This window comes from Euleptes europaea, chromosome 20 (assembly GCF_029931775.1).
Source record: "Euleptes europaea isolate rEulEur1 chromosome 20, rEulEur1.hap1, whole genome shotgun sequence".
NCBI classification, from domain to species: Eukaryota; Metazoa; Chordata; class Lepidosauria; order Squamata; family Sphaerodactylidae; genus Euleptes; species Euleptes europaea.
The window spans coordinates 21307798-21429693 of record NC_079331.1 but is presented as its reverse complement, the minus strand read 5'-3'; the positions used below and the strand labels follow the sequence as shown (position 1 = coordinate 21429693).

The following is a 121896-nucleotide window of genomic DNA, read 5'->3' as shown; positions in this document are numbered from 1 at the left end:
TTCTCCTCCTCCGCCTCCTCTTCTTCTGCTGCTGCTTCTCCTCCTCCTCCTCCTCTTCTTCTCCTCCTCCGCCTCTTCTTCTCTACCTTTTCCTCCTACTCCTCCACTGCTTCTTCTTCTGCTGCTGCTGCTTCTTCGTCTTCTGCTTCTTCTTCTTCTCCTCCTGTTCCTCCTCCTTCCTCCTCTTCTTCTTCTCCTCCTCCTCCTCCCCTCCTCCTCCCCTCTCCTCTTCTCCTCCTCCGCCGCCTCTTCTTCTTCTGCTGCTTCTTCTTGCTGCTGCTGCTTCTCCTCCTCCGCCGCCTCTCTTCTTCTGCTGCTGTTGCTGCTTCTTCTCCTCCTCCCCTCCTCTCCACCTCCTCCTCTGCCTCTTCTTCTTCTTCTTCTTGTGCTTCTACTTCTTCTCCTCCGCCTCCCCTCCTCCCCCTCTTCTTCTTCTGCTGCTTCTTCTCCTCCTCCTCCGCTGCCTCCTCCACCTCCTCCACCTCCTCCTCCGCCTCTTCTTCTTCTGCTTCTTCTTTTCCTCCTCCCCTCCTCCTCCTCCTCCGCCTCTTCTTCTGCTGCTTCTTCTTCTTCTCCTCCTCCTCCTCCGTTGCCGCTTCTTCTTCTTCTGCTGCTGCTGCTGCTTCTCCTCCTCCTCTTCTTCTTCTCCTCCTCCTCCCCCTCCTCTTCTGCTGCTGCTGCTGCTGCTGCTTCTTCTGCTGCTGCTTCTTCTCCTCCTTCTCCTCCTCCGCTGCTGCTGCTTCTTCTTCTGCTGCTGCTGCTTCTCCTCCTCCTCCTCTTCTTCTTCTCCTCCTCCTCCCCCCTCCTCCTCCTTCGCCTCTTCTTCTTCTGCTGCTGCTTCTTCTGCTGCTTCTTCTGCTGCTACTGCTTCTTCTTCTCCTCCGCTGCTGCTGGTGCTTCTTCTGCTTCTTCTCCTCCTCCTCCTCCCCTCCTCCTCCTCCACCTCCTCCTCTGCCTCTTCTTCTTCTTCTTCTTCTTCTGCTTCTTCTCCTCCTCCTCCTCCCCTCCTCCTCCTCCTCCGCCTCTTCTTCTTCTTCTTCTTCTGCTTCTTCTCCTCCTCCTCCTCCCCTCCTCCTCCACCTCCTCCACCTCCTCCTCCACCTCTTCTGCTGCTTCTGCTTCTTCTCCTCCTCCTCCTCCTCTTCTTCTGCTGCTTCTTCTTCTTCTCCTCCTCCTCCACCTCTTCTTCTGCTGCTGCTTCTCCTCCTCCTCTTCTTCTTCTCCTCCTCCGCCTCCTCTGCCTCTTCTTCTGCTTCTTCTCCTCCTCTTCCTCCTCTGCTGCCGCCTCTTCTTCTTCTTCTTCTGCTGCTGCTTTTGGTTCTTCTTCTCCTCCTCCTCCTCCCCTCCTCCTCCACCTCTTCCACCTCCTCCTCCGCCTCTTCTTCTTCTGCTTCTACTCCTCCTCCTCTGCTGCCGCCTCTTCTGCTGCTGCTGCTGCTTCTTCTTCTCCTCCTCCTCCGCCTCCTACTCCTCCGCCACCTCTTCTTCTTCTGCTGCTGCTTCTTCTTCTGCTGCTGCTGCTTCTTCTGCTGCTGCTTCTTCTTCTTCTCCTCCTCCACTGCTTCTTCTTCTGCTGCTGCTGCTTCTTCTTCTCCTCCTCCTCCTCCCCTGCCGCCTCTTCTTCTTCTGCTGCTGCTTCTTCTTCTTCTCCTTCTCCTCCTCCGCTGCTGCTGCTTCTTCTGCTTCTGCTTCTCCTCCTCCTCCTCCCCTCCTCCTCCGCCTCTTCTTTTTCTTCTCCTCCACCTCCTCCTCCGCCTCTTCTTCTCCTCCTCCTCCTCCTCCACCTCTTCTTCTTCTGCTTCTCCTCCTCCTCCTCCTCCTCCTCCGCTGCTTCTTCTTCTTCTGCTGCTGCTGCTGCTCCTCCTCCTCTTCTTCTCCTCCTCCTCCTCCTCCGCCTCCTCCTCCTCTGCCGCCTCTTCATCTACCTGGATGACATCCTGATGTAGTTGTGGGATCCTGAGATGCACACCCAGCACATAAGGACTGTATCGCACCAGCTTCGCCAGCATCTTCTCTTTGCAAAATTGAAAAAGCGTGCCTTCGACCTGACCTCTGAAGAATCCCTGGGGCACTCGATCTCTGCATAGTGCGTTCAGATGGACCCACACAGAATTGTGGCCACCCTCTCTTGGTAACCTCCCTGTACCCAGAAATATATCCAGCACTTCCTTGGGTTTGCAAATTACTACTGGCAGTTCATCCCTATTTGTGCTACCACCACAACTCCACTGGCATAGCTGTTGCAGCTAAGCAGCCCGTTATAGTGGATTCCTGAAGCTCAACTGGCATTCCATCCCCTGGAAACACAGTTTGCCACAGAACCATTGCTGTGCCACACAGGCCCTCAGCTGTCCTTTATGGTGGAGACTGATACATCCAGTGTGGCGTTGGGGCTGTCCTGTTGCAACAGAACTCCCCAGGTGACTCCAAGATGCTGCACATTTTACTCAGGGCAGCTTACCCCTGCAGAGCTCAATTATACACTCTGGGAGAGACCGTTGTTGGCAATTAAAGCTGCTCTTGAGGTCTGGCTCCACCACCTGGATGAGGCCCGACTGTGACCAGAGCCAAACTCGTGCTTCGGAAGTGGCTAAATCCCCAGCTGAGGACCCTGCGGAGCAGTTGCCTGTGACCCAGGATCAATTGCAATGGACCCAAGTTCCAGTGCAGCAGAGACCCAGGAACCTGACACATCCAGCACCAAGAGCCAAATGGAGGAATCAGCAGCTGTGGAACTACCTGCTGCAGTGACTTCATCAACTGCACTGCAGCAGGTAGTTCCACATGTGCTGATTCCTCAGTTGGACTCTTGGTGCTGGATCCCAGCAAATAAAAGTTACCATTTCCCCCTTCCTACCAGAACACCGACACTCCTGTCCAAGTCCAACCCAACCACTGGAGCCTCGAGCATCTTCAGACAATGTATTGAGTAATCCAGTGGATCCACTGTTCCTTCTTCTTCTCTTGCTTTAATTTTCAGATCAGTACTATTTCCAGCACCCAGAATCAATGGGCAGATGCCTTACCATGAAAACCAGAGTATGCTGGTATCTCTCTGGAGGAGCAGTAGCTGGCCACAATCCTGTGGATGGATAACTTTGCAGGCACTCATCAGGGCCTTTGCAGAAGAGACCGTCTGCAAGAACAACAGCAGCAGCACACGTTTGCTCATGTACACTTCCGGGCAGTCCATGACCTCACCAAGAAACCATCCCCCTCCTTTTCTGACAATCAAGGACTTCTGGACCATGTGGGGCGGTCATACATTCCTCCTGGGCCTTTCCAGACTGAACTCATAGAGCCGTAGAGTTAGAATGGGCCATACAAGCCATCTAGTCCAGCCCTCTGCTCAGTGCAGGATCAGCCTAGAGCATCCCTGATAAGTGTTTGTCCAGCCACTGCTTAAAGACCGCCAGTGAGTGGGAGCTCACCACCTCCATAAGGAAGGCGATTCCACTGTTGAACAACTCTTACTGTAAACAATTTTTTCCAAATATCCAGCCAGTACCTTTCTTCCCGCAATTTAAACCCATTATCACAAGTCCTATCATCTGCTATCAACAGGAACAGCTCCCTGCCCTCCTCTAACTGACAACACTTCAAATACTTAAAGAGAACAATAATGTTCCCCATCAACTCCACTGGACACCTCTCTCCATGCAGATGAAATGCCATTGACAACTACTCTTTGGGTGTGGTTCTCCAGCCAGTTCCCTACCTACCTAACTATCCTAGGGTCCAATCCACAGTCCTCTAGTTTACCCATGAGAACATCATGGGGAACTCTGTCAAAAGCCTTACTGAAATCCAGGTAAACAACATTAACTGCATTCCCTCAATCCAGTAAACTGGTCACTCGATCAAAGAAGGAAACAAGGTTGGTCTGGCAGGACCTGTTGGGGAGAAATCCATGCTGACTTCCCCTGATCACCAAGTTGTCCTTCAGATGCTCGCAGATTGATCTCTTTAATATCTGTTCCAGTATCTTTCCTGGGACAGAGGTCAAACTGACTGGCCTGTAGTTTCCTGGGTCGTCCCTCCTCCCTTTTTTGAAAATTGGGATAACATTCGCCCTCCTCTTGGGGCACATCTCCCATCCTCCAAGAGGTCTGGAAGATGATGGAGAAAGGCTCTGCAAGCTCCCTAGAAAGTTCGCTGAGCGCTCTCAGGTGCATGCCATCTGGGCTGGGAGATTTGTACTATGGAATTTAAGCCCCTCCCCTCTCCAAACCCCACCCTCCTCAGGCGCCACCCCCAAAATATCCAGGTATTTTCCAACCCAGAGCTGGCAACCCTACTGTTTGTGCAACGCACCTTTCCCCTCTATGGACTTGCCATGCAGCTGTTCACAGTTAGCTGATCCCAGTTCACCTCCTGGTTCTGGTGGGCCCTGCATACTCTCTGGGGCACACAGGTTCACCCCTCTTCTGCTTACCATCCACAACCCAACAGTCAGACGGAGTGAACAAAGGCTGCCTTGGAGCCGTACTTCCATTGTTACGCCAGTTATCAAGAGGACAATTGCCATGGGCTGAATTCACATACAACAATGTGGTCTGCTCCTCAACCCAGCAGACTCCTTTCATGGCCAACTATGGGGACCATCCTTGATTCTTCCCCCTAACATTGCAGATCTCTCCAGTTCCTGTGGCCAATGAGATGCTCCAGGAGCTGCAAGCCATCATACACCAGACCCTGCAAGAGCAGGCCAAACGAGTCTACAAAGAAGCTGCTGATGGAAAGAGGCAACCAGGGATGCCACTGGGGAGGGGTGTGCAGGTCTGGCTGACCACTCAGCACCTTCGGGGCTGTCAGCCTTCATGGAAGTTGTATTCTTGCTTCACAGGCCCCTGTTCCCAATTAAATGATAGGCATTTGCACCTCAGCACCATCCTGCCAAGCTCTTCTCTTTCCATTCTTACTCTCTGGTTCAGCTGCATTTTTCTCCTTGGTTGATGTGTGGACTTGTGGGTCTGTGCTGGGAGCCTTGCTAAGCCTCAGCCTGCAGGGGATAGCTCCAGGATCTTGTCCTTTGGGCAAGAGGACCGTCCCTCCCACACACTGAAGAGTACAACACTTTCCCAGCATGGTATAGTGGTTAAGAGCGGTGGAGTCCGATGTGGAGAACTGGGTTTGATTCCCCACTCCCCCACACGAAGCCAGCTGGGTGACCTTGGGCTAGTCACACTCTCTCTGGGGAAGGGAAGGTGATGATTGTAAGCCAGTTTGATTCTCCCTTAAGTGGCAGAGAAAGTCGGCATATAAAAATCAACTCTTCTTCTTCATCATCCTGCTGGCAAATTCGAGCCACCCCTTACGGCGAAGTTTAAATCCTCCTCACAGTTGCCAACGTTCAGGCAGGGCCTGGAGATCCCCTGGAATTACAACTGATCTCCAGAAATACCCCTATCCCTAATCAAAAGTATTTATTACTGTCCATGACCAGCAAATACAGCAAAAATACAAGAATGGTAACAGTATAAAATAATCATAGGACACATCAGCCACAAATACAGACAAACGTAACGCGTTTAACATATTTAACGCTCCTTAATGAAAACTAAAGATAAAATCACCTCAAGGACTTTTTATTTTATTTTATAGACCTGGGCACAAAACCTGGTTTTTCCCTTTACCGCTATAAAACAGTAACAAAAAACCAGCTATCTCTAAGATCAAACCCTAAGTAAATTCAAACAAAACTTACTCTCAAAGCGTAAAAATCTCAAACAGGCTTGTATCTCCCATGAAGCAGTAAGTACTGCTGAAACTATACCAATTAAAGTGTAAGAAACAAAAGCCCACAAATACACATGAAGCTGCCTGATACTGAACCAGACCAACGGTCCATCGAGGTCAGTCTTGTCTACTCAGAGCGGCGGCGGCTCTCCAGGGTGTCTGCTGGAGCTCTTTCACATCGCCCACGACCTGGTCCTTTTAGTTGGAGATGCCGGGGATTGAACCGGGGACCTTCTGCGTGCAACACAGATTCTCGGCCACTGAGCCACGGCCTCTCCCCAGTAGTAATAATAAACCTCTCCCTACTAAACTTTCAGGAAACTCAAACCCAGCAGAGCCATGAAAACACAACCAGAGAAGCTGACCATGGCTCTTCAGCTAAGCAAACTGACCAGCGCATCTACCACCTACTGGCCCCAAATGACAAACTGCCCAGAAAGCCAGTTGGGGTGATGATGTCACAAAGGAGGATGTGTCGCTGTTACCTGGGCAACCAGCATCCACACTGAGCCGGTACCGTCTGGGCCCATCAGTTTGCAATCTCCACATGGTGTTTTGCAAACAACAACGGCTTTTCATCCACGTGAATCATTGAATGCATCTGCTTAGGGTTGCCAGCTCCAGATTGAGAATTACCTGGAGATTTTGAGGGTGGAGCCTGAGGAGGGGTGGGGTTTGGAGAGGGGAGAGACTTCAATGCCATAGAGTCCAATTGCCAGAGCAGCCATTTTCTCCAGGGGAACTGATCTCTATCGCCTGGAGATCAGTTGTAGTAGCGGGAGTTTGGCAGCCCTACATCTGCTCCATGTTTGCTGTGGAGTCAGGAGACATTTTGTTTACAGTGAGTTTGGGGGGGCAGAGAGTAGCCATTATTCGCACCCAACACTGATGGCCCTCCTGTTGAATGACATTATTTTAAAAATATTTTAAAAACATGTTTATTTATTGAAACATTTATATCCCGCTTTTCCTTGTGGTTCAAGGCGGCTTACAATAATCGTTTTAAAAGGTTTTCAGTTAAAACTAAAAATAAAATAGCAAACCCCAAATCCCTCCCCCTTTCCACCCCTTAAATGATGCCTGCCATTCAAACCCCCTCTAAAGCCCCTAAAAGATGGTTCACAAAGATGGTTCAGGCTGACATTGCTGAGTTCCGTGCCTGCTACATGTTCCCAAATCATCTTGAGGACTTGAAACGCTAATTCTCTGTTGTGCCCATCTATAAAATGGGTACATTGTTTTCTCGAGTGCACTCTAAATGCTTAGGTCCTGAAGAATACGCTGTGTGTGAGTAGACTGTGTCCCCTCATATTCCAGCTGGATGTATGTCTCAGTGGCAGAGGATTTGTGAGCCCAGGGAATAAGATAAGCAGAGTGGTTTTTTTTGGGGGGGGGTGGTTCTACCCCCTAGACATCTTGCTCCTGCCAAGTCCCCCTGCTCATTTCCTCCCCTTGTCCTCTGCGCCCCACACTCCAACTTAGATTTCTGCCCGTCAGGCATTGGCAACTCTTTATGCATGGTGTAGTGGATAAGAGCGTTGAACTCTAAACTATTAAAAAAAAAACCACCATTATATTGTATGTAAAGTTTAAACTAATACAGCAACTTGTATAAAATGGTGGAATTTATATTTTTGTTTAGTAATAATTTATAACATTGATAGAAAATACCCTAGTAGTCAATATAGCAGGGATTCTAATAATAATGCTTCAGGTGGTTGTTTTACCTTGTTTATGTTTTTTCTATCCCCCCAGCAATATATCTTTTTTAAATTTTTTGTATCCCACATTTAAACAATATTTTTTTTAAATAAAAAGAGTGGCAGACTCTAATCTGGAGAACTGGGTTCGATTCCCACTCCTCCACATGAACCCTGCTGGGTGTCCTTGGGCCAGTCACAGTTCTCTGGAACCTAGGGCCCAGTTACTGGAAACAACAATCATGCTAGGAAAAGTTGAAGGCAGCGGGAAAAGAGGAAGATCCAACATGAGATGGATCAACTCAGTCAAGGAAGCCACGGCCCACAGTTTGTAAGATCCAAACGAGGCTTTTAATAATAAGACATTTTGGAGGTTATTAATTCATAGGGTTGCCATAAGGTCAGACCAGAACCAGTGGGTTGAAATTGATGTGCCTGTATTATTGTATTAATTCCCAATGACAATAACACAGCAGGAGGTTGAGAGTTCAAAGCAGTCTGTTTATTAGGCCCAATATACAGACCGGGTGAGAATTGGCCCAAATGCGCAGGACAATTCACGCACCCGAACAAAGGATTGCAACAACGTTTATAACTTCTGGTCACAAATATGTCATATACGGTAGCGCATAGAAATGCAAAGACCCAATAATGGATACATTTGAATTAGCATAACCTATCAGTGTGGTTTTGAGGCGTGGATTTAGGTGGCTACATGATCTGTAATGGAGAAACGAAACTTCTTATGTGACACCCTTAAATCACTGCCTTGGGCCTCATTAGCCCGGCTAGCTGTACCAGGCCTGCAAGGATGATCTCATTGGCACCTGGTTCATAATGGCTGCGAGCTTATGCTAAACCCAGTGATCACACACGAGTGAATCTGAACCAAATATTTAATTCTTTACCCCTTATACATGGGGCAGTGCCTTTACATATATACAGAATACATATGTGCCTGATGTTATGCTCTTATACCTGAGCAGAGCACCTCATAAAGCTATGAGTATACATACATGTGAAGGAATACATGTTTTCCCATAAATGAAGTTTATAGGCACTTCAAAATTAGATCAAAAGAGTTTCTGTCTAGATATTAGGAAGAATTTTCTAACAATTAGAGCTGTTCCTCAGTGGAACAGGCTTCCCTGGGAGGTGACGAGCTCTCCTCCTCTGGAGGTTTTGAAGCAGAGGCTAGATGGCCACCTGTCAGCAATGCTGACTCTGTGACCTTAAGCAGATCATGAGAGGGAGGACATCTTGGGCATCTTCTGGGCATGGAGTAGAGGTCACTGGGGTGTGTGTGGGGGAGGTAGTTGGGAGTTTCCTGCATTGTGCAGGGGGTTGGACTAGATGACCCTGGTGGTCCCCTCCAGCAATATGATTCTAAGTCAGAAACAACTCGACTGCACTTAACACACCCGCAAAACTCTGCTTCGGATGGCCACGTGTTGGTGACAGCCACACTCAGCGGAAGCTGCTCGTTCAGCGGCCGTGTTCCGGGGGAGGAGGGGAGGCGACCAAGGACAGATGTTCTTCCAGGACAAATGTGCCCGCCCACAGTTGGAGGCAGGCAGACGGAAGGGGGCCCAGACCTCTTCTCTACCAAGGCTTTCTTGCCTCCCTTCATAACCTCTCCCTCCCGCATGATGTCAGCTTTAGTGGCCTCTCCCTCCCAGCCCCCGAAAAAAAGAATGAAAGGCAGACAATCCAAACAAAGCTCAAGACAGCCGTCTGCAGCTGAACGCGAAGCCCCGCCCCGCCCCGCCCCGCCCCGCCCCGGGCCCGGAGGAGCCGCTATGGAGCATGCGCGGAAGGGGAGGGGGGAGAGCGGTCGGACTGCGCGTGCTCCGTAGGCCATCGGCGGGCGGGCCGGCGGGCGCTTTTTCCTCCGGCCCTAAAGATGGCGGCCGCGGCGGAAGAGGGGGATTGTTTTGGGGACGGACCCAACATGGCCGCCGCCTGCAGGTGAGCCCCCCCCCCAGGAAATGGAAGTATGAGTTGAATGCCTGGCGGAAACAGCTGCGGGGGGAGAGGGGGGAGCTCCTTCTCCAGCCCATGAAGCGGTCTTACCTCACCTCCGGGTCTCTTCCTTCCTTCCTTCCTCCCCCGCATCCCTCCACAGGTTCTGCCTTCTTTGCTCTGCCTGCCTCCCTTCGCTTTGCCCCTTCCCCTGTGCTACTCCCTCGTCCCCAGGGTTGCCAACCTCCTGGCGTGACTGGGAGACCTCCCGGCATTACAACTGATCTCCAGGCAGTTCCCCTGGAGAAAATGGCAGCTGTGGTTGCCGGGTCCCTCCTGGCCACCTGCGGGGAATGTGGGGGGTGGGGCTGCCAGATCAAGGGTTGGGAAACTCCTGGAGATTTTTTTTGGGGGGGAGGGGGGAGCCTGGGGAAGACAAGGACTTCAGGGGGTACAATGCGAAAAGTCCACCCTCCAAAGCATCCACTGTCTCCAAGGGAACTGATCTCTGTAGTCTGGAGATGAGGTGTAATTCCAGGGGATCTCCAGGTCTCACCTGGAGGCTGGCACCCCTAGTTTCCAGATCCCAGTTGGGCAACTCCTGGAGATTTGGGGGTGGAGCCTGGGGACAACAGGGACCTTAGTGGGGTACAATGCCATAGAGCCCACTCTCCAAAGCATCCATTTTCTCCAGGGGAACTGATCTCTGTAGTCTGGAGATGAGATGTAATTCCATGGGATCCTCAAGTCTCACCTGGAGGTTGGCATCCCTAATGCCTACAAAGAGCATGGGCTGTATTGCATTATACCCCACTGAAATCCCTCCCCAAACCCACCCTCTCCAGGCACCACCCCAAAAACCTCCAGGAATTTCCCAACCCAGAGCTGGCAACCCTACAATTTACGTCTTTCGCCACTTCTTTGCTCCCCAGGTCTTAAAAAACAATGATAAAGTGATATATTCAGACAAGCAGATACAGAGGATGGGGACAAAGAATCTGCTCACCCAACAGCACTAACCACCCCTGTGGGACAGGATCACATGAAACTGCCTTATACTACCACTGGTCTGTCAAGGTCAGTACTGTCTCCTCTGATTGGCAGCCGCTTTCCAGGTTTTCAGCTAAAAATCTTTCAGATCATTTGCTACCTGATACTTTTAATTGGAGGTGCTGGGGATTGAACCTGGGACTTTCTGCGTGAAAAGCAGATGCTCGGCTATCGAGTCACTGCACCACCTCGGTTTAAAAGGGATTTATGTGAATGTGACTTTACTGAGTCACGACAATGGTATGTCCAGGATTGTCATGTCTACTCTTGACTGGCAGCAGCTCTCAAGGGTCTCGGGTGGAGGTCTTTCATATCACTTCCTACCTGATCCTTCTAACTGAAGATGCCAGGGGTTGAACCATGTTGGACCTGTATCAGTTCTGCCCATTGCCAGAAAATAGCAAGGATGAAGAGGGCTTTTCTGTACAGGTGACAGGTTTGCACTGTACAAAATGGCTGACAAGCTTACTTGAGATTGTGGTCTGTATGGCTGTGTATAGCTTATTGTGAATAGGATCCAATTATGTAATTTCTGTACTGCTTAATGTATCATATTAATACTTATGCTATGCTTCAGTTCTTTCTGACAGCTCCGGACTTCTAAAATCCTAATGCACTGGTTACTGAATGTTCCCATTTTGTGAATTGTACTGACTCACTGTGTGTAATCCACCTTGAGTCCCCCCCTTCCCAGATGTTAAGTATGGAAATGTATAGTTATAGTGTAGAGCCAGCGTGGTGTGGTGGTTAAGAGTGGTGGTTTGGAGCTGTGGACTCTGATCTGGAGAACCGGGTTTGATTCCCCACTCCTCGTGAGTGGTGGAGTCTAATCTGGTGAACTGGATTTGTTTCCCCACTCCTCCACATGAAGCCAGCTGGGTGACCTTGGAGTAGTCAGAGCTCTCTCAGCCCCACCTACCTCACAGGGTGTCTGTTGTGGGGAGGGGAAGGGAAGGTGATTATAAGCCGGTTTGATTCTCTCTTAAGTGGTAGAGAAAGTCAGCATATAAAAAAAATTATTCTTCCTCTAAGGTAATCTTTTTTTGCCGTCATTGTAAAACACATCACTATTGGAGATTAATTCCCTTTTCCCCTTTTGCAGCAGTTCTCCTTTCCACATTTGACGCACACAACAAAGAAAGCCCCACCATGCCAACTGTGGTGGTGATGGATGTGTCCCTCTCCATGACCCGACCGGTCTCTGTCGAGGGTTCTGAGGAGTATCAGCGAAAGCATCTTGCTGCCCATGGCCTGACCATGCTGTTTGAACACATGGCTACCAACTACAAGCTGGAATTCACTGCCTTAATTGTGTTTTCATCCCTCTGGGAGCTGATGGTACCCTTCACAAGAGATTACAACACACTCCAGGTGATAAGAAAGGGGTTTCTTTTATTCAAGCCCTTGGCAGTTAGAAGCAATGATTGCATTGAAAGGAGCAAGCCCTGACTCTGGGTTTTAAAAGCTAATACCCCAATGAAGGAGGGAAGGAAACAAAAGGAAAGGTGGGGCCGGAGAAGGGACGCACAGATTGGAAAGGCACAGAATTGCTTGTGTGAAATAGGTGTGCTCTCCCCCCCCCCTTTTTTTACTTATGCTTGATTAGTGGCATTAGTGGGGTCAGGAAGCAATTTTCCTCCAAGCCAGATTGGCCAGGGATCCTGGAGGGTTTTTTCCCCATCTTCTGGGCGTAGAGTAGGGGTCACTGGGGGTATGTGTGTGGGGGGGAGGTAGTTGTGAATTTCCTGTATTGTGCAGGGGATTGGACTAGATGTCCTTGGTGGCCCCTTCCAATTCTATGATTCTCTCAGATCAGTCCAATAGACTTGCGTCCAGAATCATACTTGTAGTGCTTGTCTGGAATCCACTCCAATGGTTCTGTAATTGGTGTTCACAGGAGGCGCTGAGCAATATGGATGATTACGACAAGACCTGTTTAGAGGCAGCCCTGGGTGGGGTTTGCAACATTGTGCAGCAGGAATGGGGGGCGGCTGTTCCCTGCCAGGTGAGGTTTCAGGACGGATTCCACCACCCTTCCACTTGTACCCTTTCTCCCCAACGGAATACATTGTTCTCTTCTCTTCCATTTCATCTTCACAACAACCCTGTGAGGTAGGTTAGGCTGAGAGTGCATGACTGGCCCATGGTCACCTGGCAAGCTTCCATGGCAGAGTGGGGATTCAAACCTGGGTCTCCCAGATCCTAGTTCAACACTCTAACCACTACACCATGCTGGCTTTCAGATGGGTGGCTCTGAAAATTTTCTGGAGTTCTGTTGCTGATTATGCTATTTCAAAGCATAGAGCGCTGATCTTAACAGAGAACAGCTTCACCTCTTTAATAGAATGAATACATCTCCAGGGCCTAGTTTCGATCTTGGAGCTTCTGCTCGCTGCCTCCTTTTTGTATTCTGCCACAAGACAAAACCCCACAAAGCCTTTGTGTTTAATTTCCAAAGGCCTTTAAGGAAGGATTTCATTTGTGCAAAGAGTTGCCTGCTCTAAGTATTTTAAGTATGTTGAATTTTAAATCCATTGAGTGCAGATAGGGTGAGCAGGGCAGACATTTTTAAACAAATAAATCAGTGTGTTTGTAGAATATAATTCCCACATTGCACAGATGAGCAGAAAAGACGCATTAAGGAGTAGATTTGGGTTTAAAACTGCCCCCGGGACCTGTGGAATAAGTCCTGTATTCTTACATCAACCAGTCATGGCAACAAAATTTGAGAAGTACATTGTTATCCTTCCCATTTTCCAGATAGGAAAAACTGAGGTTGATGAAATATGATTGGTGTTAACTGGGTGGCACGGGGCGCCGCTGCCTGAACAGAGAATTTCACCCAGGGCTTCTAAAAATAACCCTGCCAGGTTTTGCAGGGTGGGATACTATCTGGCAGGCACTTTCTCTGGTTCTCTCTGTGTTTGGCTTTTGCTAGGTGGTGCTCGTCACCGACGGCAGCTTAGGCATTGGCAAGGGCTCTCTCCGCCACTCTTTAGCGACTCTAAGCCAGCGGAAGGAGAACCGATTCCCGCTACCTTTCCCTTTCCCGTCCAAGTTGTACATCATGTGCATGGCCAATCTGGAGGAGGTGAGTCTCCCTTTGGCCCATACAAGGGTTGCAGCTTCACCAGGAGAAAGGGGGGCCGCCGGCCGGTTGGGCTTCAGGCCAGTACTTGTGTTGTTTACATTAAAAATATCTGGGTTTGCTGTTGCGCCAGTGTAGCGAGCATCTCTGGTCATGTTTACACTGCTAGGAAGAAGAAGAGTTGGTTTTTATATGCTGGCTTTATCTACTACTTAAGGGAGACTCAAACCGGCTTGCAATCAACTTCCCTTCCCCTCCCCACAACAGACAACTTGTGAGGTAGGTGGGGCTGAGAGAGCTCTAACAGAGCTGTAACTTGCCCAAGGTCACCCAGCTGGCTTCATATGTAGGAGTGGGGAAATAAATCCAGTTCACCAGATTAGCTGCTCATGTGGAGGAGTGGGGAATCAAAATCGGTTCTCCAGATCAGAGTCCACCGCTGGAAACCACCGCTCGTAACCACTACACCACACTGGCTAGGACTGTGCCTAGCAGCTGCTGTTCTCCATGGCCCCTTCTTAGCCTTGTACGAGCATCGGTGTCGGTGCCATCAGACTGGTAATGGGAAAGACAGGAGTTTCTTAGTGGTGGCCCCTTGCTTATGAAGCTCCCTTCCTCTTGAGCTTCACCTGCTGGAACCCGCTGGCTGGCACCCGTGTTGCTTTCATTTAGGCGCCATGACAAAACGTTTTTGTTCCCCATGGCTTTTAATTAAGGGGTTGATTTTTTAAAATACCACTGTTCTAGTCTAGAAACCTCTATTTAAAGCTGTCAGCGGGCTTTTTTTGTTTTGTTTTTTGGTCTGTGTTTTTATGCTGGACTGGGTTTTTAAATGCCAGGTTTTAATTAATAACTTTTAATGTTTTGTTTTTATTTTGTAAGTCACTTTGGGCAGATTCCTGACGAGGCAGTGTAAACATTTTCTTAAAAAAATATATACTGTCCTGCGTTGCTGCATCAGAGGCACTGCCCTTAATACTATACTGTACTCTATTTGCCTGAAAGAAGGACTACGTTCTCCCACTCACAACATATGCATTTATTTAATCATCTACTTACTTCATTTCTACCCTGCCTTTTCTCCCCAATGGGAACTTTCTGCCTTTTCTTCTCACAACAGCCCTGTGAGGTGGGTTAGGCTGAGAGGGACTGGGCTGAGGTCACCCAGCAAGGTTCCACCTGGGTCTTATGGATCCTGGTCTGATGCTTTAACCACTATACCACATGTGATATCAAGAAAATGGAGGGGGGGGTGGGCTCTTAACATTGGCATACAAGTTAACTGTTCTGTACCAGTGTGGTGTAGTGGTTAGGAGCGGCGGACTCTAATCTGGAGAACCGGGTTCAATTCTCCACTTCACATGAGCAGTGGAGGCTTATCTGATGAACCGGGTTTGATCCCCAATCCTCCACATGAGCAGCAGACTCTAATCTGGTGAACCGGGTTCGATTCCCCCACTCCTCCACATGAGCAGCGGACTCTAATCTGGTGAACTGGGTTCGATTCCCCCACTCCAAATGAGCAGTGGACTCTAATCTGGTGAACCGGATTGGTTTCTCCACTCTTCCACATGAAGCCAGCTGGGTGACCTTGGGCTAGTCACAGTTCTCTCTGATCTCTCTCTCAGCCCTACCTACCTCACGAGGTGTCTGTTGTGGGGAGAGGAAGGGAAGGAGATTGTAAGCCGGTTTGATTCTCCTTAAAAGGTAAAGTCAGCGTATTAAAACCAACTCTTCTCCTTTTTCTACAGTAATAAAAAATCCATTTACCGGTATGTCTCACTCTCTTTTGTGGGGGAATTATTTTACTCAGAATTGTCTTAGTTTCAGGTGCATATGGTAGTTATGCAGCAAATCTCACAGTGTTACACGAATTTGACCCACTTTTGCCATGTAGAACAGTTCACAGGGTTGCGGTATAAAAATTTTTATTGACCTGTCTGAACAAGCTGGGCACTCCTATGTAACCTGCACAGGCAGTAAATACGAGTGGACATGTAACTTTGATTGAACGGGTGCATCTAAGACACTGTGTACTCTGTTTACTTCTTTAAGAAGTTAATTAAAGGTGCCGCACTGAGATAAGTCTGATTGCGGAATTGGGGTGAGACAAAAATAGTTGCACAACTGAACCTACTTCCAAGGTTCCGATCTTGAAAGAATTCGGAATGTTTGGCAAAACATCAAAGGACACGAGGTTCAACATCAGTGGATCATGGGTGAGTCCCCGAAGCACTATGCTTCAGGGATGCAGTAAGGCATCATGCGCTGCTAACCATGTGCAAAAAGTCCAGCTTAGTACCTTGAGCTTCTGAGAAAAAAAATTGTTGCTGCCAACAATTTTTGAAGGGCTAGAAACTGGAGGACTTAAAAAAAAGGGTAAGATTTTCCAAAAACTGGATTTGATGCTTACATGTGATCTGGTGGATGAGGTGGAAATGCAGAACTCTGGTTTCATCCAAGACAGCATTCTAGAATGCCATAGAGTCAGTGAATAATTTGGAAAAAACCTGTATTAAACATCCCTCGCGGTAAAACGTAGTTTACCATTTAGATGTTTTGACCTGTTCTTGTCCTATGCGTGAAGCTTTCTGTTGCTTACAGCTACAGAGCTCAGATTCTTTAGACTGTCTTGAACGTCTGATAGACTTAAACAACGGGGAAGGGCAGATCTTCACTATCGATGGACCCCTGTGCTTGAAGAATGTGCAGTCCATGTTTGGGTGAGTGTGCCTGCAGTTGGCCGAACCATGTGGAAGTGTCCTCGAGCATCCTTTAAACACCGCGCAGTCTGCATGGCCTGTTCCATGCTTTTCCTGTTGAACACTCAATATTTTTTATTGGGTGAATTACTCAGTAATTCTTCAGACAGAGCTGTTGTTCGACCCCCCCCACCCGGTCATGATTATGTCCCTTGAACAGTTAGCTTCATTCGCACTCTTTCCCTGTTAGAGTGGTTACTGATGCGTAACCTTAATTAGTAGCTAGTGCTGTAATTGTAAAGCACTTTTAAGTTCTACTGGTTACCAGTGACTGAAACACATTTAACTCTTAGGAGTTAGAAGCCCTGATCTTGGACTGGCTGCAGCCACTGTTCTTCCTAAGTGAAGACTTGTTTCCTTCTCTGCATCCTGAATCTACTGTCCATCAGCTTCACTCGATGCCTTCAAGTTCTAGTATTGTGTGAGGACAGATAACAATAAAAGTACCTGGACTACCGCATAAATTGATTTATTTGTAACTCTGCCCCTCTCTTTGTGCCCAGATGTAGTTTAAATGGCTTTAGAAAGGAATTAGCCAGATTCGTGGAGGATTGATCAATCAATGTCGGTTAACTATAATGGTTGTATGGAGCTTCCATGTTCAAGAGCAGTGTCCCTCTGAATACCCGTTGATGGGGAGCAGCATAGAGGAATGCTTTGGCCTCTGTGCTTAAACCTTCAAGGAGCACCTGAATGGCCACAGCAGGTTGCTGGACTAGATGGACTGCTGGTCAGAGCCTGAAGGGAATTCTGGGAGTTGTAGTTTTTTGAGTGTGATTCTAGAAACTTTTTGCTGCCTAGAAACACCTGATTTCCTCAGTGGAATTCACGATAGTTATACTAGTTCAAGAACTCTTAGCTACTCTGCTTGATGAAGAATCGTGTCTAGCTTGTGTGCTTCTATACCAAAATAAAGTAGTCCAGAGAAAGAGAGTGGGTTGGAGGGTGGGCGGCAGTGGAAGATTTAAATTCCAAAACCTCTTAATCTTGTATCATTCGCTGAGAATTTGGATATAACCCCTACCATCCTGACGATAAACTCTCTTGTTCTAGAAAGCTGATTGATGTCGCTTACACACCATTCTATGCAGTTCTGAAATGCGGTCATTTGTCTTCGGACGTGCAAGCATTTCCGAGGCCGGAGCCTTTTGTGATTGACGAAGAGATAGATCCGATCCCGAAAACCATTAACACAGGTATTAATTCTGGAATCTGCGGTTATGTTTCCATCTGCTTCCTCCACAGTTTCTCCCTTCTGTCATGAAGGTGGTGGAATGTCTTTGATACTCTTGGGGCCTATAGATAAAATACGGAGATTCGGGGAGGGTACATATATCGATAAGTAAAAATTGCCACCAGGCAAGGAAAGGTTTACAAACTGGGAAAAGGGCTCTTCCTGTCCCACCCTCTCCCACTTCTCTGCATTAAATGACTGAGAGAGGTCTGTGTTGGCTGTGTGTGGGTGTGTTAAGTGCCGTCAAGTCGCTTCCAACTCATGGCGACCCTATGAATCAATGTCCTCCGAAACGTCCTATCCTTAACAGCCTTGCTCAGGTCTTGCAAAATATGGGCCGTGGCTTCCTTTATAGAGTCAATCCATCTCTTGCTGGGTCTTCTTCTTTCCCTGCTGCCTTCCACTTTTCCTAGCATGTTTGTCTTTTCCAGTGACTCTTGTCTTCTCATAATGTGACCAAAGAATGACAGCCTCAGTTTAGTCATTTTAGCTTCTAGGGTCAGTTCAGGCTTGATTTGATCTAGAACCTCCTGATTGGTTTTTTTTTTTTTTTTTTTTTTTTGGCAATCCACAGTATCTGTAACACTCTCCTCCAACACCACATTTCAACTTTCTTCCTATCAGCTTTCTTCACTGTCCAGCTTTCACACCCATAATAGGGAATACGATGGCATGAATTAACCTGATCTTGGTTGCCAGTGAGAAAAGTGTGGACTTGTAACTTATTTGCACAGATGGGACTGTGCACTCAGCGTAAGGTATGGCGGGGGGAAGGGCTGCAGTGCCGTGCCAAGAGTACAGGAATTCCATCTGCACTTGGAGCGCCTGCTTTCATTTTGGTGCATGAGGGGCACTTCTGCTTGGCATGCAGAAGATCCCAGGTTCAACCCCTGGCATCTCCAGCTGAAAATCTGAGGTAGGAGGGAGATGATAGGAAAGGCCAGACAATCAGACAGAGAATTCTGATCTTGATAGACTAACTGTTCAAGGGACATAATCATGACCGGGTGGGGGGGGGGGGTCGAACAACAGCTCTGTCTGAAGAATTACTGAGTAATTCACCCAATAAAAAATATTGAGTGTTCAACAGGAAAAGCATGGAACAGGCCATGCAGACTGCGCGGTGTTTAAAGGATGCTCGAGGACACTTCCACATGGTTCGGCCAACTGCAGGCACACTCACCCAAACATGGACTGCACATTCTTCAAGCACAGGGGTCCATCGATAGTGAAGATCTGCCCTTCCCCGTTGTTTAAGTCTATCAGACGTTCAAGACAGTCTAAAGAATCTGAGCTCTGCAGCTGTAAGCAACAGAAAGCTTCACGCATAGGACAAGAACAGCTTCATTTAGGAAGGGTCTCTGGCTCAATGGTAGAGCATCTGCTTTGCATGCACAAGGTCCCAGGTTCAATCCCGGGCACCTCCAGTTAAAAAAGAATCTGCGGGAAGTGAAGTGAATGACCTCCACTTGGGACCCTGGAGAGTTGCTTGCAGTCAGAGTAGACAGCACTGACCCTGCCTCAGAAGGAAGTCTGAAGGATTCAATAAGGCAGTGTCTTTTAGGGGAGGTTCATGGCTCAATGGCAAAGCATCTGCTTGGCATGCAGAAGGTCCCGGGTTCAGTCCCTGTCATCTCCAACTGAAAGGACGAGGTAGGATGGAGATGATAGGAAAGACCTGATAACCTGGAGAGTCACAACCAGTCAGGTAAGAGAATGCTGATCTTGATAGACCAAGGCTCTGACTCCATATGAGGCAGCATCTTAGGAGAGGTCCATGACTCAGTGGTAGAGCATCTGCTTGGCATGCAGAAGGTCCCTGGTCCCCGGCATCTCCAGCTAAAAGGACCAGATAGTAGGTGGTGTAAAAGACTTTTGCCTGAGACCCTGAAGAGCCACTACCAGTATGAGTAGACAGTATCGACCTTCATGGACCAAGGAGTCTGATTCAGTACAAGGCAGTGAAATGTGTGTTTTGCAGAGCTGCCTGGGAAGGAGGAGGAGTTGGTTTTTTATATGCTGATTTTCTTTACCTTTTAAGGAGAATCAAACCGGCTTACAATCTCCTTCCCTTCCTGACTAGCCCAAGGTCACCCAGAAGGCTGCATGCGGAGGAGCGGGGAATCAAACCTGGTTCTCCAGATTAGAGTCTGCCTCTCGTGGAGGAGTGGGGAATCGAACCTGGCTCTCCAGATTAGAGTCTGCCGCTCCTAACCACTACACCACACTGGCTATCCTAGCAAAAGTACAATTCAGAGGTTGGGTTTCCTGCAGACTACTTTGGGGTGGGTCAGGGGCATTTGTCAAACAGTGTTCTGCTATTTAAACGTAACATAAAGTATATTCTTACCTGTTTCTGAAATCTGATATATATTTTTTAATGACTCTTTTTCTAGACTTGGAAATAGTTGGATTTATAGACATAGCGGATATTTCCAGTCCCCCTGTCTTATCTAGGCATTTGGTATTGCCCATCGCCCTCAAAGGTGAGTGCCTCTGCTCCGCCCTCGCCAACGGTACCAGCTTTTCTTTTCCTTTTCCTAACAACAGATAGAATTAACTTTGCAAGATATTGGAAAGGAAACAGATTCCCGGATATCAACAATTGGATAGATAAGGTTAAACAAACCTATGAATTAATCTGAGTTATTATAAAAATGATAAAGATATGGAAGATGCTGTCTAGATCCCAAAAATCTCCAGAATGGAAAAAAAAAAACTTTTAAAAAATCTAGAAAGTGGAGAGGAAGATGGGTAATGTTTTTGCTGGCTTTAATATGCGTAGTTGAATTTGTTATTGTTGTTATTGTTATTGTTGTTACTTTTATCTGTAACGGTATGTAATTTTGATTGATATTTTTGTATCAGTCTTTATTAAAAACAGTCATAGACCAGCACAGCTCTTCACAATTTACCATTAAAATATTTTTGTATCTTTTTCTTTCCCCCAATTTTGTGTATGTATGTAATTTTTATGTATGTAATAAAGTTTTTAAATTATTTGAAAAAAAAGGAGAGAAAGGTAAATATATATATATATATATATATTAAAAAGGTACCACCTTTTCATTGGTCTACTGGTGTGTTCTGACTCTCTTTTATTGTCCTTCTTCCCAGAAGGGGATGAAATGGGGCCAGGGATTGCAGACGATGCGGAAGATGAGAATTCAGCCAATCAGATCGCGGGCAAGATCCCCAACTTCTGCGTGCTGCTACACGGGAGCCTGAAAGTGGAGGGCATGGTGGCGATTGTCCAGTTAGGGTACGAGTGTGCCCCCGGGAGTGGGGGTGTCGGGACACGGAGATGGGACGGCTTTGTTGTAAGCATGTAAGAAAAGCCCTGCTGGATCAGACCCAGGCCCATCAAGTCCAGCAGTCTGTTCTCCTTGTGGACAGTTTGCTCTTTCTTTCAGGCCGGAATGGTACGGGATGCTGTATTCGCAGGCCGACAGCAAGAAGAAGTCAAACCTGATGATGTCCCTCTTTGAGCCAGGTCCAGAACCTCTCCCTTGGCTGGGCAAGATGGCCCAGCTTGGCCCCATCTCAGGTAGTAGCCATGCTTGTCGGTCCTCTCTAGATTTGGGAGGGGAAGGAGGGCTAGCATGGTGTAGTGGTTAGGAGCAGTGGACTCTAATCTGGAGAGCCGGGTTCGATTCCCCACTCCTCCACATGAAGCCTGCTGGGTGACCCTGGGCCAGTCACAGTTCTCTTCAAACTCTCTCAGCCTCACCTACCTCACAAGGAGTCTGTTGTGGGGAGAGGAAGGGAAGGTGATTGTAAGCCAATTTGAGACTCCTTTTGGTAGAGAAAATCGGGGTATAAAAACCAACTCTTTTGCATGGCTCAGTGGTGGAGCATCTGCTTGGCATGTGCTACCAAGCATAAATGGCCCATGTGATCTTAAGCAGAGCCAATGTGGTATAGTGGTTAGAGTTGGAGTAGGATCTGAGAGATCTAGATTCAAATCCCCACTGTGTCATGGAAGCTCACTGGGTGACCTTGGGCCAGTCAAACACTCTCAGTCTAATCTACCTCAGAAGGTTGTTGGGAGAATAAAATGGAAGAGAATAAAATGGGGGGAAAGGTGAGGTATAAATGAAACAAGTAATTCTTAAGAACATAAGAAAAGCCCTGCTGGATCAGACCAAGACCCATCAAGTTCAGCGGTCTGTTCACACAGTGGCCAACCAGGTGCCTCTAGGAAGCCCACAAGCAGGATGACTGCAGCAGCATTATCCTGCCTGTGTTCCAATGCACCTCATAGAATAGGCCTGCTTCTCTGATCCTGGAGAGGATAGGTATGCATCATGACTAGAATTCCTTTTTACTAGTAGCCATGGATAGCCCTCTCCTCTATAAACATCCCCACTCCCCTCTTAAAGCTTTCCAAGTTGGCAGACTTCCTCAGGAGGTGGTAAGCGCTCCTTCCCTGGAGGTTTTTAAGCAGAGGCTAGATGGCCATCTGTCAGCAATGCTGATTCTATGACCTTAGGCAGGTCATGAGAGGGAGGTCATCTTGGCCACCTTCTGGGCATGGAATAGGGGTCATTGGGTGTATGTGGGGGAGGTAGTTGTGAATTTCCTGCATTGTGCAGGGGGATGGACTAGATAACCCTGGTGGTCCCTTCCAATTCTATGACATCCTGGGGCAGGGAGTTCCACAGTTTTACCATGCATTGTGTGAAGAAATACTTCCTTTTGTCTGTTTGGAATCTCTCACCCTCCAGCTTCAGCACATGTCCCCGTTTTCTAGTATTATAAGGGAGGGTGAAAAGCTGTATCTTACCCTAAGCCTTAGAAGTCGTTCTTCCAGAGGCTTAGGAAGTTGTGTAAGATCAAATTGTAGACTGTTAAACACTCCTATATGACTAATAGAATTTTCCTGATTTGAAATATCTGTAGTTCTGGGGGAGGGAATCTCTTTCTGTCTTACAGTTTTCCTGTGTTTATATATAGATATATAGATATTTTACACACACACACAGTCTGCTTTGAAGGCCTCCCCATTGCAGGAAAATAGCTGGATAAAAATATTTTAAGTAAATTTTCAAATGAATAAATTAATCCCTTGCTCTGTCCCCACCAACTCCCTGCCAATATACTCAGTGTGAACTCCAGAAATCAGATCAAGTATAATTTGGACTTTCCTGGTGTGCATTTGTTTACTTAAAAAAAACCCAAACACACACACAAACTTTGCACCGCTGTTCCCCGGCAAGATCTGGCTCTCGAAAGGTTTGTTTATTTTCAGATGCCAAAGAGAACCCGTATGGGGAGGACGACAATAAGAGTCCCTTCCCTTTGCAACCCAAGAACAAGCGCAGCTACGCACAGAACGTCACAGTGTGGATTAAACCCAATGGCCTGCAGGTGAGTCCTAAAGCTGTGGGGGAGCCAGCGTGGTGTAGTGGTAAAGAGCGGTGGTTTGGAGCGGTGGACTCTGATCTGGAGAACCGGGTTTGATTCTCTGCTTCTCCACATGAGAGGCAAATGCTAATCTGGTGAACTGAATTTGTTTCCCCGCTCCTACACATGAAGCCAGCTGGGTGACCTTGGGCCAGTCACACTCTCTCAGCCCCACCTACCTCACAGGGTGTCTGCTGTGGGGAGGAGAAGGAAAGGTGATTGTAAGCCGGTTTGATTTTGCTTAAAAGGTAGAGAAAGTCGGCATATAAAAACCAACTGTTCTTCTTTTTCTTCTTCTGTCTAGATGGAAACTCTTTTGATTTAATTTCAACCCAGTTTCGGTCCGACCTTCTGGGGCAACAGAAAACAACTCGGCCCCATCCTCTATATGACAGCCCTTCAAGTGCTTGAAGATGGTTATCATATCCCCTCTCAGTCTTATCCCCTCCAGGCTAAACCTACCCAGCTCCTTCAACCTTTCCTCATAGGACTTGGTCTCCAGACCCCTCACCATCTTTGTTGCCCTTCTCTGGACACGTTCCAGCTTGTCTACATCCTTCTTAAATTGCAGTGCCCAATTTAAGAAGGATGTAGATTCCTCTTTTTAAGGGGACAGGTGGTCAGCAGAGTTGAAATCTTGGTTCATCCTGGGGATTTCCTGGATGTCCTTGAGCAAAGTGTATAATCTCAGGCCTCCTGTTAAAAAAGGGAGCAATCTAGTTTTAGAGATTCTGGGAGTGTGGCAGATCTCTCCAGGCGTGGGTGGATCCCAGAATATGTTTGTCTTCTGGTGTGTGCGTGTGTTAGTTCGATTCTGGATGCTGGGGGGGAGGGTGCTCAGGTTAAAAAGAAACCCTAATGTTGTGCAGTGTAGGCGTTCGGAAGATCACCGTTTCTTGAACCTTTTGCATCCCATAATTGGGAGTGGAGTTTTAAGAGCCAACGAGCCACGAAGATTTTTTTCTCCCTTTACAGACAGATGTGCAGAAGATCCTCAGGAACGCACGAAAGCTCCCTGAGAAGACCCAGACCTTCTACAAGGTGAGGCGGCTCTTGTATCCCTCCCAGCCTTCTGGCGACAAGAATTGACGCCTTCTTCCCCATGCGAGATGCCGCTGCTGTCAGAGGGCTTCTTTTTGTGGTTGCGTGTTTAAAAGAGAACTTCGTCATGCAACTGGGGTTGAGGTGGCAGGCTGAGTTTATGCAGAGGGCCTTGGCAGTACCCTACTGTAACCGACCAGGACTGGGGGAAGAGATAGTTTCCCTGTGGCTGCCATTTTGCCCTCCTCGACCAGCTCCTCCTTGGGAATTCTGCCACAGGATGGTGGGTGCAGCCACAAAATGGTTGCCGCAGCTAACTTTTAAGTCACACAATGAAGACCCTTGTGCTGTGGTGGCAGCTGCTGCCAAATAATTTTTTTAAAAAACCCGCACAGCCAATAAGAAGGCTTGCTGGGCAAAAGCCCTGCCTACTTTTTACAAAATCTCGGGGGGGGGGGGAAGAAATGTGCTTCTGGGCACCACCTTTGGGACCCCTGATCTATTCTTTCCCTCCTAGCATGCCCTCTTTTGCGGAGGCTACGGTATAACACTCAGTATCATTTGTCGGTGCCTTCTCTCGTCTCCCCAGGAACTGAACCGCTTACGAAAGGCTGCCTTGGCATTTGGGTTTTTGGACCTTCTCAAAGGCGTGGCAGATATCCTTGAGCGAGAGTGCACCCTTCTGCCGGACACAGCCCATCCCGACGCCGCTTTCCAGCTGACCCACGCCGCCCAGCAGCTCAAGACGGCCAGCACTGGTACCTCCAACTATGCCACTTTCGACCACAACATCACCCCGCTGCAGACGGACTTCTCCGGCAGCGGGACGGACCGGCTGTGAGGCCCAAAAGCTCCGTCCGGCCCCCTGACCGTGTCAGGGTCTCTCTTCCCCTTGCTCCTGTCCCTGAACACTGAGAGTGGACTTCCATTTTGTTATTAAATATATTCTGTTTGTATCCCCTGCTTTCTTTCACATCAGAGGCAAATGTGTGTGCTGCAACCAATCTTAAGAGGTCATTGGAAGAACATGTATTCCTTTGGAAGGACAAAAAACAAAAGGAAGACCCAACCTAAAACCAAATCTGGGTACCCAAAGGTTGGGAGGGAAAAGACTCAGTTATATATAGAAATATATTTATTTTAAGGCACTGTGAAAAACATCTTTAAAATTATATTAAAAGAAAGCACAACAGCAACTAATATAGGCTGATAAACTAAAGCCACAATCCAAACGCGTTTTGGTTGATACTGGTATGCACACTTGGTATGGAAGGTTTACACAGCCCAGAGAAGAACAAGCAGAAAGAATTCCAAGGCAGCAGGCTCTTTTATAAATTGTATAGAACATATTGGGCACAAATTGGAATATCCCTACATACATACCTGGGTTGTTGTTGTTATTTTGCTATAATACTGTTACACAGTTGTAATATGTATTGGTGTGCATTATAAGTGATGTTATTAGACCACTGATGAAAGCCAGGGGTCCGAAACACGTTTGGCTTGTGGTTTTAGTTTATCAACCTGTATTAGTTGCTATTTGTGCTTTCTTTTAATCTAATTTCTAATGTTTTTAATATAGATATCAGCGCCTTAAATATAGATATCAGCGCCATAAAATAAATACATTTCTATACATAATTTTTTTCTACCCAACCTTGGGTTAGGGTTAGGGTAGGGGCTGTGGCTCAGTGGTAGAGTATCTGCTTGGCGTGCAGAAGTTCCCAGGTTCAATCCCTGGCATCTCCAGTTAAAGGGACTAGGCAAGTAGGTGATGTGAAAGACCCCTGCCCTGAGAACCTGGAGAGGTGCTGCCGGTCTAAGTAGATAATATTGACTTTGATGGACCAAGAGTCTGATTCAGTATAAGGCAGCTTCATGTGTTTATGTGTTCTTTTGGAAGGAAGCCAAGTAAGACACCAAGGATGATACTGAGTGATTCTCTGTCACCTCTGCACAATTTGACATCCTAGGAATGTGAGCTCCACTCAAAAACCCCTTAATTCAGCTACACACATGCTGTCAGGTTACAGCTGCCTTATGGCGACCCCGTAGGGTTTTCATGCCAAGAGATCTTCGGAGGTGGTTTGCCATTTCCTGCCTCTGCATGAGAACTGTGACTGACCCAGTGACACCCAGCAGGCTTCACGTGGAGAGGGGACTCGAACCCAGTTCTCCAGGTTCGAGTCCGCTGCTCTTAACCATGGCTCTTTAAAAGAGGTACAAAGGCCAAAAGAGTGTTCTTAAAATCTTTATTAGAAATCCATTTGCTCACTTTCAGAAAAAACCACACCCCCGATTCAGATATGTGCTGGGCAGGGGGGTAGTGATAATGCTTTAGCCCCCACACACTTTCAGTAGCGGACATACCCACCTCTTCCATCCACGCCCTGCTAGCCATTAGCACTTAAAACCTGACTCCCCTCCCCCTTTATAGTACTAATACTGGGGTGGGGGTTAGGGGGTGTAGATGAACACACATCTGCACCTGTGTATTTCTCCCAAGAGTGGTAGAAGTCCCTGATTTTTAAGTCTCATCTGTTCGGCCCTTTGTACTCTTCATAAAACAAGAGTTCCAGACCTGAACTTGAATGGGGAAAAACCCTTTTAGTTAAAAAACAAAACAAAAAAACCTCCTGGGCTGAATGTGAATTGGTGATTGTGTGTATGTGTGGAAGCACAATTGGGGGGGGGGGGGGTTAGGGGGTGCAGATTAACACATGTCTGCATCTGTGTATTTCTCCAAGAGTGGTAGAATGCCCTGATTTTTAAGTCTTGTCCGTTTTGGCCCTTTGTACTCTTCATAAAATAAGAGTTCCGGACCTGAACTTGAATGGGGAAAAACCTTTTTTAGTAAAAACAAAAAACCCCTCCTGAGCTGAAAGCGAATTGGTGATTGTTTGTGAGGGGATGCACAAAGAAAGGGGAGGCTCTCTGGAACCAGCCACATGCTTCCCTGGGATGGCTAGTGTGTGTTGGGGGGGGGGTATCCTCTTACAGAACAGTCTGCTTTAATCAATAAGATTTTCATCCAACTCAAAGATCTTAGAAGAAAGGAACCGGGGGGTGGGTGGGTGGGGAGTTTCCTGCTGTGGTTGGGAGAAAAGGGGGTGCAACTCTACCAGCTACTTATTCCTCCCACTCTGACTACTGTCAGGGCTTAACAAGTCAGCAAAAATACTACTCTAGTGGGAAAGCACTTGCTTCCATTCATTGCCTCTTCTCCCACCAGGTGCCTTTTATTATTGTTATTTTTTTTGCATGTATGCAGGATACATTTGATGGCTACTGTTTGCTTTAACTCGGTCAGAGAGCAGCCAAATTGAGCCCCTTGGAGGAGAAAGAGAAACGGGAAAGAACCAGAGCTGTACAAAAGAAGAGTTCAGGTGAACTGGGCAAGTAAAACATTGAAGATGGGGGAGCCTGGCCCTCTCTCCGGGAAAAGTGCGCTCAACGCTGAAGCCTAGTGTGCTTTCCTCTTCTTCGGGCCCAGGTGCCGCTTCCGTTGCTTGTAGAGGTGACGGAAGTTGACAAATGGCCCTGGAAGGAAAGGGAAAAGGCGAGTCACATTCCTCAGGCAGCTTTCTTCACATGGCGGTGTCGGAACATGCTGTCAAGTCACGCCTGACTTGTGGCGACCCATATGGACTATTGTGTGTGAGCAGTGCCATCAAGTAACAGCTGACTTATGGTGATCCTGGAGGGTATTCAAGGCAAAGGACGTTCAAAGGTGGTTTGCCATTGCCTGCCTCTGCATCACGCCCCTGGACTTCTTTGGTGGTCTCCCATCCAAATACTTGCCAGGGCCAACCCTGCTTAGTTTCTGAGGTCTGATGAGATCGGTCTAGGGTGGGCCATCCAGGTCAGGGCAAAAGACAAACAGAGGTAGTCTGGCATGGCCTGCCTCTGCATAGCAACCCTGGACTTCCCTGGTGGTCTCCCATCCAAATACTGACTAGGGTCATCCCTGCTTAGCTTCTGAGATATACCGAGATCAGGGTAGCCTGGGTCATCCAGGTCAGGGCAGATAAACAGAAGTGGTTTGCCATTGCTTGCCTCTGTGTAGCAACCTGTACTTCCCTGGTGGTCTCCCATCCAAATATTGACTAGGGCCGTTCCCTGCTTAGCTTCTGAGATCCAATGAGATCAGGCCAGCCTGGGCCATCCAGGTCCAGGCTTACAGTTGTGTAAACTGGGCATGCACAAGCTACTCTTCTGCCTAAAGGTGGCCCTGATCCCACCAGTCCTTTCAAAAAGAAGTTTTGAGACAAGACGATCTGAAACTCACCTAGAAACAAGGCCACCAGATACAGCTGAAGAACCACCGAAAACGGAATGGTGAAGCTCAGGGGAGACGGCAGCGAGAAGCTGAACCTCCCCGTTCTGCTGAAGACGGGGATGGCTTGAATCACGGTCACGGCTGGAAACAGAAGGGAACAGGATCAGGCCGCTGTATCCTCCCTGGCGGGCAAACCCAACTAGGGTTGTTAACCTCCAGGAGATCTGCTATTACAACTGATTTCCAGGTGACAGAGTTCAGTTCCCCTGGAGAAATTGGCCGCTCTGGCAATTGGACTCCGTGGCATTGAAGTCCCTCCCCTCTGCATACCCCACCCTCATCAGGCTCCGCCCCCAAAATTTCCAGGTATTTCCCCACCTGGAGCTGGCAGCACTAACTCTCCCAGTGGGAGCACATGGTGACCAAACCCAGGACTGCAGGGATGGAAAAATCCCTGCCCGGAATCTTGGTTTTTGAAAGCTGTCTTGGCTTTCCAGCCTGGAGCAGCAGACCACATTAACCTAGGAGCTGGCGGCCCCTTTCTTTTCGAGCATACCTTCTGCCAGGATCCCCAGAGGGTACAGGGGGATCCAGATGCTGTAGCGGATCCACGTCAGGATCTTCCACTCTATGTCAATGCAGGAAAGCATATAAAAGGGGTACCTGGAGAGAACACATGAAGCTGCCTTATAATGAATCAGACCGTCAGTCCATCAAGGTCAGTATTGTCTACTCTTGACTGGCAGTGGCTCTCCAGGGACAGGCAGAGGCCTTTCACATCACCTACCACCTGCTCCTTTCAGCTGGAGATGCCGGGGATTGAACATGGGACCTTCTGCATGCCAAGCAGATGCTCTGCCCACTGAACCATGGTCCTTCCTCTACTGAGAACATTGTTTCTCAATGTACTTCGAAGCCAGAAGGAAGCCCAATTGGGCAGGAATGGCTGCACTGGGGAGCTTTTCCTGCTGGAATAGGCAATGTCCGGTGTACAAAGAAGACGAGAAGAAGACCCTGCAGCGGGCAGCAAGAGGATAGTTGGATAGGATAGTGAGGTCAGCACCTTCTCTCCTGTGAAGTGTCATTCCTTGTTCATCTCCAGATTGCTACTCTTTCTCATCACCTACTTCCTGGTCATTTTAATGGGAGGTGCCAGGGATGGAACCAGGGACCTTCTGCATGCCAAGCAGATGCTCTATCATTGAGCCACAGCCCCTCCTACCATGGGTCCATCAAAGTCAGTCTTGTCTACTCAGACTGGCAGCGGCTCTCCAGGGTCTCAGGGAGGGGTCTCTCACATTAGCTGTTCCCAAATCCTTTAACAGGAGATGCTGGGGATTGAACCTGGGACCTTCTGCATGCAAAGCAGATGCTCTAACACTGAGCCACAGCCCCTTCTCATGGGGCTGACAGTCTCAACCACTGGATAGATAGAGGAGAGCAAAAGGTAAGAGAGATACATGGAAAGGGCCTTTGTTCCCATTACAGGTAAGCCAAAGGTGAGATTAAAAGACAGGCATGAGGCAGCCCCTTGCAGGTGTTCCAAAAGGCAGTTCCAGATGTAAAAGGCAGGGAGGGAGAACAGGCGGAGCCACTGGAGCCCTGAAAAGTGCCCCTATCCCCCCATACCTGAATATCTCCACCAAGCTCCAGATGTAGAAGACAAAGAAGACGACAGCTTTGCTCTGCATTTCCTCCACCCCTCCGAGGACAACAAATAGGATAAAATTCCTCCCAAAGACCTGCAGAGGGAGGGATTGAAAGAAAGAGACTTGCAGCAATGTCTACACTGGGGGGGGGGGGAGGAATGAAATACCCGAGCTGCCGCCTGTAGCTCCTAAAGGCGGAGAAGGGAAGAACGCCAGATGGCAGGCCACACGTTGGGCAGAGGCCCCATTACATAAGAACATAAGAAAAGCCCTGCTGGATCAGACCAAGGTCCATCAAGTCCAGCAGTCTGTTCACACAGTGGCCAACCAGGGGCCTCTAGGAAGCTCACAAACAAGATGACTGCAGCAGCATCCTGCCTGTGTTCCATAGCACCTAAGATAATAGGCATGCTCCTCTGATCCTGGAGATAATAGGTATGCATCATGACCAGTATCCACTTTGACTAGTAGCCATGAATAACCCTCTCCTCCATGAACATGTCCACTCCCCTTTTACAGCCTTCCAAGTTGGTGGCCATCACCACATCCCAGGTCAGGGAGTTCCATCATTTAACTATGCATTGTGTGAAGAAATACTTCCTTTTATCAGTTTTGAATCTCTCACCCTCCAGCTTTAGCAGATGACCCCAGATTCTAGTATTATGAGGGAGAAAAGCTTCTCCCTGTCCACTCTCTCCATACCGTGCATAATTTTATAGATCTCTATTATGTCTTCCCTTAACCGCCTTCTTTCCAAACTAAACAGCCCTAAGCGTTTTAACCGCTTCTCATAGGGCAGTTGCTCTAGCCTCCTGATTATTTGAAGAGGGGAATGGAAGTGTTCATGGAGGAGAGGGCTATCCAAGGCTTCTAGTCAAAATAAAGGCTAGCCTGATGCATACCTATTCTCTCCAGGATCAGAGGAGCATGTGTATTATATTAGGTGCTTTGGAGTACAGGCAGGATGGTGCTGCTGCTGTTGTTTTGCTTGGGGGCTTCCTAGAGGCACCTGGTTGGCCACTGTGAACAGACTGCTGGACTTGATAGGCCTTGGTCTGATCCAGCAGGGCCTTTCTTATGTTCTCTGCCCAAACTTTGTTTGCTGCTCCCAATGGGAGAGCAAGGGTTAAGGAGGGCTCTGCCCATGGTCATGGAAGCAAGTCAGTGGGCTCAGCTGATGTTGATCCCTCGGCCCTTTGCTCAGTTCAGAATCGCTGCTTAAAAGCAAATGGTTGGCCAGGGCTTCCCGAATTCTCTACCTGCAGTAAGATGGGCACCAAAGGAGCCCGCACGAGGCCAATCAAGGTGTTCACAATCTCCATCACGGCCAGCGTCTGGCACAGGTACATCATGTCTGAGGTGGCATGGAACGTATCGAAGAAGGAATCTGCAAAGGAAGGCAGGCACCCGTTTAGTTTAAGCATTAACTGGAGAACAGGGAAATGAAAGAACCTTTGTTGCATAATTGGCTTGCGGAACTGACTGCTACAAGAGTTAGTGATGGCTACTGGCTGAGATAGCATTGGGAGGGGAGGGGATAAATTCATGGTAAACGGCTTCATCATTGATGGAGAAATGGGACCTCCGTGTACTCTGAATAACAGCGACTGGCTGAGGAGGGGGGCAGCAACTTGGGGAGACAGTAGACTCAGTGTCCTTGCCCTGGGTCTTCCGTGGCTTTTTAGATCCATACCATAAAGTCACACCTAGAATGCCAGTCTGCTACCCACACTACACCCATGGATAAGCCAATACCTGGTTTTTCATCTCTGTGTTATGCATTAATGACCTCCAAAATGTCCTATCGTTAACAGCCTTGCTCAGGTCTTGCAAACTGAGGGCAGTGGCTTCCTTTCTAGAGTCAACCCATCTCATGTTGGGTCTTCCTTTCTTCCTGCTGCCTTCAACTTTTCCTAACATTATCATCTTTTCCAATGACTCTTGTCTTCTCTTTATGTGACCAAAGTACAATAGCCTCTGTTTAGTCATTTGAGCTTCTGGAAAGAATTCAGGCTTGTTTTGATCTACAACCCACTGAACTGTCGTTTTGGCAGTCCACGGTATCTGTAAAACTCTCCTCAGTCACATTTCAAAGGAACCTACTTTCTTCCTGTCAGCTTTCTTCATTGCACAACTTTCACACCCATACATAGTGACGGGGAATACTATGGCTTTTCATGTACCCTGTACTTAATTTTCAACCCAGAACAATCAGAGGTCACACAACAACATTAGAACAACTGCAAAATATAGATACTTCTTCCTTAATGCCTGAGTTGCACCCAAGGACAAGAACCTCCAACCGAGCCACGGTTAGAAGAAGAGTTGGTTTTTATATGCTGACTTTCTCTACCACTTAAGGCAGAATCAAATCAGCTTACAATCACCTTCCCTCCCCCTCCCCACAACAGACACCCTGGGAGGTAGGTGGGGCTGAGAGTGTGACTGGCTCAAAGTCACCCAGCTGACTTCATGCGTGGGAGTGGGGAATCAAACCCAGTTCTCTAGATCAGAGTCCACCGCTTCAAACCACCGCTCTTAACCACTACACCACACTGGAACTGAGGGCCGGGGATCAAACACAGCAGCCCAAGTCAGGGTCTGGCATTGGTCCAAGGGGCTACTGGCATCAGGATCCAATTCTATGCATCTTGGCAGCTCGCAGGGACGAGACGAAGAAGAAACGGGACTTGCCTTTTCCCAGCATGAAAAGCCGAACCGTCATGTTCACAAAAATCCAGGAGAAGCCCAGGAACTGAACGAGGTTGTACATGAACAAGAACCCTCTCTTCAGGTGCCGGAAAGCTGCAACCCATTAGAGAACCCGTTAGGGTAAGCAGAGAACGAAAGAGAGCATGCGGTCACCTTTGGAAAACAGACCCCAGGGCAATTTCAAGACATCCTTTCCCTTTGTTTTATAGCATTCTATCTCATCCATCCATCTATCACTGCTCATACAGCTATAGCCTTGAGCAGAAAACAAAGAAACAAAACAAAAAAAAACCTTACTTAGGGTTATTCTTTTGGTATTTAATTATTGACCCTATAAATTTTGATACAGAGTAACAGAATCATTCATTATCAGATGATAACAGCCATGTCACCTGTGCCCTAGTACTGCCAGATGTCTCATTGGACATTTCCAAATTTTTAAATAAAGGAGTAATTAAACTGGCCCTCAGCTCATTAAATATCTGACATTCCATGATCATATGTTCGATAGTTTCAACTTTGTCCTGTGAGCATGAACACACATGGAGCTAGCTGCCTTATACCAAATCAGACACTTGGTCCATCAAGGTCAGTATTGTCTACTCAGACCGGCAGCGGCTCTCCAGGGTCTCAGGCAGGGGTCTTTCACATCACCTAGTTGTCTTTAACTGGAGATGCCGGGGATTGAACCTGGGACCTTCTGCATGCCAAGCAGATGCTCTACCCCTGAGCCACAGCCCCTCCCCATCTACATGTTCTATCTGAGTATGGCACTTTGTTGTATCTGCCCCCCAGAACTGCTGAAGGAAGGGCATTTATTCTTGCCAAAGAAAAAGTTCTTCCGAGCTTTGGTATCATCAGGCGATAGAAATACTTCGGATCTTAGAGCACTGATGTTCCAAGGACTTGTGGCACGGTCTAGAACAGCTTGAGTATGGACACAGGATTGTGGGGAGGGGGGTTCACACATTTTAATGCCAGAGCACGCCAATACACACACCAAAATCTTCCTCCGCATGCAAAGAGAGGTTTACACAGGGATGAAATTTCAAGCGCACGACTCTTCGCGTCGTATACATTCATGAATTTTTAGGCCCAAGGGATGGGGGTTGAAACTACTTAAAGAGACAAAGAAAAATCTGAGCTGGTCCAGATCCACCAACCTGGCAATTGCAGGTCTCCATCTGTTAGCCCCAGCCTAAGAGCCAAGGAATGGGGACCCTTGGGTTCCTGCCCTTCGGCGCATTCGTCTGCTCCCCCACCCCTGCTAAATATGAGTCCTGCATTACTCTGAACACTAGATTAAGCTATTACAAAATTTCAGTTTCATTCCAACAGGACTTTCCACTGCAGACCTTCCCCTAATTTTTACATGAACACACGAAGCTGCCTTATACCGAATCAGACCCTTGGTCCATCAAAGTCAATATTGTCACCAGGGTCTCAGGCAGAGGTCTTTCACATCACCTCCTTGACTAGTCCCTTTAACTGGAGATGCTGGGGATTGAACCTGGGACCTTCTGCATGCCAAGCAGATGCTCTACCACTGAGCTATGGCCCCTCCCCAATGAACCCCAATCACACCTAAGGTAGGGAGGCAATCTTTGAGGATACAAATAAGGTTGTCATCCTTCAGGCGGGGTCTGGAGAGCTCCCAGAATGACAACTGACCTCCAGATTATAGAGATCCGCTCCCCCGGAGGAATAGGATGCTTTGAAGGGTGGACTCTGTAGCATTATTCCCGCTGAGGCCCTCCCTACCCCCCCCGGCTCCTCCCCTAAATCTCCAGGACTTTCCGAACCCTAGAGACAAAGGAGAAGACTGCTTACAGCAACATGTGTACTTTAAAACCAAAAAACATTTGAAAGGCTTACGGTCTTTAGGAATTCTGTTCTCTATGTTGATTTTGTTAATTCTTTCTTCCTCCTGGAAATCAGAGAGATGATTTGGAAAAACATTAGTGCTGTTCTGAAGCAGCCGCTGCCAGCGGACTTTCTGATCAGGCCTTTGCCCTTTCATGCCTGGGAACTGGATGTTGAGCACAGGAGTCCAGAGCAAGGTGTACAATGGGGCGGGGAGGGGGGACAAGCCGTAGCTCTTTCCCCCCAGGCTTCCCCCCCAAACACACACACACCAAGAAGAAGAAGAAGAAGAGTTGGTTTATATACCCTGCTTTTTCTCTATCTTAAGGAATCTCAAAGCCTTTCCTTCCCCTCCCCACAACAGACACCTTGTGAGGTAGGTGGGACTGAGAGAGTTCAGAGAGAACTGTGACTAGCCCAAGGTCACCCAGTAGGCTTCATGCGGAGGAGTGGGGAATTGAGCCCGTTTCTCCAGATTAGACTCCACTGCTCATGTGTAGGAACGGGGAATCAAACCCATTTCTCCAGATTAGAGTCCGCTCCTCTTAACCACTACACCCCATTGGACAATTATTGCTAACCTTCAAAGCCGAGCTCACATTTCTACATTGTGTGTGTATACAGCGCCGTCAAGCCACAGCTGACTTATGGCAACCCCGTAGGGTTTGCCATTGCCTGCCCCTGCATGGACTGAGAGAGTTCAGAGAGAACTTTGACTGGCCCAAGGTCACCCAGCAGGCTTCATGGGTGGGGAATCAAACCCGGTTCTCCAGATTAGAGTCTGCTGCTCTTAACCACTACACCATGCTGGCTCTCCAAACAAGCCATCCTATCGAGTAACTTCTAACAGCCCCACAGCGCTCCAAATCAGTGAGTCAGCTAAAAACCTGCTCCTTCCTAAACTTTCTAGAAAACCTTTCCTCCTATAGCTGGAGCTTGGGTAGCCGGTAAAGAGAGCTAACAGTGATCCCAAAAAAGCCACACTGTCGGCTCAGATCGCCAGCTGGGCTGTACCTTGGCTTTCAGCTCCATCTCAGCGTCCGACTCATCCAGCCAGCGGTCAAAATCGGGTGCGAGGAAGAGTGGCCGCTTCTCCTGCTTGGTCAGCCGTTCCCACCACTGGCTCCCCTGCTTCTTCACAGTGATGTTCAGCTGTCTCTGGGTCACTTTACAGACAGGCTGGAAAATGCAACCACAGTAAGCCGTGGGGGGGGGGGGAGGGCACACACTTGTTTTGAAGAAAAGAAAATGCATGGGAAACATGAAGGGGAACATCTCCACTGGGGGCTTGGAGAGTACTTCAGCCTTGCCAGTAAATCTGTGCCAGGTTATTAGTCCACGTAGAAGAAGAAGAGGAAGAGGAGAAAGAGAAGAAGTTGGTTTTTATATGCAGACTTTCTCTACCACTTAAGGCAGAATCAAACTGGCTTACTATCACCTTCCCTTCCCCTCCCCACAACAGATACCCTGTGAGGAAGGTGGGGCTAGGAGAGTGTGACTGGAGAGGTCCTCCTGACTGTCCCATCAATCAAAGAGGCTTCTCAAGTGGTTACATGAGAGAGGGTCTTTTTTGGTGGCGGCTCCCAGATTAAGGAACAATCTTCTCTGTCGATCTTCAGGAGGTAGTTGAAGACAGTTTTATTTGGGGCTCCATTGGACTGATTTCGGTTTTATGTATTGGCAGTCCTAATTGGAGGGTTTTTTTTTTTAAAAATAACTGTTTATTTTGAGTTTAGTGTATAATAACAACAACAGCAAAAATAAAAATACAACAGCAGTAGGTTAAACATCCTTGTACAGTCTAGATATGTTTCAAAACTTGGTTCCAACATTATACACCAGTGCTTTTTACAGAAATCATAACACTTGTTGTATTAACTTAGCAGAACTTAATAAATGCAAATCATACGATAGTTTCATGGGCATCGTTTACTTCGTGACTTAATTGCAATTTTTAAACAATGACTTTTTATGGGCTTTTACAATTGTTGGGTTTTTTTATTTTTTGTTTTACAATTGTTTTTATTGGGGTTTTTAAAATACAGTTTTATTTATATTGTGGAGTTCCACAAAAGAGAAAAACGGCTAAAAAAATTTTTAACACATAAAATTTAGCTCTTTTACTCAGCATTAAATTCACAGCCCCTTAATTTTTGAAACATTGAGTCTTAAGTGTCTAGGAACAGCAGCTGGATTCTGTAATTGGGCCTTGAGCTTAGGGCTGTTTAGCTCGGAAGGAAGGCGTTTAAGGGGAGACATGATAGAGGTCTATAAAATTAAGCATGGTATGGTGAGAGTGGACAGGAGAAGCTTTTCTCCCTCATAATACTAGAATGCAGGGTCATGTGCTGGAGGGTAAGAGATTCAAAACAGACAAAAGGACGTATTTCTTCAAACAATGCATAGTTAAATTGTGGAACTCCCTTCCCCAGGATGTGGTGATGGCTGCCAACTTAGAAGACTTTAAGAAGGGAGCGGACACGTTCATGGAGGAGAGGGGTATTCATGGCTACTAGTCAAAATGGATATTAGTCATGATGCATACCTATCCTCTCCAGGATCAGAGGAGCATGCCTATTATATTAGGTGCTTTGGAGCACAGTCAGGATGGTGCTGCTACAGTCATCTTGCTTGTGGGCTTCCTAGAGGCACCTGGTTGGCCACTGTGTGAACAGCCTGCTGGACTTGGTGGGCCTTGGTCTGATCCAGCAGGGCCTTTCTTATGTTCTTATGTATGACTTCTGCGGCTGTTACAAAGTGGATGCTGAAACCAGAATTGCTCAACCTTTGAGAGAAGTTCTGAAGTTGCCAATCTCTGCAGCAAGGCATTTCAACCCACATGCAAGATCCGCAGCAGGGAGCCAAGCAAGTAGAGCATCTGAGGGGTTAGGCCGATGCTGGTGAAAAGAGAAGCCACTGAGCCAGGATTCAGGCGGTTGCTCTTTAGAACTAGCGAGGAACACGCCAAAAGGCAACCAAACGGGGGTTTTACCTCCGTCAGAGGCGAGCTGCTCACTCTCTTGGCTTAATGCCATGGCCCACACACTTTATGTACTTGACTGACCAGAATTTCTAGACAGGATATGAAATGTGTTATGCAATCTAACAGGTTTTTCTCTCTTTATGTACCTTGCTTAGCCAAATGCTACCAACATTTAAATTACTTTTTTTTAAGGATTCGAACCTGGGTCTCCCAGATCCCAGTCCGACACACTAACCACCACAACACACTGGCTATACTTTGTTCCCAGGGGTGTGGAAATAAGATGCCTGTTGTATGCTTTTACATGGGTGTTTCCAGTTGCTAGTATGGTGCACCAGTTTGTTGTGTAAATCTAACCTGAGGTGTGTGTTGTTGGTCTTGCTCTCATTAAAATCACGATAAGAACCCAGGTCAGAATTGAAGATGAACCCAGGGCAGCAGCATGCTGCAACTTTTCCCCCTGGAAGACTGGGAGAGCTTTCTTGCAGGTTTAAGTCAGAGGAGATTATTCCCTATGATAAGCGCAACACCTATCACTTGGTAACCTGGGTATCCAATAGATAATTCATGGACCTCTGAAGCATAACAAAGCAACCCTAGATAGCCAAGCAGAGGACTCCGTTACCGGGAATGGAACGAGGACATCATCTCTCTCGCACAGGAGGGAGCGCTCACCTGCCCACGCGGCGCTGCGGTTTACACATGTGCCACAGTGTGCTTATATACGCACACTCATGCATGATCAGATGCCATACATTCCACAAGTTAAAAACGGACTTGCATCTTGAGTTCTACAAACAGATGGGAAATGTGCATCTGTGGGGGAGGGGGGAGCTCTTCCATTGCCAGAAAAATATTACTTGGGTACATGAGATACGGCAAGAAGCCAAGATCCATACCTGCGGTTTGACGGGTTCAAGGAACTCAATCTGAAATTCATATATGTTGTCCCCTTTGGCGCCATGACCGTGAGCTAGAAAAATAGGAACACGGATAAAGGTTTTACAAGCATTCGGGGGGGGGGGGGGGACACACACACCAGGAATCTGTTTTTATAAAGTTTGTCTAAACAGCTGCCTTATGTAGTGGTGTCAGAATAGTGTCAGTTGTGTTGAATGGGGAAAAAAAAAACAGAACAGGTCGATGCAGAGGAATTACCGGAACACACAAGTACATGGCTGTTACTGAAGGACTGTTCTGCTTCCTTATTTCAATGGGTCTTTTTATACCAAAGCGCAAAAAAATACTGGAGAATTGTGCGAAAGGGATAGCCTGGGTCTAAATGGCCAAAACCCCTTCAAAGCCCATAGGCTTCTTTGCTTTCAGACCAATTCTCAAGTGGCAAAAACTTGGTCTTTTTTTTTTTAAGGGCATTCAGCAGAGACCCAATAGAAACGGCAATGAGAGAACTCACATGACAAGAGAAATACAAAACAAGCCCACAACTGTGAGAATATGGCAAGGCATCAAATCCAACAGTGGCTCAGGAGACCTGAGGAAGCAACGCAGAGTTACACCTTTCTAATTCCACTCAAGTCAATGGACTTAGCAGGGCGTAACTGTGCGGAGGGTTATATGACCAGGCCTCATCATCTGTGGGATTCCCTGTTTTGCTATCAGATACCAGGCACCCAAATTTATTTCATTTATTTCCCCTGCATGCCTTCCAAGAGAAGGAGATGGTTTTTATATGCTGACTTTCTCTACCACTTAGAAGAGGAAGAGTTGGTTTCTATATGCCGACTTTCTCTACCACTTAAGGAAGAATCAAACCGGTTCTCCAGATCAGAGTCCACCGCTCCAAACCACCACTCTTAACTACTACACACGCTGGTGAGCTTCAGATGCATCCCACGCACATACACTTCCAATACAAGAAGAAGAGTTGTTTTTTATATGCCGGCTTTCTCTACCACTTAAGGAAGAATCAAACCGGCTTACAATCACCTTTCCTTTCCCTCCCCACAACAGACACCCTGTGAGGTAGGTGGGGCTGAGAGAGCTCTAAGATAGCTGTGACTAGCCCAAGGTCACCCAGCTGGCTTCATGCAGAGGAATGGGGAAATAAATCCAGTTCACCAGATGAGCCTCTGCCGCTCATGTAGAGGAGTAGGGAATCGAATCCGGTTCTCCAGATTAGAGTCCAGCGCTCCAAACCACCACTCTTAGCCACTACATCATGCCGGTGAGCTTCAGCTGCACCCCACGGACACACACTTCCAACACAATACAAGCGCATTCAAGTGTGATGCGGTAGAGGGGTTTTTTTAGGGAGGGTTTGTACAGTACTGGTCTGATCCTGCCATTCCGTAGACGTATAGCAAACTCAGTATGGTATGGTAGCTCAACCCCTACCTGGTTCAGGCAATGATTCCATCCGTACAGGAACCCGTTTCCCTTTCAAGCAGAGCGCTAGTTCCTCTTCTATAATTCAACAATGCTATCAGGGATGTTTATCTGCAGTTGGACCCATTATGGAAATGTGGACGTTTTCACTGACATATTCAAATGTGGGGTTGTGTGCACAAAAATACCACTCTAGATCAGGACGCCTGGAAAGCACTGTGTTTTTTAAAGACAAGAATGCCTTGTGCTCAAGTTCCTAGTCCTCATGTAAATATCTAACAGTTTCCCCAAAAAATATATCAAAACAGACAGAGAAGCTTTGACGGCTCATTTCACATAGAATCACAAAGTTGGAAGGGACCACCGGGGTCATCTAGTCCAACCCCCTGCACAATGCAGGAAATTCCAAACTACCTCCCCCCTCCTACACCCCTAGTGACTCCTACTCCATGCCCAGAAGATGGCAAAAACAACAACAACAACAACCCCTCCAGGATCCCTGGCCAATCTGGCCTGGAGAAAAATTCCTTCCTGATACTGAAGTGGTGATTGGCATTATCCTGGGCATGTAAGAATGAGCCAAGCACCGACGCAACCCTTCCTGCCCCTCCTCTCATGATCTGCCTAAGTTCACAGAATCAGCATTGCTGACAGATGGCCATCTAGCCTCTGCTTAAAAACCTCCCAAAAAGAAGATTATTTACTAATTTTATAATATTTTAAAGTATATAATGCACTTAAAAGCTCTGTACAGCTTGTACACCTGGGCTGCTAGGTTCCCATTTTATAGATGAAACTACATGGGCATATGGTCACTGCCTTTCAAATTAAACTATTACCTAGAAACATATCCACTTACAACCCCAGGGTCAGAGGGCTGCCAGCACAAATTCAGTAACCAAATTACCTGGACTGACAAAAGCTCTTGACCAGGTATATGACCCCAAACCTCTTTGCCCAAACCTTTTTTCCCCAAGAAATCATAGAGTTGGAAGGGACAACCAGGGTCATCTAGTCCAACCCCCTGCACAATGCAGGAAATTCACAACTACCTCCCCCTCCCCACAGCCCCAGTGACCCCTACATGCCTAGGAGATGGCCAAGATGCCCTCCCTCTCATGATCTGCCTAAGGCCATAGAATGAGCGTTGCTGACAGCCTCTTAAAAACCTCCAGGGAAGGAGAGCCCACCACCTCCCGAGGAAGCCTGTTCCACTGAGGAACTGCTCTGTTAGAAAGTTCTTCCTAACGTTTAGATGGAAACTCTTCGGATTTAATTTCAACCTGCTGGTTCCGGTTCGACCTTCTGGGGCAACAGAAAACAACTCTGCCCCCCTTCTCTCTATGACAGCCTTTCAAGTACTTGAAGATGGTAGGAAAACAAACACAGGCCAATCTGACCTACCTTTGAAATGGAGCACATTGTCTGTAATTGTGATGTCAGGATCCTGCCGAGAAAAAGGAAGAGTTGAGAGTCAGCATGGTATAAACTAGGACCCGGAAGACCCAGATTCGAATCCCTACTTTGACATGGAAGCTCGCTGTGTGACCTTGAGCCAGTCACATACTCTTAGCCTCACCTACCTCACAGGGTTGCTGTGAGGAGAAAATAGAGGTGAGGACGATGATGTTGTAAGCTGCTTTGGGTCCCCCATTGTGGAGAAAATTAGGGCCTAACTCTAATTAAATAAATAAGTAGTGTTGCATTACTACTAGGAGCGACTCGGTTTGTTTGACGCTTTAACTGGTTTGCCAAAACCAAAAGAATATGGGAGGAAAGGGATCTCAGCGACATCCAGTGCTATTCTCATTGGTCTCAGTGATGAGGTTGCCAATTCCTGGTTGGGAAATTCCTGGAGATTTGGGGGTGGAGCCTGGGGAGGGACTTCAGCAGGGTATATCACCATAGAGTTAACTCTCCAAAGCAGCCATTGCTTCCAGGGGAGCGGATCTCCGTAGTCTGGAAAGCAGCGGTAATTCTGCGAGATCCCCACCTCCCACCTGGAAACCGGCATCGCTACCAGCCTCAGGGGTCCGGAGGCAAGGAACACCACTCCCATTTCCCTAAAAAAGAGCCCTGGGAAATTCCCGTTGCTGAGATGGGGGGGGGGGGGTGTAGATGGCAGGTATAGAGAGGAGATTTGCTGGCAGGGCTTGGGCATGCTCCCTCCCAAGCCCACTGCCAAGGGGTCACCCCCCCCCCACCAAAATGGCTACTATACTTCAACCTGGTACCGAACACCTGCAGGCATCCCAGAGAGGCAGGGATGGGGGTGGGAAGAGCTGCCCCCCCCTTGCAATCGCCACGCCAGGTGGAGAGGCCGATGCGCAGTTTGCCACCGGGGGGGGGGGACGGGGCGCAAATCCATTCAGCGGGAGGGGTCAGGGGGGTCTCCTCCGAGAGGCCCACACTGCGGGGGGGGCGCCCCCTCCCCCCGTCGCCTCTCCGCAGCCAACGCCCGGGGCGTGTGTCCTGTCCCCCTCCCGGGCAAGCCGGGCGGGCTTGCAGCGAGGCCGCAGCCCTGTCGAGGGGCCGAGGCGAGGGGAGGCCCGCCAGGTGGGGGGGGGGGCGAGGGGGGCCGCTCACCTGGACGTCGCTGAGCTCCACGCGCAGGTAGAGCTCGCGGTGGCGCTGCGCCCAGTGCACCTGCGGGGTGAGGCTGCCGCCGGCGCCCGGCATCTTGGCGCACCGGAGGAGCGGAGCGGAGTGGGGCGGGGAGGGCGGGCTGGCGGGCGGGCGGAGGCGCCGCAGCTGAGCCCGGCCCCCTCGGCCGGCCCGGGCAGGTGGCTGGCTGGCTGGCCGGCCGGGCGGGGAGGGGGAGCGGCTGGGCAGCAGGGGGCTCGTGCGGCTGCCAGCGCCCCGCCGGCCCGGCCGCGCTCCGGGCAAGGGCTGCAGAGGTGCGGAGGAGGTGCGTCCCGGGCATGCAGCCATTCAACCAACGCTCCCCATCAGAGCGGGATGCATTTAGGGGGTCCCCATGTAGATCCAGCCCTGCCGTGGCTTTTGTAATGGGGGCCCCATTTACAAGGTCTCATGACCCCCCCGGTACCATTGCCCATACTAGCCAACCAAGAGCTGTCTGGGCAAGGGAGAGGGCTTCCGCACACGCTTGTCTTCAAGCCTCGGAACCCCATCGCATACAGGACATAATGCCTAGTGACCGGTCAACCACATTAGTGGCACAAGGGGAGGATGCATTCCAGTCACTTTAAAAAAGCAACTGACCCTTGCTTCAGTTTAACCCAATACATGCAAAAAAAATGCTGACAAGTGACATGTTTTTACCAGACCTGTTCATTTTGGTAACCTTTTGAGTTACACAGAACTTTTCTTTAGGTGGACAGAGAAGTTAATGTTTAACTTAACATAAGCACGCCGCCGCCCCCTCCTCCGGACCTCTGCAGCCCTTTCCCAGAGTGCGGCCGGGCCGGCCTTTCCGGGGCTGCCGGCCTCTTGCCGGCGGGGGTCCCGCTCGGGATGGGAGCGCTCGGATCCGGAGAGCCGGGGGGTGACATTCCCGGGAGGGACTCGCACCCACGACAAGCGAGCCCCAGAGAATGTCCGGCCTATCCTCTTCGTGGTGATTGGAAATGTATGCCTTGATACTCCGTCCGCACCCTCACGCTCCTGAAGATGCTAAGCCCGGGGCGTCAGGGTTAGCACCTAGCCCAGTGGTTCCCAGCCTTTGTTTGACCAGGGGCCACTCGGACTTTTTCATTCGGGGCAGGGACCCCACGGGTCAAAATAAAAATTTTGAGAATTCGAAAAATAAACTTTAATCCTAACTGTTAGTTCAACATTAAACTTAGAATGATATTTGAATATGTATTTTTATAATAGAGAACTTTTAATTGACAATATTAATTATTATGGGTTTATAAGTTTGTTTCGCAGACCTTAATTTAGTTCTCACGGACCCCTGGTTGGGAACCAGTGATCTAGCACAATGCCATATTCTGCACACATATATCACGGCAATGCCCCACGTATAAGGGGTCAAGTATTATTCCTTGGTTCATATTCACTAGTGTCCAAGGTAGGACATTTTGGAGGGCTTTCATTCAAAGGGTCGCCATGAGTCGGGAGCAACTTGACAGCACTTAACACGCGCGCACACACACGCACATGAGTTAGCATAAGCTGGCAGCCATTGCTATCAGGTGCTAGTGAGGTCATCCTTGCCAGCCTGGTACAGCTAGCCGCCAAGGCAGTGATTTAAGGGTGTCAAATAAAAATGTCATGTTTCGTTTCTCCGCTACAGATCATGTAGCCGCCTAAATCCACGCCTCGAAACCACACCGATAAGCCTATGCTAATCCAAATGTGTCCATTATTGGGTCTTTGTGTCTCTACACACTATATGACGTAATTGTAACACCCCTGACCAAAAGTTATAAACGTTGTTGCAATCGGTTCTCATGGGTTATCCAGGCTGTGTGACCGTGGTCTTGGTATTTTCTTTCCTGACGTTTCGCCAGCAGCTGTGGCAGGCATCTTCAGAGGAGTAACACTGAAGGACAGTGTCTCTCAGTGTCAAGTGTGTAGGAAGAGTAAGATATAGTCAGAAAGGGGTTGGGTTGAGCTGAATCATTGTCCTGCAAAAAGTATCAAAGGTCATGTGCTAATCATTGTCCTGTAAGTATCAAGGTAATGTGCTAATGAGGGTGTGGAATGTTAATATGGAACCATTGTATCCTGATCTGTTAATGTGTGAAATCCAAAGCTAATCTGCATGGCTATTGTGGACTGTAGTCTTTGTTAGTCTAGAGGTTTTCAGGACAGGAAGCCAAGCCTTATTCATTCTTAAACTCTCTTCTTTTCTGTTAAAGTTGTGCTGATGTTTATGAATTTCAATGGCTTCTCTGTGCAATCTGACAAAATAGTTGGTAGAATTGTCCAGTCTTTCAGTGTCTTGGAATAAGACCCTGTGTCCTGTTTGGGTCAGTCAATGTTCAGCCACTGCTGATTTCTCAGGTTGGCCAAGTCTGCAGTATCTTTCATGTTCTTTTATCCTTGTTTGTATGCTGCGTTTTGTGGTCCCGATGTGAACTTGTCCACAGCTGCAAGGTATACGATATACTCCTGCAGAGGTGAGGGGGTCTCTTTTGTCTTTTGCTGATCGTAGCATCTGTTGTATTTTCTTGTTGGGTTTAAACACTGTTTGTAGGTTATGTTTTTTCAAAAGTTTCTCCATCCTATCAGTGACGCCTTTAATAAATGGCAAGAATACCTTTCCTATGGGAGACTGTTTTTCCTGAGTTTTCTGATTTTTGTTTGGTTTAATGGCCCTTCTGATTTCATTTCTGGAATAGCCGTTTGCTAGCAGTGCGTGATTTAGATGATTAGTTTCTTCCTTGTGAAACTGTGGTTCACAGATCCGTCTTGCACGGTCCACTAATGTTTTGATTATTCCTCTTTTCTGTCGGGGGTAGTGGTTGGAGTTTTTGTGTAAGTAGCGATCTGTGTGAGTTGGTTTCCGGTATACCTTGTGACCTAACTGAAAGTTTGTTTTACGGATGACAAGGGTATCAAGAAATGGGAGTTTACCCTCAATTTCCTTTTCCATGGTAAACTGAATGTTTGGATGAATATTATTAAGATGGTTTAGAAAGTCCATTAATTTTTCTTCACCAAGGCAGTTGTTGCAATCCTTTGTTCGGGTGTGTGAATTGTCCTGTGCATTTGGGGCAATTCTCACCCGGTCTGTATATTGGGCCTAATAAACAGACTGCTTTGAACTCTCAACCTCCTACTGTGTTATTGTCATTGGGAATTAATATAATAATACAGGCGTATCAAGAAACAGTGGGAGAGGAGGCCCAGCCCCTTGGAGATCATGGGAGCCTGGAGTGTCCATTGACTTGCTTGGGCTCCATTGAAATGGTTGTGATTAGAGCACAAAAAGAGTGGCAAAGAAAACGTGGAATGGGTTTTCCAGTAAAGTCTCTAAGCCCAGGTACGCTCATCTGGGACTGGAGTGGCCAGCAGGTCTGGGGCGGCCTCCCACGTCTCCAGCCAGCCAGCGCCCCACAGAAGGGACTGATAGTTGGCTCAACACCAGCACTTGGAAATTAGTGGCCTGGGCCCATAACCCCGTGCCAAGGGCATCGCCCACCTGATTGGATGGGTCTTCCTGCAGCTGAGCAATGACCAAGTAGGGCCGTGTGTCAGGAGCAGGCCATGAAGACAGTTCATGGTTGTGCTCCCAGGTGTCGTTTTGCAGTTCTCTCCAAGGCCAGTCCGTGCCCCATGTTTAGACTTCATAGAGTCCTTCACAGATTCCTTTAGTGTGAGAAATGCCAAGTACTCCTTCCTGCCTCTGGGAGGGGGGTTGCCTGGGTTACTGGTTATCTCCTTTTGCTTTTCCATATATGCCATGTGCCTTGCCTTAGCCCCTTGCTAGTGTCATCCTGAATATGGCTTCTGTAACCTGTCGAGTCTAATCAATAAAACTGCTTTCGTGGACTTGCCATCTGCTGGAATCTGTTTATGGGTTTGCCACAGGACTAGAGCTCACACCGTGGCAGAGGAGCAGGGAGTAGACACAGCAAAAAAGACACAGCTGTAACACCTGCTCATGGCTGCAGGTGGCCAAGCGGTGAGAAGGGGAAAGCCGGGCAACCTAGGGTGGGCCCAGGAGAGAGGCGGCCATGAGAGGCCCTGTGTCTGGGACCTCGCCCACGAACCCCAGGTGTTGTTCCCTTGGCCCCGGGTTTGGTGGTTGCCAGTTTGGTCTTCCTGACTGCCGGCTAGGCTACCATGAAAATGAAGGAGCAGCTTCTGGCAACTTGCCTGTGTTTGATTGTGGAAGCGCAGCCCCGGGGGCTCTTGGCTTAACGGTGGCCACAGCAGCAGCAGAGTGAATGGCAGCAGCGCACTCCAAGGGCCCGGGGGTTAAAGGGGCTGCATAGGCATAAACTATGGGGGGGCTGAGGGGCTCGAGCCCCCCCAAACTTTGCCATGGGGGCTTAGCCCCCCCCCCGGGAAACCAGTGCCCATATGAGGGGCTCAGTTGCAATGGCAGCTGAAGCACAGTCCTGTCCTACCTTCCTGCTGTACCCTATTACAACTGCCATGATTCTTAGGGGCTTTGTTCCTGTTTGCTAGTATTTATTTGTGTGTTTATTGTACAATTTATACATTGCCTTAAAAGACCTGTACCTATGGCCCAAACAGAGGATCTTGCCACTGAACACTGCAGGTTTGTTCTCACCCACAACTACTTCAGGTTTGGTGTGGAGTTAAACCTTCAAATCAGTGGCACAGCCGTGGGCACCCGCATGGCTCCACAGCATGCCAATATTTTCACGGCGGATCTGGAACAGCATTTTCTGAACTCTTATCCATTGACACCTCTCCTTTACTTGAGATTAATTGATGACAATTTCTTTGTCTGGACTCATGGCAAAGAAGCCCTCAAAAGATTTCGCCAGGCTTTCGACAACTTCCACTCCACAATCAATCTTGAATTTCCCTTAACAAGAAATAAGTTTCCTGGACACCACAGTATGGATACACAAGGGACGCACAAGCACCACATTGTACTAGAAATCGACAGATCAGCAAACATGTCTACATGCCTCCAGGTACCACCCCAACCGTATCAAACTGTCCATTGTCTAGAGCCGAGCCCTACACTATAGTCGTATCTGCTCCAACCCCTCAGACAGAGATACTCACTTGAAGGAGCTACAGCAAGCATTTTTGCAACGACAATATCTGCTGATATGGTAAAAAATATAATTGGAAATGCCAGAATGATACCCAGGCACAGCTTGCTACTAGACAAACCCAAAGAAAATGTCAATAGAACACCTCTGGTGGCCACATACAGCTCATAATTCAAACCACTCCAACGTATTATTATTAACGACCTACAGCCAATTCTGCATTGTGACACTTCCCTCTTCAGAGAAGAGAGCTTCTAACGGGAAGCAAAAGCCAGGCCGACAGTACCAAGATACTTTGAAAAGAACCAATGAATGGCTCTCTCATGATGCAGCAATGGAAAAAGCATATTGTGCTATCTGTCGCTCAGCAGCAAATGACATGAACGTTCCTCTTCCAAACACATCAAGAGACAAGGATGAACATGAAGCTGTTGTTCAAAACGGCCACTCAAACTGGAAGAAGGTCACTGCTTAGATTTCAGACCCATCAGAATGCTAACGTGCAGCCTGCAGCTGTCCAAGCTATAGTGTCTGTTAAAGCAGGAATAAACGTACAGAGCAGGTTTTCAGCAGGCCACCAGAAGAAAATGCGAGATGCTAGAAAGGCACTGCTGATAATTTTAGCATCAGTAAGGTACCTTGCCTGTCAGGGCATTGCAATATGCAGCCATGACAAGGAACAGTCAAATGTGAAACAGCTCTTGCTTAGGCTGACCATACGTACCGTTTTGAACGGGACGGTCCCGTTTTGGCCACATTTCCTGGCTGTCCCGTCTTTTTCATTAAAATGTCCATTTGGTCCCGTTTGGAATAAGCCAGGCCAGTTTTGTTGCCTCCCCCTCACCACCCAGCTTTATTTTGCACTCCCAAGGAAAAGGCACAACTTTCCAGCTTTGGGCGGAAGCAAAATGTGGTCCGTCAATCTACACATTCCCACCCGCACAGCCCACTGAAGCTAATGGGAGCCTGGAGTGCCCATCGCCTCGCATGAGCTCCTTTGAAATACATTACAGCGCACAAAGAGTTGCAAAGAAAACGTGGAATGGATTTTCCAGTAAGGCCTCTCAGCCCAGATACACTACTCTGGGACTGGAATGACAGCCCCCAGAGTGAAATGACAGGCCCTGGGATGAGCAGCAGTGTTCAGGGACCGGATTACCAGCCCCCAGGGGTGGAATGACAGCCCCCGGGACTAGCAGAAGTGTCCTGGGACTGGAATGACAGCCCCAGGGGTGCAATGACGGCCCTTCTATATGCTTGACAATTCTTTCTTTAATAATGCTTTCCATCAATTTACCTGGATTACTAGCCTGTAATTTCCTGGGTCCCCCTGGAACCTTTTTAAAAAAATGGGTGTTACATTGACCATTCTCCAGTCCTCTGGTACAGAAGACGGTTAAGGGGAGACAGGAAAGAGGTCTATAAAATTATGCATGGTATGGAGAGAGGGGACAGGGAGAAGCTTTTCTCCCTCTCTCATAATACCAGAATGCGGGGTCATCTGCTGAAGCAGGAGGGTGAGAGATTCCAAACAGACAAAAGGAGGTATTTCTTCACATCAAGGCATAGATAAATGGTGGAACTCCTTGCCCCAGGATGTGGTGATGGCTGCCAACTTAAAAGGCTTGAAGAGGGGAGTGGACATGTTCATGAAGGAGAGGGCTATTCATGGCTATTAGTAAAAATGGATGCTAGTCATGATGCATACCTATTCTCTCTAGTATCAGAGGAGCATGCCTATTATATTAGGTGCTGTGGAGCACAGGCAGGATGGTGCTGCTGCAGTCGTCTCGCTTGTGGGCTTCCTGGAGGCACCTGGTTGGCCACTGTGGGAACAGACTGCTGGACTTGGTGGACCTGGGTCTGATCCAGCAGGGCCTTCCTTATGTTCTTATGTTCTGGGGCCTGTGTCCAACGTGTGACCTGCCACCTGGCGTTCTTCCCTTCTCCGCCTTTAGGAGCTACAGGCTGATTCTTTTGACCTTAGGCAGATGCGGAGAGGGAGGGCACCTGGGGCATCTTCTGGGCATGGAGTAGGGGGCCACTGGGGGCGTGGGGGGGAGGTAGTTGTGACTGTCCTGCATTGCGCAGGACTAGATGACTCTGGTGGTCCTTTCCAACGCGATGATTCTATGGGAGCGTTGGGGGGGGGCAGGCCGTGGCTGGGACGCCCGGGGGGTTGGCTTTGCATTGCACATTGCGTTGCAGGCGTAGCCTGCAACGCAATGTGCAATGCAAAGCCAACCCCCCGGGCGTCCCAGCCACGGCCTGCCCCCCCCCCGCGAGGGGCGGCGCTGCTGCTGCTGCTGCTTGGAGGAGGGAGACGAGGAAACGGAAGGGAGTCGCCCCCCCCGCCGATCCCCACCCCCCCGCCGCTCCTGCAGCTGCTGCAGCTGCTGCTGCTGCTGCACCGGCCTCCGGGTCCCCGGGAGGAAGGCAGGCAGGCAGGCAGGCAGGCAGGCGCCGCGCCCCGGAGTGAGTCGCAGGGACCGGGCAGGGAGGGAGGCGCCTGCATGGTGGGGAGGGGGCTGCCAACTCTGCCTCCCCCCACCCCACCCACCCCCTGCCCAGATCGCCTTGCCCTTGCCAGCCCGGTGCCAAGGCGACGCTGCCAGCGCCGGGAGGAGCGCTGCAGGGGTGGAGGTGGGGGCACGGACCCCCCTCCCAGGTCCGCTTCTGCCCCCCCCACCTTCCCCCTCCCAGCGCCAGCCGGCTGGACCCGCCCAGCGGGGGCAAGACCCTTGGGGGGGAATGCAACCTCCGAAACCCCCCCCCCCCGTAAGAACCCGGGCAGCCCCTCGGGAGGGGGGGAGTGCTGGGGCGGAGAAGCGTCGGAAGCCTGGACCCCCACCCTAAAAGAACCCTCCCCCACAACGCAACGCCCCATGGGCGAGAGACCTTCGGTGCACCCCAGCAGCCCGAGGCCCCCCCCCCCCCAATTCTGGGGGGCTCCCTTGATTTCAAGCCTTTAGGCACTGATCAAGTCACTTTTTATTCTCCTGGCAACTAGAGCTGGTTCTCATCTAGAGTTGGAAGGGACCACCAGGGTCATCTAGTCCAACCCCCTGCACAATGCAGGAAATGCACAACTACTCCCCCCACACCCCGGTGACCCCCTACTCCATGCCCAGTGGATGCCCAAGATGCCCTCCCTCTCATCATCTGCCTAAGGTCATAGAATCAGCATTGCTGACAGATGGCCGTCTCCTCTCTTTTATCCTCACCACAACTCTGTGGAGTAGGTTAGGCTGAGAAGGAGAAGGGCTGGGCCAAGATCACCCAGCGAGCACTGTGGGGATTCGAACCTGGGTCCCGCAGATTTTCGGCCAATGCTCTAACCGCTGCATGTCACTGTCGTGCCACGGAAGGTGATTTGTATCTCTTCCTGAGGCCCGTGCTGCCACCAGTCAGGATTGAGCCAAGCCCTTGTGTTGCCTGCTGTCCGGCAGTGCCATGGGCCCAAGGAAGGGGTGATGCTTCCGACTTGGGGCACCAGAATACTTGGGCCCCGGCCTCTTTGCCCGGGGGCATTCTCTTAACCATGAGAACGGGCTGACAACCCTATAGCATGCCCAAGGAGGTTTTTGTGGTGCCCAGGGGGTTGGGGACAGACTGTGGCTCAGTGGTAGAGCATCTGTTTGGCATGCAGAAGATCCTGGATTCAATCTGTGGCATCTCCAGTTGAAAGGACCTGGCAGTGGGTGATGTGAAAGACCCCTGCCTGAGACCCTGGAGAGCCTCTGCCAGTCTGAGTAGATAATACTTACATTGATGGACCGAGGGTCTGATTCAGTAGAAGGCAGCTTCATGGTTTGGTAAGGGGCTGTGGCTCGGTGGAAGGGCACCTGCTTGGCATGCAGAAGGTCCCCAGTTCAATCCCCGGCATCTCCAGCTAAAGGGACTAGGCAAGTAGGTGATGTGAAAGACCCCTGCCTGAGACCCTGGAGAGCCTCTGCCAGTCTGAGTAGATAATACTTACATTGATGGACCGAGGGTCTGATTCAGTAGAAGGCAGCTTCATGGTTTGGTAAGGGGCTGTGGCTCGGTGGAAGGGCACCTGCTTGGCATGCAGAAGGTCCCAGGTTCAACCCCTGGCATCTCCAGTTAAAGGGACTAGGCAAGCAGGTGATGTGAAAGACCCCTGCCTGAGACCCTGGAGAGCCACTGCCGGTCAGAGTAGACAATACTGACTTTGATGGACCGAGGGTCTGATTCAGGAGAAGGCAGCTTTGTATGTTCATGGCATGGTGGTCTCTAGAGGGTCAATGCTTGAAATAGAAGCCACCCCACTGGGTGGTGGGCTTATGTTCCACATTTCCAAGTAATTTGTTGAAAACAGTTCATGGTGTAAAATTCCAGTCCTTGTGACGAAACCACGTTAAGTCGAGCGACCACAAAAGAAAACAAGGCCCAGCGTCGAATCTTTCCTTCCCCAAACGGCAGGTGTGCTCCAAAAGTGGATTTTGGGTTTCTTTCCAGGCCCCAACATGCGACATGGCGGCAGCGATGGAGACTGAACAGGCCGGCCTGGAGATCTTTGAGACGTCCGATCTCAAGGAGAATGCGGCCTTGGAAGAGAAGGCGAAGCTGGATGCGTATTATGTGGAGCGGCATTCCTGGAGCCAGCTGAAGAAGTTGCTGGCGGATACCCGGAAGCACCACAGCGGCCTGATGGCCAAGGCGCCCCATGACTTCACCTTCGTGAAGCGCAATGATCCCGAATGCCCTCACTCGGATCGGGTCTATTACCTCGGTATGTCGGCCTGCTGGAGACAGAGGCCATTTCACTATAACAACAATTATTTATTTACCGTCATAGACCATCAAATAAAACAGGATTACAGAATTGCTTAATGACTAGTAAAACATGTAGGCCAATGCAGGGCCAATTTTGATGCTTGCTCAAAGCTCTTTTTAAAAATGCGACCTTTAAAATGCCTATTCACGGTCCTGATGCAAAAGGAGAAATTCCACCCTCCCCATTCGCCTTCTCCTTCGCTCCTTTGTTTGCATAGCCATTGGCAATGGTCGTTTGCATAGCTAAGCCACATTTGTAATTTTTCATGGCTCCTTCAGTAAATGCTTCGGTGCGTGGGCGGAACAAACAAAAGGTCGAGTTAAAGGGGCTCTTAAGAAATGTGAAGCAGGTATGTGCCAGCTTCGCAGTCACTTCCTGAAGGACGGTTCAGCGTGAAAAACTAAAAAAAATAGGCACTTTAGCCTGGAACGCGCTGCTAATTACCAAGCATAAATGGCCATAGACAAAATGTGGCTAAAATTACAATACTTAAAATGGCCAGAACATTACAAAGATAGTCCAGTCATATATATTTGTAAGATTAGTATAAAACCAGTCTGAGAGGTTCTGGTCATTGTAGATCCTGTGCTTCCTTGGCTATTGCGTAGATTTAGTCCAGCTCTGCCTAGCCAAGCAAATCTGGCAACTTTGTTAGTTAAATTATCTATTGTATCCGATAATAAAACCATAAGATGTTGTTTCCTCAAAACTCTAGGACAATCTGCAAGTAATGGGAACGTTGATCTCGTGTGTATAAGATTGTACAGTTTGCATTCGAATAACACATGTTCAGAGGTTTCAAGTACATCTTGTTTACAAATACATTTGTGTGCTCCCAGTGGGAATTTGTTGTTTCCCATCTAAGAACACAGAAGGCAGGGCATTGTATCGGAGAAGCATAAAGGAGAGCCCATTTCACAGAGAGGGAATACCGAGGGGCGAGTGCTCGAGGCCTTTGGGGCCAAGGGTTGTGCTCGGTACGCGCTGCTTCCACGCAGTGAGGACGCTCTGTTAAGCATGCGCGCTGGCTGCAGAGCATCCGCACGGGAGCTTTCTGTGCATGTTCTCCTGTCAGTCGCTGTTTTCTCTGCACATTCCCCCACTGCACTGGTAAAGGGCTTTATTAAGACTTTTGTTTAAAAAAAATCTGTAATAAGCAATTTCTTTATTTTAAAAAAAGCCTTCCGATGGTGCTGTGGGGGAAGACAGCCTTTGCAAGGGGCAGTAAAATGAATCTGTAGCAGCAAACCTGACAGGGCTGTTGTGAATGGTGAAACCACATGAAAAGTATATTGAAAGTGATGATAAAGATGGCAACATTTGATCATTTTAACCAGGGCGTTTATTATTAGTTTAGTTAGGACAGATTTAATTCAGGAAGGGCTTATTAATTTAAGGGCCTGGCCTGGATGGTCCAGCTAGCTTGATCTCATCATATCTGGGAAGCTAAGCAGGGTCAGTCTTGGTTGGTACTTGGATGGGAGACCATCAAGGAAGTCCAGGGTTGCTATGCAGAGGCAGGCAATGCCAATCCACCTCTGAACGTCTCTTGCCTTGACCTGGATGTCCCAGGCTGGCATGATCTTGTAAGATCTCAGAAGCTAAGCAGGGTCAGCCTTGCTTGGTATTTGGATGGGAGACCACCAAAGAAGTCCAGGATTGCTACATAGAGGCAGGCAATGGCAAACCACCTCTGTTTGTCTCTTGCCTTGAAAAACCCATGGGGTCTCCAAAAATTGCCTGTGACTTAATAGCAATAAGAACCCCCCCCCCACACACACACACACAAAAACTTAGGTTAAGGAACACTTTTAAAAACAACACAACCTTGTTTCGGTTTTGGGTGCTTAGCAAAGAAGAAGGATTTTTCTTTTAAATGCACAATGGTTTAGTTAACTTGGAAGTTCTCTTGCGCTTCAGTATCTTAGAACGGCACTTGAAACGATGCTTTTAGTAATATGTAGATGTAACTGATTAACAAGTTAATGAGGTAATCGGAAGTTTATTTAAACGTTGACGAGGCTGCCTGAAGTGTGGAGAGCTGTCTGGCACCAGACTTGGTTTAGTTCAGATATGGATTCACCGCTCCACCCTTCCTATTAAGGCCTTGACAGACATAATCTTGGACAAAGACTTTTCTCCTATTCCTTTGGGCTGCGTTTGGCTAACGTGTGATCCGCCCTGTGCTTGTATTTTGCCTTTTTAGCAATGTCCAGTGAGAACCGGGAAAATACATTGTTCTATTCTGAAATCCCCAAAACTATAAACAAGAGTGCCGTGCTTATGCTTTCCTGGAAGCCCCTCTTGGATCTCTTTCAGGTGGGTGAACCTTCCTTATTACGTCCATGTTTCCCTCATCCCCCTTCTGGTGGAAATTCTTCCACGTCCTGCTTGGGTGACCTGCAGCACCCAAATATTAAAAGCCCAGAAAAGAGTCGCAGGGAAAACCTCAGCGTCTTTGACCAGATTTTGAAGCTTCCTCTTGCCAAACTAAATTCTTCACTAGTAAAAATTAAAGCATCGGCAGCTTGAGTTTTCGGATTTTGAGATTCCCCTTCCTGACATACTGGCTCAACAATAGTGGATTGTGTCTTTCTGTCCCACTCTGTTAAAGTGAAGCCTTCCTCCAGTGTAACAAACTGATTGTCCTCTTCCTCTCGAGGAAGCGTCCACTTTTAGCCGAGCAGAACGGCAGGGTGCAGCTCTTTGCAAAAAATAGATGGTGGTTTCTTTCCTTTTGTTCCCTGTTTTCCCCTGATCAGGCTGGCTTAGATTATGGGATGTACTCCCGCGAGGAGGAATTGCTGCGGGAAAGGAAGCGGATCGGGACAGTGGGGATCGCATCGTACGATTACCACCGGGAAAGCGGCACGTTTCTCTTCCAAGCCGGCAGTGGGATTTATCACGTGAAAGACGGCGGCCCTGGCGGGTTTACGGTGAGTCAGAAAGGACAGGTAGAAATCTCTGAGGAGATTATTTGGGCCGGGGTTCTCCACCCACTGAGATCATTGGGGAGGGTCCTGCCTTATGCTGGAGACTAGGCTGGTAAGATGACCAAGGAGAGGGGCTATGGCTCAGTTTGTAGAGCGTCTGCTTGGCATGCAGAAGGTACCAGTTTCAATCTCCGGCATCTCCAGTTAAAGGGCTAGGCTGGTAGGTGATGTGAAAGACCTCAGTCTGAGACCCTGGAGAGCCGCTGTTGGTCTGAGTAGACAATATTGACTTTGATGGACCAAGGGTCTGATTCAGTATAAGGGAGCTTTGTGTGTTCATGTGTTCAAGGAGGACCTTTTCTCTTGGTGAACTCGGCCTCTGGACTTCCCCAGATGGCCCTGGCAGGGGCCGTATATACCCTGATGGGGGTTGCACGTGAAGGTCATTGGTACATGTGCAGCCTCCCTCCATGGGGCAAATAATAACCCCTTGAGCCTCTTTTGGGTCAGGAAAAGGGCATAGCGGGGTAGGCCGAAGCCTGTTTGCAGCTGACAACTGACTGTCTCAGTCAAAGTCAATTTGGAGAGGGGGGTTGATTCTAAGGTGCCTCACAAAAAATTAGAGTAAATATTAACGCTTTCGTCATTTAACAACCCGATGACCCAGGGATCTTGGACAGAACAAGTCTTACAAATACCGTCCTCTGTTTCCATCCTCGCATAGAAGCTGGTGCTGCCAGAAATTCAGCCTCAGCCAAAGGAATACAAGGATTGGTATCAGCTAGCAGGGAAGACATAGAAAATAGGGATCCCTCAGGAACTGTCATCGGCTTTATCCACAGATCTCTCAAAGGGGTTGCTGACACACTATCAAAGAAAACATGAGGTCAACAGTGCAATCCTAAAGAGAGTTACTCCAGTCCAGCAGTTCCCAAACTTTTTGAGTCATGGAGCACTTTTCAGGAGATAAATTCATCGCGGAGCACTAATTTTCACCAAGCACCTATATACTAAACCGAATGACAGTAGTGTTCTTCTTTCCAATCTCTTCATGGAGCACTAGGAGAGGTTTCATGGAGCCCTAAGTGCTCCGTGGAGCACAGTTTGGGAACCGCTTCTCCAGTTTAAGCCCATTCATTTCAGTGGGCTTAGACTGGAGTAACTGCAAAGGAATGCACCGAAAGTTTCAATCGCCCCAGACTTGTGTGCACATAATCTATCCAAGTAGTTAACAGGCATCAGTCTGTTCGAACAAACCATATAACCATATGACATCTTGGCAACTGAGGAGGAGTTCTGATCTTATTTTTTGGTTTGAAGGGGCCATAGCTCAGTGGTAGAGCATCTGCTTGGCATGTAGAAGGTCCCAGGTTCAATCCCCAGAATCCCCGGAATTAAAGGGACTAGGCAAGTAGGTGATGTGAAAGACCTCAGCCTGAGACCCTGGAGAGCCACTGCCGGTCTGAGTAGACAATACTGACTTCGATGGACCAAGGGTCTGATTCAGTATAAGGCAGCTTCATGTGTTCATGTGTTCTGAGTCCCGTCTCATGAGCAAAGTTGGGTATAAATTTGTCTTTCGAAAATGCCCAAAATGTATGCTCCTGAGTGCTGCAACACCCCTAACCCTGGCTCTGCATTCTTTCCTGTCTTCGTTTTATAGGATGGCAAGCGTCAGACCAGCTGCCTGGGGCCAAAGGAGCGCTTTCTCATTTTTTCCCTTCTCCATTTCTCAGACCCAGCCCCTGCGGCCCAATTTGGTGGAGACGAGCTGTCCCAACATACGGATGGACCCCAAGTTGTGTCCAGCTGACCCCAACTGGATTGCATTTATCCATAGCAATGACATCTGGATCTCTAATCTAGCAACCAGGGAAGAAAGGAGGCTGACATTTGTACACAAAGGTGATTTGCTTTCGGCCTTGGCACAGAACAATACTTAACCATGGTTAGGACTTGGCATGGTTTGTTGCCCTAACTGTGGTTAAGATCCCAGCCATCATATAAATTTATTTTTAAATTATTTTTTATTTGCACAGCAATCTTAACCATGGTTAGCACTGAACGTGGTTTGTTGCCGTAGCCTTGGTTACAATCCTGGCCATGGTTAAAATTTATTTAAAATGTATTATTTTTATTTGCACAGCACTCTTAACCATGGTTAGTGCTGAACATGGTTTGTTGCCATAATCCTGGTTAAGATGCCACCCGTCTGTCTGCTTGACATTTTTATCCAACCCTTCCTTGAAGGAGCTCTGAATAGTGTCCATAGTTAATCCTTACAACAACCGTTTGAGGTAGGCTAGGCTGCTTGTGGCAAGGCAGCGTGAAAACAGACACAAGAAATGGCTTTTGTGGGGTTGGAAAAAGGGAGTTTGGCTCCTCAGGATCAAGCTTCTCGGCCATCCTGGCAACGTCAAAAAACTCCCTGCTTTTGTTTTGGTTTGACTTTTATGTTTTAATACTTTATTACGTTTTAAATTCCTTTGTGAGCTTGAAATGAGAAAGCGGCTAATAAGGTTATAAGCTCATTTTTAATAAGCTTGATGCACAGGTTTTTCTGACAGCTCCCATGGTGTAGTGGTTAAGAGCAGTGGTTTGGAGTGGTGGACTCTGATCTGGAGAACTGGGTTTAGATTCTCCTCTCCTCCTCATGAGTGGTAGAGGCTAATCTGGTGAACTGGATTTGTTTCCCCACTCCTCCACATGAAGCCAGTCGGGTGACCTTGGGCTAGTCACAGTTCTCTTCGAGCTCTCTCAGCCTCACCTACCTCACAAGGTGTCTGTTGTGGGGAGAGGAGGGGAAGGTGATTTTAAGCTGGTTTGATTCTCCTTAAAAAGGTAGAGAAAGTCTGCATATAAAAACCAACTCTTCTTCTTCTTTGTCCTGCATGTGCAGATCTTTTGCAAGGAGGGACCATTCACTGGCTAGCATGGGGTTGTGGTTATCCTTTGGACGGGGTGGTGGTAAGGGCAAATCCTGCCGGCAGTCTCACTGACAGAGCTTCTGCATCCGAGCACTGTGTGTCGATGGACAGGCGGGCCCAGGGAGATGCGCTTGCCTCATCCCCAGAGCTTCTAGCCCAGGGATTCTCAGTCTTTTTGAGCCTGCAGGCAATTTTGGGAGAGGGTGGCGAACACCATGCCAAAATGGCTGCCACAGAAGACTGAGCCATACCCAAAAAGGCTTCCTCTGCAGGCAGAGCCAAATACAGTACCTTCCTCTTCACAGCTCCTGCAAAAAAGAAAACCCTAAGGCAGGGACGAAACCATGGGTCGACTAAGGAAGGCTCAGGTGCTGACCAGTACTCCTTGACTCTCCGAAGGGAAACCCTTTCATTGGAAAGAGGGCAGTCAAAAAGAAGAAGAGTTGGTTTTTATACCCCGCTTTTCTTCACCTTTAAGGAGTCTCAAAGCAGCTTACACATTCCTTCCCCCCCCCCCACAACAGGCACCTTGTGAAGTAGGTGGGGCTGAGAGAGTTCGGAGAGAACTGTGACTGGCCCGAGGTCACCCAGCAGGCTTCATGTGGAGGAGTGGGGGAAATCGAACCCGGTTCTCCAGATTCGAGTCCGCCACTCTTAACCACTACGGCTGGTTAGCATGTATATGCCATTAGTTTTACTGTCAGTCTTCTCGTTGTCCAGGCAATTATTCAGTAACCAAAGGCACTGAGTAGTTGATCAGCAATGTGTGTGTTAAGTGCCATCAGTTCACTTCCAACTCATGGCGACCCTATCAATCGATGTCCTCCAAAATGTCCTATCTTTGATCAGCAATAGCCAGGGGTTTACTGTAACTCCATGGAACATTCAGAAAATCTCATAGCTCTGGTACAGCAGCAAGACTCTAATGGCATAGACATGCTAACCAGCTCCTGTTATGGAGGGCCCAGGCTCCCCTCCCCCTCCTTTCCCACCCAGCTGCAGGTGGCTTCACTCTCCCAGAGGCCTCCCTTGCTGTCTGCGCCTCTCCCGGTCCCTTTCTGCAGTGCTGTGAGAACTTACAGAAACACACACTGACCGACCGGGAGTCAGACTAAAGGTCATTTAAAACATCATCTTGATCAGGTTACCAAAACAAACAAATCAATACAAACATCATGGCAGGTATTGGCATTAAAAAACCTGACAAGAGGAATGGGCATTAAATGGCAAATGAGATTCAATGTGAGCAAAAAATCCCAACTTCACATATACACTGATGGGATCTGTGCTGGCAGCGACAGACCGAGAAAGGGATCTTGGGGTGGTAGTGGATAGCTCAATGAAGATGTCAACCCAGTGTGCGGCTGCTGTAAAAAAGGCAAATTCCATGCTGGCCATAATTAGACGAGGAATAGAGAATAAAACTGCTGATATCATACTGCCCTTGTACAAATCTGTGGTGAGATCACACTTGGAATACTGTGTACAGTTTGGTCACCACACCTAAAAAGGGATATTGCAGAGCTTGAGAAGGTGCAGAAAAGAGCAACCAAAATGATCAGGGGACTAGAGCAGCTGCCCTATGAGGAGCGGTTAAAACGCTTAGGACTTTTTAGCTTAGAAAGAAGGTGGTTAAGGGGAGACATGATAGAGGTCTATAAAATTATGCACGGTATGGAGAGAGTGGACAGGGAGAAACTCTTCTCCCTCATAATACTAGACCGCGGGGTCATCTGCTGAAGCTGGAGGGTGAGAGATTCAAAACAGATAGTCAAAATGGATACTAGGCATGATGCATACCTATTCCCTCCAGTATCAACAAAGAATGTCCTAGTCTATTAGGTGGTTTGGAACACAGGCAGGACAACGCTGCTACAGTAGTCTTGCTTGTGGGCTTCCTAGAGGCAAATCACACAGGTTGGCCCCTGTGTGAACAGACTTCTGGACTTGATGGACCTTGGTCTGATCCAGCAGGGCTTTTCTTACGATCTCTCTCTGCCCTATCATGTTCTCGCCCACTTTCTCAGAAGCTCGGTGGGCACCAAGGAAAGTATTGGTGAGCACCAAGGTGCCCACGGGCCCTTCCATCACAATGCTGTCCATTTGGCTCGTTTGTAATTTGAGTTGCGCCTTTTGCTGCTGGTTTTCCTTCCTCAGGGAAAAAATGCCATTTCTCTCTCTGCCCATGCAGAATTTGCCAACGTCGAAGATGACCCCAAATCTGCCGGAGTTGCCACGTTCGTGCTGCAGGAGGAATTTGACAGGTACACCGGTTACTGGTGGTGCCCGACTGCAGAGCCAAGTAAGTATGCAGTATCCGGCGGGCCCAACTGTTGCCTCCAACCCCCTCGATGTTTGGGGCAGAGCTAGATTTCCTCCTCTTCCATGCGCACGCTAAGAGAGTGCTTGCTGTTTCAAAGTGCAGCCGTTGATCATGGATCCCTCTGTGGATCCCTTTGCCACAGTATCCAGTTTTATTTTTCAAGTGGCTAAAAGTGCACAGCCCTGACTTGGATGGTCCAGCCAGCTCGATCTTGTCAGATCTTGGAAGCTGAGCATGGTCGTCCCTGGTTAGAAGTAGAAGAAGAAGAGCTGGTTTTTGTATGCTGACTTTCTCTACCACTTAAGAAGAAGTGAGCTGGCACCCCTATGGATAGCCCAGGCTAGCCTGATGTTGTCAGATTTTTGGAAGCTAAGCAGGGTCGTCCCTGGTTAGTACTTAGGTGGGAGACCTCCAAAGAAGTCCAGGGTCACTATGCAGAGGTAGGCAATGGCAAACCACCTCTGTTCATCTCTTGCCTTGAAAACCCCAAGTTCCCAAACATCATCTACTATATATCAATCTGTCATTAAATTTCGGTACTCCCTCTTTGAGACATCAACAGCTCCTGACATGTTTCAGTTGTTAATCTCACATATCTCTGTGTCCACCTGGACTAGTAGGTTAGACAAAAGATTTTCCCTTCCAATAGAGTGACTGAAAGCTGCAAGGAATAGTACTTGGAAAGCAAGCTGCAAACAATTACAAAATAAGATCTTAAATGAGGATTGGACCTTAGTGTTTAAGGACACAAATCGTAAATGTTCACCTCGCTTCTTCCAGATACCCTTCAAAAGAACTTTCTCCTTGCCAGACTATTTCCGCTGGTTAGAAATTCATAAGTTCAGACGAGCTTTCTTATTGGCGAGATGTAATGCCCTAGACTCAGCCAAGACACAAGGGCGATACAATAAAATTATTGCAGAAGAACGAAAATGCCCATTTTGTCCTGATCAAATACACTCCCTAGTCCTCATTGTTTTAGCACGTCCAAAGATAAATACTGCACGAAATAAATATATCACTCCCTGGATAAAACAGCTAAAGATGCTTCCTGAGAAGAGGATTCGGCGTTATCTGCTGTTAAATAGATCGGTCAATTGCGTGAGAGCTGTGGCAACTGTGCAAGAGCCAGGGGATTGCTCAAGTTCTCCACAATTTGTAAAGTTTTCCTCCTCTAGGCAAAAATCTCGACTAGAATCATAGAATCACAGAGTTGGAAGGGACCACCAGGGTCATCTAGTCCAACCCCCTGCACAATGCAGGAAATTCACAACTGCCTCCCACACACACACACACAGCACACCCACAGCAACCCCTTCTCCATGCCCAGAAGATGGCCAAAAGAATCTACTGGGATCCCTGGCCAATCTGGCCAGGAGGAAAATTGCTTCCTGACCCCGAAGTGGTGATCGGCATTTCCCTGAGCATGTGAGAAAGGGCTACGAGAGCCAAACACTGATGCAACCATTCCTGCCCTCCCTCTCACGATCTGCTGCAGTCCTAAACGGAGTTATGACCTTTTAAGCCTCTTGATTTCAGTGGGCTTCCAAGGGTGTAATTCTGCTGAAGATGGCATTGTGGTTGAGAGTTGGTGCTATAAATAGGGCGGGTGTCCCCATGACAGGGCTAGGGATATCTGAGCCTTTGGCACAAGACTTAAACTGCCAGCATTCCTGGGCTCCTCAAGGTAACACTCTTCCATCCCTCTGATCCCCAAGCATGCCTCAATAGCAGAAGCGGAAGAGCACCTCCTTCGCATGCAGAAGGTCCCAAGTTTGGTCCCCAGGGAAGAGGCATTGCTGGAACAGAGCTGGGAAAATGCTTTCTCTGCTGGAAGGCTTTGGCAGTATTTCTGGGCTCGAACTTTCTTTCTTTCTTTCTTTCTTTCTTTCTTTCTTTCTTTCTTTCTTTCTTTCTTTCTTTCTTTCTTTCTTTCTTTCTTTCTTTCTTTCTTTCTTTCTTTCCCCCTATCCTTAGAACGAGGTCTTGAACAATAAAACCATCAAAGACCCATCTCTAAAAACACCTCCCTTCGTTTCTTCTCTGCAGCCTCCAAAAAACGAGCAACAAATTAAGTACACTGAGGGTCAGAGTCCTCTAAGAGGAACTGAACCTTTTGCTCCAAAGTTGCTTGAGAAGATGCGGACCATTTGTTAAAAAATGGTGTTATCCATTTTAGCCTAAGTGGGTACACGTTAGGACAGTGCAAAAGGATATGTACCAAGGAGTCCACTGACTGAAGAGGGCAGGGACACAGCCGGTCTGAAAAAGGGATCTTTAGCATACGGCCCAGCAAAACCATTGAAAAAGGGCAATTGAATGGATAAAGATTCTACATAACTTTGGACTAACTGGAGAATCCAGATAGGAAGGAAGATTACCCTTAGATAACAGGCCTAGGGCAGGTTTGAACATATTAAGGCAGCCTCCTCTCTTCCAAGGAGTCTGTCAGATCCTGGGATTGTTCTGCCAAGTCTCCTGTTTAGTATTCTGCCTCTGGCTGCTGCAATCCTGATATTTGGCCGCTTTGTCATCCACGGAGACGAGCCACCCCCGCACACCCGGCTCAGAACAGTTCCTGCCTCTCAGCCTTCTTGCAAGAATTTTTCCCTGCTGTCAGAACGAGAAATCGGCGATTTAGCAGCCAGATTTAGCCCCAGCACATTTCAAGAGAGGGTGTGGCTAGTTCTATCCACAGTTTCTTGCTCCCCTTTCTAAAATTGATTTCAGCAGCAGGCTTTAGAACAGGGGTGGGGAACCTTTTTTCCGCCAAGGGCCATTTGGATATTTATAACATCATTCGCCGGCCATACAAATTTATCAACGTAAAAATTAGCCGACCAAGCCCCAAGCAGGCAGCTGCCCCAGATGACCCCCCCGGGCGCGCGGCAAGCAGGCAGGCATCCAACCGGTGGTGCACTTGCCGACCTGGTGGCTCAGGATGGTCTGTTGCACCAGCCGGGTATAGCCGTCCAGCCACACAACCGAGTTGCTCCTGCTCTGCATGGTCGGGGACGGATTCTACAGCCGGCTCCTGCTACCTCCGCCTGCAGGGGTGAAATGAGGACACACTGGCTAAGAATAAAATGGTTTTCAGCTGCCTTCTAAAGATCGAAAGCGAGGGGGCCAGGTGCACCTCCCTGGGGAGGTTGTTCCATAATAGTGGGGCCGCCACCAGAAAGGCCCTCTCTTGTGTGCCCACCAGATGAGTTTCTTTGGTGGGACAGTCAGGAGGGCCTCTCTCTGCGGTCTTAATTCCCAGGCTGGGACATATGGGAATTCAACAGAACGATTTGTGTTTATATCTCAGATTCACTGCAATGTCTCCCTTCCTCTCGGTAGCCGTTGGCGGAGGCAAAATCCTTAGAATTCTGTATGAAGAAAATGATGAGTCGGAGGTGGAAATCATTCACGTCACATCCCCCATGCTGGAGACGAGGAGGACAGATGCTTTTCGCTATCCCAAAACAGGTGAGAAATCCCAGTGCGAGACCCTCAGGGCTGTCCTAAGTGCATTTCCCTGGGAGTAAGCCCCACTGACTAGGCCTGATTCTGCGTGGACCTGTTTTGAATCGCTGTGCTCTAATACTTATTAGCAGATGAGACTGGGGAACTGTCTTCCATTTCTGTGTGCATAAACTTTGGCTATTCAAGGTTATCCGGCTTGGGCCATGAAAACAAACATTTACCTTGGCATGATCCCTTTTCTGTCTTCCTTTACAGGCACTGCTAACCCCAAAGTCACTTTCAAATTATCTGAAATATCTGTTGCTGCTGATGGAAGTGTAAGTCTGACATTTTGTTTGCTTTAAATCGGTGCGGAGTTGGTGATCCCATATGACCCCCAAAGAGGAGGACTGGAAATTCAATAGGGGAAGGAGGGGATTTGTACCAAGGTAGATCACGATAGGTAACCAGGTTAGTCTGGCTGTAGCAGTAGAAAAGAGCAAGAGTCATGGAGCACCTCAAAGACTAACAAAATTTCTGGCAGGGTGTGAGCTTTCGTGAGTCACATCTCACTTCTGCAGAAGTGAGCTATGACTCACAAAAGCTCATACCCTGCCAGAAAGTTTGTTAGTCTTTGAGGTGCTACTGGACTCTTGCTCATTTCTACTAAGGTATCACCCAAAAAAGAAAGAGTGGGCTTGAATGCATGATTTTAATGTCTTAGACTCAGCCGAGACACATGGCCGATACAAAAAAGTTATCGTGGAAGAACGAAAATGCCCATTTTGCCCAGATCAAGTAGACTCCCTAGCCCACATTGTTTTAGCACGTCCACAAAATAATACTGCATGAAATAAATATATCACTCCCTGGATAAAACAGCTAAAGACACTTCCTGAAAAGCAGATACTGCGTAATCTGCTGTCAAGTAGATCAGTCAATTGCCGTGAGGGATGCGGCAACTTTTCTCTTCATCGTGTCAAGGAAAAATTACATTTCATTTCCCTTTTAAAGTGTGAAATTGTAGATGGCCAACGGCTGTTAAATCTAGGGAAAAGGAATGCATGATTTCCCCGCCCATCGTGGGATTCCAGCCCTTTTCCTCTTCACCCTGCCCCTATTGTGGGGGGGGGGTTAATTAATTTGCATATGGAAAACGTAGATAGCTTTGGAATCGCTTTTCGGAGTGCCAGAGTTTCTTTCCTCTGACAGATTTCGGACGTTGTGGATAAAGAGCTAGTGCAGCCATTCGAGGTCCTCTTTGAAGGTGTGGAGTATATCGCCAGAGCGGGATGGACCGTGGAGGGCAAATAGTGCGTATGTCACTGCCTCTGTTTCCCCAGTGGCTTGAGGATTGCACCATTTCTGACCATACTGTTTGGGGGAGGGCCTTTCTCAGCAACACAAATCCAGGAGGCAACCTTTTAAACGTGTACAGTTGAGGGTTTTTGAAATGTGTTGGAGAGAGGCTGGTCCGATGCAAAAGTGTTTCTATCTAAGGAAAGCAATTAAGGAAAACAGTATTCAAAATAAGGAATTAACATCCTGGAAGTGCCTTTGCTTATCAGCTGCAGTGCCTGTTTTCGATAAAGTTACCCAGCTGCCCAAAAAAAGCAATAGAAATGTAGTGACTGACCCAATAACGATCAACTCTGGAAAGCAGGCATGCAATCAAAAGAGAAATTGGGGGCTGTCTCTCTGTGCCAGCCTAACAAACTGCCTCGAGCATGGCTTCCATCCAGGGTGGGACCACCACAACCAACAAGGCTCTGCTCTGAGTGTCTGCCCAAGGGTGAGGTACTCAGAATTTGGTGCTCTGTGAAGATCTTAGCAGGTTTGGTACCTTATGTCTGGTATGTGTTGCTCATCTTCAGTCAATGTAGACTGACTCTGATTTGGTAGCTGGGGAGCCCCTGTTTTCTAAAAATTACTTTTTAAAAAGTGTTGCAAAATTGGGCTCTGAGCAGCCTAACCTAGGCAGAAAATTGTTTTCTTGGGTGCCTGGTTCTCAGAGCTGTTGAGAGCCACCCCAAGTGTCCAGATTCCCTCTAGTTCCCCTGTGACTTTTCTCAGCCCCCATAGTGGCCTGGCCCCTCCCAGAAACTTGACCCTTTAGCCCCCCCCCCCCAGCAGGGTGCCAGTTCTGAAAGCTTCTTTGGAAGTGTGTCGGCTAGACGCTGGGAAGGAGCAGATTAGGGTTAGCCTAGACACACATCAAAATGAGGGGGCAGAGTTCTGAAGTGATAGAATGGTCCTCTTTATGCTGCAGGGGAAGGGAGGGGGGTCACATTCCTAAACTCCCTGCAAAAAAAAGCACAGGGAGAAAAGTCCTTTGCCTACTCCACTACATTTCCAGCAACAGGGAATAGTTTGCATCTAGGAAATCTGAAAAACAGAATGTCATCAGAAGTAGCACAGCTCAGTTGTGGGGAGGGGCTGTGGCTCAGTGGTAGAACATCTGTTTGGCATACAGAAATTCCCAGGTTCAATCCCCAACATCTCCAGTTAAAGGGACTAGGCAAGTAGGTGATGTGAAAGACCTCTGCCTGAGACCCTGAAGAGCCACTGCCGGTCAGAACAGACAATTCTGACTTTGATGGATGCAGGGTCTGATTCAGTAGAAGGCAGCTTCATGTGTGCATGTGTATATAATATTTCATGATTCATACTGGGTGATAAAATGTATGAAATTGGCTGTTACATATGAACAGATTCTTAATTATTCTTTGGGGAGGGGCCGTGGCTCAGTGGTCGAGCATCTGCTTGGCATGCAGAGGGTCCTAGGTTCAATCCCCGGCATCTCCAGTTAAAGGGACTAGGCAGGTAGGTGATGTGAAAGAACCCTGCCTGAGACCCTGGAGAGCCACTGCCAGTTTGAATAGACAATTCTGACTTTGATGGACCCAGGGTTCATGTGTTCCACCCCCTCCTTCGGCTGGGTGTCTAGGCCAGGGCTGACTACAGTTTCTCCTGCCTGTGGGTGGGACCATACCACTTTGCTGGTCGTGCTTTTTCAACCCAGCTTTTATTCCTGTTGTTTCTTCCCCTCCCCTTTGACTAGCGCGTGGGCCATCTTCCTTGACCGCTCCCAGACGAGGCTCCAGATCACGCTGCTCCCCCCGGCTTTATTTATACCCGTGGAAGACGATGCCATGGACCGGCAGCAGCTGATCGACGCCGTGCCGGATTCCATCACGCCCTTGATCATTTACGAAGAGACGACCGATATCTGGATAAACGTACGAATTGATTGGGCTAGCTTTCGCTTAGTAGCGGGCCCCGACTTATTGGGTGAACTCCTGTGGTCGTGGAAAAAAATATTTGCTAAGTTCTGGTTGAGAGTTTGTTATTATCAATAACCACAAATCTGGATTGATTTGATCTCTACCAACCCTCTTTCTTGTTCCATCCTACAGCAAAGGGTAGTTCTAACATTTAAAACATCTGAAATTCCCAGAATGATTTTAATAAGTATAAGATGTTATTAAAATATAGAATTCATATTAATCGAGTTTTTAAAAATCATATAATTCACCCTCTTGGTGCAATGGGGAGAACCAGAATCCTGAAAAAAACTGTGCCCAGCCGAATACAAATCTAATTGATATAGAAACTAATCTCCCCGATCCCTTAATTAAGACCTTAAGCGACGAGCAATATAATCTGGTTGGAAAATTTGACGATTTAAAAAACAAATTGTCGACCGGCATGGGTTCTGTTCAAAGCAAGAACAGTTAAATTTAATCTGCACAGCAGATAATGTCAATTGGTAAGAAATGATCATACCTAGGCCTATCTAAGGATACCTTATTAAGTATGGGGAAAAGACAATCAATATTACCCATCAAGAATTATATTAAAAAATTAGATTATTCCAGCTCTATAATCATTCTCGGAGAGTATGCTCTACCCAATTTTGGGGTATCCTTCCATCTCTGCGAACCCCAGCTTATTTTAGCAACCTAACAGTCCCTTGTTTACTGCAGAACTTTTATGCTCGCTCATTTGAGCGGTCCTTTGGCGTTGTTAAATGGAAGATACAATAACTTGCGTTATTCAGATAGACTTTGTCCATGTGAAGAGGGTTGCCACACTATCTCATATGATGTTGTAATGGCCCCAATACCATTCTTATCATGATCAATGGATTGCCCCATCTTAATCAAATTACCTGCCATAACAAAAGATAGACCAGTCCCCTTTTTGCTGGTTGATAGAGATCCAAGAACAACTCTGGTGGTGGCCAAGTGTCTCTCCACCATATTTTCCTTAAAGAAATAAAGGCTTCTCATTTACTGCTCAAGACCTTTGGGTCAGCAGTGTGATGCTGTAGCTAAAAAGGCAAATGGGATCCTGGGCTGTATCAACAGAAGTATAGTGTCCAGATCATGCAAAGTGATGGTATTGCTCTACTGTGCTCTGGTTAGACCTCACCTAGAGTATTGTGTTTTGGGCACCACAATTTAAGAAAGATGTAGATAAGGTGGAACATGTCTAGAGGAGGGCAACAAAGATGGTGAGGGGTCTGGAGACCAAGTCCGATGAGGAAAGGTTGAAGGAGCTGGGTATGTTTAGCCTGAAGAGGAGAAGACTGAGAGGGGATATGATAACCACTTGAAGGGCTGTCATATAGACGAGGGTGCCGAGTTGTTTTCTGATGCCCCAGAAGATCGGACCAGAACCAACAGGTTGAAATTAAATCAAAAGAGTTTCCAACTAGACATTAGGAAGAATTTTCTAACAGTTAGAGCGGTTCCTCAGTGGAACAGGCTTCCTCGGGAGATGGTGAACTCTCCTTCCCTGGAGGTTTTTAAGCAGAGGCTAGATGGCCATCTGTCAGCAATGCTGATTCTATGACTTTAAGCAGATGATGAGAGGGAGGGCATCTTGGCCATCTTCTGGGCATGGAGTAGGGGTCACTGAGGGTGTGGGAGGGTAGTTGTGAATTTCCTGTGTTGTGCATGGGGTTGGACTAGATAACTCTGGTGGTCCCTTCCAACTCTATGATTTTATGGGAGCTTGAGAAAGGAAAGGACATCAGATACGTCAATGTGGTGCAGTTTCAAAGGGCAGCTGTGTGGGTCTGCAGTAGAACAGCTAGATTCGAATCGGCACCTTCCCAGCTTAGGCCGGTTGGGCCTTGGAGGCATCAGGACTTCTGATGAACATCTTGGCAAACCTCCTTGGCCAGAGCATTTCATAGAAGCTGGCTACTGAGGCAGAGTGCCATCTTTGTTAAATTAGGGTCAAGTTTTATTTTTATTTTTAAGTTAAAAGAAGAGTTGTTTTTTATATGCCAACTTTCTCTACCACATAAGGAAGAATCAAGCCGGCTTAGAACCACCTTCCCTTCCCCTCCCCACAACAGACACCCTGGGAGGTAGGTGGGGCTGAGAGAGCTCTAAGAGAGCTGTGACTGGCCCAAGGTCACCCACGCTGGCTCTCAGCCTTGCAGACCTTGAAAGAGGCAGATAAAAACAAACTAAGCAAACAAACAAACAAAAAAACCAGAGCAGAGCAAAGTCCTGCCTTCTCTGGCAGAACGGACTGCAAAATTCTCTCTGGCTTGTTTCCTCCACTCAACCCTCTCACCACTCTGCCACCCTCTGATAAGAGAGGGAGGAAGGAAATTTCTGCAACAAATTCTAAATGAAACACTTAGCTTATAGGTGAGGAGTACAAGACACCACCCCCTCTTCCCGCCGGCTGTACAGCCATCACCCAAAAGCAGAAGACTTTGGCGTTCGCCTCATCGTCAAGTTTGCCCAATCTTGCTGCAGAAGAATTTTAGGGAGGCAGAGTAGCAAATGCCTATTACGCTGCCTCAGACAGGCAATCAATCTCCCAGTCCAAATTCTCACCATGGTTTAAACAGTTTAAAAGGGACCATGTCAGAGCTTCATACCTGGTCGGTATCCCCTTCCATAACCTCAGAAGAGCTTTTACCTCCCTCCGGTTTCAAACCTTGCCAACCGCTTGGTCAGCTGGACGTTTCTCCTGAACACCACGGGCCTCTTGCCTATGTATTTGTGGAGCTGCAGTTCCAGAGGACCTAACTCATTACACCTTATTCTGTCCTCTTTACACAGAGCCCAGATCTAAATTTCTCGGAGCATTTCTAAAGGGCCTAAATCTTTTTTTCAGATCCGGAGAAACTGCTCTTCTATCAGACGCCAATCCTGTTGTTTCCTACAAAGTTTCACTATTTGCTTTAGCAGCCAAGAAAATCCAAGCTAAAGCTATTTTTTAATCAGGGAACTTAACAAACTTAATTACTAGCTTCTTGGGGGTCAGACTGTTTTAAAGTTATTTCAATGTTATTTTAATGTTTTGTATGATAGATTGTGATGGCCTTTGGCCACAAACAATAAAGTTTATCATCACAACTCTCTTATTAGTGTGGACGCCAGCCATCTAAATGCTAACAAATGAGGATAATAAAAGGAAAAGATAATAAAGCTAAAAATAAAGTAAAATTAAACATTCTCCATAGTGGAGCGCTGCCACCAGGCTGTTCACAACTCAACTGGAACCGAAAGTCCACCCCTTAAGTTTTATTATATGTTTTAAATGTCGTCATACTGCTTATTGCATTCTCTGTTGGAAGCTGTCCTGAGCCTGGCAGTGCTGGGGAGGATGGGGCATACATTTAATAATAAATAAATAAAATTCAAAAAAGATTTTTTGGAGCATGAGTTATCGAGATTCAAACCTGCCTCACGGCTCATTCCTGAGCCTCTGGCAGCTGGGGATGGCGTGGACGAGGCACTGCCGCGCTGCCTCCAAACCGGTTTCCTGGCCACCAAAAATATTTGAAAAGCTTTTTACAGGCTTTTAAAATTTTAAATGGGGCTTTTCGCCCCATAGGGAATAGCGAGGCTGTGCCTGCTGGCAACCTCGCTCTTCTCCCCGCTGGCATACCTGGGGCGAAAGGGGACAGGAGGCTGCCTACAGGCAGCCCCCCCCCCCCAGAATGCCCTGGGAACTCCTCCTGGGATGCTGGAACACCCTCCGGAATGCCGGGGGGACGCCGGTGGGAGGCCCTGTCGGTGTCCCGGGGTGGCACTGCTATGGCAGTGCCGGGAGACCAACGTTTGGGCCTCCCCGCCGGCATTGGGGCCACTTACGGTGCAGCGCCTTCCTGGCCTCCTAAGGACTTTCACCCTTAAAGGCCAGGAATGCTCTGTTTGTCAGGTACCAGGTATCAACGTGGTATAATGGTTAGAATGATTCAAATCTTCACTTGTGCCACTGTGCTAAATGGGTGACCTTAGACCAGTCTCTCTTAGCCCAGCCTACCCAACAGGGTTGTTGTGAAGATACAATTATTAATAATAAAACATTTACATCTCACCTTTCCTCATGGTTCAAGGTGTGGTTCTGCTTCTGGGGGCAGGGACAGAAAGGTATGATACCCTGAGCTCCTTGGAGAAAGAATGGAATAAAAACATACTAGTTAAATAGGTCTAGGGTAGAGTGGGGGCAGTTTGTATCGAGGGTTGCCAACCTCCAGCTATTACGACTGATCTCCAGCCGATAGGGATCAGTTCACCTGGAGAAAATGGCCGCTTTGGCAATTGGACTCTGGCATTGAAGTCCCTCCCCTCCCCAAACCCCACCCTCCTCAGGCTTCACCCCCAAAACCTCCTGCCAGTGGCGAAGAGGGACCTGGCAACCCTATTTGAACTGTGCAGTAGGAAGAAAGTGCCCAGGCTAGGGGGAAGGGCAGGTTGGAGGCCAACAGGTGAAAGTGGGGAGCACTGAATTTCCCCCCCATTTTTTTCCTAATCTGCATTTTTCCCCTAATTTTTTCCTAATCTCCAGCCTGTGATTGAAGTCTCAAAGTCCTTTTTTTGTTTGTTTCCACAGATCCACGATATCTTCCACATTTTCCCCCAGACCCAGGAGGACGTGATTGAGTTCATCTTTGCCTCTGAGTGCAAAACGGGCTTCCGGCACCTCTACAAAATCGCAACGCTGCTGAAGGACAGCCGATACAAACGGTCGTGTGGAGGACTCCCTGCGCCAAGTAACTGCCTAGAATCATAGAATGATAGAGTTGTAAGGGACCACCAGGGTCATCTAGTCTAACCCCCTGCACAATGCAGGAAATTCACAACTACCTCCCCCCTCCCCCCACATCTCCAGTGACCCCAACCCTCCCCCCACCATGCAGGATCCCACAATCAAAGCACTCCCGACAGATGGCCATCCAGCCTCTGCTTAAAGACCTCCAAAGACCTCTGAGGCAGTGCATTCCACTATTGAACAGCCCTCACCGTCAGGAATTTCTTCCTAATGTTTAGGTGGAATCGCTTTTCTATTAGTTTAAATCCATTACTCCGTGTCCTAGTCTCTGGAGCAACAGCGAACAAGCTAGTTCCCTCATCAACATGACATCCCTTCAGATGTTTAAACATGGCTATCATGTCTCCCCTCAACCTTCTCTTCTCCAAACTAAACAAACCCAACTCCCTAAGTCTCTCCTCATAGGGCATGGATTCCAGACCTTTGACCATTCTGGTCGCCCTCCTCTGGACACGCTCCAACATGTCAACATCCTTCTTAAATTGTGGAGCCCAAAACTGGACACAGTATTCCGAGTGAGGTCTGACCAATGCAGAATACAGCCTCCTCCTGTTTTCCTTTCAAATGTTTAATGAATGTAATGTGGGTTGTTGTTTTTTAACGTCAAGTGGGCATCCTATTTAGGAGTGTTTTAGTTGTGGCAGTGATCCAATCAGAATTTGAGGAGGACCATGTTTATTCAGCACATCCACAGTGCAACTTGCTGTAAACTTAAGAGCGGTGGTTTGGATCGGTGGACTCTGATCTGGAGAACAGGGTTTGATTCCCCACTCCTCCACACAAGCGGCAGAGGCTAATCTGGTGAACTGGATCTGTTTCCCCAGTTCTCCACATGAAGCCAGCTGGGTGACCTTGGGCAAGTCACAGCTCTATTAGAGCTCTCTCAGCCCCACCTACCTCACAGGGTGTCTGTTGTGGAGAGGGGAAGGGAAGGTGATTGTAAATCTCCCTTAAGTGGTAGAGAAAGTTGGCATATAAAAACCAACTCCTCCTCCTCCTCCTTCTAAAAAGTAAGCTGCTAGTCCTTAGGACTGTGGAAAATATGCTTCATGTGTGGTAGGAAATGCATGGCGAAATCTTACTGGCCAAAGAAGCCTAGAAGATGAAAGAAGCAATTAATGCTAGACTCACCTTCTGTTCCCTTTGTTTAACGGCATTCACGTCTGCAGAATAAATCATGCAAACTAAGCAATAGTAGGCAAATTATTTTCATAACTAATTTCCTCAGATTGCAGAATTTGACCAGGCGAGTGACTTGCTTGCCTAGGGCTAACCTAGGAGGGGGAGGGGCTTGGACCTACAGAGTCATGTAGCCACTACATGGTGCTGGCTCACTAAAGTGGTTAGACAGATGGAGAGTCTTGTGGTTTCAATGCAGTTGTCAGCGGGGTAGTGGTCGCAGTATCCTGCCGGGATCCAATCCTCACTCTGCCACAAAACTCACTGGGTGACCTTCGGCCAGTTGCTCTTTCAGCCTAGCCTACCTCACAGGGTCTTTGTTGCAAAGCTAAACCCTATGCACATTCTTTGAAAAAGAGCATCCTGGGAGATTTTGGTGCACACACCGAGTTGTCTGTGCTCATGTGCATGTTTAACCCCCAGAGCAAGCGAGACTTCTTCTCGCATGGGAGTCTTTGTAATGCCAAAATACAGTAGCAAAGCAACTCCAAAAGTATAAACACAGTACAATTTACATGGCAAACACTAATTTTATCATCTTGATAATTTATTTAAACAAATTCAGCAAGTTGGTACATAGCTAGCGTGGTGTAGTGGTTAAGAGCGGTGGACTCTGATCTGGAGAACTGGAGTTGATTCCCCACTCCTCCACATGAGCGGTGGAGGCTAATCTGGTGAACTGGGTAGGTTTCCCCACTCCTACCCATGAAGCCAGCTGGGTGACCTTGGGCTAGTCACAGCTCTCTCAGCCTCACCTACTTCACAGGGTGTCTGATGTGGGGAAGGGAAGGAAAGGTGATTGTAAGCTGGTTTGATTCTTCCTTAAGTGGTAGAAAGTCGGCATATAAAAATCAACTCTTCTTCTTCTTCTCTCTCTCTCTCTAAATACACACACACACACACACACACACATATTTTACTGGTTTTATGTCAATCATCCTCCTGCACTCTGTAATCCTTCTTTGAGATGAAATCCTTGCACAGACAAATTCTGGGCAAGATGTAAAAGTCTTTTCCCATTCTTTAATCTTTCTTAAAGATAAATTCTTGGCAATGACTAATTAAATCTGTGATCTTACTTCAGACTATACAGATAAATGACAGGCTGCCGGCTCTCTCCCCATTTTGAAGTTGCTTCCTCAGAATAATTCTTGCTTATCCATAATAGAATTTCTCAATGCATTATCAACCTTCAAATAAACTTTGTAATGTGCCTTGTTTTCGTAGACGATTTCCTGTGTCCCATCAAAAAGGAGCTGGCGATTACCAGCGGGGAGTGGGAAGTACTCGGCCGACACGGTTCCAACGTAAGTCTCTTTTCACCATGGCTTAAATCCCTGCCAGATTTATCGCAGGTGCGGAGAGCTAGAACAGCCTGCGTTTAAATGTGCCCTGAGCACCGGGTTGTCAGGCAGGGCACATTTGCCTTTCTTCCTGCTAAACCTTTTGTGGAAAGTTGCTGCATGCAGCAAACATGCGCCGACTCACCAGGCAGCCTGGAGATCCAGGCAAGGCCCCTCTGTGTGCTGCCTGGGGCCTTGGGTGGCCTGGGTCCACAGGGCCCGCCAAAGAGCAGAGTGTGCTGAAATGGTCTCCCTGGCAATGCACTTGCCAGGTATGGATGGCCAACCTGTCTCCCACTTCTGAATTTCGGGAGCTTGTGTTCCAGTCGGTCAGCCAAAGTAATCACAAAATAGCAAACTGTTCAGCTCCCTAGGACTCTTCATTAAGCTAGATATGCAGCAGTGACACAAAGAACATAAGAAAAGCCCTGCTGGATCAGATCCAGGCCCACCAAGTCCAGCAGTCTGTTCACACAGTGGCCAAACAGCTGCCTCTAGGAAGCCCACAAACAAGACGACTGCAGCAGCACCATCCTGCCTGTGTTCCACAGCACCTTATAGAATAGGCATGCTCCTCTGATACTAAACAGAATAGGTACGCATCATGACTAATATTCATTTTAAGAATGTAAGAAAAGCCATGTTGGAGCAGATCAAGTTCCATCAAGTCCAGCATTTTGGTCACACAGTGGCCAGCCAGGTGCCTCTAGGAAGCCCACAAGCAAGCTGGCTGCAGCATCCTCCTCTCTGTGTTCCACAGCACCTCATATAATAGGCATGCTCCTCTGATACTGGAGAGAATAGCCCCGTCCTCCATAAGAACGTAAGGAAAGCCCTGCTGGATCAGACCAAGACCCATCAAGTCCAGCAGTCTCTTCACACAGTGGCTAACCAGAAAGAAAGAGAGGGGAAAAGGTGATTCAGAACATGGAGGTAAAACACCCACACAGCAGCTTGAAGTGGAATGTAGAATGTTTTGTGGATTTAATGGGATTGTGTGATAGCAGGCACATTTGGACGGGGGATTGCTATTAAGTGACAACTGACTCATGGCAACCCCATAGGGTTTTCAAGGGAAGAGACGAAAAGAGGCAGTTTGCCGTTGCCTTTCTCTGCTCTGGACTTCCTTGGTGGTCTCCCATTGAAGGACACATGAACGCACATGAACACATGAAGCTTGCCTTCTACTGAATCAGACCCTTGGTCCATCAAAGTCAGTATTGTCTACTCAGACCGGCTGTGGCTCTCCAGGGTCTCAGGAAGAGGTCTTTCACATGAAGCTGACCTCTACTGAATCAGAGCCTTGGTCCATCAAAGTCAGTATTGTCTATTCAGACCGGCAGCGGCTCTGCAGGGTCTCAGGCAGAGGTCTTTCACATCACCTACTTGCCTGGTCCCTTTAACTGGAGATGCTGGGGATTGAACCTGGGACCCTCTGCATATCAAGCAGATGCTCTACCACTGAGCCACAGTCCCTTCCCACGACAGCTGACCCTTCTTAGCTTCTGAGAGCTGATGAAATCAGTTAGGCTGGGCAATAAATGTTAGGGGGCACATGACTGGTTTTAAAGGCTACTGGGATGGAGAAGCGAGAAACAGTCACTCTGGTTTAGCATCCCTAAAAACTAGCTCTTAATTATCTGTCTCCCCAGCACCGGTTGCCACACATGGGTCCCTTATAAGACACAGCATGGAAGAAAGTGGTGGTAATCAGTATACCAGGGCCTCCCAACATAGTGGCCATGGACACCATGGCGCCTGCCGACATCTTTTCTGGCACCCGCCAAGTGTTTTTAGGAAGTGGGTGGGTCCAGGTAGGGCTTTTGCCCAGCAAGGCTTTTGATTGACTATTGGAGATTTGATTGGCTGTGTGGATTTTTTAAATGTTGCTTTGGCAGCAGTTGCCATACTTAAATTGTGGAACTCCCTGCCCCAGGATGTGGTGATGGCTGCCAACTTGGAAGGCTTGAAGAGGGGAGTGGACATGTTCATGGAGGAGAGGGCTATCCATGGCTACTAGTCAAAATGGATATTAATCATGATGCATACCTGCTCACTCCAGGATCAGAGGAGCATGCCTATCATATTAGGTACTGTGGAACCCAGGCAGGGCAATGCTGCTGCAGTCGTCTTGCTTAAGGGCTTCCTAGAGGCACTTGGTTGGCCACTGTGTGAACAGACTGCTGGACTTGATGGACCTTGGTCTGATCCAGCATGACCTTTCTTATGTTCTTATGCCACCACAGCACAAGGATCTACACTGTGTTGCTAAAATTAAGCTGTTACAATCATTTTGTGGCAGCCATTTTGTTGCTGTGGCCACCCTGCATGTCAGAATTCCAAATGTGCCCGTGGGCTTGAAAATGTTGAGTACCCCTACTGTATACTAACAAGGAAAGAGGGTAATTTTAGGTTGGTGTACCAGGTAAAGGGTTGAACAAAGCCAAGCTGGATAACAGGATAACAGAATTTGTACCCTTTGGTTCTGACCTTGACTTACTTCTCAGGCGAATTCGCCGAGAATTCAGTCTAGCCTGGGAACTTGCAGTGGTACCGACACGGGTCATTTATTTTGTGTGTGTATGTGTTTCTTATCAGATCCGGGTGGATGAAGCTAAAAAAATGGTATATTTTGAAGGTACGAAGGACTCCCCCTTGGAACACCACCTGTATGTCGTTAGCTACAAGTACCCCGGAGAGGTGAAGCGGCTGACGGATCGGAGCTTCTCGCACTCATGCAGTGTCAGTCAGGTACTTGCTTCCCTTCGCCCCCCTTTGCTTTCAGGGCTGAATTTCCCCAAAGACAGAGAAGGCGTCGGGCCTGCCCCCTATGAGAGCCAGCATGGTGTAGTGGTTAAGAACGCTGGACTAGGATCCGGGAAACCCAGATTCAAATCTCCGCTCTGCCATGGAAGCTCCCTGGGTGGCCTTGGGCCAGTCACACACACTAAGCCTAACCTGCCTCACAGGGTTGTTATAGAATCATAGAATCATAAGAGTTGGAAGGGAACACCAGGGCCATCTAGTCCAACCCCCTGCGCAATGCAGGAAATTCACAACTACCTTTCCCCATACACACACACACACCCAGTGACCCCTACTCCATGCCCAGAAGATGGCCAAGATGCCCTTCCTCTCATCATCTGCCTAAGGTCATAGAATCAGCACTGCTGACAGATGGCCATCTAACCTTAAAAACCTCCAGGGAAGGAGAGCTTACCACCTCCCGAGGAAGCCTGTTCCACTGAGGAACCGCTCTAACTGTTAGAAAGTTTTTCCTAATGTCTAGATGGAAAGTCTTTTGATTTAATTTGAACCCACTGGTTCTGGTCCGACCTTCTGGGGCAACAGAAACTGCTTGGCACCACTGTATTGCCAAAGGGCAAAAGGTTCTTTTCCCTTAAGTATTTCAGAGGCAATGATTACAACACTGCAAGAATTTAAGCGGTTTTATTGCCCATAAACAAACAAACAAACAAACAGACAAAAGAGGACCCACATCCCTTGCTCTGCACGGACCCCAAAATACAGCTGTGGGTAGACCCAACACACACAGCTCGGTCTGTACAGTTCAGTCTGGAATGAAAAGCAAGAAGAAGCCAGGCAAGCAGGGGGGAAGAAAGTAGCCCCCCCTTCTTACAGAAAAGCAATGGTGTGTGTGTGTGTGTGTGTGTGTCCTACTGCCTAGCAACTTGGAAGAGAGCTCTCCAAGGCCGCTGCCTCCTCCGCATGCCTATACCAGGTGCCTTACTCCCTTTTCCTTCCCATTAACCCCTTCCACCCCAGTGCTGTCATAGGACAATCTGTATGAAAGTGAAGAAACATGTGGTTCACCACTATCTCCTTGTGTTACAAAGGTCTTCTATTGAGTTTTCCACTACAAGCATCCTCTATATGACAGCCCCTCAAGTACCTGAAGATGGTTATCATATCCCCTCTCAGTCTTCTCCTCTCTAGGCTAAATATACCCAGCTGCTTCAAACTTTCCTCATAGGACGGTCTCCAGACCCCTCACCCCTCTTTGTTGCCCTCCTCTGGACACGTTCCAGCTTCTCTACATCCTTCTTAAATTGTGGTGCCCAAAACTGGTCAACAGTGTTGTTGTGGGGATAATATGGAGGAGAAGAGAATGATCTTAGCCCCTTGGTTCTCCACTGGGGAGAAAGATGGGGTATAAATGAAGTAAATAAATAAAAATAAATATGTATCCAGTCCCCTGCCCTAAAGTCACTTGCTCCTTAATCCTCCATGCACTGTGAAGTGGAAAGCAGGATGTGGTTACTCAGCAGTGATGCAAAAGCACTTTGCACGTGCTCAGGGAATATGCTTCCCTGTATATTCAACAATTAAAATTGGTCAGCAAGGTCACTTAGGGAATGTCAAACGAAACATAAAATGTCTTCCCCCCCCCTGGCAGAACACAGCAGCAGAAGGGGACAGACACAAGAACACATGAAACTGCCTTATACTGAATCAGACCCTTGGTCCATCAAAGTCAGTATTGTCTACTGAGACCGGCAGTGGCTCTCCAGGGTCTCAGGCTGGGGTCTTTCACATCACCTACTTGCCTAGTCCATTTAACTGGAGATGCTGGGGATTGAACCTGGGACCTTCTACATACCAAGCAAATCTCTACCACTGAGCAATGGCCCTTCCCCAAATGTCCCTGGGGAGAGAATTCCGCAGCTATTACTGTAGCAGCAGCAATGATATCAGAAGAAGAAGAAGAGTTGGTTTTTATACCCCGCTTTTCTCTATCTTTAAGGAGTCTCAAAGCGGCTTTCAATCACCTTCCCTTGTTCTCCCCACAACAGACACTTTTGAGGTCCGTGGGGCTCTGAAAGTTCGGAGAGAACTGTGACTAGCCCAAGGTCATCCAGCAGGCTTCAGTGGGGAATCTCTAGATTGTAGTCCACCACTCTTAACCACTACACCGTGCTGGCTCTCTCACTGATCTTTTCTTGCTGGATTTGCAGGTTAACCGAGAGTTCACACACTTTTCAACTGTCAATGAACTCTGTTGCTTAGAGCTACTTTCATCGTGGACAGTTAGTTGAAACAGTTACAGAAAAGTTAGATTAATTGTTTTTAATGGAGGTTGAGATTGGCCTTATCTTGCTATATCAGATGTAACTCATATATACATTTCTGATTGGTTTATTTGCAGTTATGTTAATTATCTCATATTTAATTTGAACCAATCAGTTATCTAGATATGACCATATGATTATAATAGATCTGTTTTAGAGAAAGATAAGACTGATATTTTTCTATAAAATATGCACTCCTGTGAAAAGCAAATCAGATTTCTCTGGATGGAAGCCTCTGGAGAAGACTGGGTGAGATAGCTTGCATTTTTTTTTATAATCCCTAAAAGCTGTGAGACAAAAGCTGAAACCTGATTGGCTTTTAAAACGATTACTTACTATAATAGTGAAAGTGAAATTTTTAATTGTATGTAGCCATTGGATATCACAATTTATTAAAACAAATAGTAATGCAAATACAATGGATTAACAAATAAAATATTAAAATAGATAATGAAATGTACTAAAACATTTCAATTTAAAAGATAAGTAGCTGTTCCTTCCGATACCACATGAAACCTTATTTTCCTTGCTGCAAAAATAAACACGGAGAGTCTGTATGATACTTATAGCCAGCGTGGTATAGTGGTTAAGAGTTGCGGTTTGGAGCGGTGGACTCAGATCTAGAGAACTGGGTTTGATTCCCAGCTCCTCCACATGAGCAGCAGAGGCTAAACTGGTGAACCGGGTTGGTTTCCCCACTCCTCCACATGAAGCCACCTGGGTGACCTTGGGCTAGTCACACTCTCTCAGCCCCACCTACCTCACAGGGTGTCTGTTGTGGGGAGGGGAAGGGAATGTGATTGTAAGCCAGTTTGAGTCTTTCTTAAGTGGCAGAGAAAGTCGGCATATAAAAACCAACTCTTCTTCTTCTTCTTCATACCCATCAATATCAGAAATATAATTTTCTCCGCATCCGAATGGTTATTAATACTGGATAATACTCCTGATAAAAAGTTAGCCCTGGGGCCAGCATACAATGGGCAAAATAAGATGTAGTGAGGTAAGTCCTCTAGAGTTTAGGATCCACAGATACAGACACATTGATTCCTTGGTGTTCTACATGCTAAAATATGATGAAGCAATGCAAGGAACTTTGATAATTTAGCATTTCTCTTCGCAATAATTGTAGAGTTATTTTTTTATGCCCATATTTTTTTCTAACAAGGAAAATACACTAACCTATGCAGTATACTCACAAAATTCGCATAGAACAGCCACAATGCAGTACTTTCAATATCAAAATATATTCAGCATGTTCATACTAACAATTAACAATATCCCAAATGTTCACATGCATCTTCTATATGCATACCTGTAAGTCACAAACCAACAATGTCCCAAGTGTTCACATACATCTCCTATACACATACATTTAAGTCACAAAAGAATCAATGTCCATAATATAAATAAATTCTGTAAACTGTGTGCTACTGTTCATTATGTCAAGGGTGCAATAGATATGTATGCAGCATGAAGCAAACGAAGAGGCAAGGAATCAAAGGAAAGTGATGAAGTACCTAGTACAAAACGGCTTGATTGCCTCTGGAGGATTACACTGTTTTTCGGCTGAGATTGTGTTGCACACTTTGTGCTGACTATTGGAACTGTTATATGCATCAAATTTTAGGCTGTTAGCCAGAGTTATGATTCTTAGATAGAATTTATTTATACTATGGACGTTGATTCTTTTGTGACCTATGTATGTATATAGGAGATGTATGTGAACACTTGAGACATTGTTGGTTTGTGACTTATGTGTGTGTTAAGTGCCGTCAAGTCGCTTCCGACTCATGAATGAAAGTCCTCCAAAATGTCCTATCTTTGACAGCCTTGCTCAGATCTTGCAAATTGAAGGCTGTGGCTTCCTTTATTGAGTCCATCCATCTCTTGTTGGGTCTTCCTCTTTTCCTGCTGCCCTCAACTTTTCCTAGCATGACTGTCTTTTCCAGTGACTCTTGTCATCTCTTGTTGTCTTGTTGTGACTTATAGGTATGCATATAGGAGATGTATGTGAAAATTTAGGATATTGTTAATTGTTAGTACACACATGCTGAATATATTTTGATATTGAAAGTACTGTATTGTGGCTGTTCTATGTGTATTTTTTTCTGTCTTGCTCAAAAAAAAGAATACATTCTTGATAAAAGTTTCTATAAGTGTTCTGTCTGGTTTGCTGGTTAATAGTTCAGAGAACCGAACTTTGCCTCCTTTTGTGTTATCAGAATTAAAGGTTGTTGATCTCCCTTTAATAGATAAATCCTGGAGAACTCTGCTGCTAAACAATTTTGCACAGGCAAGACTTTTAAAATCGTTTAGTTCAGATCCTCTAACACAGGGGTGTTGCAGCCATTTGTTACGGGCCGGGCTAGGCCTCGCCACCCCAGATTGAGAGTAGGGGTGGCTGCCACGGATGGCTTGCGGGCCGGATAAGAGCTCTCAAGGGGCTGGATCCAGCCCGTGGGCCTTACGTTTGACACCCCTGGTCTAACAGGATGTAAGGTCTGAGTTCACCTGTTGAATCCCAAGCACCAAACATCCAGACAGGGTATTCTAAGAGGCTGGTTTATTTGGGAAGCATAAGGTGAGTAGCAGGAACTTACAGGGGAAGGTACGAGGACTCTACTGGGGGGAATACAAGCAGGTTGGAACAGAAAACCAAAGGCACAGTTGGTTACAAGGCTGAGCCTGGTTCCCATGGTAGATTAGTTATCACGCAAACGGAGAGTAAGCAGTCATAACAAACTTCTGAGAAACAGAACCTGGAAGGCCAGCTGCGCTCCCAGGCCTGGAGCTCCCACAGGATGTGGGAGAGAATCTCTCATTACATTACTGTTAACAAGCATAGTTTCTGCCTCATCTATTTCTGCCACCTTTAATCTTGTCCTCGGCGGGCGGCTTGACGTCGGAGGTGTGCCGCTGCTTCTAAAGCGCTCTCTGTTTCTGCTTCTCTTTCCAGAACTGCGATATGGTCATCTGTAAATTCAGCAATCAGAAGAACCCCCACCAGGTGTCCCTGTACAAATTAACCGGTCCTGAAGACGACCCTGCCCATAGGTCAAAGGAATTCTGGGCCACCATTTTAGATTCCGCAGGTATTTCTGACTGAGTGTGAAGCTTGTAAGAGATTTCCTAGCCAAACGGTGTGGGCGGTTGGCCCGATTCATTGTTGCTGTTCCACATTAGCGTTCCTGTTGTGATGGTCACCTGGCTGTCTCGAGCCTGTGGGTATGGAATTTAGAGGCAGGGCATCACCAAATGCAGGAAGGTTGCAAGCCAAGCGCTTTCCTGAGACAGGTCCATGCTTCCAAATGGGCACCCTCTGCAGATGCCCTCGGGCTCTTATGAAGCATCTTGTGCATCCAGGAAACAGATTGGCTCTTGGTCAAAGGGAAAAGAGAAGAGTTGGTTTTTATATCTTGCTTTTCTCTACCATAAGGAGTCTCAGCGTGGTGTAGTGGTTAAGAGCGGTGGTTTGGAGTGGTGGACTTTGACCTGGAGAACCAGGTTTGATTCCCCCCTCCTCCATTTAAGCGGCGGACACTAATCTGGTGAACTGGATTGGTTTCCCCACTCCTCCACGTGAAGCCAGCTGGGTGACCTTGGGCTAGTCACATTCTCTCAGCCCCACCTACCTCACAGGGTGTCTGTTGTGGGGAGGGGAAGGCAAGGGGATTGTAAACCAGTTTGAGTCGCCCTTAAGTGTTAGAGAAAGTCAGCATATAAAAACCAACTCTTCTTCTCCTCCTCCTCCTTCGCTTACAGTCACCTCCCCCCCCCATGCACACAACAGACACCTTGTGAGGTAGGTGGGGCTGAGAGAGTTTGGAAAAGTGGGGAGTCAAACCCGGTTCTCCAGATTAGAGTCTGCCATTCATGTTGAAGAAAGGGGAATCGAACCCGGTTCTCGAGATTAGAGTCCGCCGCTCGTGGAGGAGTGGGGAATCGAACCCAATCTGCTGCTCATGTGAAGGAGAGGGGAATTGAACCGGGTCCACCAGATTAGAGTTCGCCGCTCATGTGGAGGAGTGGGGAATCGAACCCGGTTCTCCAGATTAGAGTCCGCCGCTCGTGGAGGAGTGGGGAATCGAACCCAGTCTGCTGCTCATGTGAAGGAGAGGGGAATTGAACCGGGTCCACCAGATTAGAGTTCGCCGCTCATGTGGAGGAGTGGGGAATCGAACTCAGTTCTCAAGATTAGAGTCTGCCACGCTGGCCATTAACCACTACACCATGCTGGCTGTTTGGTTTCAATTTCCATAGCCAGGGTAGAGTTTCCTGCTACAGGGTGAGGCTACCAAACCCAGACACGTAAAGAAGCCCATCTGCGGCTGAGCTCAGCAATTATGGTTGTCGTCTGCCTACCTGAGACGAGTTTGGCACTTTGCTTGTCAGCTGCTTGGGAGTGACCCAAAGCATCCTGGCTTTTTCCCATCGCCTCCAAGTCCCCTTGGATTTTATCCCCAAGGCTCAGGAAGCAAGCCAAGTACCAGGGAATGCGTTGGCAGGCACCATGGTGCCTGCGGTACCACATTGGGCACCACCGCTATGATAAAAATCTGATTTTATGCAAGCTTAGCAGACGTTACTTATGACAGAAGAAAAAGACAGTGCCACTGCTGTGTTCATGCGGAAGACCCAGACCTCTTCCTTCCAGCGTGTGTTGTGAGAAGTCCAGCACTAATTGCCTGCATTGCAGATTAAAACAAGCTCTACACATCTGCAGTTCCCCCACTACTGACCCAGGCACATATTGGCTAGTACTTGGGACATCACGAATACCAAGACATGCATTTCTCCATCACACACTCCATACCTGAATTTGCTGCCTTTTGGAATGTTGACGTACGATCTGGGAGACCCAGGTTTGATTCCCCAGGGTGGTGTAGTGGTTAAAAACGGTGCCAGCATGGTGTAGTGGTTAAGAGTATTGGTTTGTAGCAGTGGACTCTGACCTGGAGAACCTGGTTTGATTCCCCACTCCTCCACATGAGCAGCGGAGGCTAATCTGGTGAATGGATTTGTTTCTCCACACACGAAGCCAGCTGGGTGACCTTGGGCAAGTCACAGCTCTGTTAGAGCTCTCTCAGCCCCACCTACCTTGCAGGGTGTCTGTTGTGGGGAGGGGAAGGGAAGGTGATTGTAAGCTGGTTTGATTCTGCCTTAAGTGGTAGAGAAAGTTGGCATATAAAAGTCAGCTCTTCTTCTTCATTCTGTCAGGGAAGCTTACTGGGTGACCTTGGGCCAGTCACGCACACTTAGCCTAACCTACCTGATAGGATCATAGAATCATAGAGTTGGAAGGGACCACCAGGGTCATCTTGTCCAACCCTCTGCACAATGCAGGAAATTCTCAACTCACTCACTCACTCCCACACCCCCAGTGATCCCTACTACATGGCCAGAAGGTGGCCAAAAAAAACAAAACCCTCCAGGATCCCTGGCCAATCTGGCCTGGAGGAAAATTGCCTCCTGACCCCAAAGTGGAGATTGGCATTTCCCTGGGCATGTAAGAAAGAGCCACGAGAGCCAAGCGCTGACCAACCCTTCCTGTCCTGTGGTGAGGATAAAAATGGAGGAGAGGAGAACAATGTAAGTTGCTTTGAGTGCCCACTGGAGGAAAAGCTGGGGTAGATATGTAGCAAATACATATTTTTTTTAATGTGGTGGACTGGGGGTATTCGACTGTCATGGCTGACAGCTCCATTAGGTGCAAAACCATGAGGTTTAGCTGAAACACCTTCTGTTTTGCTTTCCTGCAGGACCGCTCCCCGATTATATCCCCCCCGAGATCTTCTCTTTTGAGAGTTCTTCAGGATTTGTACTTTATGGGATGATATATAAACCTCATAATCTCCAACCTGGAAAGAAATACCCGACAGTCCTTTTCATCTATGGAGGCCCTCAGGTTAGTTTCTGGAAAGACCTTCTGATTGGTCATACCATTCTTTCGGGAAGAAACAGATGTGAAACAAGCCCTCCATCCAAGTTCTGTGCCTGAACATTCCAGGTTCAGCACCAAGAAAAGTTAATTGCATTGAACTGTGCAAACTCACATAGTGGCACGTAACTCTGCAACCTCAAACTATTTTTTGGAAGTTGTTTTGATTTTGCTGGGTGTGCAGAAGGGACAAAGTGTCCCTACCCCCAAATCTTTGGAAATCTTGCTCAGTCTTCCCTTCACATGAACACATGAAGCTGACTTATACTGAATCAGACCCTCGGTCCATCAAAGTCTGTATTGTCTCCTCAGTCCGGCAACGGCTCTCCAGGGTCTTGGGCAGAGGTCTTTCACATCACCTACCTGCCTAGTCCTTTTAAACTGGAGATGCCGGGGATTGAACCTGGGACCTTCTGCATGCCAAGCAGATGCTGTGCCACTGAGCTATGGCCCTTTGGGGTTCTGATGTCAACAGACATTGCCCACAAATTTCCAAGTATATTTTTGCACCCATGAGGGACAGAAACTTACTTTGTCTTTCTAAGTTGACATTGGCATTCCCAGAAAACGATGCCCAGTAATTCATTCTGCCTGCCCATGAAATGACATAGACAAGTGTTGGACAAACCTGTGAGAAATTTGCGGGTAGAAAGTTTTTTTTTAAAAAAAAAAAACACAGAAAACAATTCTCCGTCTGTTATGGGGCAAATCTTATCAGGCTGTGCCATGGTGGCATTCTTGAAATTTCCAAATCAAACACTTCCAGAATATTGCAGACGACTGCACAAAGGTTACATTTTAAAATTGCACTTTAATTTTGCACATTAATACGTTATTGGTTCTGCATTAAATTATACGATGAAACATAATGGGTTCTGGATGCTTTCTTCCAGGTGCAGCTGGTGAACAACCGCTTTAAAGGGGTGAAATATTTCCGCTTGAACACGCTGGCTTCCCTGGGTTACGTGGTGGTGGTGATCGACAACAGGGGGTCCTGCCACCGGGGCCTGAAGTTTGAAGGGGCCTTTAAATACAAGATGGTAGGTTGTGAAACGTGTGCAGAGGTTCAGACTCTGGCCTGGACACTTTAACCATGTACTTGACACTGGCCCAGAGATTCAGGGCTGTTGCCTTTTTCTCATCTTGTCAAAGGTGGTGTCAAGTCGCTATCAGAATCATAGGGTTGGAAGGGACCATCAGGGTCATCTAGTCCAACCCCCTGCACAATGCAGGAAATCCACAACTACCTCCCCCGCAGGCTGTGCTACTGGGTAACAAGAGCCAGCATGGTGTAGTGGTTAGGAGTGGTGGACTCTAATCTGGAGAACCGTGTTTGATTCCCCGCTCCTCCATATGAGTGGCAGACTCTAATCTGGTGAACCATTTTGGTTCGTCTGCGGTCTTCTGTGCAGTCCCACATTGGGACTGCGCTTGCGCAGGCCAACCTCGGAAAGGATTCTTCTAGCTTCTTAAAATCCGATAGGGGGCGCCGTACGCCAGTGCGCATGCGTCCGCCTTCCCGCCCTATGACGCGGCGTCACGGCGCCCCCTACCCAGTTCGTTCTTTGCCGCCGGGAAGAAAGGACGTTCTTCTTGCAGCTTCTCGCTTTCTCTCATCTAAAATAAAAGAAAAAAGGAAAATTAACGGTAATGGCACAGGCAGCTCTGTTCAAAAAGTGTCTGCAGTGCGACACTAAAATGACTAAAACAGATGAACATTCGCTCTGCGTGTTCTGCCTGGGTGAGTCCCACAATGTGACTGCCTGCAAGATTTGTTTGCAGTTTACACCGAGGGCCCGTGCTGACAGGGCCTCCCGGTTGAAAGCTTGGCTTTATGAAAAGGTTCTATCTGGATCTCAAATGCCGGCCTCGAAGTCATCGGCCGAGCGAGACCACTCAGTACGTTCCGAATCAGTCGGTTCCATGCGCTCGGATCCGACCCCCGCACCCGCTCCGAGATCCCGCCCCCGTTCACCTACTACAGAGAAAACTAGGAGCGCTTCGGAACCACTCCCAAAGAAGGCGCGAGCTAAGACCAAGCACTTAACAAAAAAATCAAAGGAACCGAAGGCATCCGGTTCCAAGAGTTCTACCGATCCGATTACTAGGGAGGACGATCGTACCCCGCCTCCTCTTAGTACCCCCTCCCCTCATTTTGAGAAAGAGTCATCGGATTTGGAGGTTGACCTGCCTGATCTGTTTTTGAAAGAGATCCAGGGCTCTTCTCATTCATCTCACCATGATCAGTCGGTTCCAGCTACTGGTTCCATGGGATCACAGCAACAGGCTATGCCTCCAATGTCTCAGTGGTGGCCCCCCCAGTGGTATGGGCCAATTCAAGCAGCTCCCTGGCAAGGATACCCCTACCCACAGTGGGGTCCGCATTTTCAACAACCCCAACAGTTTCCATCCTGGTCTGGCGACCAAATGCAGCCTTTAGCTACACAAGAGGCTGTACCTCTCTTGGATCAGCAGTTGCATTTCAATCTGGAATCTGAGCAAGATGCACAGTCACTTCGCTCTGAATTAGGCTTGGATGAGCCGTCTGAGGCTACACCAGATCTATCTACTGGTGACCAGCTGCCTGGCCCCTCTGGGGAAGAAATTTCTAAATTTTCAGAACAAATGACCAGAGCTGCTAAAGCTTTGGGACTCGATGCCAAGTCACTTGCTCCTAAACCAAAAGAAATTTTTTTATCTCCTCTTTTTTCCCAAGCCTCCACATCTACAGCCCTTCCGGTGCTAGAGGACTTTATGGACATGGCCAAAAAAGTTTGGGAGAGTCCTTCCACCACCCCATCTACATCTAGGAAAGTAGACAGCATGTACAAGGTCCTTCCTTCAGGATGTGAATTTTTGTTTTCTCATCCAGCTCCTTCATCAGTGATTGTAGCCGAGTCTCAAAATAAACGTTTGGGCAGCCATTCCTCACCGTCTGATAAAGACAGTAAGCGTATAGATGTTCTTAGTAGGAAAACATACTCTGCAGAGGCGCTTGGGTTCCGAATTGGAAACTATCAAGCAATAATGTCAGCCTATCATCTATTTTTATGGGAAAAGATGTCTACTTACCTGAGTGACTTACCTGACGAACAGAAATCGTTGGCTAAAATAGTGATATCAGAAGGAATTCAATTAGCACGTCACCAAATGAACGCCGGTAGACACGCATCTGAATCGGCTGCTAGGGGCATGGCTGCCTTGGTCTCCCTGCGCAGGTTTGCTTGGCTCCGCTCCACTGCTCTGTCTCATGACGTGAAAAGTACCATCGAGGATTTACCCATTGACGGCAAGGGTCTGTTTGCAGCCACTACTAATGACACTCTCAGCCAGTTGAAGAAAGAGAAACAAGATGCCAGATACATGGGGGTATCTGTCCAAGTACCTGGCAGTTTCCATAGGCCACGCTATGGTTATAGGGGTACTTCCTTTCAACCCAGATTCCAGAGACCACCTCCCCCTCCACTCATTCCCTACGGGCAACAACGGGGTTTCCAGTCGTTCCAACATCAGAACAGAAGGAGGTTTCCAAGGTCCCGACCCTCCGCCCCGAGATCTCAATCTCCAAGGAATCAAGGCCCCAAATCTTCCTTCTGACTGTTACAGAGTGGGGAAAGCGTCCCCTGTATATTTGGCGACCGTTTAGCCTCTTTCTTCTCAGCCTGGTCAAATATAACTTCTGACTCTTGGGTTTTACACCTTGTTTTATATGGTTATTCGTTAGAATTTCAATTTTTACCTGTTTTAGGTCACCCTCCTTTGGGCACTGGCTTGGAACTATATCCAGCCTTACAAGCCGCTTTAGCGGAATTGATTAACAAGGGTGCAGTTCTACCGGTTTCAACTTCTCTAAGAGGTTTTTACTCTCGTTTGTTTGTAGTTCATAAAAAAGATTGCGGATTACACCCTATTCTTGATCTGAAGTGTTTTAACAAATGTTTACAGTACAAAAAATTCAATATGCTGACTGTTCATAATGTTTTGCAGTTATTAAAAGTTGGTTGGTGGTATATGGTTATTGATTTAAAGGATGCTTATTTCCACATTTCTATCCGGGAGGACCATCGTAAATACTTGAGATTTGTTGTGGGAGGACAAGTATTCCAATATGCTGTGCTACCTTTTGGTTTGTCCACAGCTCCCCGTGTTTTCACTAAGTGTATGGCCGTGGTAGTGGCACACCTTCGTACCAAAGGTTGTGTAATTTTTCCTTACTTGGACGATTGGTTGGTTACGGCTCCTTCTATGGAGCAGTTACTGGCTCAAAAAGAGCTCATTTTAAATTGTTTAGGTTCTCTAGGCCTTATAGTTAATTTTAAAAAATCTGTCCTCATCCCGACTCAAACAGCTAGGTTTATTGGCACTTCCCTGGATTCTACTTTGGGTAAGGCCATTTTACCTGCAGACAGGGCCACCAAGCTATTGGGTTTGGTAAGGTTATTTTTAAGAAAAAGACATCAATCGGCCTTACGTATCCAAACACTCTTGGGTTTGATGGCTTCCACTACAGCAGTTATTACAACTGCTCGGTTGCACATGAGACCCTTACAGAATTGGTTTGTCAGAAAATTTAAACCTCTCCTTCAGTCCCAAAGGACTAGATTTTCAATACCTAGACCAGTGTTACATACCTTGAAATGGTGGTCCCAAATGCATAACTTGACTTCTGGCGTTTCTTTTGGTGTGTTTACCCCGGATGTGGTGCTTACTTCTGATGCCTCTTTGATGGGTTGGGGTGCACACTGTCAAGGCTTCTCAGCCCAAGGTTTATGGTCTTCTCAAGAGGTTTCCCTTCATATTAACGTTTTAGAACTGCGAGCAATTCGTTATGCTCTTATGTCTTTTGCAGAAATCCTGTACAACAACGCGGTGCTCATCCAGACAGACAACACCACCGCAATGTTTTATCTAAACAGACAAGGGGGTACAGTCTCCCTCACCCTTTGCAAAGAAGCAGAACGTATTTGGGAATGGGCAGTCCTGCACAACGTGTCTCTACAGGCCATCCATATTCAAGGTGTACACAACATCAGGGTGGATTCCCTAAGCAGGGTTTTTTCCCCTCATCACGAATGGTCTCTAAAATGGGACTACATTCTACCCATTTTTCAAGAATGGGGATTTCCCGAGATAGATTTATTTGCCACATCTCGAAATACAAAGGCAACCCTTTTTTGTTCCCGAGCAGGCCACGATCCAGGATCTCTAGGGGATGCGTTTCTGAGACCGTGGGTGGGGGCTCTGTTTTATGCCTTTCCCCCAATTCCTTTGATTACCAAAACACTAGCTCGGATTCAGGATTACAAAACTCATTGCATCTTAGTAGCTCCATATTGGGCCAGACAAACTTGGTTTTGGGAGCTTCTCAATCTTGCTCAGAACAATTTCAGGAGCCTTCAGATAGCGCCGGACCTTCTATCAGGGGGCCAAATGCGGCACCAGGACCCGGGTATACTTCAATTGACAGCTTGGCTTTTAAATCCTCCTCAGTAAAGTTGTCTGATCAGGTTCTGGAGGTAGTTTTAAATTCAAGGAAACCTTCTACTCGGGTTTCTTATGCTTTTAAATGGGAACGTTTCTCTAAATGGGTGATGAGTACAGGACATTTTCCGTCATCATGCCCGTTGCCAGTTGTGTTAGATTACTTACTATCCCTCAAGAAAACAGGTCTAAGTTTTTCGTCAGTTAAAACCCATTTAGCAGCCCTGCCCGCCTTTCATGTGGGAGTGGATGGGTATTCCCTTTTTTCCCATCCTACGTCTAAGTTGTTTTTAAAGGGTCTATCAAACATGTTCCCAGTTAGACATGAGCCTGTTTCACAGTGGTCTCTGTCTCTAGTTTTGGCTCAACTAATGCTCTCTCCCTTTGAGCCCTTGGGGAAAGTTCCCCTGGCATGGTTGTCCTATAAAGTGTGTTTCTTAGTAGCCATCACATCTGCGCGAAGGGTGGGTGAGCTAGCAGCGTTAAAGTGTCACCCTCCTTTTATCCAGTTTTACCCTTCTAAAGTAGTATTACGTACCAGCCTGGAATTTAGGCCCAAAGTGGTGTCCGAATTCCACTTGGGACAGGACTTGGTTTTACCTGTATTTTTCCCCAACCCGCAGTCTACAGCGGAGAAAACTCTTCACTCTTTAGATGTTAAACGGGCTTTATTATATTATTTGGATCGTACAAAACAGTTCCGGAAGTCAGATTCCCTGTTCGTATGTTTTGCTGGTCCGAAGAAGGGATTGGCAGCATCGTCCCAGTCTTTATCCAGATGGCTAGTGCAGGCTATACGTCACTGTTATAGGAGAGCTGAAAAGAAGTGTCCTAAATCCTTACGAGCATACTCCACAAGAGCCCATTCTGCTTCAGCTGCCTTTCGGAAGAGAGTTCCTATCAAGGATATTTGCAGATCTTCGTCAGAGACTTTCGTTAAGCACTATGCCGTCGACGTCGATGCCAGACAGGATACAGCTGTGGGAAAAGCAGTTTTACAGTCATTATTCGACTGAGAGCTCACCCCCTCCTCCAGGTGAGTGCGTTGCTATATAATCTCCCAATGTGGGACTGCACAGAAGACCGCAGACGAAAACAGAGTTGCACTTACCTGTAACTGCTGTTCGTCAAGATGTCTTCTGTGCAGGCACACATCCCACCCTCCTGCCCCTCGGAGAGCTCTCATATGTTGTTTGTTCTTAGTTTTCCAGTGTTTCAGGCTCTTCGAGTGGGCAAAGAACAGAACTGGGTAGGGGGCGCCGTGACGCCGCGTCATAGGGCGGGAAGGCGGACGCATGCGCACTGGCGTACGGCGCCCCCTGTCGGATTTTAAGAATCTAGAAGAATCCTTTCCGAGGTTGGCCTGCGCAAGCGCAGTCCCAATGTGTGCCTGCACAGAAGACATCTTGACGAACAGCAGTTACAGGTAAGTGCAACTCTGTTTTTCCCCACTCCTACTCATGAAGCCTACTGGGTGACCTTGGCCAGTCACAGTTCTCTCTAAAGTCTCTCAGCCCCACCTACCTCACAAGGTGTCTGTTGTAGGGAGAGGAAGGGAAGGTGATTGTAAGCTGGTTTGAGATTCCTTAAAGGCAGAGAAAATTGGATGTAAAAACCAACTCTTCTTTTTCTTCTTCTTCTGTTTGCACATTACACTGAAGGTGCATGCATCTCTGTGTAAGAAAGAACCAGCATGCATTCATTGGGGAAATAAAGTGGGGAAAATAAATAAAGATAAAATAAAACTGGGGAAAAGAAGCTGGATAAAATGTGGGGTGTGAATCTCACATTTGGCTGTTCAGGTGCTGAAAGTAACATAAAAATTACTCAATACAAAGAAAAATCCAGTATACACTGTACCCAAGGGGTCCCCAACATGGTGCCCACCAACCCCTCTCCTGGTGCCTGCCAATCGGTTTCAGGAATTGGGCAGGGCCAGATGGGGCTTTTGCCCAGCAGGGCTTCTGATTGGCTAATGGAGATGTGATTGGCCGTATAGATTTTTAAAATAGTCGCTTTTGCAGCAGCTGCTACCACCAAAGAAGGATTGTTGCTGCGTAACTGACAATGAACTGTGTGCCTGCAGAAAATATTTTTAAACCATATCTTCATTTTAAAAAGCATCCTGTTAGACACGGCTTCTGCCTGAACTGTTGAAGAGTTACTATTACGGTCCCCACAACAGACACCCTGTGAGGTAGGTGGGGCTGAGGGAGTGTGACTAGCCAGCTGGCCTCATGTGTAGGAGTGGGGAAACCAACCTGGTTCACCAGATTAGCCTCTGCCGCTCATGTGGAGGAGTGGGGAATCAAACCCGGTTCTCCAGATCAGAGTCCATTGCTCTGAACCACTGCTCTTATCCACCTCACCACGCTGGTTCTGCTGAGTCTTCTGCATGCTGCAGACACACTGTGGCTGCGCGTACACCCCTGATCACAGTGAGGGGCAGGCGCATGGGCTCTTCCTCCACCCATTCACACAACTCAGTAATCATGCGAGGGAAGGGTCATTGCGCTTGTGGCCGAACTTACTCCCTGTGTGGTGATCAGGCATGCAGACAGGGTCGTCTGCATGGGGCTCCTGTGTCCACTCAAGCATCCATAAACGTCTTCAGAGTAAATGTCTTTACAATGTCAGGGTAACCTCTGCAAAAATGCTCATTTCAACAGGGGCAAATTGAAATCAATGACCAAGTCGAAGGCTTGCAGTACTTGGCTTCCCGATATGAATTCATCGATTTGGACCGGGTTGGTATCCACGGCTGGTCTTATGGAGGATACCTTTCCCTCATGGCATTACTGCAGAAGTCGGACATCTTCAAGGTAGGCGATCATGCATGAAGACGCTCTCTTTGGTTTGTGTGCCTGTTTCTTTTGGCAGCCTAGCTATTTACTGGGGCTACTCCTGAAGAGAGTTCACAAACTGCAGCTAGTGCGCAATTCTGCAGCTGGGGAAGGGCTATGGCTCAGTGGTAGAGCATCCACTTGGCATGCAGGAGGGCCCAGGTTCAATCCCCGGCATCTCCAGGCAAGTAGGTGATGGGAGAGACCCCTGCCTGAGACCCTGGAGAGCCGCTCCTGGTCTGAGTAGACAACACTGACTTTGATGGACCAAGGGTCCGATTCAGTAGAAGGCAGCTTCATGTGTTCATGTGACTTCTGATCAGGGCCAGCTACCGGGAGCATGTGTCCCTGGCACCACAGCAATTACACTGGCTGCTGATCCGCTCCTGAGCCCAATTCAAGGTGTTGTCGTTTTGTTGTTTAAAGTCCTACATGGCTTAGGACCAGGGTGTCTGAAGGACCATCTTCTCCCATATATTCATGCCCAGGAATTAAGATTGCAGGGAGAGGCCCTCCATCAATCAAAGAGGCTCATCTGGTGGGCACATGAGAAAGGGCCTTTTCAGTGGCAGCCCCGCGATTAGGGAGCAACCTCCCCAGGGAGGTGCGCCTGGCCCCTTCACTTTTGATCTTTAGGAGGCAGCTGAAGATGGTATTATTTAGTGCTGCAATTGACATGGTTATTATTATTGACAGGCCTAACTGGAGTTTTTAAATTGTGACTTTTTAATGAGTTTTTAGCATTTTTTTAAATTTTGGGTTCTCCCCCCACCCACAATAGTTTTATTTATATTCTAAGCCACCTTTCCGCAAGGGAGAAACGGAGCTGTGGCAGAAAGGCAGCGTGGTGTAGTGGTTAAGAGTAGTGGTTTGGAGCAGAGGACTCTGATCTGGAGAACCGGGTATGATTTCCCACTCCTCCACATGAGCGGCAGAGGTAATCTGGTGAACCGGGTTGGTTTCCCCACTCCTCCACATGACGCCAGCTGGGTGACCTTGGGCTAGTCACAGTTCTCTTAGAGCTCTCTCAGCCCCACCTACCTCACAGGGTGTTTGTTGTGGGGAGGGGAAGGGAAGGTGATTGTAAGCCGGTTTGATTCTCCCTTACGTGATAGAGAAAGTCGGCATATAAAAAAAACCAACAGCAAGAACTAAGAAATGTTTTAAATAAATAAATATTGATGCCGTCTCTTACCCACCCCCTGCAAAGCTTAACAAAATATGAATAGCCTAAGAAAAACATCAAATGAGCGGCTTTAATCTGAGGGGTTCATTTGATCCACAAAACCTGACTGCATGCACTGTCTTTGCGGGGGTGGGGGTGGTAGGCCATGGCGTGAGTGATATCTTAACCCCATGTGTTCATGGCTTTAGTAGAAGCTGCATGCTTTGGCATCCTAGTTTGCAAAAGAAAACTTTTGCTGAGTCAGAGGTGAGGGAGCATCCTTATTTCTAACACACATCACAAAATATGGCAAACAACCCCACAAAATGTGATGTAATGTAAAGGATCATCTTGCCAACTGAAATTATTAAAGAAAAAACCTAAAGAACAGGCAAAGTTCTCAGACTTGTGTATTTTTATCTTGCTCTGGGAAGAGAACATAAGAAAGGCCATGCTGGATCAGACCAAGGTACATCAAGTCCAGCAGTCTGTTCACACAGGGGCCAACCAGGTGCCTCTAGGAAGCCCACAAGCAGGCAGCTGCAGCAGCACCATCCTGCCTGTGTTCCACAGCACCTCATAGAATAGGCATACTCCTCTGATCCTAAGAACATAAGAAAGGTCATGCTGGATCAGACCAAGGCCCATCAAGTCCAGTATTCTGTTCACACAGTGGCCAACCACTGTGTTGCTTTCAACATGTGATGCTTTCTCCCCCTCCCTAAGTTTATCTTCACAACAACCCTATGGCCAAAGAGAACTTCATGGCTGACTGGGGAATTTGAACTTGGGCCGTCCCAGTCGTAACTTTCACCATTGCACAATGCTGCCTCGCGTCATCTTTCCATAAAATACTAACAAAATCCTAAAAGGGAAAAAGCCCCTGTTAATAGGTGAAATGCGGCATCTGCGCCCACACTGCTCTGCGACAGCTGAAACGAAGGGCCGAACTCCATGTTCTGATCTTAGCAAGTTGGATTCCCTGCAGTTGTGGGATATGGCCTTTAAAAAACAAAGGAGAGCCGCAACGGACTCAGAACACCACCCTGGGGGGCGTAAGGGCTTCTTCCTCCACCCCAGCTGTTTCCTTTCCGGTAAGCAGCGCTGGGGAGAGAGCCGCCCCCCATTTTTCCTGCTCCATGTGTGCTTGGCTCCACCTCCTGAGGCCGCCATTTTTGGGCAGGGTTCATTAGGTAAGGTAAAGGTAATCCCCTGTGCAAGCACCAGATCATTCCTGACCCATGGGGTGATGTCACATCCCGATGTTTACTAGGCAGACTGTGTTTACGGGGTGGTTTGCCAGTGCCTTCCCCAGTTGTCTAAACTGTACCCCCTGCAAGCCGGATACTCGTTTTACTGACCTCGGAAGGATGGAAGGCTGAGTCAACCTTGAGCCGGCTACCTGAAACCAACTTCCGTTGGGATCGAACTCAGGTTGTGAGCAGAGCTTTTGACTGCAGCTTATCACTCAGCACCACGGGGCTCCTAAAAGTTAGTCCCCTATTCAAGCACCGGGTCATTACTGACCCATGGGGTGACATCACATCACGATGTTTACTAGGCATATTTACAGGGTGGTTTGCCATTGCCTTCATCAGTCATCCACACTCCACTCCCAGCAAGCCGGGGACTCATTTTACCAACCTTGGAAGGATGGAAGACTGAGTCAACCTTGAGCTGGCTACCTGAAAACGACTTCTGTCGGGATCAAACTCAGGTTGTGAGCAGAGCTTTTGACTGCAGTATTGCAGCTTACCACTCTGCACCACGGGGTTCCTTACCTCCTTTCAAAATTCCAGAGGTGCCGGCACTCTGTCGCTAGAAGGTTGTTTTTCTTTCTCCCCCCCACTGTTCTTAGACCGAGGTCTTGAACAATAAAACCGTAAAACTTAAATAAGACCCACCCCTAAAAACACCTCCTTTCATCTCTTCTCTGCAGCAACTAAATAAGTACGCTGAGGTTCGGAGTCCTCTAAGAGGAACTGAACCTTTGGCTCCAAGGTTGCTCGAGAAGATGTGGACCATTTGTTACATCCATTTTAGCCTAAGTTGGTACACGTAAGGACAGTGCAAAAGGATATGTATTAAGGAGTCCACTGAATGAAGAGGGCAGGGACACAGCCGGTTTAAAAAAGGGATCTTTAGCATATGGCCCAGCAAAATAATTGAAAAGGGGGCAATTAAATCTTGAATGCATAAAGATTCTACATAACTTTGGACTAACTGGAGAATCCAGATAGAAAGGAAGATTACCCTTAGATAACAGGCCCAGGGCAAGTGGAGAACATGTCCTCCGAGCGAAGGGTTGTTTTATGCCAAAAATATTGATGGCCATCTTGGAAATTCCCAACAGGTGGCTGTCGCCGGGGCTCCAGTCACCTTGTGGCTCTTTTACGACACGGGGTACACCGAACGCTACATGGGACACCCGGATCAGAACGAGCAAGGGTATTACCTGGGCTCTGTGGCTATGCAAGCGAATAAGTTTCCTTCAGAGTAAGTGATTCCTCTCACACACACACCCCAGCCCCTGCTGTGTTAAATCCTGTGTTTCTTGCCTAATTAAATGCTTAAACAGTTGTGTGGTAGTAAAAAGCCACTTAATAAAGTTGAGTGGGCATTTACATAATCACAGCCCATTAGGACTAATCTGTTTTCCCCCCAAGTCTCCTTGTCATTAAAGCGTTATCTTTTGCTTCAAGAAATCGCAGACAGAGACCCCTCCTTTGCTTCAGAGGGGGGTAATTGGCCTCAGTTGCTAATTAACAGCATTAATTAGATCCTCCATCTCAGCGGTTGGCTATAGATTAGCTAGTTACTGGACAAGACGAAGCCATAATGTTTGTACCAGCCAGGGAAGGGGAACTATTCCCCCCTTAGATTAAAGAAATTAAGATGGGGGTTGCTCTCGTCTAGTGTCCTGAATGCCCACTGCCTCTGGGGACTTTTCTCTCCTGTTTGTGTGTAAAGTGCCGTCAAGTCGCAACAGAGTGGTAAATTCCCTCATGCATATGGTCGATTGCCAGATTCTGGTTGGTGATGGAGGGATTGCATGTGGGCTTTTTTTGGGGGGGTGGGGAAGGGCGTTACCACCCCAGTCGTTCCTCTTCAGGCCAGCTCCATCTCCATTGTGAAAGATTCGAACCTGTGACATGTCTTCAAGCATGGTGTAGTGGTTAAAAGCGGTGGTTTGGAGCGGTGGACTCTGATCTGGAGAACTGGGTTTGATTCCCTGCTCCTCCACATGAAGGCAGCTGGGTGACCTTGGGCTAGTCACACTCTCTAAGCCCCACCTATCTCACAGGGTGTTTGTAGTGGGGAGGGGAAGGGAAGGTGATTGTAAGCCGGTTTGATTCTTCCTTAGGTGGTAGAGAAAGTTGGCATATAAAAACCAACTCTTCTTCTTCCTCCTCTTCTTCTCCTCTTCTTCTTCTTCCTCCTCTTCCTCCTCCTCTTTCTCCTCTTCCTCCTCCTCCTCCTGACTGGTTTCCTCAGACCCAACCGGTTGTTGCTGCTTCACGGATTCCTGGATGAAAACGTGCACTTTGCACACTCAAGCATACTGCTGAGCTTCCTGGTGAGGGCTGGGAAACCGTACGACCTGCAGGTAAGGCAGTGGGTTGTTCTGAGGGCCTGGGTGCTGCCCGGACCGGATCTTTTTGGGGTTGACGGGTGACAAAAGCAGACCACCATCTGGGGTGCCGGGGGCCATTCTGTTCTACGGAGAGTATTCTGGCACACCATCTTATCACCTGCGCTAGTAAAGACGTCACCCATGCGGCCACATAGCATTAGCTGTGAATACGTCCATCTGTATTTTTCATGTGTACAGTGGATTGGATCCAGCATGGTGTAGCGGTTAAGAGCAACGGACTCTAATCTGGAGCACTGGGTTCAATTCCCCACTCCTCCACATGAGCGGTGGACTCTAATCTGAAGCACTGGGTTCGATTCCCCACTCCTTTACATGAGCACTGGACTCTAATCTGGAGCGCTGGGTTCGATTCCCCACTCCTCCACATGAAGCCAGCTGGGTGACGGTGGGGTAGTCACAGTTCTCTCCAAACTCTCTCAGCCCACCTACCTCACAAGGTGACTCTTGTGGGGAGAGGAAGGGGAAATGATTGTAAGCCGGTTTGAGACTTCTTAAAGGTAGAGAAAACCGGGGTATAAAAACCAACTCTTCTTCTTCTTCTAAATGGGTGGTTTCTTTTGACTCTCCTTTCCCACTGCAGACCTCTCTATGCTGTTCTGGGGTGGGGGTGGGGAGTGTCCCTGTGCCCTTGTGGAGATTTGCAGGGGTGGGGGTGTCAGGAAAGTTCCATTCCTCTGATGGAAAATATAGTCTGGATCCAACCCAGCGTCTGCCAAAGAAATACGTAGCATGAACATATGCATTGTTTCTGTTTCTTTACAGCATGCATTAATTCCTTTTAGCCTTTTAATTGACAGTGTGGAAAACCTTTTTATGATAATTTGACAAAAACTAGGCAGAAACAATGCCCCCAGGGCTGAATCTGCCTCAGGGCTGCTAGTTGGTTATATCGAGGAGATACCGAGAGGTTCCCTGAAAAGGGTTATCAGAATAGACTTTAAATGTGGAACTGAAAGAAGCTGGGGGAGTCCAAACCTGTTCCGTTTGGTGCAGGGTTTTTTTTTAAAGTTACCCAGGCCTCATAGACTAACACCAGAGCAAATTGGTCTGATAGTCAAGTTAAATTGTTATTTTTCTAACTTGAGCTTCTCTGATCAAGAATGTTCTATCTCATGATATTCTTATTTCATCGGAAGCAATCCACCATTGCCCATGTGTGGGATGTTAACAGATTGTTCCTAATCCAGCCTTACAGGGTGGTGGAATGTTCCTAATTCCAGAGTGGTATAGTGGTTAAGAGCGGTGGTTTGGAGTGGTACTCTGATCTGGAAAACTGGGTTTGATTCCCCACTCCTCCACATGAGCAGCGGAGGCTAATCTGGTGAACTGGATTTGTTTCCCCACTCCTGCACATGAAGCCAGCTGGGTGACCTTGACTGCTCTCTTTGAGGTCTCTCAGCCCCACCTACCTCACAGGGTGTCTGTTGTGAGGAGGGGAAGGGAAGGTGATTGTAAGCCAGTTTGATTCTTCCTTAAGTGGCAGAGAAACTCATCATATAAATACCAACTCTTCTTCTAATTCAGGGCATTCCTTTAAAAGTCTCTGTGCTTATACCGTCTGGGTGCTTAATGTGAGCTCTAGTCCCGTGATAATCCCATAAACGGACTTCAGCAGACAGGCAGTCCAAAGAAAGCTGATTTATTAGAAAATCCACAGGTAGCAGAAGCCAGGAGTCAAAAGGATACTAGTAAAGATCATAAGTTCAATACATGGCATAAATAGATGGGCAAACGGGAGATAAGCCTGGATACCATGGCAACCTCCCTCCCTAGAGTTGTCAGGAGCTCTGGAAGTTCCCACTGGAGAAAGTCAAAACAATCTGGGAGCCGGCCTTGGTCAGCACCTGGTGTAACCACAGCATACCATTCTCAGGCCTGTGCCTGACACTTTGTGCCACTAATTGCCCTAAACATTCTTGAATAAAGCAAGTAAAATAAAGCAGCAACAACTGAAAACAAATATGATAGATCCAAAATAAAAAGAACATAATAAAAATTAAATAAATATGAAATTCGGAGCATAGCCTTGAGTGTCCTGCAGTCTTGCACCAGAATCCCCCCCCCCTCACACACACACACAGACATGCTTGAACAAAGGTTTGGGGTTTCTCTCTCTTTACAGGGGCTAACAATCTTACAACCAGAGTCCAGTGGCACCTTGTATCAACCGGCAACCGCTCTCCCAGGTCTAAAATGCTGACGACAGCACTTTCAGACTCCCGACGGGCAAGGTGTGGTTCGTTTGATAGTAAGGTTGAGGGCTTTTCTCTGCCAAAGCCTTATCTCTATGGCCTTCAGTTCTTCCCTGGGAAAGTTGCACTCCCAACACTCACAGCTCCTCTCATTCGTTTTGTAAAACAAAATTTATTCTTAAGAAAATAAAGAAAATGCTCTCAATTCATAGCAAGCAAATAAAACCATCCTACTCACTAGTGAAGGCCGTCAGAAAAAAAACCCCTTTCAAGACAAGGCTAATGCCTAAAAAAATAACCCTCCCCCACCAGTCAAGGCCGAACACTTAATCACTCTCCGCTGAGCAACATTCAGTCTTAAAGCTTGTTACTTCCATACACACCTTAAAGTTGGGATTTATCTTAAAAATCAGTGACTCCCTAGCCATTACAGTTGTGAACTCATTAACATAATTAGCTAACGGTCTCTTACATTTTTGCTCCTTAGATTTCCGTTTATTTATTTGCATTATTTCGCCTTTCTCACGTGGACACAAGGCGATTAAAAGGCGAGTGAGTCAATAAAATCGATAGGATGGGACATCCAATGAACAACGAAGTAGGATTTGGGCTGGAGAACCAAGCAGAAATCTAAAAAAAGCAGAACTGAAGCAAGGTTAAGCGTTAATGTGACCGTTCTGCAATTCCTGGCAGTTTGTTTTCAGACCTCCTACGTAAAATGCCAGCCAAGCGAGGACCCACTCAATGTATCTGGAGAAGGGGCTTCTAGGCAATGAATATTTAGGCAAGAACAAAATGTTGTCCGCCTTTAAGGTGCCCTGTTTCGTTTTGCTGCAATGGATTAACCTGACTAACCCCCGCCCACACCGGAATGAATTTCCAGGGGTCTGGCAAGACGACTCTGCTGATGCTTGAATTTCGCATCATGCAAGGTGGTTTTTCAGCAAGCCCCAGTAAATCGAGCAAAGTCGATTTGGCTTCTGGCTTGCCCTTCCAGCAAGACGAGCCCTCCCCTTCTCAGTCCTTCACCCCCGGTTCTTGCTCTGCAGGGATGGTGTAGTGGTTAAAAGCAATGGTTTGGAGAGGGGGACTCTGATCTGGAGAACCGGGTTTGATTTCCCGCTCCTCCACATGAGCGGCGGAGGCTAATCTGGTGAACTGGATTTGTTTCCGCACTCCTCCACACAAAGCCAGCTGGGTGACCTTGGGCTAGTCACAGCTCTCTCAGCCCCACCCACCTCACAGGGTGTCTCTTGTGGGTAGGGTTGCCAGGTCCCTCTTCGCCACCAGCGGGAGATTTTTGGGGCAGAGCCTGAGGAGGGCGGGGCTTGTGGAGGGGAGGGGCTTCAATGCCATAGAGTTCAATTGCCAAAGTGGCCATTTTTCTCCAGGTGATCTGATCTCTATCGGCTGGAGATCAGTTGAATTAGCAGGAGATCTACTACTACTACCTGGCAGGGAAGATGATTGTAAGCCGGTTTGATTCTCCCTTAAGTGGTAAAAGTCGGCATATAAAAACCAACTCTTCTCCTCCTCCTCTCCTGCTGTATCATTACTGGCCTTGAGGCATTTGGTCTGGCCAGGTTCTCCTGTCTTTCTTTTCCATTGGATTAGTGAGATAAAGAGAGAAGGGAGCTGAACCACAGACAAGCAAACAAACATGCCAACAGCGTGTTCTTCAGGCACTCAACTTGCTTGAGGAACCACAGAGGGTAAGGGGGTTGCACAGACGGAGATGCCCCTTCCGGCCGTAGTGTGTACCACGAGCAGCTGGGACAGCCACAGAGGGAGGAAGAGCTATTTATTTATTTATTCCTTTGGCTTCTGGCTTGCCCTGCCTAGTAGAACCAGGTTCAGGGCATTTTATAACATTAAAACAGTTACACAATCATAAGACATCTTTAAAAATCTTTAAAGCTATAGATATTCAGCCTAAAAACACAACCTAACAGTAGATCGCACTGAAATCCAAGCTCGCCGATAAGGTAGACTATAAAGAGAGGGGCTGTGGCTCAATGGTAGAGCATCTGCTTGGTTCAATCCCCAGCATCTCCAGTTAAAGGGACTAGGCAAGCAGGTGATGTGAAAGACCTCTGTTTGAGACCCTGGAGAGTCGCTGCCAGTCTGAGTAGACAATACTGACTTTGATGGACCAAGGGTCTGATTCAGTATAAGGCCGCTTCATGTGTTCAGGTCCAGACCAGCCCCCCTAATTCAGACAGAAAAAGGCAGGAGAAGGTGGGGAAGCCATTACTGATTACTTCCTCAGCTGTCCTCAGTCGTACGCCTGGTGGAATACCTCTGTCTTACACGCCCTGCAGAATTCTTTCATGTCATGTAGGGCCCTGATGTTGCCAGGAAGAGCATTCCACCAGGCCGGAGCCAGGGCCAAGAAGACCCTGCCTCTTGTCAAGGACAGCCGCATGCTCTTAGGGCCGGGGACCACCAGTAGATTAGCATCTAATGAACGTAATGCCCTTTGGGGGGCTTTTCCAGGCACAGAAGGGCTTTGGGTCAGGAGCCTTCTTCTCACGCTTTGATAGCTTCATAAAGAAGCTATACTGCTGACTCAAAAGCTACATTATCTGCAATGCCTCCATTGGAACTGCTGTTATGCAGGACAGAAGCTTTCCTTTGCACAAAGTCGGCCAGCTTGTCACACAAAGTATGCCATAGAAATTAACAATGATGTATTCTGCTAGTTCCTCTGAATTCCCAGTATTAATTATTAAAAAAAAAACCTCTCTAACCCTTTATGTTGCTGGGGTATGCCTTTCCTCTTATATCTCCACAATGAAAAGGAGCTACAGGACAACTAACACAAAGTGTGGCGGGGAGTCAGGATGCCAGGGCCAGTCAGGGGTGCTAGAACCACCATGGTTTTCCTACAATAATCCTGGTTGCGTGATCAACCCTGAGACATTCACTTTCTTTCTTTTGTCTTTCTTTATTTTGGAAAAGATCTATCCTCAGGAGCGACACAGCATCCGGGTTCCTGAATCGGGAGAGCACTATGAACTTCACCTGTTGTATTACCTCCAGGAGAACCTGGGGTCCCGCATGGCTACATTGAAGGCGGTGCCGTGATGCTCCCCGCCCCCCCGAGGAGCTGTGGGCACCGACACACATTCAGCGGCTTAACCAAACGCAGAACCCGTGACCGTCCCGTCCCCTCCTAGTGCCTGCCTCTGGCGCAGATCGATCAAACTCGTACACCGCCTTGCTTCCTTCTTGTTTTTAAAAAAAGTCCGACTGGTGCCATACGAGAGGAGATGCCCGAACAGCAACCTCAATAATTTTAAATGTAAATAATAAAGTAAATGTCTGTGCTGCCTAGAAATAGAGTGACTCTTCTCTTAGGGCTGGTTTGCACCTGTGTGAGAGCCAGCATGGTGTAGTGGTTAAGAGCAGTGGTTTGGAGCTGTGGACTCTGATCTGGAGGACTGGGTTTGATTCCCCACTCCTCCACATGAACGGTGGAGGCTAATCTGGTGAACTGGATTTGTTTCCCCGCTCCTACACACGAAGCCAGCTGGGTGACTTTGGGCAAGTCACAGCTCTCTCAGCCCCACCTACCTCACAGGGTGTCTGTTGTGGGGAGGGGAAGGGAAGGTGATTGTAAGCCGGTTTGATTCTCCCTTAAGTAGTAGAGAAAGTTGGCATATAAAAACCAACTCCTCTTCCTCTTCTTCTTCTTCCTATATGGCTGGATTTCTGTCTGTGGTTTGACTGGCAAGGGAACGCGGGAACCAATTATCCTCAGTCTGCTGGGGCAGGAAACTACTTTCTGTGGCGTAAGTGGGCGCACTTGAACCATTTGTTGGCCAGAAGCGATCCGAGGTTGGGGGGAGATTGTAGGGAACAGTTTAGCATGGAACCTTTGGCTGAAGTCTGACAAATCCAGGAAGGATGTGTCTGTCAGTTATGTTAGATGGAACCTCCATGTTCAGAGGCAGTATGCATCCAGACGCCAGATTATAGCAACAAATAGCCAGGGTAGCCTACAGCCAGCTTGAGTTTCCAGACGTTTCCAGGCACCTGGTTGGCCACTGTGTGAACAGACTGCTGGACCTGATGGGCCTTGGTCTGATCCAGCAGGGCCTTTCTTATGACCTCTGTTGGGAACAGAGTACTGGGACAAGAAAGAGCTTGATCCAGTAAGGTGATTCTTCTGCCGCTTGAAGCCTCACTGAAACAAATGGGAGTCACATTGCTGGGCTGTTGTACGTTTCCTTGTCTGTTCAGCCAAGCTTGTGCGGGAGATGTTTCCCACGGAGTGATCTTTGAAATGGCTCTAGCGTGGTGTAGTGGTTAAGAGCGGTGGTTTGGAGCGGTGGATTCTGATCTGGAGAACCGGGTTCGATTCCCCTCTCCTCCACATGAGCGGCGGAGGCTAATCTGGTGAACTGAATCTGTTTCCCCACTCCTACACATGAAGCCAGCTGGGTGACCTTGGGCTAGTCACAGTTCTCAGAGTTCTCTCAGCCCCACCTACCTCACAGGATGACTGTTGTGGGGAGGGGAAGGGAAGCTGACTGTAAGCCGGTTTGATTCTTCCTTAAGTGGTAGAGAAAGTCGGCATATAAAAACCAACTCTTCTTATTCTATCGGACCCTCTCGACAGTGACATAACCTTGTGAAATCTGCTTCTTGTGTTAAATCACACAACACATAGTTAACTTGTGGTACTCCCTACCCCAGGATGTGGTGATGGCTGCCAACTTGGAAGGCTTTAAGAGGGGAGTGAACATGTTCATGGAAGGGAGGGGTATTCTTGTCTACTTGTAAAAATGGGTACTAGTCATGATGAATACCTATACTCTCCCGGATCAGAGGAGCAGGCCTATTATAGGTGCTGTGGAACACAGGCACAATAAGGCTGCTGCAGTTGTCTTGTTTGTGGGCTTCCTGGAGGCACCTGGTTGGCCACTGTGTGAACGGACTGCTGGACTTGATGGGCCTGGGTCTGATCCAGCAGGGCCTTTCTTATGTACTTCCCCAACCGCACACGCTTTCTGAGTGCTTAATAGCTGTTTACTTTGTCCAAAGCAAGCGAAGAGCTTGAACAGCTGCTAAAAAAAGAAACTGCATCACTAGAAACTGATATGTTTTGATACCTGGATTGATTTTCTCCTCTCACCCACCTTTTTTCTTTGCAAAACAGGATTTGTTTCTGAAGTCCAGCCACAAGTCTGTTCCAGAATCCATTTTACTAGTGTGAAATCTTGTGTTTCCGAATTTCGTGTGACTAGCGCTCCTTTTTATGGTGCTTGGTTTAAGACTCTTGCCAGGTTTTGCCCTTCATTTGTAAAGGGGGAGGGTGGGGTCTACCTCCCACAGACTTCAGGAAATGAAGTTCTAAAGCTTGTCGTGAAAAAACTCGCTCTTTGAGAAAACGTTGCAATTTGTGATCTATGCCCATGTTTTCTTGCTTGTTGCAATGCCTGGAGATTGTTCCTGCTGAGGTTGAGTGGGAAGGGAAGTCTTCAAGAGCCTGTCTTGAGAGCCAGCGTGGTGTAGTGTTTAAGAGCAGTGGTTTGAAGCAATGGACTCTGATCTGGAGAACTGGGTTTGATTCCCCAATCCTCCACATGAGCAGCAGAGGCGAATCTGGTGAACTGGATCTGTTTCCCCACTCCTCCATATGAAGCCAGCTGGGGGACCTTGGGCTAGTCACAGCTCTCTTAGAGTTCTCTCAGCCTCACCTACTGTGAGGGTTCCTGACCTCTCTGTGCAAATTCCATAAAATCACTTGCTCAGACAGTCATGTAGAAACAAGGAACTTTTATTGGAAGCTTCAGATGATACAGGCCGCACACTGATAAAAGTTGCAAGTGAGCAAGGCTTCTCAACTACAGAATTATATCCCCTACAGGGAAGCAAAAGGTCACACCTATGTTATGGGAAGCTACAAGATAGATGGGTACGGTACAGACATCAATCGCCCCCAGAGAGCTTGTTAGGGTTATCTACTTTCCAAGGCCGGAATTGGCAAGAGGGAGTGAACCAAAGCACAGCCGGGGAGGCACAGCAGGGGAGGCATCCGTGAGACATACCAGCCAGGGCCTGACAGATATAGAGCCTGAACTCAGGAAAGGCCAAATGGTCTGAACTGCTTTTACGAGTCCAGAGGGAGGGGGGAATTGGGACCACAGCACACAAAGACTTACAGACCCTCACATTCTGCCCCCCTTAAGGCCCCCCTCCCCCGAGTCCGGGCGGACGAGGGCGGTCTGGATAAGCAGAGTGGAATTCTCGAACCAAACGAGGGGCGGCCACATGGGGAGCTGCCACCCACTCATCCTGAGCGGAGCCCAGGTGTTTCCAACGTACCAAATAGAACAACTTTCCTTTTTTCAGTTTAGAATCCAAAACCCTAGACACTTCCAAATGCGTTTCCCCCCCCCCACACACAACTGTAGGAATCTCAGGCTTAGGAAGAGGATGGAACTGAGGGGCAGAAACGTACGGTTTCAGTAGACTGATGTGGAACACAGGGTGCACCCCCCGAAGAGACTTAGGGAGTTCCAATTCCACAGTAACGTCGTTGATCACCCGGGTAATGGGGAAAGGACCTACGTACTTGTCACTAAGCTTTTTACAAGGTCGAAGGGAGCGTAGGTTCTTGGTGGAAAGGTACACCTGTCCCCCCACTTTGAGTTCCCACCCCGGAGACCGATGTCTATCAGCTTGATCCTTGTATTTGCGTTTGGCCCTCTCCAGATTTTTCTGCAACCAGGGCCAAGTGGTTTGCACTACCTGTACCCATTCCTGAACCTCCTGCACCCCCTCGAGCTCGGGAGTGATGTTAGGAGAACCAAAGGGTCCAAAGTCTTTCCCATAGACCACACGAAAAGGACTGAAACCTGTGGAAGAATGGGGGGCATTATTGTATGCATATTCAGCAAAAGGTAACAATCGTCCTGGTGGTAATTGACCTAACACCTCAAATAGCATTCAACCACAGCATTGACACGTTCAGTTTGACCATCAGTCTGGGGGTGGTAAGCTGAAGAAAGTCCCTGCTCTTCCACCCCCATTACTTTTAGGAAGGCTCTCCAGAATTTGGCCACAAACTGGGCACACCTGTCGGAGAGGACCTTCCTCGGGATCGAATGATGCTTCACCACGTGATTAACAAACAGTCTAGCCAGTTTCTGAGCCGAAGGTAGCCCCGTACAAGGAACGAAGTGAACCTGTTTGGAAAATAAGTCAGTTATTACCCACAACACGGTTTTTCCCCGACAGGGGGGCAAGTCAGTGATAAAATCCATAGCGATCACTTCCCAGGGCATGGTCGGGGTTTCAAGCGGTTTCAAGAGTCCGGGAGTCTTCCCCATCCGTCTTTTGGCAGTGGCGCAGACGGGGCAGCTGCGCACATACAAGTCCACATCAGTTCTCATACCGGGCCACCAAAACTGCCGCCGCAATAGATGCAAGGTCTTGACAAACCCAAAATGACCTGCAAGTTTGGCCCCGTGAACCATTCCCAGTACCTCTTTCCGGAGGACCTCCGGGACATAGATTTTACCCCCCTGCGCCCACAAGGAGTCCTGTTGGGTGAGGTGCGCGGGGAGGACTTGCTGCTGTGCTTCCTTTAGAGAAGCGTCTCGGAGCCGCTGCAGAAAAGACTCCGGGATCCCCTTGGGGGGAGGGACGTTCTGGCGGTGGGATTGGGAGCGGGTGGTCACTGCGAGCCCCGAGGCTTCCCCCCTCTGCTCGGGGGTGAATAGGGAGTCTACCGGTCGATCGAAGTCATTGTGGTATTGGGGAAGTCTAGAGAGAGCATCAGCTAACGTATTGTCTTTCCCTGGCACATGTTTCAGAACAAAGCGGAACTTTGCAAAAAACGGAGCCCAACGAATCTGTTTCGCGTTGAGCTTCCTAGCCCCTTTCAAAGCCTCAAGGTTCTTGTGATCGGTGCACACCTCAAACGGGAACTCTGCCCCTTCCAGAAAATGTCTCCAAATGTTGAGGGCATGTTTAACAGCAGCTGCCTCCTTCTCCCAAATGGCCCAGTTAATCTCCGACTGAGAAAACTTTTTAGAGAAATAGGCACACGGTTTCAATTGGTCGTTCTCGTCCCGTTGTAAGAGAGCCCCCTCCCATGGCAACATCAGAAGCATCTACTTGAACCACGAATGGCTTATTACAATCGGGGTGCGCAAGAACAGGTTCGGACAAGAAAAGCAGCTTGAGCGCATCGAAAGCCTGCTGGCAGTCCGAAGTCCATTGCAATCTAGCTGAAGGCAGAGCGGCGTTCGCTCCCTTCCCTTTAGTGCGCAGGAGCGAGGTGAGAGGGAGCGCTACCTGGGCAAAATTAGGAATGAAGTTTCGGTAAAAGTTGGCAAAGGCTAAAAATTGTTGCAAATGCCTACGCGTGGTGGGAGGTTCCCAGTCCATTACCGCCCGAACCTTTTCGGGATCCATTTCCAAGCCTTGATGGGAAATTACATAGCCTAGGAAGGTGATGGAGGGTTGGTGGAAATCACATTTGGAACCTTAGCAAACAGTTTGTGCTCGCGCAGCCGCTGCAGCACTTCGCGCACCAGTTGAACATGCTCTTCCATGGTTTCAGAATAAATGAGGATGTCGTCCAGGAACACCACCATCCCTCGAAACAACAGATCATGTAGGACTTCATTAATTAATTGCATAAACACACTCGGAGCCCCCGAAAGTCCGAACGGCATCACTAAATACTCAAACATTCCAAAACAACTAGAAAAGGCAGTCTTTGGTTCGTCCCCTTCTCGTATGCGGATTCGGTGGTAAGCCTCCACCAAATCCAATTTGGTGAAGATCCGGCCCTCCTTCAATTGCGCGAGAAGGTCTGGAATGAGAGGGAGGGGGTATGCGTTAGACTGAGTGACCGCATTCAGTCTACGGAAATCAATACAGAGTCTTAAATCCCCCGTCTTTTTCTTGACAAAGAATGCAGGGGCCGAATAAGGAGCCTTGGACGGGCGGATGAAGCCCCGCGCCAAATTGGTGTCCAAATATTCTTGTAACACAGCCTTTTCATTTGGACTCATGGGGTATACCTTCCCTTTGGACAATTTGCCATCTCCCACTATTTCAATAGCACAGTCTGTTTCTCGGTGGGGGGGTAATTCGTCGCATTCCCGCACATCAAACACATCGGCGAACTGGGAATACTCGCGGGGGAGCTGGGGTGGAGCAGTCTCGGGAAAGGGGGCCCCCACGAGGGCGGCTGCTGGAGCGCTAAGCACCCTATCCTTGTCATGGAGTTCGCATGGGTTGCGAGGGAAGGTGAGCGTCCGCTTCACCCAGTCTATAGAGGGATTGTGTCCCAGCAACCAGTTCATCCCTAATACTATGGGAGCTATGGTAAAGTAAAGGCGCTCCCAATGTTCCCCTACAGACATGATGACCGCTGCGGTGCGGTGGGTTACGGGTCCCCTTTTAAAGTCACTGCCATCCATCTGGGAAAAGCGGATGGGTTCGGGTAGCCGTTTCCGCTTAACTTGCAGCAATTTGGCTGCCTCTTCGCTCATCATGGTGCGGGCACAACCCGAATCCACTAGGGCTGTGAATTCTAATGTGGGACCCCCTTTTGGTAGTGAAAGTTTGACTTTAACATACACATTGTCTTCTTGAGCGCTTACCATCAGTGGAGCTCCTTGCACAACGTTTGGAGCGGTCTGCTGAGGAGCCCCCCTTACAGCAGACCGACGGCGTTTTTTGCCGGCAGGTCCCAGTCCTCTTCCTCGCTGGAGGAAGGGGTTGTGGTATTTGTAATCCGCGACTCCGATGAGTCAAATGCTTCCATTGTAATCCTTGACCCCGATGGGTCGGTGGAGTCCGAGGCCACGACCTCGGTGCGGGTGTGCAGGGCTGAGGACGCGTTGCGTCGGCTCGGTGGTGGTGCGCCGCTTCGGCGGCGAGGTTGCCCCTCGGGAGAGGGCTTCTCAGGTTCGGTTGTGGTCGGACGGGTCGGTCCCGGGCGTCCGGGTCGAGAAGGGCATTGCGAAGCAAAGTGTCCTTTCCCCCCGCAAATGAGACAGACCCCGCTCTCAAAGCGCCTGCGGCGTTCGGCCATGGAGGGTCCACCCCCCGAGGGGGTGCGAGGGTCCTTTGGACCGCCGGGTCTGTCTCCACGGGGCTTGGTCTCTCGTCCGGTGCGTTGCCGGGACAGAAGCAGCAGTTGCTTTCGGTTTTCAATATCCGCGGCATGGCGAATCCAGCCTTCAACATCGGGAGGGTTGCCCTGCATGAAAGCCCAGTGTTGCAAGTCCGGGTTCAAACCTTCCCGGAAACACTGTACCCTGGTAGGTTCGCTCCAGTCCAAAACCCGACTCGAGAGCGACTGGAACTCGCTTGCATACTGCGTGACAGTTTTAGTTCCTTGGCGCAGTTGTTGCAAGGCCACCTTTGCTCGCTCACCCAAATGTGGGTCCTCAAATCGGTCGAAGGGCCACCATGAAGTCATCGAGGCTTCGCAAAACCGGGGAGCGAAGTTCATACTGCTGTACCATCCAGGCGGCCGCTTCCCCTTGTAGGAGAGAAGCGACGTATTGGACCCGGGAGTCTTCCGAAGCAAAAGTCCGGGCCTGCTCACGCATAAAAACGTCCACTTGTACCATGAAAAACGTTAGCTGGTCACTCGACCCGTCATACGTGATTTTCAAATCTCTGCGGGCCGGTGGAGCGGGACGAATGGGAGGTGCCTGGGGCGCGGGCGCCGGAGGCTCACCGTCCGGCGGAGCTACGGGTGGAGTCTGAATCTTCAGTGCATCCATGGCCCCGGCCATCTCCAGCATCACTGCTTGCATAGTATCCATCCGGTCCAGTAATTCCTGGCGCTCAGTCTGCCAGCGCAGCCGCTCCTCATCCATCTGATGAAGCAGCACGGCTTCCTTTCGGGCGGGATCGTCCTCGAACCCCAACCCGTGCACCACAGTCCGTCTTGACTGTGTGTCGCTCTTCGAAAGCGACCAATGCTTGGGAGTTTCCAACCAGCTCTCCAAGCGAGTTTGCTTGGGCTTTGTTCCCAAACCTGATCTGGAATCGGCTCCACTGGGCGTCTTCCCAGTCGACTTCCCTTCCGTAGGGGGTAGAACAGGTTTCGTGGGTACAGCATCGTCCTTCTTGTCGCCGTCATCCGGCTTGTCGTTGGTGTCCCCGTTGCCTGCCATAGCTGTCCAGGAACGGTCCAGGAGCAGGTCAACGCGGCAATGACTTGCAACTTAATGTGAGGGTTCCTGACCTCTCTGTGCAAATTCCATAAAATCACTTGCTCAGACAGTCATGTAGAAACAAGGAACTTTTATTGGAAGCTTCAGATGATACAGGCCGCACACTGATAAAAGTTGCAAGTGAGCAAGGCTTCTCAACTACAGAATTATATCCCCTACAGGGAAGCAAAAGGTCACACCTATGTTATGGGAAGCTACAAGATAGATGGGTACAGTACAGACATCAATCGGCCCCAGAGAGCTTGTTAGGGTTATCTACTTTCCAAGGCCGGAATTGGCAAGAGGGAGTGAACCAAAGCACAGCAGGGGAGGCACAGCAGGGGAGGCATCCGTGAGACATACCAGCCAGGGCCTGACAGATATGGAGCCTGAACTCAGGAAAGGCCAAATGGTCTGAACTGCTTTTACGAGTCCAGAGGGAGGGGGGAATTGGGACCACAGCACACAAAGACTTACAGACCCTCACACCTACCTCACAGGATGTCTGTTGTGGGGAGGGGAAAGGAAGGTGATTGTAAGCCGGTTTGATTCTCCCTTAAGTGGCAGAGAAAGTCGGCATATAGAAACACCAACTCTTCTTCTATTACTACTACTACTACTACTACTACTAACCTGGCCCTTTTGGAGGATTGATCCCACCTCTTCTGAAAGGTGGTTCTGTGTAGAGTTGGTTCCAGACTTTCAAAATGGCACACTGTTTGTCCTGCAAGTACAGTTAGTGTTTCTTCAAGCTTGCAAATGGCATAAAACAAATCCAGAGAGAAATGTTCACGCCGGTGGTTACCACTGTCCTGAAAGTCAACTATTTATTCCTCGACAGCTGTTCAAAGTCTGACGGGGGAGGGGGGCATCCTCAGCCCCTGAGAATCAATTGTTTGCATTCAGCTTTTGAAAAGGGAGAACACAGATTGCAGAATGATTTGCCCAGTTCAGTGTGGAACGTGGCCTTGGAGTGCCCGCTTCTGTGGATAATGCAATGCCTAGTCAACAAACGCCCACTGTGTACCTGGACAGACGGGAATCTCTCCCCACCCCCCAAGGATACTTCACTGTGCTTTCCCTCACACCAGGATACACTCAGGTGTTGGGTTTCAGGACACAAAGTCCCACCAGTTCAAAACTCCTGCCCGGAACTAAGCAGACTCAGATATCTGTGCGGGGATGGCTGTGTTCTCTTTTTTCACTTGTTGCAAAAGGCTGCCTGTATTGGGGTTGCAAATCTTTTATTAAGACTCACCTTAGGAATAATGCTAAATAAAGCAGCAGTTTTATTGATTCATCTCATCCCTTTTATCCCCCCTCCCCCCTACCAAGAGCTCAGGACAGGAGATTCATTTTTTTTAAAATATATGTGTGTGTTTAGTTCCATCAAATTGCTTCTGACTTTCGGTGTCCCAGAGGAGGGCAACGAAGATGGTGATGGGTCTGGAGACCAAGTCCTATGAGGAAAGGTTGAAGGAGCTGGGTATGTTTAGCCTGGAGAGGAGAAGACTGAGGGGTGATACGATAACCATCTTCAAGTACTTGAAGGGCTGTCGCATAGGGGAGGGTGCTGAGTTGTTTTTGGTTGCCCCAGAAGGTCAGACCAGAACCAATGGGTTGAAATTAAATCTAAAGAGTTTTTGGTTAAACATTAGGAAGAACTTCCTGACATTTAGCGCGGTTGCTCAGTGGAACAGGCTTCCTCGAGAGGTGGTGGGCTCTCCTCCTTTGGAGGTTTTTAAGCAGAGGCTAGATGGCCATCTGTCAGCAATGCAGATTCTGTGAACCTAGGCTGATCATGAGAAAGGGCAGGAAGGGTCGTGTTAGTGTTCAGCTCTTGTGGCCTTTTCTTACATGCCCAGGGTAATGCTGGTCTCCACTTGAAGGTCAGGAAGCAATTTTTCTCCAGGCCAGATTGTCCAGGGACCCTGGAGGGGTTTCCCCCTCATCTTCTGGGCATGGAGTAGGGGTCACTGGGGGTGTGGGGGGGAGGTAGTTGTGAATTTGCTGCATTGTGATCCTGGTGGTCCCTTCCGACTCTGATTCTAAAGACCTGTCTGCTTGAGACGGTGGAGAGCTGCTGCCAGTCGAAGTAGACAATACTAACCTTGATGGACCAAGAAGCTAATTCAATAAATAAGGCAACTGCATGCATTTGACAATGTTTTACCAATAATAGGTCCCAGAAAATAAGGGCAGTTTAAATACAGTACATGAAGCTGCCTTATATTGAACCAGACCATTGGTCCATCAAGGTCACTATTATCTATTCAGACTGTTTATGCCAATAAAGGTTATATGTATATATGTATGTATTCAGACTGGCAGCAGCTCTCCAGGGTCTCAGGCAGAGATCCTTCATAGCACAGATACTGGGGATAGAACCTGGGACCTTCTAGGTACTAAACAGGTGCTTGCACGTGACCCACAGCCCCTCCCCATATTTAAATATCAATATGGGCATATATGCATTTTTGAGCAAGGTTCACAAATCTGTTTTTTATTTTAATTCCAGTATAAAATCCTGCTGGAATAAAACAAGTGGATCGTCTTTAAGGCTGTGGCTCAGTGGTAGAGCATCTGCTTGGCAGGCAGAAGGTCCCAGGTTCAATCCCTGGCATCTCCAGTTAAAGGGACTAGGCAAGTAGGGGATGTGAAAGATCTCTGCCTGAGACCCTGCAGAGCCGCTGGCAGTCAGAGTAGACAATACTGACTGATGGACCAAGGGTCTGATTCAGTATAAGGCAGCTTCATGTGTTCACTAGACTCCTGTCTATTTTTGAGTCAAGAAAAAAAATATTTTGAGTTGTAAGGGACTCTTGTTACCAGCAGGGGGTGCTCCAACACAAGGGATCTGCAACTTTTGGGGTGGGGGGGGAAGGGTGATCACCCTGAAACTGTTGGGAAGGGTGATCCTTTCTTTGTTTTAGCCCAATTCTCATTTAAGTCCATGCTATTGAGGCTATTTAATTCGTGTTTTTCCCCCCACTCAGCCTTATGGGAAGAGTGCAAACCACCTCTGCTCATCTCTTGCTTTGAAAACCCCATGAGGAGGAACTTTCCTCTATTTCTGTCCTTTATGCTCACGGACCAACAGGTCATGAGCAAAACAAATACAATAAGTTCGGTAATACAGAGATAATCAACCATACAGAAATACAAAATCCAGAATATACAGTTAGAAGAAAGTATCATTAAAAGCCACTGCTGAGCCCAGTGGACTGAATTGGTGTAAAATAGCCTCATGTTTATTTGGGGAGTGAGCCCCTCTCCATATCTTTCTGGCTGTGTGTTTTTTTGTAAGGGTTACCCTTTAAAATTCTGGCAGGCTTTGGAATGGTTTTGTAATGTTTGGACTTAGAATCATAGAACCAAAGAGTTGGAAGGGGCCATGCAGGCCATCTAGTCCCACCCCCTGCTCAATGCAGGATCAGCCTAGAGCATCCTTGACATGTGCTTGTCCAGCCTCTGCTTAAAGACCGCCAGTGAGGGGGAGCTCACCACCTCCCTAGGCAGCCAGTTCCACTGCCGAACAACTCTTATGTAAAAAATGTTTTCCTAATACCCAGCCGGTACCTCTCTGCATGCAATTTAAACCCATTATTGCGAGCCCTGTTCCTCCGCTGCCAACAGGAGCAGCTCCCTGCCCTCCTCAAAGTGACAGCCCTTCAAATACTTAAAGAGAGCAATCCTGCCCCCCCCTCAACCTCCTCTTCTCCAGATTCAACGTTTCCAGGCCCCTCAGCCTTTCCTCGCAGGGCTTGGTCTCCAGGCCCCGGATCATCTTCATCATTCTCCTCTGCACCCACCCAATTCTGTCCTCATCCTTTTTGAAGTGAGGCCTCCAGAAATGCAGACAACACTCCAGGTGTCGCCTGACCAATGCAGTGTACAGTGGAACTGTGACATCTTGCAATTTGGATGTTATGCCTCTGTGTTTATAAACTTGTGTTTATAATTGTTGGCTGCTGTTTTGCAAAAGGTTTTGCCAACTCCGGGAAGATTCCTGGAGATTTTGAGAGTAGAGCCTGGGGGTGGCTGGGTTTGGGGAGGGGAGGGACTTCTGCAGGGTCGATGCTGTAGAGTCCACCCTCCAGGGCACTATTTGTAGGGTTGCCAGGTTTTTTACCCGCTTTGCCACCAGCGGGAGGTTTTTGGAGGAGGGTGGGGTTTGAGGTGGGAAGGGACTTCAATGCTATAGAGCAGGGGTGGGGAACCTTTTTCCTGCCAAGGGCCATTTGCTCATTTATAACATCATTTGGGGGCCATAACCAGGTGTAGATCTCCCGGCGCGTGGGGGCGAGAGGCTAGGGTTGCCAGGTCTCCAGCCACCAGCTGGAGGTTGGCAACCACAGGGGAGGCCATGAAGAGACGGCCTGGAGGGCACCCCCGCTCCCCCTCCCTCCCCCTCCCAGGTGGGAGGGCAGCCAACGGTGGGGCCCAAGCAAACGAGGCGGGGGGGCGCAGCCCGCAGCCGATCCTAAGGGAAGGGAGGGAGGAAGGAAGGAAAACAGAGAAATAGAGGGGGAGAAAAGGACGGAAGGAGACAAAGAAAGAGACGAGGGAGAGAGGGGGAGAAAGGAGAAAGAGTGACAGAAAAAGAGGGAGAGAAAAAAGCCTTCCCCCCCACACACACACACACCCCGCACACTCTGGCCCCACGCAACCAGGCCCCAGGCTCCCCACCTCCCCAACACACACGGCAGCACACGCAGCCTTGTGCGACCGGGCCCCAGCCTCCACGCCCCCCCACCCCCCTACCCCGAGTCCACAAAAGGCCCTCCAAGCCCGATCGACTCCCCGCGCGCATGTTTCGCTGCCGGGAGCCACCGGCCTCTCCCCCACCCCCCTCGCCCCTTGACAGGCGGCGAGAGGGGCTTACAGTGTGCTGCGGCATTCCTGCATGCTGCGACTGTAGGGGGCAGCCTGGGGGGAAGCGTCTCTCCCCCCTCCTCTTGCCAACCAACAGTCGACGAGAGGAGGTCCAAAGGGCGCCGTGGCCCCAGGAACACCCTTGGGGAGGGCTGCGCTGTGCTGCGCCTCCGCGGCTGGGCCCCGGAGCTCCTGAGGGCCACTGAAAATGTCCTCGGGGGCCGCATACGGCCCTCGGGCCGGACGTTCCCCATCCCTTCTATAGAGTCTAATTGCCAAAGCAGACATTTTCTCCAGGTGAACTGATCTCTATCAGCTGGAGATCAGTTGTAATAGCAGGAGATCTCCAGCTAGTACCTGGAGGTTGGCACCTTTGGACTTTACATCTGATCATCTTCCAATTGTTGGATTTGCTCCACATCCACCCTTGGAGATAGCCATTGGGCTTTTTTTGTGTTTATTGAACTTTGTTGTATAGTTGAACATTTGTGTAGTATTTGTTGCATGTGTATGTAATTGCATTGCTTAACTTTGAATAATATTGTTGTTATATTGATACTTCGAGCCTACCCTGTTTGGTTCTTACTACTTCATATTAACAGTGGATTTGAGTTTTTCTTGTAGTACCTGGAGGTTGGCAACCCAGTTGAACTGATTCCTGTAGTCTAGAGATCAGTTAAAATTCCAGGAGATTTCCAGGCCCCACCTGGAGGAGAGCAACCCTATTTTGTAATCATACTGTCCTGTTTTAAAATAGTCTATGCAACTTAGGCCAAGGTAATGCATACAGTTTCCCCCCCCAGCCCGGGTAAATTTGATCCTGGCTGAAACGAAGAATAAAGTGGACCATGCGTTTTTGGAAAAGCAGCATATTAGTGTTTGATATATATAATTTAAAAAAAAAAAACGTTTTGCATTCTGATCAAATACAAAAAAGTTTCAAGAGAGCTTAAAAGTCCAGTGAATTTAATTGTTAGGGGATAGCAAAAGACATACACAATCACCATGACACACACCCCCCCCCAAAGAGATGTGGTGCTGAACTCAAACTCGCAACAAACTGAATTGTTGACAACATGCTGACGTTCCAGGTACCAAAAAATGTACTGCCTGAGGTGGACTGCCTCCACCTACTCTGGGGATAAGAGCTTGCCCTGTTTATTGAGGCCTAATCTCTTGCAAAGATGGCAAATGCCAAGCGATAACTGAGCAATGCCTCCAGAAAATGAAGCGTCAGATAGCGGTCTGCTGAATCTTACCGCCTCCCCCCCCCCGCCCCACTTATTTAAAACACAGCTCTTGTTTGACAAGCATCGGAGAGCATATAAATCATCAAAACAAGACAGGGAAAAGATGAGTTTACAGTGAGAGCGTTTTTCTGGGCCCCTGATTAATAGGGAGTGCGGTTTCGACAGCTGCGCTGATGGAAAAACCCTGCCTTTATGTTAAAATGGATTATGAAGTAGGCCGGAGCAGGAACACAGAGTGAGCGGGTTTCCAGGAAGCGTTGGTTTCTGTCGCTCAAGATGCAGCCCCCCCCCCCTCACAACACTGGTGTCGTTTTACTGCTGGAGTTAAATGTGGGACTGAAGTTCTTTCTTTCTTTTCCTCCCTATTCTTAGACTGAGGTCTTGAACAATAAAACCATAAAACTTAAATAAGGCCCCTCTCTTCATGTTTTTAGAAGAGTGAAGGGAATAATATCTGGGGTTTAAACTATGTGTCTGGTCCATTCCCTCATTAAAAGAAAGGAACTTTGTGACCGGTCAGATTCAGGTTTGCATTCATCCTGTCAGAGAACACCTTTCTCCTTGAAAAACCGCCCTGTGTGAAGATGTCTGTGGAAGAGTCTGCGTTCCTGCTTTGAGCAGAAAGATTTGCTCTTCTTGCATACCCGCCTTGCAGGGCTGTGGCTGTCTCAGGTGTGTCCATGTAATACAGTACATAAAAAGGCACAAGGGATCTAAAAAGGCAAATGCGATCATAGGCTGTATCAGAAAACAGAACCTTTATTGGCATTAACAGTAACAAAACAAACATGTAAAGCAGCTAGATATGGATCTAAAAAAGAATAAATACACAGTTCATCGGTAAATATTATAATAAACAATTAAATGAGGGTTCCCCTCCTTCTTTCTCCCTCCTTTAGGACCTTGGCCAGGAACTCGGCTACTTGAGTGGTAACTTCAAAGCTTTTGTCATCCAATAAATGGGCTATGTTTCCAGTAGTCATTGCAATAGTAAATTGAGGAAGGGGGCTAATTAAGCTGCATCGAAGCTGTGTGAAAAGTGGACAGTACAAGAGAATATGTTGTATTGTGTCAGGTTCTTTGCATTGACACCTACAATATCTTGCTTCGCGTGGTATTCCCTTGTATCTACCACTAACAACAGCTGAAGGGAATATATTAAATCTGGCCAACAAAAATGCTCTACGGTGAGAGGGTATAGTTAAGTTAAAAAAATACTGGGCCATAGAGTTTGTTTGATAAGAAAGGCCTAAGAAACGAGGGGAGCAGATACCTTCAGCACCGGCTTTTATTATTTGGGAATCACTGTCCCATATCCTTTTTTGGATTGACCTAAAAATATATAATTCACTGGAATTGGACAAGGAATCAAGATCAATCCCGAGTGAACTGATCCTATTTAAGATAAGCCGAGACCATCTAGAAACAGTTGAGTCAGTATGTAAAGCTGCCAATAAACTACTTGGGGGGGATCGAAAATGAGAGCGTAACCAGTATTTGATAGTAGTGATCCAAGCACCAGATTCTATCGTGTGCAGTCCCAGCTCAGCGCACAGAGAGAAATAACAAACAGAGTTTGTGACGCCAAGGATGCGTCTCAAAAAAACTGCCCTGAGACGCTCCACTTCTTTATTAAAACCCTGGATCCAAACTGGGATTCCATACAAAAGTTGCGGAATCACAGTGGCTTGGAAAATCTGTAAGGCGGCCGGAACAAAATGGTTACCCTTCTTATAGTAAAAACGAGTTATTGCAGCCATCTTATTTTTGGCCAAGGTTAGGGACTGATTACGGTGGGCAATCCATTTTAAATTATAATGAAAAGAGACCCCCAAATATTTGAACGTTTTCACTTGTTCGATTTCTCTTCCCTCAATTTTCCAAACTGATTGCTTCCAAGTCTTAGAAAAGATCAGGATCTTGGTCTTATCAAAATTAATAGACAGAGAATTCCGTTTACAGAATAGGATAAAAGAAGCTAATAAACGTTTAAGACCCATCTTTGAAAGGGATAGGACTGCTGCGTCATCCGCATATAACAGAATAGGGACTTTCTCAGAGCTTAGCTTAGGTGCATGACCATCAGTATTAGCTAAAAAAGCTAAGATCTGAAATAAATAAATTAAATAAGGATGGTGCCAGTACACAGCCTTGCTTTACGCCCTTTGTCACCGGGATTTTTTGGGTTAAAAGGCTCCCCTCATCGAATCTAACTTGACAGGTATTGGATGTATGGAGGTTACGTAATAAAAACAAAAGGCGTTGGTCAAGGCCCATATGGCATAGTTTCTCCCATAAAATCTGTCTATCGACTGTGTCAAACGCTCTTTGAAGGTCGATAAAAGCAACATATAACTTTCCTCTAGGGAACTTAAGATATTTTTCTGCCAAAAATGCAAGAACTGTGCAATGATCTGTTGTAGAATGGCTAGGTAAAAATCCAATTTGCTCTTTCCCTGGGAGATTATGAAGGACCATCCATTCAGATAATTTCTTGAGGAGATGCTTGGCATAGAGCTTTCCTATAATAGACAAAAGACTAATTGGTCTGTAATTTTCTGGTTTACTGGGATCACCTTTCTTAAACAATGGTATTATGATAGAATTCAGCCACGAATCTGGGAGGATACCAAATTTGTCTATAAGCGTGAAGAGGTGTGCGAGTGGCGGGGCCCACCAATCGGAATTACTCCTTAGGAGCTCTGCAAGAATACCATCGGGTCCCGGGGCTTTGCCCAATTTTAAGCTAATAATATGTTCTCTCATCTCGTCACAGGTGACAGGAGGCCATTCTGGTACATCAGGGGCTATAAAAGATTCTCTGTTAGAAACCCCTGGGGACTTCACATTAAAAACATTAGAATAGTGCAAAAACCATGCCTGAGCATGAATTAAACTTGGAGAGTTGGCGCCAACCGAATAATTAAGTCCTGAAATTAGTGACCAGAAAGCTTTGCTATTTTTACTATTAAATGCTTGGAATAACTGCGACCATTTCTCCATAGCAAAAGCATGTTTTTTTCCGGCTAGCAAAAATTGGTACCCCTTTCTCTTTTCGCAGTACACTGAAGGGACCCAAGGTAACAGGCCTGAATGCATCAACTTAAACAGATGGCGAAGCTCTTTCTTTGCAGCAAGGCATTCAACATCAAACCAGGTGCTATTTAGGCATTTAGAGGACCTATGACTAATTGGTTGAGCAAAGTCACCAAGTCTGTCAACAATATTGTTATATATTGACAATGCCACCATTGGGGTTTCAGCATTTAGTAGTTCATTAAATAACTGCTGCCCAGTATCACTATGTATCCATTGCTGAATTTGGGTCGCAGTAGATGGAGACCATTTAATCCTCTTATACTTGCTGACAGTGTGATCCTGATCCTGGTTCGACAAAAAGGGCTTGGCAGGTTCACAACTAGTCTTAAAAGTCAGGAGCAAGGGTAGATGATCACTTTCTGATCGATTGCCAACTACATAATTGACAATGTGATCACTTAGGTCAGCTGAATGGACTGCAAAATCAACAACACTACAACTGCGCGGGGAGATATAAGTGTACTGGCCAAAGGGATCATATTGTAAAGAACCATTCAGTATACATAGATTAAAATTCACACAAAGTTCCACCAAATGATGACCAGTTTTATTATTATACGGTTCCTCCCACTACTGATTAGAAGGAGG

At 48.0% G+C, this 121896-nt stretch overlaps 3 protein-coding genes across 3 annotated transcripts; 2 read left to right on the top strand and 1 right to left on the bottom strand.

Moving 5' to 3' along the window:
- The first annotated feature begins 11578 nt into the window (after nt 1-11578).
- On the top strand, nt 11579-24829 carry INTS14 (integrator complex subunit 14). Its single transcript, XM_056865829.1, has 11 exons — nt 11579-11822; nt 12349-12456; nt 13390-13542; nt 16144-16262; nt 17355-17497; nt 19932-20021; nt 20653-20797; nt 20949-21082; nt 22787-22905; nt 23917-23982; nt 24572-24829. Exons 1-11 carry the CDS (start codon nt 11601-11603, stop codon nt 24821-24823), a joined length of 1551 nt encoding a protein of 516 aa, XP_056721807.1. The 5' UTR covers nt 11579-11600; the 3' UTR covers nt 24824-24829.
- Nucleotides 24830-27435: 2606 nt separating this feature from the next.
- On the bottom strand, nt 27436-42493 carry HACD3 (3-hydroxyacyl-CoA dehydratase 3). Its single transcript, XM_056865834.1, has 11 exons — nt 42401-42493; nt 41219-41261; nt 38368-38441; nt 35500-35664; nt 34498-34549; nt 32605-32715; nt 31170-31297; nt 29891-30003; nt 28818-28924; nt 28271-28402; nt 27436-27522 (listed from the first exon to the last, which is right to left on the bottom strand). Exons 1-11 carry the CDS (start codon nt 42491-42493, stop codon nt 27446-27448), a joined length of 1095 nt encoding a protein of 364 aa, XP_056721812.1. The 3' UTR covers nt 27436-27445.
- A 7445-nt stretch (nt 42494-49938) lies between these two features.
- Nucleotides 49939-103974, top strand: DPP8 (dipeptidyl peptidase 8). Its single transcript, XM_056865828.1, has 20 exons — nt 49939-49959; nt 51964-52237; nt 54489-54601; nt 55045-55218; nt 56952-57120; nt 60334-60444; nt 63808-63936; nt 64189-64250; nt 65125-65225; nt 66974-67151; nt 71782-71941; nt 74407-74486; nt 77121-77273; nt 82569-82704; nt 85372-85517; nt 86444-86590; nt 93701-93853; nt 97393-97535; nt 98535-98646; nt 103848-103974. Exons 2-20 carry the CDS (start codon nt 51979-51981, stop codon nt 103971-103973), a joined length of 2652 nt encoding a protein of 883 aa, XP_056721806.1. The 5' UTR covers nt 49939-49959; nt 51964-51978; the 3' UTR covers nt 103974.
- The last annotated feature ends 17922 nt before the right edge of the window (nt 103975-121896 follow it).

What these genes read in the sequence shown, in the direction of transcription:
- DPP8 (XM_056865828.1), top strand. Translation starts at nt 51,979, where the DNA reads ATGGCGGCAGCGATGGAGACTGAACAGGCCGGCCTGGAGATCTTTGAG. An exon ending in GCGGCCCTGGCGGGTTTACG is followed by an intron (nt 55,219 to 56,951) that starts GTGAGTCAGAAA and finishes TCCATTTCTCAG; the next exon opens with ACCCAGCCCCTGCGGCCCAA. An exon ending in AGAAGTCGGACATCTTCAAG is followed by an intron (nt 93,854 to 97,392) that starts GTAGGCGATCAT and finishes AATTCCCAACAG; the next exon opens with GTGGCTGTCGCCGGGGCTCC.
- INTS14 (XM_056865829.1), top strand. Translation starts at nt 11,601, where the DNA reads ATGCCAACTGTGGTGGTGATGGATGTGTCCCTCTCCATGACCCGACCG. An exon ending in GAGATTACAACACACTCCAG is followed by an intron (nt 11,823 to 12,348) that starts GTGATAAGAAAG and finishes TGGTGTTCACAG; the next exon opens with GAGGCGCTGAGCAATATGGA. An exon ending in CCAGCTTGGCCCCATCTCAG is followed by an intron (nt 21,083 to 22,786) that starts GTAGTAGCCATG and finishes GTTTATTTTCAG; the next exon opens with ATGCCAAAGAGAACCCGTAT.
- HACD3 (XM_056865834.1), bottom strand. Translation starts at nt 42,493, where the DNA reads ATGCCGGGCGCCGGCGGCAGCCTCACCCCGCAGGTGCACTGGGCGCAG. An exon ending in GCTTTTCATGCTGGGAAAAG is followed by an intron (nt 31,298 to 32,604) that starts GCAAGTCCCGTT and finishes CTTCCTTTGCAG; the next exon opens with ATTCCTTCTTCGATACGTTC. An exon ending in TGGTGCCCATCTTACTGCAG is followed by an intron (nt 30,004 to 31,169) that starts GTAGAGAATTCG and finishes CTCCCTCTGCAG; the next exon opens with GTCTTTGGGAGGAATTTTAT.